The following is a 144,179-nucleotide window of genomic DNA, read 5'->3' as shown; positions in this document are numbered from 1 at the left end:
CTATACTGGAAAACTTAGGAGGCATTTGATCCAACCCACCAGGGCCAACACACAGGCTAAAAATACAACACATAGACTAGTTCTGTCTCTAGGGCCTCTTCTCTGATTGCTCTGTTCCTGACAGGGACCATCATTTGAAGAGGATCCCAGGCCATTTGTGTTCTCTTCTTTCCTGGCTCTGCTCCTGAATCTCCATACTTTATTTTACTCTCCTCTCATGCCAAACTCCCCTTTCAGCTCCCTTATATATGTTGCCTTTGTTCATTAGAATGTAAGCTCCTTGAAGGGAGACACTGTCTTGTCTTTTTAAAATATGTTTTTAATTTATGAAATAAAACAAGCATTTATATCACATAGTAGAACAAAAAAGGATGATTGTACATGAAGCTGCAAATATATTTTGTACAACTTGGTATTCCCTTTAAATATTTCATGAAGTTATCATGAACTTTCTTTTTTCCCTTTTTTCTTCTCTCCCACCCACCCTAGAGATGGCTACCAGTAGACACAAATATGTGCACACAAACATGTGCACAAAAACACACACACATTATATTTGGTTGTCCTTCATTCTCAAAGAGGACCAAAATGACATCCCTATGTTAGAATCAAGCTTCAGTGTATCCAGCTGTGGCTGATCAGACCCATACAAGCTTGGAATGCCCTACCGCAGTGTTAGGAATAGTCCATGTGAACATTTGGAGTGTATGCTCTAAATTTGCGCATCTCACATTTCTTTTGAGCTACTTCAATTCTGCTTTGCTCATAGACCACAGCACCTTCTCTGATGAGGGCACACCATACTGGGAGGTCCTCTCCCATGTCATGCAATCAATTCCAAAGTTCTTAAGAGACACCTTGAAAGTGTCCTTGTATTGCTTTTTCTGACTACCTGTGTGAGTTCATCATAAAACAGTCTTTTAGAAAAGCATATGTTTGGCATTCAAACAACATGGCCAGCCCATTGTAGTTGTTCTCTCTGCAGTAGAGTTTGAATGCTTGGCAGGTTAGTTCGAGAAAGGACCTCAGTGTCTGGCATCTTATCCTGCCAGGTGATCTTCAGAATCTTCCTAAAACAATTTAAATGGAAGCTATTTGGTGTCCTGGTATGACACTGGTAGACTGTCCAGGTTCCACAGGCTTACAACAATGAGGTCAGCACAACAGCTCTGCAGACCTTCAGTTTGGTAATCAGTCTAATACCTCTTCTCTCCCATACTTTCCTTCAGAGCCTCCCAAATACTAAGCTAGCTCTGGTGATGCATGCATCAAACTCATTATCAATATGTACATCCCTGGGATGTACACATCCCAGTACACTGCCAAGGTAAGTAAACTTATCCACAGCATTCAAAACTTCTCCATTTGCTATAACCGATGGTTCCACATATGGATGGTATGGTACTGTCTGATGAAGCACCTGTGTTTTCTTGGTGTTAATTGTTAGGCCAAAATTAGCACAAGCAGCAGAGAAGTGATCCATACTTTGTTGCATCTCAGCTTCAGAGGCTGCATTGAGTGTACAATCATCTGCAAATAGAAAATCATTCGCCATTACTCCCTCCACTTTGGTCTCGTCTTGTAGCCTTTTCAAGTTGAAGAATTTACCATCAGGGTGGTAGTTGACCTTGAGGCCATATTTGTTCTCATTGAAGGCGTTTGACAACATGGGCTGAAAACATCATGCTAAAAAGCATGGGAGCAAGTGCTTAGCCTTGTTTCATTCCATTGATGATCGGGAAAGCATGAGAGCATCGTCCATCATCCAGAACTCCAGGCAAACATGCCATCATGAAATTGATGGGCAATACTGATGAACTTCTCTGGGCAACCAAATTTTGACATAATTTCCCATAAACCCCCATGACTGACAGTATCAAAGGCCTTGGTCAGATACATATGTAAAACCATTCTATGTGTACTTCTATTTATCAGTTCTTTCTCTGGATGCAGATAGCATCTTCCTTCATAGATCCTTTGTAGTTAATGTGGGTATGTAGAATTTCTTAAAACAATATTGCTGTGACTGTATACAATGTTCTCTTGGTTCTGCTTATTTCGCTCTTCATTATTTTGTGCAAATCCACCCATATTTTTCTAAAATAATCAAGCTCATTTTTTATAGCACAATATTATTCCATCATGATCACATACCACTCTCTTGTTTTTGCTTGTATTTGTATTTCTAGCTCTTCATACAGTGCCTGACACATAGTAAGCACCTAATAAATGCTTTACCTAATTACATAAACCATCAAATAGGATAACAGGGTCTCAAGTAATTCCTTCTCCTTGTCCTCAGTCCTATTAGGTGCTTTTCATCTCCCCTAGGGCTGAAATGCCTTGACTGTTGAGAGACAGAAAACTCATCGAGTCCACCTCATACCCCACATCCCATCCAGCTGTCCCCCCACACTATCTTGCAATTTGCCTGGTAGCTCCCCCTGAGCCTCTTCTTCTCCGCTTTCTGCCTTTTCTCTTGATACAGTCATTGAATCAATACCATTGCTTTTGAAAAATGCATGTCAATTGACTGCCACATGGGTCAGTTCCCCATCCCTGTGACTTCTCAGAGTAAAACTCCCTTCCCTGGCTGCCACTCCCTATATGTAGGGTTTCCCCAATTAGAATGTAAGCTCCTTTAAGAGAAGATAGCTATGCTTAGCACATACTTAATTCTTAATAAATGAATTTCCTTTCATTCATTATCATATAATCATAAATTTAGAACTGGAAGAGACCTTGGAAGACATTAAGACCAATCATTGGGGCAGCTAGGTGGTACAATAGATAGAGCCCTGGACTTGGAGTCAGGAAAACTTGAGTTCAAATCCAGCCTCAGACACTTACTAGCTGTGTGACCCTGGGTAAGTCAGGTAACCCTGATTGTCTCTCCCTCCCCCCCAAAAAGACCAGCGGTCCTCAATTTTAGAGCGGTAAACTGAGATCCAGACAGGTTAAATGACTTGACTAACATAGAATAGCTAGTGAGTGTTGGAGGAAGGATTTGAACTTGGGATTTCCTGCCTTCAAACCTAACATCCTACCTGTGCCCAGGACTCTCCCCTGTGCTCTGCCTCCTGGGTTGGCTGCTTACCACCTTTCCCTTATACTTCTCCTGCATTCAAATTAACTCCTTCTGTAATTTTAACCCATGAGTATTTGTGCCTCATGCATGAAGCCTTCTCTAATCTCGCCTACTCATGAGAACTTCGTTTTGCTCTTACCTCTCTAATACAATTCTTGTGCGTTATTGTGTGTTGTAGTTATTTCTGCTTGAATCTTATCCCATTAGACTTTACATCAAGGAGGGCAGGGATTGGGTCTTACCTAAACTTTGTGGAGTGGGCAGGATCTCTCCCAGGGCCTAGTACAGTATTTTGTATACAGTGGGTGCTTAATACATGTTTAATAAAATGTACACAAGTTTCTCTTTCACACAAAATCAGAGCTGAAAGTCAACTTAGAGGTCATCTAGTTCAACATTTTCACTTTGCAGATGAGGAAACATAAACCCGAAGGGTTTAAATGACAGTTAGCCTGTTCCAGAGACAGGATTTGAACTCAGATCCAAAAGTAGTTTGCTTAAATTCTTTTAGTAACTCACCACAGCTCTTTGAAGTTGGTAGGGCAAGTGATATAGTCAGAGCATTTGGACTCAAATTCCACCTCAGATACTTACTACTCAATTTATTTATCTGTAAAATGAGAGGAGGGGCTTGTGATAGAGCTGTAGAGGCAGCTATATTGTGCAGTGGATAGAGAATTAGATCTGGAGCTAAGAAGACCCGAGTTCAAACATAGGCTCAGACACTTATTACTTATGTGAGCCTTGGGCAAGTCACTCTCTGTCTCAGTTTCCCCTTCTGAAAAATAGTGACATCTACTACCTCCTAAAGTTGTTGTGAGGATAAAATGAGATGCTTTGCACACCTTAAAGTGCTGTGAAAATGCCACCTATTATTATTATTAACAGATGGCCTCTAGGGGCTCTCTTAGATTTATGATACATCTCAATCTGATCCTCAACTCCAGCATTCTTTCAGATTAGAGAAAACAGTACTACACTATCAGCTAGGTGGCACCATAGTGCATAGAGTGCTGGGCCTGGAGTCAGGAAGACTCATCTTCCTGAGTTCAAACCTGGCCTCAGATACTTCCTAACTGTGCGACCCTGGGTAAGTCACTTAACCTTGTTTTCCTCAGTTTCCTTATCTGTAAAATAAGCTAGAGAAGGAAATATTCCAGTATCTTTTTTTTGAAGGGGGAAGGCAGGGCAATTTGGGTTAAATGACTTGCCCAAGGTCACACAGCTAGTAAGTGTGTCAAGTGTCTGAGGCTGGATTTGAACTCAGGTCCTCCTGATTCCAGGGCCAGTGCTCTACTCACCTTGCCACCTGGCTGTACTCTGGCATCTTTGCAGAGAAAACTCCAAATGTGGTCATGAAAGGTCAGACATAATTGAAAACAACTGAACAAATGGAGGAAATTTCTGCCCATGTTGTCAGAGTAAAAAGACTGGGTGCTGAGCATTCCTGGGTTCTCTTACTTGGCTTTTTCCTGTTAGGGATGAGGAACATTGCCTACAATGTCACCTACTCAGTCTTCTACCCCACTCACTTTTTCCTGATTATAGCTGGGTGGCTTCCCTGTCTTCCCTCTCTTACCCCTGGCCCTCATCCTCACTTTCCACTTAAAATCCTAGGCTTCTTCCTGCCACATTTCCCATTTTATCCTGTGGCCTTAGCTGTTTTCTTCCTCTTTCTTCCATCTACCTAGCTGAGCAAGTTTGCTTTTGCTGGGGCCATCATCGGTTTCTCTTGGTGGTGGGGTGGTCCCCTAGTCTCAGGGGCTCTCTGGTTGGGGCCGTCTGTTTAATTCTCCTGCTGCTAAGAGATAGGGAGGTCAGGGTCCCTCTTTGTCATTCCAGTAATCCACTGGGCCTAGGATCTAGTGGGGAAGGGAGAGGAGGCCTCTGATCTGGATGCCAAAGGTGACTGTTTTAGCCCCATCAGCTGCTCTTGCCTGAGGTCTGAGCCCACTCCATTATTGAGACATTTCATGGTGGGCTCCTGTCTTCTAGGCTGTTTTGCTGAGGGACAAGAGGCCAGATCAGTTACTACCTCAGATCTGAATGAGCTGAGATTAATATCTCAATCAGATCTTTCCTTTTAACTTAAACTCATCAGTCTAGCACAAATGAAGGAAGGAGGTGCATGTGTCTGGTGATGCTTTTACCAGAAGGACCTACACTTTGGGGAAAGATGAATTTCCTCCATTGATGATTTCCTAAGTTTTTTGGCTTTGTCAGCAGTTGAAGGTAGGGAGACCTACTTAGTAAATCCAGAAACATGAAGACAAGGGGCAACTTCAGTGAGGTACATTTATTTGTTCATTCTACAACTTTAAAGAACCTTTCTTACAACTTGGTAAGGGAAGTGATTCACTGTCTTTTATTTCTATTACCAGAATTATCATTTGAAAGAAAATCACTCAGACAATGACTGTCCACCTCTTCCCTCCTCCATTCATGTGAAGACCTCATTCAAAGTCTTGAGGCTACTGTGGAAGCTTCTGTGGCCCACATACCACTCGAGATCCTTTGCATCCTTTCCCCTTACTCCTCCCCATCAGAAAATCCCTGGTAAGTGAGTGGCTCACTCTGAATGCAGCCACAGTGACTCATAGTAGTGACTCATCCTTCATGCCTTCTCTGGTAGCACCCACTCTGCTATCTTCGGCTGCTCATACCCAACCATTCTGGCTGACCTGGATTCTTTACCAGGTCTACTTCAAATGACACTCACTGCATCTCTACAACAGCAGAATGGTTGTGCCATTCTAGCTATTTCAATAGAAACAGATCAGTTTGGCCAAAATGGTCAGTCCTACAATACTCACATCAGACAAATTTTCAGACAAAGGTAATACAAAATTGAAGAAGGGAGAGGAGAAGAGGGGAAAAAAGAGGTATCACAGTACAGTGGAAAAGAATACTGATGAATTCACATCAAAGGATACTGGTTTAAATCCTACCTTAAGCAAATCTGGTCCCTTTTTTGGGCCTCAGTATTCCCTCCTATAAAATGGGCAGATTGAACTAGCTGATCTGTAAATTCTCTTCCTAATCTGATAATGCGTGATTTGTTTAAAGGGGAAGGGATCCATTAAAGTGGTTGGTTCCACCTATGAGACACCATTAGTGGAGGCACCTGTGTACCAGCATTCTTTAGTTTTTTTTTTTTAGAACTCTATTATTTTTATTCTGGACTTAACAACCAAATAAACTACAAGTAAAATGAGCATTTCCATAAACATAGTAGAACAGAAAAAGGATTATACATGAAACTGTGAATGTGTATTATGTAGAGCTTACTTTTCCCTTTTAGGTGTATAATATATTCAACATGTAACTTTCAAGGCCCTGCTGCTTGCTTATGATTCTTTCTGGCTTTCTGTTCTCTTCTGTGCACTAAAAAAATTTGATTGACCCATTTTCCCCACTTTCTTTTTTTTTTTTTTTAATGCAATTTATTTATTTAACATATTTGGTTTTCAGCATTGATTTTCACAACAGTTTGAATTACAAATTTTCTCCCCATTTCTGCCCTCCCCCCCCACTCCAAGATGGCGTATATTCTGGTTGCCCTGTTCCCCAGTCAGCCCTCCCCTCTATCACCCCCCTCCCCTCTCATCCCCTTTTCCCTTCCTTTCTTGTAGGGCAAGATAAATTTCTACGCCCCATTGCCTGTGTATCTTATTTTTTAGTTGCATACAAAAAGTTTTTTTGTTTTTGAACATCTGATTTTAAAACTTTGAGTTCCAAATTCCCTTCCCTCTTCCCTTCCCACCCACCCTCCCTAAGAAGTTGAGCAATTCAACCTAGGCCACACATGTATTATTATGTATAACCCTTCCACAATATTCATGTTGTGAAAGGCTAACTACATTTTGCTCCTTCCCAACCCATCCCGCTTTATTGAATTTTCTTCCTTGACCCTGTCCCCTTTCCAAAGTGTTTGTTTTGATTACCTCCACCCCCATCTGCCCTCCACTCCATCATCTCCCTGCCTTTTATTTTTTTTTTATCTTCCTCCCTCTTCTTTCCTGTGGGGTAAGATACCCAACTGAGTATGTACGGTATTCCCCCTCAGGCCAAATCTGATGAGAGCAAGGTTCACTCATTCCCCCCTCACCTGCCCACTCCCCTCCTCTCCTAGAACTGCTTCCTCTTGCCACCTTTATGGGAGATAATCCACCCCATTCTATCTCTCCCTATCTCCCTCTCTCAGTAAGTTACTCTCTCATCCCTTAATTTCATTTTATTTCTTTTAGCTATCTTCCCTTCATCCTCAACTCACCCTGTGTCTGCTCTCTTTCTTTTACATATATATATATATACACATACATACACATACATACATATACACATAGATACATGCATACATACACATTCACTTATATATATACATAAACATATATATATGCATATATATATATGCATATTCCCTTCAACTACCCTAATACTGAGGTCTCATGAATCATACTCATCATCTTTCCATGTAGGAATGTAAACAAAACAGTTCAACTTTAGTAAGTCCCTTGCAATTTCCGTTTCTTGATTACCTTTTCATGCTTCTCTTGATTCTTGTGTTTGAAAGTCAAATTTTCTATTCAGTTCTGGTCTTTTCACTGAGAAAGCTTGAAAGTCCTCCATTTTATTGAAAGTCCATATTTTGCCTTGGAACATGATACTCAGTTTTGCTGGGTAGGTGATTCTAGGTTTTAATCCTAGCTCCATTGACCTCCGGAATATCGCATTCCACGCCCTTCGATCTCTTAATGTAGAAGCTGCCAGGTCTTGGGTTATTCTGATTGGGTTTCCACAATATTCAAATTGTTTCTTTCTGGCTGCTTGCAGTATTTTCTCCTTGATCTGGGAGCTCTGGAATTTGGCAACAATATTCCTAGGAGATTTCTTTTTGGGATCTATTTGCGGAGGCGATCGATGGATTCTTTCAATTTCTATTTTGCCCTGTGGCTCTAGAATATCAGGGCAGTTCTCCTTGATAATTTCCTGAAAGATGGTATCTAGGCTCTTTTTTTGATCATGGCTTTCAGGTAGTCCAATAATTTTTAAATTATCTCTCCTGGATCTATTTTCCAGGTCAGTGGTTTTTCCAAGGAGATATTTCACATTGTCTTCCATTTTTTCATTCCTCTGGTTCTGTTTTATAATATCCTGATTTCTCATAAAGTCACTAGCTTCCACTTGCTCCAATCTAATTTTTAAAGTAGTATTTTCTTCAGTGGTCTTTTGGACCTCCTTTTCCATTTGGCTAATTCTGCCTTTCAAGGAATTCTTCTCCTCATTGGCTTTTTGGAGCTCTTTTGCCATTTGAGTTAGTCTATTTTGTAAGGTGTTGTTTTCTTCAGTGTATTTTTCAGTATTTTTTTGGGTCTCCTTTAGCAAGTCATTGACTTGTTTTTCATGGTTTTCTCGCATCCTTCTTATTTCTCTTCCCAATTTTTCCTCTACTTCTCTAACTTGCTTTTCCAAATCCTTTTTGAGTTCTTCTATGGTCTGGGGCTAGTTCATGTTTTTCTTGGAGGCTTTGGTTGTAGGCTCTATGACTTTGCTGTCTTCTTTAGGCTGTATGTTTTGGTCGTCTTTGTCACCAAAGAAATAATCCAAAGTCTGAGACTGAATCTGGGCGCGTTTTCGCTGCCTGGCCATATTCCCAACCAACTAACTTGACCCTTGAGCTTTTCAGTGGGGTATGACTGCTTGTAGATTACAGAGTTCTATGTTCTACGTTTGGGGGGGAGGTGCCAGCTCTGTCAGAGCCGCACTCCTCCTTCCCCAAGGACCCCCAGTCCAGACTGGGCTCAGATCTTCGGCAGGCTGTGCACCCCTGCTGTGATCCGCCACTTAATTCCCCCCACCAGGTGGGCCTGGAGCCGGAAGTAACAACAGCTGTAGCTGCCCCACCTCCGCTGCCCCCGGGGCTGGAAGCCGAACCGCGAACTCCTTCCACTCCCGCAGCTTTTCCCACTAACCTTCTCCGCAGTCTTTGGTGTTTGTGGGTCGAGGGGTCTGGTAACTGCTCACGTATTCAGGGCGCTAGGGCCCCCTCCGCCCGGCTTCCGGTCTGGATCGTCCACGCCGCTCAGGCTGGGCTCTGCTCCACTCCGTTCCCAGCTCCCAGCTCCCAGCTCCCAGCTCCGTGTGGAATAGAGCTCACCCAGAGACCATCCGGGCTGTCCTGGGCTGGAGCCCTGCTTCCCTCTGCTGTTCTGTGGGTTCTGCCGTTCTAGAATTGGTTCAGAGCCATTTTTATAGGTTTTTGGAGGGACTCGGGTACGGAGCTCACTCTAGTCCGTGCTTACCAGCCGCCATCTTGGCTCCGCCCCCCCCTTTTCCCCACTTTCTATGAACTCTTCCCCATCCATAGATTTGAAAGATATTTTCTACCTTGGTCTTGTACTTTGTTTTTTTTATGTTACCCTTTATGTCTAAGTCACATATTTATTTAAAGCTCATCTTAGTGTGTGGTATGAGGTGTTGGTATCTGCCTAATTTCTGCCAACCTATTTTCCAGTTTTTCCAGCAATTTTTGTTGAATCCTTAGCCCAGTAGTTTAGGTCTTTGGGTTTATTGAACACTATGTTTCTGTGTTTCTTTGGGCAGCTAGGTGGTCCATTGGTTACAGCTTCCCCTTTAAGCAAAATCACATTATCTTATATGGAAGATAATTTACAGATCATCTAATTTAATCTACTTATTTTATAGAGGAAGATACTGAAAGCCTAGAAAAGGGGAGGGATTTGTGTAAGGTAAGATCTGAACCAGGATCCTCTGACCTCATGCCCAGTATTCCTTTCCCCTCTCATATGATTCCTCAGTTTTTTCATTATTTCACTAGAGATTTTTGACCTTTTATTCTGCTAGGGGGGGTTTCATTACTATTTCCTTAGATCACAAAGTAACGCTCTTGGTAATTTGGTATGGTACTCAATAGGTAAATTAATTTAAGCAATATTGTCATTTTTATTATAGAGGTATAACCTACCCATGAACAATTAATTAGGTCTCTTATTTCTGTCAGAATGTTTAGAATTTATATACATATAGTTACATATGTATACATGTAGTGTGTTTTGAATAGACTCTCCAATATTTTATATATTCCATATTTTGTATAGAATTTCTTTATCTCTTCCTGTTAGGTTTTGTTGGTAATACAGGGAAACTTTGGTAATACAGGAAATTTTATATCCTGCAACTTTGCTGAAGGTGTTAATTATTTCAATTAATTTTTAATTGGCTTTTTTGGATTTTCTAGATAGACCCTCATATCATCTACAAGTAGTAATAACTTTGTTTCCTTTGTCTATATGTATTCTCTCAATTTCTTCTTGTATTCCTACAGCTAGCATTTACAGAATTATATTAAGTAATAGTGGTGATAATGGGCCTCAATCTTATTGGAAAGGTCTTTATTCTTTTTAATGCTAACTCTTGTTTTTAGAGAGATACAACTTACCACATACTCAGTAAAGGACCATTTTATTCCTATGCTCTCTAGTGTTTTTAACGGAAACATAGGATTTTTTTCAAAAGTTTTCCAGCAGCCACTGATATAATCATGTTTTTAAAATCATTTTTGTTATCAAAATAGTTTACTACATTTATGATTTTTCTTATATTAAATCAGGTCTGTGTTCCTAGTATAAACATAACCTGGTCTTAATACACAAAGTTTTAAAAGATATTATTGTATCCTTTTATTTTGGGGACATTCTATCTTTTGTTTAACATTTTTGCATTGATGTTAATTAGGAATACTGTTCTATAGTTTTCTTCCTCTATTTTGTCTCTCCCTGGTTTAGGTATCAAGCTTATCTTTGTATCACAGAGTTTGGAAGGATTTCTTTTTTTATCCTATTTTTGAAAACAATTCATATAATATTGGAATTAATTTTCTTTCAATGTTGGAAACAATTCACTTGTTAATCCATCTGACCCTGGATTTTTTGTGAGTTCCTTTATATCTTGTTCTATTTCATTTCCTGATGTTAGGTTATTTGTTTGTTTTCAATTCAACTAATGTTTATTAGGCATCTACTTTATATAGAGTTCTCCTTCACTAACCCCCTGCCCTGATGCCTTATTAGAACTCAATGACCCTGAGTTCTCGAAAGTCTATGCCAACAAAACATGAGCTCTAGTAGTCCCACGTGTATTAACTCATCTCCTGGCAAAATTTTGTAGTACAAAGAATATTAGATATTCAGAAAACCTAGCTTTGAGCCTTGGCTATGCTATTTTTTTATCCATGTGACTGTAACAAACTCACTGTGACTCAGTTTCTTCATCTGTTGAAAAAAGGAATAATATTTGTACTACCTGTTGTGAATATTTGTACTACCACAGTTGTGAAAGAAGTGCTATAGAAATGTGAGCTATGTTGCTCAAATCAATAGCTCTTTTTTGTTTGTAATTATTGAACCTGATCATACCCATATAATGTAAGTGATGGAAGGAACCTCTAGCCCAGTGATGTCAAACTTAAATAGAAACAGAGGCCACATATATAAGATTCCTGTGAGTTGCATTTTGACTTAGAAAACCATATACTAACATTATCTGTATTTTTATTTATTTTGTTAAATGGTTTGGGGCATACTTGGGAGTGTTGCGGGCCATAATCATGTTTGACACCTCTGATCTCATCCAACCCCTCATTTTATATAGGTATAAACCAAAACCTTGCAAAGTTAAATAACTTGTCTAACGTCAAATAGCTAGTTTGTGGCAGAATTATGTATTCTGACCCTCAGTCCAGAGCTCTTATTACTATATCACAAATTTTGAGATTCTTCCCAGTCCCCCAGTGGGAAAACCAAAGACTGATTTAAACTCAAAGAAAAAGTTCCTGCATTTGAAGAGCAGGGAGGGAGAGAGGAGAAGAGTGATGAAGCCAGGGAAAGGTCAATTTCACCTGGATGGACCTTAGAGAAGTATTCATGAAAAGGTGGGGCTAAGAAGAAAGGAAGGACTTCAAATAGAAAATGTCCTTTGGTGCCACTGTAAAGGAAAGAGTGCTAGAATGGAAAAGCTGATGGCCTGAGGGAATATGGTATAGTGGAGGGGGTAGTGGATGAAGAATTAGGAAATGGATGTTTCCATTGCCATTCCACATTTAGCTCTGTGACTTTGGGCAAATGATAGGTATAGATAAAATGAACCTAATGATATGTGTCCTAATTACCATATACCTTAGGGTGGGGAGCATGAAAATAGAAAGGACTAGTAAGTATTTAAGTGCATATTAGGTGCTTAACCTTTTTCTCAGACCTACGCGCTAGGAAAAAATTTTAAGATGAGTGACCCTCTCCATAGAGACTTATAGTTAAGTTGGGAAGACAGGACATGGGAAACAATCAGTAGATTAGATTATAACTAGACACTTGCCATTATATTTTGTCATTAGTAGGACATGAGAACCATTATGTAGTGATACAATACATTAAAAGATTTGTGGTTTAATTGTTGCCATTACGGTACTATTTCTATCAATTCAGATTTCAATCCTTCTACACTCTAGTCATAGGGGTGGGGACCCTACGGCGTCAAGGCCATATGTGGCCCTCTAGGTCCTCAGGTGTGGCCCATTGGCTGAATTCAAACTTCACAGAAAAAATCCCCTTAATAAAATGATTTGTTCTATAAAACTTGTACTCAATTGAAAGGCAGCACCCAAGGACCTGGAAGGCTACAGTTTCCCTACCTCTGTAATAATCCCCATGAGATGCCATTACCTATCCAAATTCATCACCTGCTATTCAGCCCTCCAGTGATAGGCCTCTGTAATCTTAGTTCAGCTGGTATTTGAAACATAGTGGCACAGTTTGTCCCTAGATCCATAGTCAAAGTCCATCTTCTTTGTACCAACCTCTCAAGCTCTATATAACCTGTCAAGGCCTGAATTTTCCTGGCATAGCCATAGACAAGCTAGGGACACTTCTGTGAAATAATGGAGTATTGGAATAGTTCTGTAGTGGTATTGTTTAAATTTGCATTTCTATAATTATTATTTGGTGCATTTTTCATATTTTGTATCTCTTCCTCTGAAGTGCTTGCTGGTATTCTTTTTAAAAATCACTATTTATTTTGAATATTCTCTTCTTTCTAAATTTTGAGTTCCATATTCTCTCCCTTCATTTCTTCCACTCCCCACCACACCCACTGAGAAGGCAAGCAATATATTAATTATACATGTGAAATCATGCAAAGCATATTTCCATAGTAGCCACATTTCAAAAAAAGAAAGAAAAATAAAATGAGAAAATTATACTCCAGTTTGCATTCATTTAATCAGTTTTCTCTCTGGAGCTAGAGAGTATTCTTTCATCATGAGTCCTTTGGAATTGTCTTGGATCATTGTATTGATCAGAGTAGTCAAGTCCTTCCCAGTTGATCATGACTACAACATTGCTGTTGTTGTGCACAATGATCTCACTTCACTTTGCATCAGTTCGTATGGGTCTTGCCATCTTTTTCTGAAACCATCCTCTTCGTCATTTCTTATGGTAAAGTGTACTCCATCAAAATCATACACCACAATTTTTTCAGCCAATCCCCAATTGATGAGCAGCCACTTGATTTCCAATTCTTTGCCACCACAAAAAGAACTGCTATAAATATTTTTGTATATATAGATCCTTTGCCTTTTTCTTTGATCTTTTTGTTATACAGACCTAGTACTGATGTGGCTAGGTTAAAGATCATGGCTTTATAGCCCTTTGGGCATTGTTTCAAACTTTTCCAGGATGACAGGACTAGTTTACTACTCTACCAGCAGTTCATTAGTGTATCTATTTTTCCCTCATCCCCTCTAGCATTTGTCATTTCTAATAGGTGTGAGATGGTATCTCAGAGTTGTTTTAATTTGCATTTCTTTAATCAATAGTAATTTTGATAACTTTTTTTCTATATGATTATAGATACCTTTGATTTCTTCTGAAAACTGCCTGTTCACATCCTTTGACCATTTATCAATTGGGGAATGGCTGTTATTTTTATAAATTTGACTTAGTTCTAGGCTAAACATATATTTGAGAAATGAGCTCTTTATCAGAGGAACTTGCTGCAATTTTTTTTTGATATTACTTCATTGTTCATGGTACCTTTTAGGAAAATGTAGTTTCCCTCCTTATCTCTTTTAATTAGGTCTATTTTTGCTTTTGCTTTTGTTTTGTCTGAGTTCATGACTATTACCTGTCTTTTTTTTTTTACTTTAGCTAAAGCATATTAGATCTTGCTCCAGCCCTTTATTTTAACTCTGTATGTGTCTTTCTGTTTCAACTGTGTCTCTTGTAAACAACATATCATTGGATTATGGTTTTTGATCCATTTTGCTATTTGCATCTATTTTACAGGTAAGCTCGTCCCATACACATTCACAGTTATGACTACTGCATATTTCCCTCCATTCCATTTATCCTTTCTCTCTCTCTCTCTCTCTCTCTCTCTCTCTCTCTCTCTCTATTTCTCCATCTCCCTCTCTCTCCTGTCCCTCCTTAAAAATATATTTTGCTTCTAACCACTGCCTCCCTTAATCTGCCCTCCCCTTTATCATCCCTGCCCCTTTCTCTTATCCCTTTCTCCTCCTGTTTCTTTATTGGGTAAATTACATTTCTATATACAACTGAGTGTGTGTATACACATTATATATGTATATATGTGTGCATGTGTGTGTGTGTGTGTGTGTGTATGTATATTCTTCCTACTTTGAACCAATTCTAATGAGAGTGAGGTTCGAACATTGCCTGCCCCCATCCACCTTCCCCTCCTTTGTAAAAGCTCTTCCTTGTGCACCCCTTTTATGTGAGAAAAATTTCTGCATTCTACCTCTCTCTTCCTCCTTCTCCTAATGCATCCCTCTTTCTCAACCCTTCACTTTTTTTTGGAGATGATCCCAACATAATTGACTAATGCTCATGCCCTCTGCATAGTAGACTCCTTCTAACTGTTCTAATAATGATAAAATTCTTAGGAGTTGCATGTTTCATCTTCCCATATAGGAATGTAAACTTTTAATTTATTATCATGTGATTACTCTTTTATGTTTACCTTTTTATACTTCTTTTGAGTCTTGTGTTTGAATGTCAGATTTTCTGTTCAGCTCTGGTATTTTCATTAGGAATGTTTGAAACTCCTCTATTTCATTAAATATCCATTTTCCCCCTAAAGGATTATACTCAGTTTTGCTGAGTGTTATACTTGATTGTAATCCTAGCTCCTTTGTTCTCCTTTAATGTGGAAGACACTAAATCCCATGTGACCCTGTCTGTGGCTCCACAATATTTGAACTGTTTCTTCCTGGCTGCTTGTAATAGTTTCTACTTGACCCGGGAGCTTTGGAATTTGACTATAATATTCCTGGGAGTTTTCATTTTGGGATCTCTTTCAGGAGGTGATTGGTTCACTCTTTCCATTTCTATTTTACCCTCTGGTTCTAGAATATCAGGGCAGTTTTAATTTATAATTTCTTGAAATATGACATAAATAGGCTTTTTAAAAAATTGTGGTTTTCAGGTAGTCAATTCTTAAATGATCTCTCCTTGTTCTATTTTCTAGGTCAGTTGTTTTTCTGATGAGACATTTCTTTTTTTTTTTACAAGTTCAATTAGCTTCGTTTTATTTATTTTATTATTATTTTAAAATTTTTTTTATTTTTAGTTTACAACACTCAGTTCCACAAGTTTTTTGAGTTCCAAATTTTGAACTCCCTCCCTCTCCTCCCCCCTCCCCACCTCTCCTTCCCCCTCCCCCCTAAGATGGCGTGCAATCCAATATCAGTTCTACATATACCTTCACATTAAACTTATTTACACAATAGTCAAGTTGTAAAGAAGAATTATAAACAATGGAATGAACCATGAGAAAGAAGAAACAAAACCAAAATAAAGAAAAAAAAGAAAACAAATAGTTTGCCTCTATCTGCATTCAGACTCTGTAGCTCTTTCTCTGGATATGGATAGCTTTTTCCATCATGAGTCTTTTGGAGCTGCCTTAGAACCTTGTATTGCTGAGAAGAGCCAAGTCTATCAAAGTTAGTCATCACAGATACTGTTTGTCTGTAATCATGTATAATGTTCTCCTGGTTCTGCTCCCCTCACTCAGCATCCGATCATGTAAGTCTTTCCAGGTTATTATGAAGTCTGTCTGCTCCTCATTTCTTATAGCACAATAGTATTCCATTACATTCATATACCACAACTTGTTTAGCCACTCCCCAATTGATGGGCATCCCCTTGATTTCTGATTCTTTGCCACCACAAAAAGAGCTGCTACAAATATTTTTGTACATATGGGTCCTTTTCCTTCTTGTGTGATCTCTTTGGGATACAGCCCTAGAAATGGTATTGCTGGGTCAAAGGTTATGCACATTTTTATAGCCCTTTGGGCATAGTTCCAAATTGCTCTTCAGAATGGCTGGATCAGTTCACAACTCCACCAATGATGTAACAGTGTTCCTATTTTCCCACATCTCCTCCAGCATGTATCATTTTCCTGTTTCATCATGTTAGCCAATCTGACAGGAGAGATGTGGTACCTAAGAGTTGTTTTGATTTGCATTTCTCTAATCAATAGTGATTTTGAGCATTTTTTCATATGACTATAGATATCTTTAATTTCTTCCTCTGAAAGCTGCCTATTCATATCTTTTGACCATTTATCAGTTGGAGAATGATTTGTGTTCCTATAAATTTGACTCAGTTCCCTGTATATTGTAGAGAAGAGGCCTTTATCAGAGACACTGGTCATAAAAATTCTTTTCCAATTTGCTGCTTCTCTCCTAATCTTTGTTGCATTGGCTTTGTTTATACAACAACTTTTCAAAATAATGTAATCAAAATTATCTATTTTGCATTTCATAATGCTCTCTATCTCTTGTTTGGTCATAAATTCTTCCCTTCTTCATAAATCTGACAGGTAAACTATTCCTTGCTCTCCCAAATTTCTTATAGTTCTGATGAGATATTTCACATTTTCTTCTATTTTTTTCATTCTTTTGATTTTGTTTTATTCTTTGATGTCTCATGGAGTCATTAGCTTCCACCTGTGCAATTCAAAATTTTGAGGAATTATTTTCTTCAGTGAGCTTTTGTACCTCTTTTTTTTTCATTTGGTCATTTCTGCTTTTTAAGTCATTCTTTTCTTCAGTGAATTCTTGTACTTTCTGTTCCATTTTAGCTTATTCTACTTTTTAAGGAGTTTTTTTTCTTCAGTGAATTTTTATGCTAGGCAATTCTGCTTTTTAATTTATTTTCTTCAGGCTTTTTGTGCCTCTTACCAAGCTGTTAACTCTCTTTTCATAATTTTCTTGCACCACTCTCATTTTCCTCTAATTTTCACTTTACCACTCTTATCTCTTTCTCTAACTTCCAGGAATCCTTGTTGGGCTTGGGTAGAATTAGCATTTTTCTTTGTGTGTGTGTGCTTTTTTTGGTAGCTGTTTTCATATTGTTGTCTTCTTCTGAGTTTATGTCTTGGTCTTCCCTGTCACTGTAGTAGCTTTTTATGATCAAATGATTATTTTTTTGTTTGCCCATTTTTTCCAGCCTATTTCTTGAGTTTGGAATTTATGTTAAAAGTTGGGCTCTGATCATTTGGGGCTGGGGAGGCACTGTCCCAAGCTTCAAGGTTTTTATACCAATGTTTTCAAAGCTAGTTTTAAGAGTTGGGAATCTTTTGGTCCTTCCAAGGTGGTGTAATCCTAGGAGAGGTGTAGTCACTACTCTCTTGATATGTGCTCTGGTCTTTACCAAGGAAGAACCCCTTGTGCCCTGCAGCCACAAATACTAATGCTTTCTCTTTGTTTTGGAACCATAACCAGGGCTCCTGCTTTCTTGTTACTGATCACCAGTGCTCCTTTCTGCCCTGAGACTGAAACTCAGAATTGCATATGTGCAATAATGTTTCTAATAAGTGCCAGCTGTACCCAGTGCCAGCAAAGTGTTCCCTGTAATTTCCTTCTGACCAGTGGTCTGACCCCTTTACTGTCTCTTGGCTGAGAGCTTCTAAAGCTACTGCTCCAACGACCTCTGTTGCCACCACTACATATGTGAGCTCTGGATGGACCTCCACCAGATCTCCACCCTAGTGTTACAGCCTTCTTCTACCTACCTCTTCAGCTTTCTTATGCCAGAAAAAAATGTCTTGCTCCAACTTTTTGTTGGTTCTGTCATGCTACAATTTGATTTGAGGCATTATTTTAAAGTTGTAGCCTGTTCATATTCTTTGACCATTTATCAACAGGGGAATGGCTCTTATTCTTGTAATTTTAACTAGTTCCCTATTGATCTTAAAAATGAGACCTAGAGAAACTTGCTGCAAAGATTCCCCTTCCCCCCCCCCCCCCCAATTTGCCTATCTCTTTTCTAATTTTAGCTGCATTTTTTTTGGTGCAACCCCTTCCTTAAAGAGGCATATTCACTGAATGGGTGTTACCTTACATGAAAAGGCCTGAGCCTAAAAGGACCAGGTCTCCCATTGCATGCTGGGACATCTCTAGTCATCCTGATGAATATTAGGTCACTGGATCCAGATGGCTCTGGAGGGGAAAGTGAGGCTGGTGACTTTGAATAGCCCTCCCTCACTCAAATCAAAGTCACCTGCAAGTCATGTCATCATTTCCCTGATGTCATGGTCCTCTTCAAAAATGAAGGACAAACACAACAATCAAAATGATTGATTGTATCATCTGTAATCCTCTCTATCTCATGTTTCATCATGAATTTTTCCTATATTCGTAGATTTGACAGGTAATTTCCCCCTCCTTATTTCTCTAATTTGTTTATGATGTTACCTGAGTCACGTACCTATTTGGAACTTATCTTGGTATATGTTGTAAGATGTTAGTCTATACCTAGTTTCTCCCAGAGAATTCTACTTTCCAGTTTCTCCAGTAATTTTTGTTGAATAGTGAGTTCTTACTCCAGTGTTGAGGATTCTAGGTTTATTAAACACTAAGCTATTGTGTTTATTTTCTTCAATATGTTGTTTACTCAATCTGTTCCACTGGGTCACCTCTCTCTCAACCAGTACCAAATTATTTTGATGATTACTTTTTTTGTAGTATAGTTTGAGATATGATATTTCTAGTCCTCTTCCTACTTTTTTTCACTTTTCCCAATTTTTGAGCTTTTCTTCCCTTCAGATAAATGTTATTATAACTTTTTGTTTAACAAAATAAAGTAATCCTTTAGTAGTTTGCTTAGTATAGGCCTGATTGAAGTACATTAATTTAAGTAGTTTTGTCATTTTTATTATAGTGGCTTGGTCCACTCATGACCAATTTATATTTCTCCAATTATTTATATTATATTTGTGTAGAAAGTGCTTTATATTTGTATTTACACAGTTCCTGGGCATGTCTTGGCAAGTAGACATCCAAATATTTTATATTTTATGTGGTATTTCAAGATGGAATTTCTCTCTCTTTCCCTGCAGTATAAGGAAATACTGATGATTTGTCTGATTTTATTTATATCCTTTGAGTTTATTAAAGTTGTTAATTGCTTCACTTTATTTTTTAGTTGATTCTCTAAGTAAACTGTCGTATCACCTGCAAAGAATGATAATTTTATTTGCTATCTGCCTATATTTATTCCTTCAATTTCTTTTTCTTGGCTTATTGCCCTAGCTAGCATTTCTAGCACTATGTTCTTTGCTTTTCTCCTGATCTTACCAGAAGGGTCTCCATTCCCATTACAGATAATGCTGGCTCTTGGTTTTAGATAGATACTACTTATCTTATTAAAACAAGATCTGTTTATTCCTATGGTTTCTAGTGTTGTTGTTTTTTAAATAGGAATGGGTGTTGTATCTTGTCAAAAACTTTTTCCGTATCAATATAATCAGATCATTTTTTGTGGCTCTTGTTATTATTCTGGTTAATTATGTTTCTTGTTTTCCTAAAGCTGCATTCCTACTATAAATCCAACCTGGTTATAGTGTATAATCTTCATGGTATGTTGCTATAGTCACCTTGATAATATTTTATTTAAAAAATTTTTATGATAATGTTCATTAGCGATATTAGTCTATAACTTTCTTTCTCTATTTTGGCTCTCCTTGGTTTAGGTTTATTTGTATCATAGAAGGAATTTGGTAAGATTTCTTATTTCCCCCTATTTTTTTCAAATAGCTTTTGGTAATTAGAATTGGTATTAATTGTTTTTCAAATGCTAGATAGAATTCATTTGTAAATTCATCTGGTTCTGGGAATTTTTTCTCTGGAAGCTAATGTAAGTCTTAGTCAACTTTCTTCTGTGGGATTGGATTCTTTATATGCTGCATTTCTTGTTCTGTGAATCTGAGTATTTTGCATTTCTTGCAAATATTAATGCATTTCATTTAGATTGTCAGTTTTATTGATTTGTAATTTGGCAAAATAGTTTCTAATAACTTCTTTGACTTCTTCATTGGTCCTAAGTTTGCCTTTTTCCTTTTTTGATACTCACAATGTGGTTTTATTCTTTAAAAATCAAACTAGCTAATGGTTTATCTATTTTATTAGTTTTTAAAAACCGTCTCCTAGCTTTTACTTATTAATTCTAAGATTTTTATTGATTTCAATTTTGTTAATTTTTGATCTTGAGGTTTTCTATTTTGGTGTTTAAGTGAGGGTTTTCAATCAGCCACTTTTCTAGTTTTTTTTTTCAGTTACATGTTCAATTCGTTGATCTGCTCTTTCTCTCTTTCTTATTGATGAACATGTTTTGATATATACATTTCCCCCACTAAAAACTGCTTTGGCTGTATCCCTCCCATTCTGGTATGTTGTCTCATAATTTTCTTTAATGAAATTATATTTCTTCTCTATAATGTTTCCTTGACCCACCCATTCTATATGATTGTCATTTAGTTTCCAATTAATTTTTAATTATTTATTCAGTTGCATTGTGGTCCATGAAATTTGTTTAATGTTTTCTTTTTCATCCTTTGTTTATGAAGCTTGTTAATGTCCTAATATATGGCCAGTTTTTGTAAAGGTGCCATGCATAGTTGAGAAATAGGTGTAATCCTTTCCATTCTCATTCAATAATTTCAAGAAGTATACTATATCTAACATTTCTAAAATTATTTTCAAATTCTCTGCTTTTTTCTTGTTTATTTTTTCATTAGATTTATCTAGGTCTGAGAAGGGTTAACTACTATTATAGTTTTATTATCTGTATCTCCACATAATTCCTTTAACTTTTCCTTTAAGTATTTAGATACTAAGCCATTTGGTGCATATGTGATTAGTAATGATTGTTAATAATGAATTAACATTGTTATAGTACATTTCAGAAAAAAGTTTCTCTATCTCTTTTAATTATGTCTCTTTTGTTGTTGGCTTGATTGCTATCCCTGCCTTTTGTTTTACTTCGTCTGAAGCATAATAGATTTTGCTCTAGCCCCTTATATTTAATTTTATGTGAATCTTTATGTTTCAAGTGTGATTTTTATCTCCATTCTGCTATTCTTTTCTATTTTATGGGTGAATTCATCCCATTCACATTAACAGTTATTGCTATTAATTATGCCTTTCCCTCCATATTCCTTAGGCTTAAATAATTTTCTAGTTTAATTTTTATTCCATTCTTCAAAAACCTTTACTGAATACAATTTTATTGCATTGTGGTTAAGAAGAATGTATTTAATATTTCTGCTTTTGCACTTTTAGTTGTGAGGGTTTTCCCCCAATACATAGTCAATTGTAAAGGTATTTTGCCCAGCTGGGAAATATATATAAAAATTCTTTTTGTTCCCATTCAGGAATTGTGGAAGACTTAAACATATCTAACTGTTCTAAAGTATCTTTTACCCCTTATTTCTTGTATATCTTTTGTTAGATTTGTATAGTTCTACATCAGTATTCTCATGAGGTCTTTGGGACTAGTTCTGTCTATCAATTTCTCCTTTGTTATACTGCTCCCTCACTCATGGTTTGTAAATTCCAACTTGTGTTCCTCTAACCATTGTTATTATGTCTGCTGAGGCAATATTCTCTTTCCATTACTATTCTTCTGATGTTCTCATTCCCATTCACTTAGTTGTGTCCTTCTTCTGTTCCTATCCTTCTCTGCTTTCATCATCATCATCATCATCATCATCAACACCAACTTGTCTTCATCCTAGATCTTTTTCCCATATACTTTTCTACTTTTGGCTCTCATGGAACCTGGCTTTCTCTGGGGAAGATACCTCATCCTTAGTGATTCCAGTGTTGATAAGCCCTTTTGCCCCCAATACTATGGGATAGGAAGAGGAATCCTTGTTCCCTATTACATAACTTCTGGATCCTACCTCCTTTGCTACTCATAATACCAGTGGGTGGCACTATTGTTACTTCCTGCCTTTTCTGGGAGGCATAGGGCTGAATCTCACCTAGGTCTTGACTGTTTTTACCTTGCCCCCTTTCCTTTCTCACACTGGAGGCTGGAAATTTAATTTGACATACCCTGTTACAATGTCTAGCTCACTTTTAGCCTGGGGGCAATAGAATGGTCCCTAGGTCTACTTAGCCTCTCTTCTCTGCTGTTTTATGTATGGAGTTTGTTTTAGAAGAAAAGTTATAAATATAATAACAATAGCTTAGGATCCTCAATTAGGAAAATTCCTAACATTTAGAAGCAAGCATGATACAATGGACAGAACACTGACCTTTAAGTCAGAGGACCTGGGTTCAAATCTCAATGTCACTCAATGTCTCTCATCCTCGGTTTCCTCATCTATAAACAGAAGAGGTTGAGTTAGTTGGACACTGGGGTCTCTTGCAGCTCTAGATTTAGGATCTTCTGACCTGGTTAATCACCCTCCTTCCTCAAGGACTTTAGTCTTCCTGCCTACCTCAACTTCTAACTGGTGACGTCAGTATTCCTGTTTTTACCCATCAAACTCCCTGGCTTACCAATTTATCACCCTCTTTCCTTTTCATCACTTCCCTCTTTTCTCTGCCTGAGCTACCCAAAGGCATGGTTATGCCTTAGGATTCAATTCAACAAACATTTGTTAAGTGGCTACTGTGTGTGGAGGACTGCAGTAGATCTATCAAATGAAATTGTTTTCATTTCCAGGATTTTTGAACTTTGATTGTTCCCTTTAGAGGCAGCTAGGTGGCATAGTAGATAGAGCATTGGGCCTGGAGTCAGGAAGACCCGAGTTTGTCTGGCTTCCGATGCTGACTGGCTGTTTGATCTGGCACAAGTCACTTAACCTCTGTGTGAAAGCTCAATTGGAAAATGGGGATCAGAGCACCTATCTCCTGGAGTTATTGTGAGAATCAAGTGAGATAACATTTGTAAAGTACTTAGCACCATTCCTGGCACATAGTAATCATTTAATAAAAGTTTGTTCTCTTTCTTTCCCCCTTTCTGATCATAATCCCTTAGTTTTTCTATCTTACATATGATCCTTTCATATCTGCTCTTCGTTCTCACTGTGACCTATATACTCCAAAATTCTTGTCATCCCTTTTCTAGTATTTACCCTGCCCCCTTCAGCCTTGACCCTATAGTTAACAAGTTTAATAAGCCACTATTTCTATCCTTAAATCCCTTGCCTCTTTCTCCTACTAATCCTTAGTCTTCAGTCATTCACATCAACTTTTTCTGCTCCTATTTTCAAGTCCCTGAATATTGCTAAAGGACTTCAAAAAATGTTCTTCCTTTTAAAGGAATTTCTTGATGTTCTTTCCTTTTTTATTATTTCCCAATTCCCACCCACCAAAGGAACCCCTTTTGTAGTGAATACAGTCAAATGAAACAAATCAGTTATTTGGCCGTATCTTAAAATGTATGCCTCCTTCTGCTTCTATTGTCTTCCATCTCTCTGGCGAGGGGCATACTTTACCATCAAGTCTTCTGAAGTCATATTTGGCCATGGAATTGTTCAGAATTCTGCAGTCTTTCGATGTCTTATTTCTTTACATAATTGTAAAGTCACAACATTTTTCAAGCTCGTGATAGCCTATCTCAACTGGGCTAACTAATGTATGACAAAATTTTTATTACTGTAGAGGGTAAACCTGGTAAAACCTTCCTGAATCCCTTTAGCATGTCCATAATGAGATGCAGATCCCCTAACAAAATTAGCTTTTTGGTTAGTAGTGAATTCTTCTGGATTTTCATAGTCCCCCTGTCCCTTTACCAGTCATTAAAGATGACTAATTAATTCATGACCAGTGAAAGCACCTGGGCTACACCCTTGAATATTTCTTTAAAAGGGAGAGCAGAAACATATAGAGGAAGAGAACCATACCTGGAGTGGGGGAAGGGAAAAGAGAGGGAAGAGGAAGGAGGAAGGGCAGTGGGTGAGGAAAACAGAGACCAAGATAGACTGATTCTTTTCCCTGGGGGCCTTGGCTTTGTTTGGAGATGCAGGAATATCAGCTGATGACAGAGAAGTGGCAGTGGCAGAAGGATGACAGAATTTCTGGACCCAGCCTTCTGGACACAACAGAGGAGTTCCTGGAGTAGCTAAGGATCTTGAGCTGAGGATACTTTGGGGCCAGAGCCAAACTTAGATCTTTTCCTTCATTGGTATTGTGAGTTATATGGACTGTGCTGGTCTGAGATAAAAAAAGGTTAACACTGTGACCTGAGTGCTTTCCTTATCAATGGTAGGGGTTGAGTTTCAACCTCAGGCTAGCACTATAAACTTGGGAGTTTGTGTATGTTCACAGGAGTGGAGAGATGGGTTTCTTGATTTGTTAGCAATTCTTGAGTGGTGGTGGTAGTGTGTGTCTGTGTGTGTGTGTATGTATGTTTTGGTGAAAGCAGGAGTACCATGAATAAGTACATTATAAATCTGGAAGACTAGCTTTCTAGGAGGTGGGACTTAGTGGAGAGGGAAGGAGAGCTATCTTTTGACCATTTATGAACTTTGATTCTTTGTATTTTTTGTTTGAATGGTAAATTAAAGTCTCTTTTATGTTTTATGTATCATTAGTCTGGATGCTTACATGTTAGCTGAGGGTCCTTTCCCCCTTATTCCACCTCTAAAACTGAACCCTGTCCCTATTTGGGCCCATGGATTTACATTACTTTCTAACTATCACATTCTCTACAGTAGCTGGTCTCAACCTTCTCCTATTTTCTTACCTCCTCTCCCTGGTTTCTCACAGCAGACGATCTTGCTTCCTACTTTACTAAAAGGGTGAGGCCATTTATCATGAATTCTCTCATCCATTCTGATCCACTCTTCAAAACTTTTCCATCATATTCTTTGTTCATTGGCTATAGTCTCAAGGGATGGTGTTCTTTCCTGTTGTCAAAGCTAGCCCTTCCTCTTATTACATGAACTTGGACCTCACTTTTCCTGTTCGCAAAATAAGAGAATTGGACTATAAGATCTCTCACCTCCTTCATAGCTCTAAAATGTATGATTTTATAAGTCCTAGCTAGAATGTAGATGGCACGGTGGATAGAATGACGAACCTGGAGTCAGGAAGACTCATCTTTTTGAGTTCAAATCCAGCCTTAGATACTTACTAGCTGTGTGACCCTGAGCAAATCACTTAACTCAGTTTGCCTCAGTTCCTCATCTGTAAAATGAGCCAGAGAAGGAAAAGGCAAATCACTCTGGTATCCTTGCCAAGAAAACCCCAGAAGGGGCCACGAAGAGTCGGACACAACTGAAACTACTGAACAACAACAGAATGTAAGCTCCATGAGGGCAAGTCTCACTTTAACCATTTTGTTAGAATGGTGGCCCGTGAACCTATAGAGAAATGTGTATGCACACACATATAATGTATATATAAACACACACACACGTATAAATGTTATATAAATGTATAAATGTAAACCCTTCCTTTTACTTTGTTCAGATGGGTTGGGGAGGATGATGGGAAAATAGCTTGGACTGCACCTCCCTCAGCACCTAGTGCAGCACCCTGCTACATGATAGGTGTCTACAGATATTTTTCGAGTTGCTAGATTGAATTACGACCTTGGACAAATCCCTTTACATCTTCCTCTATATAATGAGAGGATATATAGAGTTAGTTAATATCTAGGTTCCTCTTCAGTTCTGAAATTCTATGTTTCTAGAAAAGTCATTTTTCCCTGTCTGAGTTTTAGTTTCCTCAACTGTAACATGAAGATAATAATGTTTGCCTTCTAAGGTGCAGGAGTGGGAAAGGGACTGCAGATGAGAAGACAGATTGTGAGGTTGTTTTACCGGTCAGAGGAGTCAGAATGAGGGCGGCGTTCATGTGAACAGAGAGAAGGGAATCGACGCATGTGTCAACAGAACTTTGGAGACAGGAGAAAAAAAGAACAGTTAAGGCTGATGGAGATGTCTAGCTTAGGGGAATGGGAGGGTGATGGTGCCATCGACTGAAAGGGGGAAATAGGGAAGTAGGGTAGATTTGGGGGGGAAATGAACTCCATTTTAAACATCTATTTGAGGGGCCCATTGGAAGTTCAGGTTGGGATGTCTAGCAGGGAGCATGAGATATCGAACTAGAGTTTAGTGGAAAGATTAGGCCAGGACTCACACCCAACACACACACACACACACACACACACACACACACACACACACACACACTTCCCTATTTAGGAGTCATCTAGATAGAAGTGATAATAAGTGCATTTTTTTTTTAGTAAATGTTTCTTAAATTGACCAAACCTATAGAAACAAATGAGATCACCAGGAGAGGGTGTAGACAGAGGAGAGAGGGGGGCCTATGATAGAGACCAAAGAGAAACTCATTCTTAGGCCTTGGGAAGGTGAGAAACTCTCTCAGCAGAAGGAGCTAAGAAGGAGTAGTCAGAAAGGTTAGTGAGGAAGCAAGAGAGCAGGGTCATGAAGTCATGAGGATTTCCACGAGGAAAGGATGGCATGGGTTCTTGGAGTCAGGAAGACCAGAGTTTAAGTCCTGTCTCAGATGTTTACTAGCTGTGTGACCCCAGGCGAGATGGTTCATTTCTGCCTCAGTTTCCTAAATTGTAAAATGGGAAAAAATAGAGCCTACCTCACAGGGTTGTCGTGAGGATCAAATGAGATAACATATAAAGCACTTCGTAAACCTTAAAGCCCCATATAAATGTGAGTTAACAAATGAGATAATATTGTGAAATTGCTTATGAAATTGTATGGTAACATTTTGGGGAAGATGAAGGGTTATTATCCGTGTTGGAGGTGGAGTGGTTATTAGCTGCAGGTGTCAAGGATCCGAAGGCTAAGCCGAGGTAGTCTGAGGGGCCTGGGGGATTGCTTTCATGCTGAACTGTTGCTAAAAGGGACCACCAGGCCTCAGAAATTCACTTGAGGAAGAGGTATTCTCAATCTTCCTGTTATCCCATGTATGAACAGCAGATGGCAATAACACTACAAAAAAAAAGGAAAAAAAAAAACCCTGAAGAGCGGAGCTGTGGCCGCTGCTGTGGAGCTGGGCCGAGGAGATTGACTTCCCAACCCCTGAGTGTTAAATAAAAACAAGAAACCGCAGCTTGTGGAAGCTCCTAGAGACAAAGTTGGGAGCACTGCCCAGGCCCTGGCCTAACAGGCAGGGCAGGGCATCAACAAGGTCTCAATTCTGTGAGGGTAGCTCTGGCAGCAAGGGCCTCAACCCAGATGCACGTTGACATGACGTCCAGCCAACCATAGGCCCTCATGCATGCACACTTGCATGTGTGTATGTGCGTGCATGCACACACATACACTCACACATGCACGAGTACACACACACACACACACACACACACACGCACGCACACATGCAAACACACGCACAGCCTGGTGTAGTGGGAAGGATACTGGATTTAGAGTCAGAGAGCCCAAGTTTCAATTCTGGCCAGGCCACTCATGGCCTAGGTGACCTTGGCAAATCTTCTTGTCTCTGAAGTCAGTTTCCTATCTGTAAATGAGGGGGTGGGACTGGATTAGAGGTCTGTAACCATTTTGGGATCATGGACCACTTTGGCAGTCTGGTGAAGCAGCTTCTCAGAACAATGTTTTTTCAACGTGTAAAACAGAATACATATGACTGCAAAGGGAAATGATTATATTGAAATTTTTTTAAAATGTTCATGGTCCCCCAGGTTAAAAATCCTTGCCCCAGATAATCTCTAGGTCTCTTCGGTTCTGACTCCTATGATCCATGATATACATACACATGAGCTAACTTTCCAACCTTATTTCAGTATGCTCCCCTTTGGGTATTCTATATTCCAGCTGAACTGGAGCTATAAGAATTCTCTGTCCTTGTCCTGTCCTCTCCTGTCTTTCTGTCTTTGTACCTGGTATGGAGTCTACTGAAATCCTTCTCCTCCTTCAAGGGCCAGCTTGGGTGTCACCTCCTCAATGAAGCCTTCCCTGATCACACAAGCAGAGATCACATACCTCCCTCTTCAAATTTATCAGATTCTACTTTGCATGCATTTCCTACCCCACCTGACCCCCAACCACCTCCCACATAGTCCCCAACTTCAGGGAGCATATAATCATGTAAATTATAAACTTCTTGAGGGCAAAGATTGTGTAGTTTTTCATCTTTGTACTCCTAACACTGATTGAACTGGGGGAAGGGAATGGCTAAGGGGGAAGGGAAGACTATCACCTAACTCCTAAAGCCCTGCAATTGACTTTTATATTCTATCTCATACTAATCGTGGTCTCATGGGCAAGTCCTTTTCATTCTTTAAATCTCAGGTTTCTCATCCATAAAAGAGGATGATCATTTTACTTACATCGTTTGCTCAATAGGATTTGTTGTAATATAGGTGCTTTGTCCTGGAAAGACTTAGATGAACTGATGCAGAGTGAAGTGAGCAGAACCAGGAAAACATTGTACAAAGTAAAAGCAATATTGTTCATGGCATAGCTAAGTGAATAAACGTGCATATATACAGGAGGAATGATAATAACAGCTCAAATTCATGTAAGATTGCTCTTAAGGTTTACAAAGCACTTTTCTTTTAAAAATATTTTCTTCCACCACCCCCCTACAATTACATGTAAAACAATTTTTAACATTTGTTGGGTTTTTAAAAAAGTACCCTTCTCTCCCCTTCCCTGTGACATAAGCAGTATTATATAGGTTATATGTATGCAATCATGTAAGACATTTCTATAGTAGTCATTTTGTGCAAGAAGATTCTAACAAAAAAGAAAGTGGAAAATAGCATGCTTCAGTTTGTATTCAGACAACATCAGTTCTTTCTCTGGAGGCAGATAGCATTTTTCATCATGAGTCGTTTTGAATTGTCTTGGATTACTGAATTGCTGAGAATAGCTAAGTCATTCACTGGTCTTCATACAATATTGCTGTTACTTTGTACAATGTTTTCCTGGTTCTGCTCACTTCACTCTGCATCAGTTCATCTAACTGATGGACTAACTGAGGACAAAGCACATACATTATAACAAATCTTATTGAGTAAGCAGTGCAAGTAAAATTATCATCCTCTTTTATGGATGAGGAAACTGAGGTTTAAAGAATTAAAGAGACTTGCCCATCAGACCATAGCTAGTATGAGATAGAATATAAAAGGCAGTTGCAGGGATTTAGGAGTTAGGCCCTGTGGGATAAAGAGGACAGGTCAGCTAGGCAGGGCTGGAAGCTGCCAGTGATATCTGTTGTAGGGTTGCGAGGTGGGAAATGGAACTCAGGCACACTGGTGGCTTAGGCTTCTATTGGATGGGATCCCCGTGGCTCAGGGTGGGGTAAAGGTTAGTATATAGGGTTAGGGAAAAAAAGAAATGTGAGAAGGCAGAAAAGGCTTGGTTTATTCAACATTTTCCATTGGTTGATAATCTTGTATGCAGGCTGTACCCTTCTTTTCTTTCTCCTCTTCCTTCCTTGCCTACTTTCTCTCACTCTCAGTCTTCCAATTTTCTTTCTATTATCTTCATTCTATTTCATTTCTTCCCTTCCCTTTCCGTTATCTCTCATTCCTTGGTTCTTTCTCCATCTTTCTCTACTTCATCTTGTTCTTCTCCCCTCCCCCATCTTTTCTTCTCTTTATCTTCTTCCTTTTTCTACTCTCTCTCCCCTTTGGCCGGACATCATTAGACCTGGCAGGTAGAAGTTTTCCAATCATTCTATTGCTAAATGCCAGGACATCTCAAAGTTTTGCAACCAAAGATATAGGAGCAATCTGCAGCCTGACTTTATCAGAGAGACACTACATTTCTGCACAAGGCACATTCTCGACTCCCCTTGGGGAACTGGAAAGAAAACATGTAGCTCTGAGCTGGACATTGTTTTCCATTAAGCCAGCACCAAATATCTTATTTGACCACAGTTTTGGGTGGCAAGAGGAGGGGATTGCATTTGGAGGATTTAGGGGTTGCCTTTGGAACCTGATGGGTAAGTGAGGGCTATTCATGGTTTTTTTTTGTTTGTTTTTTGGAGGAGGGAAGGCAGGACAACTGGGGTTAAGAGACTTGCCCGAGGTCACACAGCTAGTAAGTATGTCAAGGGTCTGAAGCCGGATTTGAACTCAGGTCCTCCTGACTCCAGGGCCTGTGCTCTACTCACTGTGCCACCTAGCTGCCCCTGAGGGCTATTCATGTTTACAGGACACATAGGCAGTCTCTCTTTCTCTCTCTCTCTTTGTGTGTGTGTGTGTGTGTGTGTGTATGCGTGCCTCTTTTGTTGATAGTCTGATCAGAATGAGTTGGGGTTGTTCTGGGGCTGTCCCTTGCTTGGGTAGGTAGGCTGGATCCTGTCTTCAGCTTGTCCTGGCCCAATATAGAGAATCAGTTTTCAACGCGGCAGCAAACCTTCCCAGCTCAGAGGCTCCTTTTATCTTTTAACATTTGATTTTTAGAATGATATTCTCTGAACCTACAGAGAAAGGGCCTGAATACAATAGACCAAACTCCACTGGTACCAGAATTCAGATGGGTGAGGGGAAGATGGGAAGGTAGCTTGTTTTCTTGCCTTGGACCAAGTGGTGGTGATTTTTCTTAGTTTCCTAGTTTCCTGGACTTCCCCATCACCCACCCACTGAACTAAGTAACTGATACTTAGTGAAATGCCTGGATATAGCTGGGTTCTTCATTGTTGACTCAATAATTTCCCTGGGGTACCTCTAATGATTGCAAGGTGGGGAGTCATTCAATTCATCTCAAAAAAAATTTATTAAACACTTACTGTATTCTGGGCATTGTGATTCAAGCTGAAATGCAAAGTACCTAATTACATGTTGTTTTTGTCATTAAAATGTCGTTCCTTGAGGGTAGGGACTTTTCACTTTCTTCTTTGTATCCCCAGTGCTTAGTATAGTGCCTAGCACATACACATAGTAATTATTTAATAAAGGTTTATTTATTAATATGTGAACCTCACAAAACTTAAAATTCTCAAAATAAGTTATTTTAAATTTTCTTTAATTTTAAAGTAATCCATCTTTTGAATATGGGGCCATAAAGAAGGAGGCAGTTTGGGGGAAAAAAGTCATAATTTCAAACACTTGACAAAAGGTGTTGGCCCTGACTCACTGATGGGGAATCTCTAGCAACATGATGCTAAATGGATTATTTGACTGAATTTTTTGGTAACTTTGGTAGATTGGTAGTTCTGGGCTTGTGGAAACAGTGACAAGGAAAGGGAGAAGGTAGCAAACAAGAGAGGAAGGGAGAGAGGGACAGAAAGGGATGGAAAAGAGGGAGACAGAAAAAGAGAGAGAGAGAAAGAGAGAAAGAGAGAGAGAGAGAGAGAGAGAGAGAGAGAGAGAGAGAGAGAGAGAGAGAGAGAGAGGATGGGGAGGGGGAGAGAGGGAAGGAGGGAGGGAGGAAGAGACAGAGATATAGAGATAGACAGAGAGAAAAGAGACAGAGGAGAGAAGAGTGAGGGAGAGAAGAAAAAGAGAGAGGGAAAGAGAAGAGAGAGAGGAAAAAGAAGAGGAAGAAAGAGAAAAGAGAGACACGGAGAGGGGAGAGAGAGGAAGAAAGAGCACAAAGAAATATATCTTTTAAAAATGTTTCTGTGTTTTGAACATCTGACTTCTCAGAACTTCATCCTCTCCAGGGTGGGGACCTCATGCCCTTAAGTAAGTTGCTGAGAAGATTCTAAGGCTGCGACAGACAGATTCTGGTGAGAGGTTGGCATAAGAAATAGGGGCTAGGAAGCTGCTGGGGGAGGGGTGTGGCAGAGAGGTTGACTGGGGTTTGTTAGCTAGACCTGACAAAAGGAATTCTTTCAAGTCAGCCCCTCTGGGGCTCTTGAGTGATGCCCTCCTTTCTGCCGTCCTGCTTTTCTTCCCTCCCTCTTCACTTTGCCCAGGGAGCTGTATCATCAGCACCAAGGTCACCAGCAAAGGGAATGCTGTGCCCAGCCCACTTAAAGAATCATCTCTCTCCTTTGTGCTTGGGAGGAATTCCAACTGGAGAGATGGAGTTGAAACAACTGCTGCAACCATAGTCAAAAATGCATTGATTTAATGTCGGTCAATGGCTGGCACACTGTAAAATGTTTGTTAGAGCTAAGCATTCCTGCCTTCTGGAAGCTTGCTTGCTAAGGAGCATAACCCCTGTGCTAACAGGCCTTCCAAGGTGAAGGAGGCTGCGAGTGATGCGGTTTCCCGAGGGGTCTAGAATCTAGGGTTCTAGTGCCAGCTTTGGCCCTGAATCGCTGTGCAACTTCAGGCAAGTCACTCTATCTCTCTGTGGTTCAGTTTTCTCTTCTGAGAAGTGGAGATGATTCTTTCCCTAATGACTTCCTAAAATGGTAGGGAAGATCAGATGAGACAATTATGTATATCTGCTAGGTGGCCTCTAATCCCTATGAACGGATGATTGTTTGACCTTAGGATGACATTTTGAAAGTATAAAGAATTCTGTATATGTAAAGTACATTTTAGACAAGATCTTGACAGATCTGCTTTGGAACATGAAAGTACCTGATTGGAATACGTTTGCTTATTGGCTATTTTCTCAAACGATTCTATGAAGTACTTGGTAGAGGACAAAAGGGAATAGATTCTGGCCCGATTTGGTAAATGTCCTCCATTCTAAATAGATTCAGTCAAGAGATCCCCCAAAAGTCAGACCTATGTTTAGAGTTGTAACTAGAAATCTTTGTGTCTGGTTCAAAGAACATAAAACATGCCCTCAGTAGAGCACAGTTGGGGTAGGGTGGGAAAGGCACCTTGGGACATATCTATGAGGCAGATATTTGAGAGGCTACTACTCTGGGGGAGTAATTCATCTCAATCCACCAGCTGGTAGCTTCTCATTTTTAAACAAATGCTCCTTGCTAACTAGGTGCTACACTGTTTTGTTTATTTGCTGAAGGATGGCAAGTGCTATTAACACCCTCTAAATCTGATGCCCTGGGGCAAAGCCCTGGTCAGCCTGCCCTAGTTACAATTCTGTTGAAGAAAGAAACTTTCCTCAGAGCTGTTCCCATCCTAGGTTATCTGAACTATCACCTGCCAACTTTGCTGGAGAAGGCAATTCCCAGGACATATGGTTACAGATTAAAAATGACAAAGTTGATTTCCTTCTCCAGATCTGAGTCTGTTGTATTGTACAGACTAATAAAGTTCTTGGTTTCAACTGTACATAGAGTGCATACTGTTTACGAACTGTATGCGGACAGGAGAATATACTCCCACCATCTCTGAGACACACTAGAGACGCTTAAATCTAATAAGTTAATCTAGACTTCTAGAAATAAGATTAAAATTTCAAATAAAGGCAGGCTCTGACAGCTAAGGCATAAATCTTTTATTTAAAATAGAAAATAAACCCATTCAAATGCAATCAGAGAAGACAGATGTAGATAAAAACAAGGAGTGATAGAATATACGATGCATGAATTTGTTAGGTCGGCAAGATAGATCAAAAAGGGTGACCTTAAAAAAAGATCTTTAGATGTCAGCAAAAAAGGGGGGATTTGCATACATTTAAATATTGCTTGTTAGTCTGAGATGGACTGAAAGGAAAGTGAGTACCAGGATGCAGGCATGAAAAAGTCCAATTCAAAGGTCACTTTCACAAGCAAAACAAAATAGTCTTAACTGTCTGGAGCTGGCTTTAAGTGTCAGACAAGATGTCCACATGGGGAGGGAGCAGGGGAATGGCCAAGGAAGAAGGGGCAACTTGGTGAGGTCAGTGGGGTGGGCCCAAATGATAAGAAACCAGACTAGCCCTTAGATTTGAAGGTTTTCTGAGAGCCCCAGGGAAGATAAAGCCTTCCCTGGAGCTGTTGGGAATTATCCCTAGAGGTGACTTTGGATGGAGAGGTTTTGAAAAACCTAGACTGAAGCCATGTGGATAGCTGATATTGATGATAAATTAGTACCTCCCATTGTTTGGCTTTGTGCATTCAGAGAATACAGACTTCTAAATTAGGCATGTGGAAACCTTGGGTAGAGATAGATTTTGTTTTTTAAGTTTGGGAGAGGAGAACCCTCCCCTTTCCCTCTTCTACTGACTTCTTTTCCCTCCCCCTCTCCTTTCTCCCTTTATTTTCCTTTCCCCTCCTTCCCTTCTCTCTGCCCCACAAGCTTTTCCTTTATTCTATATTCCTCCCCACCCCCAGGCTTTCCCATTTCCATTCCTAACCCCATCCCTCCTTAGCATGTGCCCTTATGATATGGGCTCCTGTATTAGGAGGGCAGAGTTTATAATCTCAAAGAGGATCATAAACATGTCTGAAACGTTCGGAACCGCCGGATATAAGAAACTCTCAAAGTAGAAGGCAGAAGAATCAAAACATTTATTTAGGCTCCACAGTAACCAACCCATGAACCAGCAACCCCATTTTGATATATTGATCAAAAGCTTCCAGGCCCAATAAGTACGCCTTGAAAGAGTAACCAGGAGGCTACAGAGAAGCATGATTGCGTAAAGCAAAATCATGTTTCCCCCTCTATGGTAATAAGATTACCCACTGGCCTGAAGTCTTTGTTCAGCTTCCTCCCGTAGGTCAGCTCTGCTACTGGCAGCTCCTGCTTCAGCTGTGACTGTGGCTGTAACTGTAACTGTCGCTGTAACTGTCGCTGTAACTGTCTCTGGCTCCAACCGGAAAAGGAAAAGAAGATCTTCAAGCTGTCCTCTCCCCTCTTATAGAGTTTTTGACATCATCAAGCACCGCCTGAACGACCAGGGCCGATTGGTTCTTGACTTGGCCCCTCCCCCTAGCGTGGCCGTTAACACCTCCCCTCAGCCAGCCCCATGACTCATCACACAGGAAGTTGTCTGCTGCCTGGAATGCTCTTTGGGCTTCCCGCCCCGGAAGAGCAAGCCACAGTGTCCAGAGGCTCAATGAGGTAAGCTGAGTCATTCAAAGAAAACAAAGGCCATTCTGGCTACACTCCACCCCTTGTTATAGGATACATAATCTAATCAGCCATGTATCCTAGAACATACATTGTGATCCAATTACAAAGGAAACTAAAACATATCATTCATTATAAAGCAAAACATATCATTTGGTGACATTCCTAAATATTGGTTTACGATTCAAATGTGATCCACCCCTAGGTCCCAGCAAGATAATCTCTTCAATCAATCATACCCAAAATAATTATTAATAATTCAAATGTCCACCCCTAAATCCTTGTATCCATTACATAGGATCAATAATATCATAACAATAAAACAACACAGCAAGGATAACACAAAATAAGTAAACAGAACACTATCATCATTTCCACCCCCCTTGAACGATTGGGGCTCAAAATCTTGGGGTGAGGGGTGAAGGTCTCATTTTCCATAGCTTCTTCATGCTGAAATTGGATGTAGAGATGGCCCTGCCCCCAAAAAGTCCCATTCCAGAGGTCATTTCTTTAACAAGCTGGCAGGAATTCCAAGAATGCTACATGCTTAGGCAGTCACCGGAAAGTGCAGGGTGCTTAAGCCTGAAGGAAACAAAACTAGCAACAAGGTTAGCCAAAACAAAGGACAAAAAGAATAGACAAGTATGGACTATAATTCTTCAAATAAAATCATCTCAAGTTTGGTTGAGATTTCAGTTATGCAAAGATCCAACATCAGAGCCAAACTCAGGTGGGAAATGTTTCTTTTCAAAAGGAACATAATGAGGAAGCCAAGAGGATCCCATCCTAGACAGAGACTAGGATTGTCCTCCCAGCCTTTCCCCAAATGTACAAGTTTTCATCCGTTAATCACACAAGGTCACCTTCAGTCTGAGTGGCTTGTGGGCTTGCAGGAGCAGTTCTTATTTCCCTATTTCTCGTGTTATCAAGTCCTCTATACATTCTGTATAATTCATTGGTTGGAATTCCATCTATCATTTCAAAACCTACCCCTGCTCTCAATAAAGCAGTAAACATTTCTTTCCTTGTTACTCTCCTTTGGCGCCAAGTTTGCTGGTTATTCACCCTTCTCTCTCGAGGAGATCTATCCCTTCCCCAGTCACCTAAGTCATGTAACTGTAAAATCTTATTTATCACTGTTGTAAGACGGCTCCCTACTTCTCCAAGTAATAAATTCAAAATTAGTTGTTTATAAGCAGGGGGAGCTGTCCTAATTATTAAATTCCTATGAGGCAGTCCCATTGGATCATTGTAATATTTGTCTGCGGTTCCTATCATAATGGCAGTCTTCATCACCTCCTCCTTTAGTCTCATGATACAATCTCTAAGTGAATACCAGGGTCTGTGCTCAGTGGGCCACATAGAATCAGTAGCATATCTCTTATTGCATCCCACAGCGGCTAATGCCAACAGAGTAGTCCTGCTATCACCATCTCCTTGCTGATGATGTTCCCTAAAAGCTTGTTGAACTAGAGGATCATGGCTGATACCTATGAATCTCATGCAGTCTGTCCTATCTACTGATATTCCACTGGCCCCTTGATCACTGAGTCTTACCATCCAAGATATCAATGGTTCTCCTATTCTTTGGCTGAATCTACTCAAAATATCTGTGACCTCTTGCGGTGAGAAATCTTCCTGAATTTCCCTTGTAACTGAATCTTCACCTCGGGTTTCTGTCTTCCTCCTTTGTATGGGTCGAGCCCTTGTCTGATCATTTAACCATCTCCTATTCTCTGTGTGAGGCACATCCTGAATCCCAGTAGTGTTTTGTGCCTCAGCCCCTAACATTGTCTCATTCTCTCCCCACTCACTTCCTCTGCCACCATGGCTAGGACGAAGCAGGCAGTCAGGCTCTTTCTGGGCTGGGTTGAAATGCACTCTGGGCTTTTTTGGTCTCCTGTTGCTCTTAGCCACATTAATAGAAAAGTTCTCATTTGAGTCAGTTTGGTCTCCTGCTATCTGAGATTCCCCTTCTTCCTGTGGGGTAGGAGTGCCCCCATGTCTTTCACTTAATCTCAATCTTTCGTATACTAGCCGGTAGGCTGATAACACTATCCAGCTTTGCCTAGATAGTGATGCCCCTGACTGAATCCCAACTTCTCGTAAACACTTTTCCAAATCCTTAGGATCTCCTCTCCGTAGCCTTGGTTCCCAGTTTTCACAGGGTCCAGCTTTTTTAGCCAATTCTTTTGCTAGGGAGGAATAAAATGGATCCTCCCATCCTGGGATATTCGTCTCTTCCTCTGGAATTGTTCTGCTTCTAAATAGAGATCTTATACCTAGCGATCCCATCCTCGTCGCCAAATGTATTAGGAGGGCAGAGTTTATAATCTCAAAGAGGATCATAAACATGTCTGAAACGTTCGGAACCGCCGGATATAAGAAACTCTCAAAGTAGAAGGCAGAAGAATCAAAACATTTATTTAGGCTCCACAGTAACCAACCCATGAACCAGCAACCCCATTTTGATATATTGATCAAAAGCTTCCAGGCCCAATAAGTACGCCTTGAAAGAGTAACCAGGAGGCTACAGAGAAGCATGATTGCGTAAAGCAAAATCATGTTTCCCCCTCTATGGTAATAAGATTACCCACTGGCCTGAAGTCTTTGTTCAGCTTCCTCCCGTAGGTCAGCTCTGCTACTGGCAGCTCCTGCTTCAGCTGTGACTGTGGCTGTAACTGTAACTGTCGCTGTAACTGTCTCTGGCTCCAACCGGAAAAGGAAAAGAAGATCTTCAAGCTGTCCTCTCCCCTCTTATAGAGTTTTTGACATCATCAAGCACCGCCTGAACGACCAGGGCCGATTGGTTCTTGACTTGGCCCCTCCCCCTAGCGTGGCCGTTAACACCTCCCCTCAGCCAGCCCCATGACTCATCACACAGGAAGTTGTCTGCTGCCTGGAATGCTCTTTGGGCTTCCTGCCCCGGAAGAGCAAGCCACAGTGTCCAGAGGCTCAATGAGGTAAGCTGAGTCATTCAAAGAAAACAAAGGCCATTCTGGCTACAGCTCCCCCCCGAGTCACACACAGAGCCAGCCTAAATGATAAGGTGGCCCATGTATAATGGTGAGTCTATCCCTTGGGGTCTTAGGGCTTTTCTGTCTCCCATAAAAATGTCCTTGTCCCTGTCATAGGGAATGGCTGGTGCTATTATCAGCTGACCTTTTGGCAGGGATATAAATCAAGAGCTAGCTGATAGCAAACCTTAAGGATCTGGACACAAGACAAGTAAGGAACTAGGAAGGGTAGAATTGGAGCTAGAGACAAGGCACTAAGTCGGGAGTGGTCACAGCACCAAATATAAAAATCCCTATACCTCATAGTTTTGCTAAGGGCTGAGCCTGGATGCATGCCAGAAGAGTAGCAAAGAATTCCAATTTCATGTATTCCTTGAACTCTATACTTTGTTGGGGAGAGTGGGCCAGTAATCAGATTTGGGGGACTGATGCTCATCTGCAAGCCTGAGTTAATGGGTCCAACCAACAAGGTTCTTGACTTTTTCTAGCTTTTGGTCACATTTCTTCTTGGCCTGATGTTTCTGGGATTCATTGAATTAGGTTCAATAAATGCAGAATTTGAGATTCAGAACAACTTACTGAATTATTTTTTGCTGTCAAGAAGGCAGTGTAGCTAGGGGACCAGACATGGGGTCAGCCTTCAGAAGACTGGAGCTCTAGCCTTGGCTTTGGCACTAGTCAGCTATGTGACTTTCAACAAGCTGCTTTGGGTCTTGGAGCCTTGGTTATTTTCTCTGTGATATATTTAGTGTAAGGGCTTGTGATTTCCTAGGTTTTGGGGGCAATTCTTGGTGTGGAAGCTCTCATTACCAATGCAGATCAGCAATTCTTTTGTAACTTGGAGCCTTTGAGAATTGCCTGGAGAACTGGGAAGTCAAGAAACTTGTCCCTGGCCACTTGCTAATTTATATGTCAAAGGCAAGACCTGAATCCAGGTTTCTCTGTCTCTAAGGCCAGTTCCCTATCCAATGCACCATGCTGTTTCTCTTTGTCTGTGATATGGGGGTCAAATCCTTGTGCTACTTACCTGATATTAGTCTGAAATGAGATAATAGCCATATTAAACTTAAATAAATATAAGCTATTATTTAGCTTTGTGAAAACACCGGAACAGTTAATCTTTCTGAAGAAACATGTTGAATGATTATCATTGTTTTTCTTGGCCCACACCTTCTTTCTTTCAGCCCAGAAGGTGATCTGACAGACAAATTGCTCTTGGAGGATTCAGCTCACACTACCCTGGCCAAATGAGCCATCTCTCACAGGGTTATGCAGCCAAAGGCTCCTATTGATCCCTTTCTATTTATTATTTACCTTCTCTCTCATTTGTTTTCCAGCTTGTTTGCCTCTTCCGCCTCTTCCCCCCTCCTTCCTTCTCTCTGTGCCAGCTACAGAGTCATTTTGCAAAAAACCCAGAAAACTTCCAAGAGATTAAAAAAGGTAGACCCAAGTGAGTGAAATGTATATTCCTGACCAAGAGCCTCAGCCCCCTTAACTGAAGGTTCTGTTCCTGTCCAGGGTCCTGTAAGAAATATATTAAATGCTCACTTGATTTGCTTCTGATCCCATAGACAGACAGCAGTGACTGAGGACAGGTGACAGGGTCTGCCAGAAACTGTAGATGTCTGAAACAAAAATGCCACAGTGCCCTTTAGACCAGGGCTGTCCAACCTTAGGTTTTTATTGAAACAATAGACAATGTATTTTGATTTGCCATTTTAGTGAGAACTCTGTGATAGCTCTGCTTCATTTACTAAAGCTTTTATGTAAATTTCTATGCTCGTAGGTGGACTGCATAAATCATACTGTGGGCTGCATGTCTTCTGTAGGAAAGAAGAGAAAGGGGAGCAGTGGAGCTATAATGGGAGTACTCTTGATGTGAATGTCTTGATGTTGTTTTTAAGGAGCATGAGTACTCTTAAGAACATCAGTATGCAACCAACCATATTATAAGGTCTGATAACAAGATGCCTGCAGCACCGGTCAGGGTGGACAGATTTGTTTATTATGGGTGACCCTGAAATGTGAAAGTACATTCATGTATTAGCACAAAGAACCTTGGACCTGAGCAAAAAAGCTGATCAGTCAAGTTTCCCTTAAAAGTAGGCCATATTGAGCCCAAGTTGCTATTTCTGATGATTACAAAGTGGCCTGTGCTAGAGACCAGTGTAAACCCAAGCAGAGTAGAACTAAAAAAGCTGGCATCAGTAATACCCCAAGATTTGAGAAGAAAACCCATAGCAAATTTCTAGTTTCCTGAAGCTTAAAAGGAACCCGTTGTAGCTTCATTAGAGTACCAGACCAGGCAAGGGTCCGGTCCCCAACCACTTCTGCTCACAGCCACCCAATCTGTTTGAACAGATCCAGATCTTCCTACCTTTCACCCTCAAACCTCCAATCTACCACCACCATTTCAAAAAACCTGGGGGTGGTAAGATTGTATTTTGGGTAGTTTGGGTAGGCAGAGATATGCTGAGTATTCCCTAATATACATCTCAGGCAACTTAGATGTTCTACTATGTGATGTTGGAATCAGAGGATGGTGTTTTTTCTCTTTATTAAGTGATTAGATGATTAATTAGATTAATTAGATGATTAGATCAAACTGAGTGTACATATTGACTGAAATAAATGAAGCTAATTTGAACAAATCACTGTGTGTCTTAACTCTTCTTGAATGTTGGTACTTAGTTTTGGCTTCTCTGCTGCTCTCCCTACAAATTCAGTCATGTCTCACTCATCATCAAATAACTCTCACTTGATTCATCCATCTCAAGTAGCTATTATCCTACACCTCTCCTCCCTTTTGTGGCTAAACTCCTTGAGAAGGCAATTCATGTTTCCATTTCCTTTCTTCTCAGTTTCAATTCTCTGCAGGCTATCTTCTGACTTTATAAGTTAACCAAAACTGCTCTCTCCAAAGTCACTGATGATCTCCTAATTGTCAAATCAAATTATTTTTTCTCAATTCTCATCCTCCTTGACTTCTCTGCAGTAATTGACATTGTCAATTACCCTCTTCTCCATGATTCCCTTTTCTCTTGGGGTTTTCATGATGCTGCTCTGTCCTAGTTCTCCTACCTGTCTGACTGCTCCTCAATCTCTTGCTGGATTTTTTTACTGGATCCAGTTCACACCTACTAACCATAAGTATGTCCCCAAACTCTTTCCTGGTGCCTCTTCTCTCCCCTCTCCTCCCCTCCCCTCTCCTCTTCTCTCCTCTCCTCTCTTCTCCTCTCCTTTGCTCTCTCTATGCTATTTCACTTGGTGATCTCCCCAGCTCCCATGGATTCAGTTTCGTCTGTACAGATGATTCTCAGATTTTTTTCCACTCCTAAGCTTACTCTTGACCTCCGGTCTCACATGTGCAATTGCCCATTGGACACCTAGAACTGGATATCCTGTATACATCTTAAACTCAACATAACCAAAACCGAACTCATCTCTCCCCTCACCCAAATCCTCCCTCTTACCAATTTTCCTATTGCAGTCTAGGTGCCTCTATCCTACCAGTCACCCAATCTTGAAACCTAGGTGTCATCTTCTACTCCTCACTTTTTCTCACTCCCCATATTCAATCAGTTGCTGTCTTGTAATTTCTACCTTTGTAACATCTCTCCTATATTCCCTCTTCTCTCCTCTGACATTACCACCATCCTGGTGCAGGCCCTTATAACCTAATACCCAGGACCAGGAGTAGGGAATCTACAGCCTTGAGGCCACATGTGGCCCTCTAGATCCTCAAGTGCAGTGTTTTGACTGAGTCCAAGTTTTACAGAACAAATCTTTTTATTAAGGGGATTTGTTGTATGAAGTTTGGGTTCAGTCAAAGGGCCAAACTTGAGGACCTAGAGGGCCACGTGTGGCCTCAAGACCACAGGTTCCCCACCTCTGCCCTGGACTATTGCAACAGCCTTGTGGTTGGTTTCCTTGCCCTCAAGTCTCTTCTGCATTCCAGCTCAGCCTCCACTTACATTGATTTTCCTAAAGCCCAGGTCTGACCATCTCAATTCTCATATTTCATAAAATCCAATGGCTCCCTACAACTTCTAGGATCAAATATAAAATTTTCTTCACAGATAGAATTTCTTTCTACCTTTCCAGGCTTCTTACATCTTACTTCCTTATATGTACTCTGCAATTCAGTGACACTGCTTTTTTTTTTTTAACATGACATTCCACCTGGCTATGTCTTAGGCCTGGAATTCTTCTTCATCATCTCTATCTCCTGGCTTCCCTGACTGTTTTCAAATCCCAGCTGAAATTATCACCTTCCACAAGATCCCCCTTAATGGTAATGCCTTTCCTCTATGATTATCTATAATTTATCTCCTTCCTTCCTTTTATTTCTCTTTCCTCCCTCCCTCCCTCCCTTCCCTCCTTCCTTCCTTCCTTCCTTCTTTCCTTTCTCCCTTCCTTTCCCTCCCTCCCCCTTTCTTTTTTATCTATCTTGTTTGTATAAAGTTATTTATATACTGTCTCCCTCATTAGACTGTAAGTTCCTCCAGAGGATGGACTTTTTGTCCCCTGTGCTTCATACAGTGCCTGGAAACATAGTAGGTGCTTAATAAATGCTTGTTGACTTGACAGAATGCCTTGGGTACTTGTCCTCAAGGAGTCAGTAAAAACAGCATAGTTAACTGCGGCTGATATAGGAACAAATGGAGAAAGTAAGGTCACTGGAAATAGTTCCTTGGAAGACATCTCTTGCTCCTAACTAATAACTTCTGCTTTAAATTCATGTTATATCATACTTCACAGAGTCCATGTCCAAACTCATCATTCAATGTCATGCAAAGTCCTAACAAAGGGAATTCCAGAGCTTGTTTGACTTGGGTAGGTCTCTTATGGGAAACAGAAATGCTACCTGTTTGTCCTATTGAGTTATTTCTTAGCATAGAAGCTAATAAAACCACAACAGGGTCCTCCTGCCTTCCCCAAGGATTTCCTAAGATGTACAAGGGAAGGGAAAGTGCATCCATGAAGACATATCAGTTGGACTCACTTATTAGTGGCCACTCCCAAATTGGAAGTACTAGAACTTGTTAGCATCATTCACTTCTGACACACATTTACAACAAATATAAAGTATATTGTGTGTACAAAAGCACTGTGCTTTGCCTTGGACAGCACACTAAGTTTAGGTAAGACATGGTCTTTGCCCTCAAGGAGATTGTAGTTCAGTAACAGATACATCCACCACCACAGAAGACCATTTTGGAGAGGCTGGCCCTTTCATGCTAGCTACAGGGCAGCTCATAAAACATCAATGAACAGAAGAAAGCCATTTTATTTCTAGGGGAAATGGAGCAACATATGCCAGCCCCTTTCAGAGATGGATTTGGATTCAAAAGATCTGGATTAAATCTTGGCACTGCCACTTACCACTTCTGTGACTGTAGACAAGTCACTTTGCCTCTCTGGGTCTCAGTTTCTTTTTCTATAAAATGAGGGGGTTGGATGAAATGACTTCTGAGGTCTCTTCCAGCCCTATATCTAAGACCCACTGATCCTAGGATGAATTTTTTACATACAGCCTAGCTGTTATGATTGGCATGGAATATAGAAGGCATAATAGGGGCAGGAAGTTGAAAAAATCTCCCTGTCAGAGCTCCACCCAGATCTTTTGCAGTTTTGCTTATATAGAACCTTCAGAACATTTGGCAAGAGCTAGGGAAATGAAAAATCAGAGTTAGATTTGGGGATTCAGAAAAGGTAAAGAGTAGGGAGACTTAAAAAGGGAATTTAATCTTACTTAGCCTTGGAGCTTCTGCTGATTTCTACTGGTTGTCTGGCTAGGTGTGTTGGCTCATGGCTCTAGGGTATGCCCCAAACGAGAGTTAGCCTTTTCTCATCAGGGAGAGACTTATTAGTCACAGTTTTGTTTTGCTTCTCTTCTCAATAGATAGGCAATCATAGAGGAGGCTTCACATTCAGGAGGCCAGAACATAGTGGCTCTTGATTTCATGGATGATGAAGAGCTTGGGGCAGGATGGGGTCGGATGGTGAGAACACATCTATTCAGGCAGTCCCTTTAGGGATGGGTGCCAGGGATTCCTCTTGTATCCCCATATACCCTGTACCTAGCCCAGCACATGGAGCACATTTGGTTTTCTTTTGCTGTCTCATTGGGCTAGCACTCCCTTGATTTGACAAGCAGAATAGGCGAATGTCATGCCTGACCTTTTCAGCTCCCACTTGTCTGCATTGTTCATTCCAGCCGCAGCACAGGAATAAACTTGCAGCAGGTTTTCCCAACCCCTCACGAGCCCACGAGCCATTGTTGTTGTTCCTCAGACTTGTCTGACTCTTCATGACCCCATTTGGGGTTTTCTTGACAGAGTTACTGGAGTCGTTTGCCATTTCCTTGTTCAGCTCACTTTACAGATGAAGAAACTGAGGCAAATAGGGTTAAGTGACTTGCCCAGGGTCACACAGCTAGTACGTGTTAGAGACTGGATTTGAACTCAGGAAGATGAGTCTTTAGACTCCAGGCCTGGCACCTTATCTACTGTACCACCTATCTGCCCTCCATGAGCCCTTACTAAAGTTTTTTTTAAATACTTTCTCCTCAGAGTACTTCTGTAATTTCTTTTTTTCCTTGCTGCCTAGTAGTTCCTAGCACTGAAGAGTCTGCTCTCTAATTTAGCTTCCGACATTTGTAAGACAAGGGGATGGTGGATTATGTTGAGGTCCATAATGGGAAGTTTGGGTTTAAAACTTTTGGTAATCACTTCTAGGGTTGTATCCCAAAGAAATCACACAAAGTGGGAAAAGGACCCATATGTACAAAAATATTTATAGCGGTTCTTTTTGTGGTAGCTAAGAATTGGAAATCAAAGGGATGCCCATCAATTGGGGAATGTCTGAACAAGCTGTGGTATATGAAGGTAATGGAACACTATTGTGCCATAAGAAATGGGGATGATACGGACTTCATAACAACCTGGAAAAACCTACACTACGTAATGCTGAGTGAGCGGAGCAGAGCCAGGAGAACATTATACACAACCACAGATATATGGATTCCGTGAGGACCAACCCTGACAGACTTTGCTCTTCTCAGCAACACAAGGTACAAAGACAACTCCAAAGGACTCACGATGGAGAATGCTATCTACGTCCAGAGAAAGAACTATGAAGTATGAATGCAGATTGAGGCACACTTCATGCTAGCCTTCCCCCCCCCCCTTTTTTTCTTTTTCTCTCTTTTGTTTTTGTTTCTGGGTTGTTGTTTTTTTGGTTCTGTTTTTGATTCATTTCATTGATCACAGTTCTTCTCCATAAGTTGACTAGTGTGTAAATTAATTCAATGCGAAGTTATACGTGGAAGCTATATGGGATTCCATGCCATCTTGGGGAGGGAGGGGGGGAGGAAGGGAAGAAAATCTGGAACTCAAAATTATGTAGAAACTGAGTGTTGTAAACTAAAAATAAAAAAAATGCTATAATAAAACTTTTGGTAATTTGCCGTGCAAGATATCTTTAGTAATGGGGTGATGGAAGAGGGGGGCAGGGAGGGCATATGAGCCTTTCAAATGAGACTCCTGCTGGGAAAACTGGCACTTGGAATTTTCATTCTCAAGTGTGGGTTCTGGATTGAACAAGTGCAAAGGTCATACCTCACACAACGGATGTGTTGATGGAAAACAGAAAGTCTGCCTGAAATACCGCATGTCAGAATAAGAACACCATATCCTTCTGACACCTGAAAATTGCAAATTTGAAAGGTTCCTTCTCACCCATCAGCTTCTTGGTCCCACCCCTTTTCTCCTCTCCCCCCCTCCCAATGCACAACTGGAAATTAGGACTTTCTTTCCCATACCCAATTCTCCACACACACAGAATCAACAAGTACTTACTGAGGATTACAACAATTACCTAAGGTACTTAAATCTTAAATATTTAAATATCAGGCTAGAAGGAACCCTAAGGGTCATCTAGTCCAATACTCTCATTTTTCAGATGAGGAAACTGAGACCTAGGTAGGTTAAATGACTTGCTTATTATCTTGACACAGGAAATAAGCATCAGGAGTGGGATTTGAATTCAAGTTCTCAGATTCTAGAACCAATGTTCTGGGGTGGGGGGCATCACCAAGCTAGAATTAGACATGTCCCCGCCCTGAAGTTTCTTAAACTCTAGAAAGGATATACATGACCTTACTTCAGTGTTAACAAGCATTTGTTAAGTGATAAACATCAGAGAAAAAGTTCTCCTAGCCACTTGGCAACCACAGCCAGCATTAAAAAAACAATGCCCCCCTCAAGGTGTTTACATTCTACTGGGGAGAATATAATATAACACAGATAAATATAACATAAAATGGTAAGTGATGTGGGCAAAGGAGAAATGAAGACAGAGTCCCCTTGGATAACTTGAAGAAAGAGAACTCACATTTAGCTGGAGGAATCCAAGAAGCTTACATGTCAGCACCTGATACCAATCTTCAAATAAGAGGATTCCACAAAGTGCAGATGAAGAAGGAGTGCATCCAGGGATAGTGGATACCATCTGTACAAATTCAAAGAGGTGGGAGATGGTGGGCTGAGTTTGGGGCACAACTAGTGGTATAGTTTGGGTGGATTGTAGAATACACAAAGGGGTCAGCAATGTGAAAGACTAGAAAAGGTAGATTGAAGCCTTATTGGGGAGGGCCTCAAAAATCTGCCTGAGGAATTTGCATTGGTCAGATTTGGGCCTCAGAATTCTTATCTAATGTCTTATATTGCTCTGTCTGGAAGATCCGGAAAACAGGAGAGCAGTGCAACACAGCCACTTCCCTAATGATTGTACTGCTTTCTCCCAGATTTGTTTACAGGTTAGATTTGTTTTTATTTTCATTCTCTTCTCCTTTTAGGAGTGGGAGGGCATGGGCATTCTGGCAGGCACCATTCTGACTCCATTTTGCACAGAAATGATTTAAATGGGAAAAAAGCTGTAGTTGATTTTTGAGCTGCCAGTGTTTGGAAACTGTTCTCTAAGTCAGCTGCTGGACAGAGGCACAGAGCCACCAGATGAAAGGAAGCTGATGTGCACTGATGTTCAATGCCTGTTCTTACTGACACAAATGTTTTGAGCAGAACTTGCCTGGAACATCAATCTTACTATTGACCTAAAATAGAAAATATTACAGGATGCTCATTATCCTATCAAAATGATATATCCCTCTGTCCATCAACATGGATTGTTAATCAATATTTGATCATCAAATTATTATCTGGATTTCAATATTTTTTATAAGAGAAACTCACAACTGTTACACAAATGGAAGCAGATTATCTGGTGGGTCTGACTTTCTGCCATGGTATATAAGGGCAGCGGGCATGTCCCGAGTATCAGCAGGAAGATGAACTGTGTCTCCTTAACACAGATCCTGCAAAGACAGACCATGGTACTCTGGAATTGCCCAAGGCATTCATGGTGGGAACAGAGCTGGAGATGCAGTGATTTTGCTATAGGAGGGCACCAAACATTTTGGTTCAGCTGTGTTCGAAACAAGTGTCCTTCCAGCCACTGGGCTTTCAGAACCCACGTGACACATTTTCCTCTCCTTTTCTGTTTCCAGGGGTTGAAAAGGAAAATCAAGGATGCTTTTGTTGAGAATTGCTTAATAATCATGGGAACAGAGATTAAGTATATTATTTTGTTACCTGACAATCTGGTATGATAGCTATGAGTTCAAATCTGGCCTCACACACTGTGTGATCCTGGGCCAGAGGTGGGGAACCTGTGGCCTCAAGGCCACATGTGGCCCTCTAGGTCCTCAAGTGTGGCCCTTTGACTAAATCCAAACTTCACAGAACAAATCCTCTTAATAAAAGGATTCATTCTGTAAAACTTGGACTCAGTTAAAAGGCCACACCTGAGGACCTAGTAGGCCACATGTGGCCTTAAGGCTGCAGATTCCCTACACCTGTACTTGGGCAAATAAACTAACTACTTTCTGCCTTACAGTTTCTTCATCTATAAAATGGGGATAATAATACCTACCTCCCAGGGTTATGAGGACAAAATGAGATATTTGTAAAGTACTTTGCAAATCTTCAAGTGCTGTGTAAAATGTTAACTGCTGCCGCTGATGATGATGATGATGATGATGATGATGATGATGATGATGGTGATGATATTAGGGCTGTCGTGTCAAGATTTTTCATACAGGGAGATCTCATTGCTTAGAGAAGACTTGGTGGATAGATAGGAGAGAGGGGAAGTATATTAGAAAACAAAGTCAACTGGCCAAGATCTAGACATCCTAGGCAAAATGGTTTATACAAAAGAAATTTTAAAAGTTAGGGTATTTTTGGGAGGGGAATAGCATGATGTAGTGGCAAGAGCATTGGAGTCAGAACCTGGATTTGAATCCCAGCTCTGCTACTCATCACCTTTTGTCTGATCCTGAAAAAGTCACCTCACCTGTCTGGGGCTCAGTTTCTTCATCTGTAAAAATGAAGGGTTGGATTAGATAATTTCTAAGGTCTCCTCCAGTGCTAAATCTGATGATTCTGACTTCACTCTTTGTACCTGCCTTAAAGAACTAATGAACTAAAAGGAATAGAGAACATGTAACACATATATGAAGAAAAGTTATATCTATAATTTTAAAAAAGCTTTTCATTTTTTCCTTCCATTAGGTGTTTTTGATGGCTAGTTGGGATGGTAAGCAGAGCTTCAGAACACCAGATAGTGTGAGAAGTCTGGGAGGTTGTTTAAACACTGGACATTTCATCAAAAGAGAGTCAACAGCTTAGTTAAGGAGGCACAAAAATACTGAAGAAAACATCACCTTAAAAAACAGAATAGGCCACATGATAAAAGAGGCACAAAAATCCAATGAAGAGAAGAATGTCTTGAAAAGCAGAGTTGGCCCAATGGAAAAAGATGCAAAAATTCACTGAATATAAAAACTTCTTAAAAAGTAGAATTGGCCAAATGGAAGAGGAGGTACAAAAGCTCACTGAAGAAAATAATTCCTTAAAAGTTAGAATTGGGCAAATGGAATCTTTATAAGACATCAACAAACAATGAAACAAAATCAAAATAATGAAAAAATAGAAGAAAATGTGAAATAATTCACTGGAAAAACAACTGACCTGGAAAATAGATCCAGGACAGAAAATTTAAGAATTTTTGAACTTCCTGAGAGTCATGATAAAAAAAAATCCTAGACATCATCTTTCAAGAAACTGTCAAGATAAACTGTCCTGATATTCTAGAACCAGAGGGTAAAACAGACTTTGAAAAAATCCTCCGATCACCTCCTGAAAGAGATCCTAAAATGAAAACTTCCAGGAATATGATAGCCAAATTTCAGTCTTCCCAGATCAAGGAGAAAATATTGCAAGCAGCCAAAAAGAAAAAAAATTCAAATACTGTGGAGCCACAGTCAGTATAACACAAGATTTAGCAGCTTCTACTTTAAAGAATCAGAGGGATTAGAATATGATATTCCTAGGGGCAAAAGAGCTAGGATTATAGTCAAGAATCACCTACCCAGAAAAATTGAGTATAATCCTTTGGGGTGAAAATGGACATTCAGTGAAACAGAACACTTCCAAGCATTCCTGATGAAAAGACTAGAGCTGAATAGAAAATTTAACTTTCAAATACAAGATGCAAAAGAAGCATTAAAAAGGTAAACAGGAAAGAGAAAGCATAAGGGATTCTATAAGGTTAAACTGTTTACATTCCTGTATGGGAAAATGATACTTAAAACTTCTAAAACTTTTCTCATTTTTAGGGCAGTTAGAAAGAGTATACATAGACAGAAAGCAAAGGTGTGAATTGAATGTAATGGTATGATTATCTAAAAAAATAAAATTAAGGGATAAGAAAGAAGAAGGCACTGGGAGAAGGGGAAAGTGAGAGGTAGAATGGGATAAATTATCTGACATAAAAGAGGCCTGAAAGATTTTACAGTGGAGGAGGAAATGGGGGAAGTGGGGAGGGGAGCACATGAACCTTACTCTCATCAGAGGGTCAAAGAGGGAATAATATACACACTCAGCTGGGTGTAGAAATCTATCTTACCAAACAGGAAATTAGGAAGGGGAGAAGATAAGAGAAGGGGGAGGGAGCTGACATAAGGGAGGGCAGTTCAGAAGAAGTCAGAAGCAAAACCCTTTTGAAAATGGATGGGGCAAAAGGAGAGAGAGTAGCATAAATAGGGAGAAATAGGATGGAGGGAAATACATACTTGGCAATCATTACTGTGAAAATATTTTTACAATGAGTTTCTCTGATAAAGACTTCATTTCTCAAACATATAGAAATCTGAGTCAAATTTATAGAAATAAGAGCCATTCCTTAATTGATAAGTGGTCAAAGGACATGAACAAGTAGTTTTTCAGATAAAGTAATCAAAGTTATCTGCAGTCATATGAAAAAAATGCTTTAAATCACTATTGATGAGAGAAATGCAAATTAAAGCAACTCCAAGCTATTATCTTAACCTGTCAGACTGGCTAATATGACAGAAAAAGAAAATGACAAATGTTGGAGGGGATGTGGGAAAATTAAACAGTAATGCACTGTTGGTGAAGTTGTATACTGATTCAACCATTCTGAAGGGCAATTTGGAACTATGCCCAAAGGGCTATAAAACCATGTAATACCACTACTATGTGTATCCCAAAGAGATAAAAAATGAAAAGGAAAAGAATCTATGTGTATAAAAATATTTATAGCACTCTTTTAGTGATGGCAAAAAAAATAGGAAATTGAGGGGATGTCTACCAGTTGGGGAATGGCTGAACAAGTTGTTTTTACATGATTGTGATGGAATACTAGTGTGTTAAGAAATGATGAGTAAGATGCTCTCAGAAAAACATGGAAAGACTTATATGAACTGATGCAAATTGAAATGACCAGAACCAGGAGAACATTGTAGGCAGTAACAGCAATATTGTATGATGATCTACTATGAATAACCTATCTATTCTCAGCAATACAAAGGTCCAAGACAATTCTGTAGGACTTATGATGAAAGGTGCTGTCCATCTCCAGAGAAAGAACTGGTAGAGCCTGAATGCAGATCAAAGATACTTTTTTTTTGCTTCCTTTATTTTTCTTGAGTTTTTTTGTTCATGTTTTCTTTCACAGAATGACTTACATGGAAATGTGTTTTTCATTACCACACATGTATAAGCTATGCCAAATTGCATGGTTTCTCTATGGGCGGGGGGAGGTGGGGAGGGAAGAAGAGAATTTGGAATTTAAGATTTGAAAAAGAATGTTAAAATTGTTTTTACATGCAATTGGGAAAAATGAAATATTAATTCAAGATTAAAAAATACTGGACATTTTTAAAATGTCAGAGCTAAAGAAGGGACGATAGATAAGATTTGGTTTGATAGGAGACTGAGGTCCAGGGAAGGGAAAGTTATTTGCTCAAAGAAACACATGGAGTGAGTAGCCAAGCTGGGATTGGAATCCTGGTCTTCTGACCCTTTAATCTAGTGTTTAGCCCTGCAAAACACAGCTCAATATGAAAGAAAAATTTTTAAAAATTTTGGATAGTTCAAGTGACAACTGTGTTCCTATATTTATCTTAAAACTTACTTCTAATATGAAAATGGATGAACATAACCTTGATTCCAAACTTGGCTCTGATACTACTATAATCTGTATGACCTTAGATCAGTCACCTGCCCTTTCTGGGAAAACTTTATTTTCCTCATCTTAAAATCAGAAGTTTAGATTACATGATCTTTCCACATCTTAGTTCTTTGAGTCTATGAGTTGCAGTGTCCATGTTCCTTTGTCTCCAGGAAAGAAGACATTTAAACCAGAGAGTAGGGAATTAGAACAATGATAGTACAAGATGGGGCTGAGGAGTTGTGGTTAGGAAATAATGAATACTTCATTTTGCCAAAGAGTGTAAAAATATCTTCTTGTCAAATTCATGTATCACAGCATATTTGGAAACCATTCCTCACCATATGATTATTATACATTTTAATCACTGATTCCTGCATTTTACCTTATACTAATTGTCCCTGTCTTGAAGAGAACAAAGAACATCTGTTGCAATTCTTTGTACCTGATTTTTATATTTATGCTTATTTTCGGACAAAATGTTTTAAAAATCCAATATTCCCCTCCCCTACTCCCTTTCTTCCTTGGGTTATCCTCTCTCTTTAAAAATACTAAATTATCTAGATATGTAATGTCACCCAAATACCAGAGCTTTCTTTGTAACTATGAACATTGTGAAGATCATCATCAATGTGAGTGAAGGGCAAAATCAAAGGTGGCACAAATAAGCCTGATCCTGATACCTTGTGGTCCATAGATGTTCTTAGAGTTTGTGACATGAGAGACTCCATTTTGAATTTGCAGTGAGGATGTGCACCCTAAGCACTTGATTAGCATGACTTATATAGATATATTAAGAAATTGTGTAGACATCATGTTTTTGTGTTATGATAACCAGATAGTTTATGCTGGTTTAGTGTATCAGTAAAGCAAGATTCATGACCTTGAGGATGACCATGAACATGCCTGGATAGTTCAGAATCACAAAGTGTGAAAAACTCTCTAGGTAGAAGGCAGAGGAAGTATAACATTTATTTAGACACCAGAGTATCAAATCCCAAGACCAATGACTCCAATTCGATATAGCAGTAATTATATTCCAAAACCAGTAAGCCCAACTCAATGTAGCAACAAGGAAATTATAACACAGTATTATAGCAAGGAACCAAGTCATCCTGTAACCTTCCCCCTGCTAGGGCCTTCCCATAAACAATCACTCACGAATCCTATCTGTCTGCTTGCCTGTGTCCTCTCCGCAGTTCTGAAAGCCCTTGCAGTTCTCAGAGTCCTTGCAGTCTCCTGAATTCTCTGGATTCTCAGTTCTCCAATCTCTTGATGCTGTAGATTCTCAGCTCTTTGGCCTCCAAAACTTTTGTCTGCACTCTTCGCTCTACAATCTCTCTCGACATTGGCTGCCTCAATGTCTTCTTGATGTCTGCTTCTCAATTCTCCTCAATTCTGCTGCTCTCAGTTCTGTTGCTTTCAGTTCTGCTTCTCTCACCCTCTGGGCTCTCTTTATATACAGTCCTAGCTGGCATCTGATTGGCTAGAACTCAGGTCTCTGATTCAGGCTGAATGCATGCACATCTGATTGGCTAGAACTCAGTGCACATACAATTGGCTCTGGTCTTAGCATCTCTCCTTTGGGCCCTGAGGGTTTCACACCTCTCCTGACCCAAATAGCAAAAGGGTATGGGCCTGGGGCCTCCCACCTAGAAAGTAAATGGTGTAAGTAAAGACTCCATTGAATGGGTGGGGAAGATCTTTAATCACATTAACACTACATCTAGACAACCCAACTAACTTGCTGTAAGTTTATTAAAATATCTAAAAATCACCTTGAGATGATTATTATCAATGTATTGCCACATTGGCATTAACACGTTTGGCCATTAGTTAGATATTGACTATCTGCTTAAAGCTGATTGGTAAAGTCTGCCATAAAAATTGGTTACACTAAGTCATGACAGAATGGACTGGTGCTTTGGTGGAGATAGAATCTAAGTCCAAGCAAAGTGGAACCAGGAAAGCCTGAATAGTTAATGACTTCAGAAGAAATTATACTGTGAGCCTCTGGCTTCCTAGAGCCCAGAGAAGATCAGTTGTGGCTTTATTACAGATTAGACCAAGTGGGGTTTGGTCCCCAACCATCTACTATATCTATCGGTCCAGATCCAACTGTCCAAATTCACTCTGAGTCCTCTCATTCAATATTGTTATTTCAACCATGGGGAAGGGAGGCACTAAAATTGTATTTTGGGTATTCTCTGTTACACATCTTAGGAAATTTAGGGAATTTAATATTGTGTGGTCTGGGAATCAGAGTAGACACTTTCACCCTATTAAGAAACTTGAGTGAACAGAGTGCATATACTGACTGAAGTAAATAAGGGCAGTTTGACTGACTAAATCATTGACCATCTTGCCTTTCTGTGAAGGGTATTTTCTTAGTTTGGGGTGGGTTTTTTTCCCCACATAATGCCTTGGTTCCTTGTATTCAAGAAGGCAATGAAAGAACCTTAGGTAACCCCTGCTCAGATAGTTATCAAAGCATTTTTCTGCATTCAAATTGTGGATGGGAACCACGATTTTCCTGGCAAAGGCCTCAGGGCATGTCAGCATTACCCAGGCAACATCAATTACAACCAATATTTATAAAGTGCTTTGATTTGTAAAGGTTATTCTCACCACAGCTTTGTGAGGTAGGTAATATCGGCATCAATATACTCATTTTACAGAGGAGAAAACTGAGTTAGATATTATGACTTTCTCATGATCACAGAGCTAATTGGGAAACCTGAACCTGTTAGATATGATCAAGGTTTTCTGACTCCCAGTCTAATATTAAACTCTACCATACTGCCTCTTCAACGACAGGATAATGAAGTACAGAGTTATTTGAGAGTATATTAGTCACACAATTTTAAAGTACTTCTAATAAGTGTGTGTGTGTGTGTGTGTGTGTGCGCGCGCGCTCTATATACAGGGATAGAAACTGGACCTGATTTCATTGGTTTAGGGAATTCTTGGGTGAGGAAACTCCTTCCTTGTATCAATGTAGCAACTTACAGTCTTAAAGATTTGCTTAGAGCACTGAGAGGTTGTGTGACTTGCCCAGGGTCACATATCTAGTGCATTTCAGAAGTGGGAATTCAGATCTTCCTGGCTTTGAGGTGAGCTCTTTATTGCTATACCACTCTACTTCTCCTATTTTATACACACTCACACACACACACACACACACACACACACACACACACACACATACACAGAGTCATTCAAGAGTTGGTGCTCTATACAACCAGAAAAAAAAGACTGGAATAACTTACTGAGCTATATGTCACCCTAAGTGACACTTTGAACAATCATTCAGCACTTATTAAATCATTTGACTTTCCTTTTTCCTCTCACCTATGATTAGACAATACAAACAAAAACATAACAGAATTTGTTTTCCAACCTCATGGCTTTCCTTACTCCTCCCTCTCCTTCCTATCCAAACATTTAATTTCATTTTCAGAGGAACTTAATACAGTATAGACAGCTACCGATAAATCCTATGCCCAATTACACTTCAGGAAATTTCTGGCCTTTTGAGATAATTTCACAGAATATATTGTTCCTTCTCTCCATTCCCCCCTCCCCTCTCCACTATATATTGTTAATGCTGTGGATTTCTGTATTTTACTCTTGCTGCCATTTAGGAAACATACTGTGTTTTTGTTAGACCCCTTCACACTGACTATAGTTATTCAACACTCAGTATTCATTCAGTAGACTGGGTTTTGAATCCTGGCCCTGCCATTTAATATACTACCTGTGTAGCTCTTGGCAAGTCACTTAACCTTGGTTTCCTCATCTATAAAGCAGGAAAATGCTTGGACTAGCTGACCTCCAAGGTCCCTTCCACCTCCAGATCTATGATCCTAAATTCATCAGCAAACACCAATAATGACCACAACCCCCAAAACACACATAAACAAAAATTAAAACAAAACAGTTGTTTGGCACTATTAAAAAAACCCTGCAATGAGCTGATTTTTTTTTACATTTTAACAAATTATTTCGGTGGTATATAAATAAAGGCTTTACCTAACAACCAGTACTATCTAATATGGCTTCCCACATCCTTCAGGCAGTGGTTGTTGAGTCACACAATGGGAATATCCTATACGTTAACAATTTACAAGTAGTACATCTTAGCCTGCAGGTCCAATGGGGGCAAGATGTATGTGTAACATTATTTTATAAAAAATTTTTAGCATAGTTTCATATTCAAGAAGGTACTTGTTAATATCATGATGATAATCATAAGTTAATAGAAGATGGGATTCCACTGAAGTTATATTTTGATGCTTCATCATAGTCCTCACTGAAACAGAGATGAAAGGGACCTTGGAGGTTTGTCTCGTCCGGTTTGGTAGGGGATGACTAGGTAGGCATTCCTACCTCACTTGGGATGGAAATGCAGTTGTCACTCAGGTCTGGAATCCACTTGCTGATTTGCGTGAAAGCTTTGACCTGCTCCATTTATGTCCTAAGCTGGTTTGCCCCTCATTAGGTAACCTGGTAGGCCCCTGTTCCTGGGGGCTCACCATACTGGTACTAGACTTAGTACAGACACCTGGTTGGCTTAGCCTTACTGTAACTCAGAACTCTTGAGCTCAATCTTACATCATCCTCATTCTCTTGAGTAGCATGATTATAGACGTGCACCACTATAGCTCAACCTTTTCCATTTTACAGATAAGGAAACTGAAGTCCAGAGAGGGGCTAAGATCATGAAAGATTTGAACTCAGGTCATTTGTCTCCAAATATAGCACTCTGCAGAGGTGAGCCTGGGTTCTTGAAGATGTACTCTCAGTAGAGCACATCTGGCAGGCCCTACTCAGATGGAAAGGCTTTGATGGGTTTCTGCATGTCCATTTTTGTAGAACCAGCCTGGCTAAGTTGAGAGAGACCCATTGCCATGTTGCCTGTAAGGTAACAAATTTTTTTGTTAAAACTATAACCATCTTTGAATATCCTTTGCCACAGAAAGGTAATGTTCTTGATTTTTTGAGGGCATATCAACACTAAGAAAATCACAGATCTCTTAAATATTAAAGCCTTTGGACAGTAAACCAGAATCTGTAGAACCATTATAGCCATCTTATAGAAAAGAAGTTAGTGTAGGGAGTTGACAGAGGATTCCCCTTGATGAACTTCCTATAATAGTAACATACGTATGAAGCAAAATTAAACTACATCTCAATATGATTTTCTCAGCAGAGTATTATGGAGAAAAACACAATGTGGTTTGGTGGAAAGGGCTCTAGACTGAAAGTCAGGAGATCTGAGTTCTAATCTCAGCCCTGATCCTGAACCCGCAAGTCATCTCCCCTTGAGCTTCTTTGAGACCTTTTTGTAAAATAAAGGGTTTGGCTAATTGGTCTACAACATACTTTCCTCTTCTTCCTCCTTTCTATTCCATCATATATTTCTTTTACTCTTTCTTTTCTTTCCCCTCTTCAAACCTTCAGGACAAAAGGTTTGTACTGTTCACCCTCAGGACCTCTGTTTTTCTCATTTTACTCCCTCAATGCCTTTGAAGATATTAAGATTTTAAAGGGACCACTATTTCTTCTCCTCCATTAGAATGTTAGTACTATATCATCACACAGTTCCTTCCAATTGCTCAAATAAATTTACCTTTCTAGGTCTCTCTGGATTGTTATATTTATAATTCAGAGTTGCTACTCAGTTCTGGTCTTTTCATCAGAAGTGCTTGAAAGTCTTCTATTCCATTAAAGATTCAATTCCCCTCCATAGGATTATATTCAGATTTTCAGAGTAAGTTATTCTTAGATACATAAGCCTATATATTTTGCTTTTTGTAGTATTGCATTTCAAGATCTGCTCTTGTTATAGTAGAAACTACCAAGTTCTTCAAGTGGTTCCCTGGTACTTGAACTTTCTTTCTGGATGATTTCAGTATTTATTCTTTTGCATGGGAGCTCTGCATCTTGGCTATGACATTCTTGGGGCTTTTTCTTTCCTTAGGATACCTCTTTTCAGGAGGTGGTATGTTCTATCTTTACCCTCTGGTTTTAATAGATTTTCACAGTTTTCATTTATGATTTCTTGAAATATGGTATCTGGCCTTAAAAAAGGTCAAGATTTTCATGGAGTCTAATGATTCTTAAATGATCTCTTCTTGACCTATTTTCTAGCTCATCTGTTCTTGACATCAGATATCTTAAATTTTCTTCTGTTTTTAATCTTTTGATTTTATTTTAATATTTTTCCTGTCTTGTAGGACCATTTATTACTGTTTGAACTATTCTAATTTTCAAGGAGTCGATTTATATGGTAAGGTTTATTATTTTCTCTTCTAATTTACTTATTTTTTCAGTACTTTTCTCAAGAGATTTTCATTTTTACCTAGATATTTATATAGTTCTAGTAAAAAATCCATTTTTCTTTTGAGTCTCTGCTTATAGTTTTACTTATTTCTTTTGGCGGATATCTGGATTTGCAATTATTTTTATACTGGCTAGCATTTTCTTTGATTTGTTCATCTCTCCAGCTTTAGTGCCTGAATTAGAGCTTTGGGCCAACATCAGGCTCTGCTCCTCGTTGCACTTTTGGGTGGGGCAGTCAGTCCTGCTTGGTCTTGCCATGGCTTCCCTTTGTTCTTGAATGGTTTTCTATCTCCTGGATCTTTGAGATTCAGAACACTGGAACTTCAGGGCACTATGTGATATCTTGGGACAGAGTGTTATGGGGCCTGGGCTGTCCCCAGCTAAGCCCCATAATACTGCTTCACGCAGCTTTTAAGTTAGTTTTAGGTATGTTTAGAAAATGAGTTATTTTTACACAAAAATGATTATCTTGGAATACCAAGTGTTTACCTCCTTGGGGCCTGATGTAAGTAATAATAAATAATAATTTATAAATGATATGTGATAAATAAGTAAATAATAAAAATAGCAAATGATAAACCTTGCGTTTGAAGATGGGGCCTACAATGGTGATACTGACAGTAAGTTATTTCTAATATAGGGAATATGTCATCCCTGGGGATGACATGATACTGAGTAAAATCCCACTGAATTCCTTCAATAATTGCAGTAACTAAAAAGCTTTTCTTTTAAGGAATAAGAAGACATGGGGCAATCCAAAAGTATCATTGAATTCTGCTACATTTGTTGGGAGCTGAAGATTGCCATGGTATTTCTGGGCTTTCATCGAAAGAGCACACTATTGTCTCATCTAATCTTTTTGCCTTAATCACTTTAAATGTACTGACAAGCACAATTGACCAATTAATAGTGCTTATGTTCTTGTTATATCATTTGTAATCCATGATCCTCTTTCTATTGTAAGGGCCTTTCAATTTTTCATGACTCAAAATGGAGGACATGCATAATGAATACAAATAGCAAATTGATTAAATGTAATGCACTTTCTATTGCTGGCTAGGTTTACGCCTGTTATTAATGACAGAAATCTAGCAAATTCTCATGAAAACACCAATGACATACAACTTTAAATGCAAGATGCTGGGACACTGGGGGTCTTAAATTTTCCTAATTACTGTGTAACAGCAGCCATTAATTTCCCAGATGGCCCCCTTTGTAAATAAGAACATTGGCAGGACTGCTTTGTCCAACTTTTTTATTTTTGGTGGTACAATAACCACCAAGAAACACATTTTTCTTTGCTACATTATATTCTGTTATATTTCATAAAAGATGCACTTGGGAAAAAAGCTGTCTTATGAACAAAACAAAAAGGACATCATGTGTAGGGAAAGAAAATTTATTTTTGGCTGAGATTATATGAATTTATTTGTAAATATATTTGTAAAGGGTTCAAAATATAGATTCCACATAGTAATAGCTGACACTTAGATGTAGATTTAAAGGTAGTTGTGCTTTTGTATATATATCACATAGCTTCAAAGGGACATTTAGCATACTAGTGTCAAAGAAGTGATATAACAAAACCTCTAAAAAATGAAATAAGATGAACCAGCTGAGATAAGTCGATAGTATATACTATGGAATGGAGAGGGCTTGATCTTTCTTGTCAGGTTGCAATCCTGGTCACTGAGGTAAATATCAACAGATCATTTTGCGTGGAGATGTCATGTTTTATATTCTACAACCATTTCTTTTCAATCAGTTGGAATATTTCCTGGTTATGAAATGTGTCTTCTTTGACATATTGGTATATATGGTGATTGGTTCATCTATTCTGGGATCTGAAAAAGAGTAAAACAGTCCATTGACAAATCTGCAAAGAAAAGTGCTAGAGTGGAGAGATTATTTTTGTGAGGCTCCTCATGTAATATTTATCTAACACCCACACCAAGCTGGCTGCTAGAAGTTTACTACTAATAAATTCTCCCTCTTCCACCATGAGCTGGCAAGAATTCAGAATGCTGCTAGTGGAAAGAGTGGGCAGCTATCTGCTTTGTTTGTGTACCTAGCAGTGCTATTGACCTAAGCACTGACAGTTAAGTATCAGTGATGATGATAAGCTGTGAGTGGGCAAAATTCCAAAAATTGGGAATGAAAAGGGACTGGTAACACCCTGCTGATAGCATCAACAACTGTTATTTTGGCAGAACCTAAATCAAGTCCAGTGGATTCCCTTGTCTGTCTTTGGGAGTTGTGCACATACATAACAGGCCTGGGACTCATTCAAACATGTTTAATTTGCTGTGTTAGGGTGACTTTCAAAGGTACTAACAGTGCCTATGATAAAAAATGTCAGATTTATGAACACTGGGCAAAAATGGATGCATTATGCAGTTCTAAGAAGGGAACAAAATTAACAGACTCTTTCTGATGAGTTTTTCACTCTACGGAGATGGAAGACAGATTTCTTGTTAAAATTTAGGAAATACACATACCCTCCTCCTCCACTGTCATATGTCTATGTGAGAGAATGAAGAATTCACAACTAGTTCTAAAAAAAGAGCCAAACTATAGAAAAAGAAATATACTAGCAAGCTTTGGAGTAAAATGCAGGTGGCACTCTTGACACAGTGAATAACTACAAAAAGGACCAGAGATGTGATTTCCTATGTTGGAGGTGGTGGTGGGGGCAATAGAAAAGTAAACAACTGAAAATAATTTTTGAAAGCTTTTAAGCACATTTAAAAAGGCAAATATGGGAACTGATTCTGAGCTGTCATATGTGAAAATCACTAGTGGAGAGACATCTTTTTCAAGGAATCTTGTTACAGTCAGACAGGACTAATCTTTGTGGAAATCATGTTTCCAAATAACAGAATTCTCAACTTGTCTTTTTCTTTTGAAGCCTAAATTCCTACATAAACTCTTGATTTCATTGTGCCCTTATTATTCAAAATTGATAAATAATTTTTGTAAAGTGAAATAAAATCCACATCCATTATATCGCAATGGTGTAATGGTTTTTAAAATTTTTTAAATTTGTTTTGTTTTTCCTTTAATTTATTTTTTATTTTTAGTTTGCAACACTCAGTTCCACAAGTTTTTGAGTTCCAAATTTTCTCCCCCTCCCTTTCCTCCTCCCTCACCCCTCAAGACGGCATGTAATCTGATTCGCGTTAAACTTATTTATACAATAGTCAAGTTGTAAAGAAGAATTGTAATGGAATGAATCATGAGAAAGAAGAAACAAAATCAAAAAAGAGAGCAAGTAGTTGGTATAATGGTTTTATATTTGGGTGAATACTATATTTTCAAATAAACTTGCTGAAACAAAAGGGGTGTGTGTGTGTGTGTGTGTGTAGGTTTGTGGGAACTACCTAAAGTACTAGGGTATATTGGTTCTTAGCTAAGATGCCCAGTTTGCCTAATGGACTGGCCTTTAAGATTTTTTCAATGAAAGGTGATACCCCTCTTAAATAAGCCTGCTTTGTAAACAGATGCAATCTTACTTTCTTGTCTATACTAACTCAAAGCTGTCTCATATATTTGCTACCACATTAAAAAATGTCCAACCAATGGATTCCATTGTGAGCCAGAATTCTAAACATGCAAATGAAAGCACCACTAATTAGCATTTCTTAAACCCTCAAAGGATATATGATACTCTAAGTAGAATAGTTGTTTAGGAAGCACTTGAGAATCGAATGACTGATCAAATTTATACTTGTAGTTGTGGAATCCTAAGCCCCCATAATATTCCTCCCAAAAGGGTTTTAACCAGAAAAAGGAGGGGCTTGTTTCTTCAAATTTCTTTTGTTGGGAAAGAAAGCAAAAAAAAATCATGCAATACTAAATCTTAGACATAGTCTGTGATTTGCTTCTCCATGGTTATTCATATTACTATCTAAGCATGTCTGTGAAATAGGCACATATGCATACATAAATGCTATTTGCTAAACTTAAAGGATAATTTTCATACATTTAACACAGAGAGGGTTTATAGAAGATAATCCTTTAAGATCATGCAACTCTTTACCACTACATGTAGCTATTAGATTTTTTATTTCACTAAACGTTTAGAAAATCAGCTCAAAACAGGACTACAACATTTGGTCACTTTTAGAAAAAGACTAAAAAAAAATACAATACATTGTCCCAAGTTACCTAACTGGCTCTTAGTGTTCAATGATAATAAGAACTGAAGAACTGTCATTTGACCACAGTATATTAGTTTAGAAGATTGAACTGAATCTGAACTGCATTATTTAATCTATACTTCTGTCATTCTTCAGAACAAGTAATTCTTGGTGTAGTGAGTAAAAAAAAAACAGTGAATGTGTTTGATACCAAAATGCCTTCAAATCTCCTTCTTTTGCCACCCAGGGAATCTAGGCAGCTATCACAGCTTGAAGGCGGGAGGCAGACTTGTCTACAATGACCATTTTATACTGTCTGTTAGTTTACATTATAGGCATCTGGTCTATGTTTAAAATGATAGCTGTAGTCAGAAAATCTGAATCTTGGATTCATTACTATCTGGAGTAAATAACTTAGAAATCTTGCCTCAAATACTCAGCTCTTATATGCCAATTATAAGAGTTAGGATCATGGGCTGAATGAGGTATAGTAAGAGAACTCCTTGAAAGAACTCTGCTCTATAAAGTGACAGTTTTGTACAATATTTGAGATAGTTATTAAAACAGACTGAAATGAATAAAGAAAAATTAAGAGGCCTTTAGATGACAACATATGGTAGAGATGTCAATTGGGCACTGCCTCGATTGATGTTAATAGCTTCATAATGATCCAGAAGATAAGCAGCCATTATGCTGACAAAGGTAGATTATATTAAATTGGGGGACACTATGAATATTAGCAAAAACTATTTAAAATAAACTTGAAACTGAAAATAGAAATTGTTCAATCAAAATATTGGATGAGGGGAGGGAGAACTGCATAAAGAACAGATATCCATGGAAAAGGAGAAATAGAGATAATAGGATGTCAAGAGAGAATGGGGAACTAAATGGAGCTAAATGGGGATGATTAAAAAAGTTCTTTATTGCAACTGAGTAGCCAAAAAGAAAAGCAAAGAAACAATTTATAGAAAAGTAAAGCACTGCACAAGGTAAAAATGGTAATGCTATGCCTGGCTATTGTGACTGTAATCATCCATAATAGCAAGATTTACTTAGTGGAACACCTGAGAGAGATAAAAGAGTTGATTTATGTATATATGGAGGGATATAGAGGTAGAGATGGCAGCACTAGAATGTCAAGGAGTTCTCAGGATGAAGGAATTCAAGCCAGCATCAGAGTAGTAATGGTGGAATAATGGAAGAGTTTCTGGCTAAGTAAAGGGACTCCAGGATTAAGCTTTGAGAAATTGTTCCTAGACAACACTTAGTCCTTGGACCAAGGAGAGGAGTCCTAAGATCGCTCATGACTTGGAACCAAGGAATAGCAGCAAGCTCTCCTTCAGTGAACCCAGAATTTAGGTGTGTCCAGTTTCTCTTTCACTCTGTAAGATCTCCTCTTTTTGGAGAGAGAGAAAGGAGCCAACTGGGGATCAGAGAACAGAAACCACAGGCTTGAGAGTGGACTGCAGTCCATGGAGGGGCATGCCAATGGGGTTGTCCTTGACCTTCTATCATGGCTACTTACTGGTTTCATCTCTGTCAAATTTAAAGTAATTAGTATATGGGACATTCTGTAATACTGGGAATGAGAGTGTAGCTTGCATATACGAAAGTGATGCCAAAGTTTTCTCTGGCTCTTGCCTTAGTTTCTTGGCTTCATCATGGAATCATACAACCTAAGAGTTAGATGTGACCTGAAACAAATCCCTTCTAAAATGTGACACGTCTTTGACAAGGAAAACATTTATGGAAAATGTACTGGCTCTGAAGTCAATGGACCTAGATTCAAATACTGCCTTTCATCACACAATGCCTATGTAATATTGGGAAAGTGAGCAGAACCAATAGAACATTATATACAATAACAGCAATATTGTTTTAAGAATGACTTTGAGTGAAGAAGTTATTTTGTCTATTATAAAATACCCAAATTAACTATAAAGGACGTATGAAGAAAAACGCTATATGCGTCCAGAGAAAGAACTAATAAATAGAAGTATATATAGAGTAATTTTACATGAATATACTTATTTGTGTCTAATGGCAGCCATCTCTAGGGCAGGGGATGAAGGGAAGGAAAAAAGAAAAAAAGAAATTTACATTATAATTTTGTTGCATATTTGAAATCAATAGCAAGTTGTGCATAGTACATTTGTAGTTTCATGTACAATCATCTTTTTTTTTGTACTACATTATGGAAATGCTTGTTTTAGTCCATACATTAAAAATAAAATAAATATTGGGAAAGTGATCTTACCTTCATGAGTCTCAGTTTCCTCATCTGTAAAATGAAGGGGTTGGACTAGATGGCCTCTGAAGTCCCTTCTAGCTCTGAATCTTGATCTTATGCTCTTATGGTTCTTAAACAAGTCTAATGATGGAGAGCCTATTCTCTGTTGAGGAAGTCCCTTCCACTACCAAAAAGCTTGGATTATGAGCAAGTTTTAAAAAAGATATTGAGCTGAAATGTTTCTCCCTGTATAGTATCCCTCTTTTTTCTATTCTGCTCTCCAGAGTCACACAGAAAAAAAATGCTCTTCTGTCACAGACTAGATCTTCAGATATTTGAAGATGCCTTTCAGATCTGCCCCTCGGTCAGATCACACCGAAACATTGTGTTCAGTTCACACTTTGGTGACAAGCTGACAAATTGGAGAATGTCTAGAAAAGAATGACCAGAAAGGTGAAGGAGCTCAAGATCATACCATTTTATGACTGGTTGAAGGACCTGGGAATGTTTAACAGAAGAGAAGACTTTGGGGAAGCATGATAACTATCTTCAAATATCTGAAAATGTGTCAGAAAAAAGAGGGAGGAAACGGGCTCTTCTTGATGCTAACCCTGCCTGATGTGGCTGCAGTCTACTATTCCAAGATTGCTGTACAGCATACCCCTTTGCATACTCAATGTTCCAGACAAACTGGACTACTTGGTGTTCATCAGATTTGGCGATCCATCTCCCACCTTTGTGCTTTTGCACAGGTTGTCTCCCATTATTAAAATCAACCCCCTTGTTTTGGTTTTTTAGAGTGACTAACTTCATTCAAGTTTCAGCTCATGTGCCGTCTCCGAAAGAAAACCCTTCCTGATTTCCTTAGCTGTTAGTGATTTCTCCCTGCTCTCATGGTCATGTAGTCCTTATCAAACATGATAATAAGATACGTAAAGTGCTTTGCAAACTATTAAGCATTATACAAGTGCTAGCGATTGCTCTTGTCTTTTTGTTTGTTTACATGTTATTTCCTTCCTATAGAATATAGGCTCCTGGTATCTCTTATACTTTGTCTTGGTAGCCCCTTCACATTGGCTTACACATAATAGGTGCTTAATAAATACTGGTTGGATTGTTTTGTTTCTTTCCTTCAGTATCAATTTCTGCTTTCTTTTTAAAAAAAACATGTCCAAGGGCATAGGCTCAGTTAATGTGGCATTAATGGGGATGTTTCTACCTTGTATGAGAGATATCTTCAATGCCAGAACAAAGGCTTCCACCACAGGTGTCAAAGATGATGCAGGACAATTCCTAGACAATTACACACACACACACACACACACACACACACAAACAGAGCCTGAAGTGAACATGAAAATTTTGACATGAGAAAGAGAACATAATTTGATAAAAAGTAATTAAAAATATCTAGAGAGAGTAAAATTATTTATTATGCTACACTGGAGCTAGAGAATGATACTTAAGATCATTTTCCCCTCAATAATTGAATGATTTACAAACATTACACCTATTACAAAATATTGTGATAAAACAAAGAATGGAAGCTCCTTTTTTTGTCCATAATGATAAAAATGAAAGCGTAGGGTAATGGAACAATTATTTGACAGTTAGGAAATAGAGATGTGACAAAAGGATTATCTAAATCTAATTTCTCCGATTCTGAACCTGAGGGGCCTAAGTTATACTATAGCTTTACATATCTTAAGTAGAGGTTCTTTGAACTAACAATCTTACAGACTTTAATTAGTGTAATTATGCACTGGGCATTAAAAATATCTCAAATAGATCACATCAGTGTTAATGAAATAAAAGAAGAGGCAGTTTAGAAAATAATCTTTCCCCATTATTTTCCAATCATTTTTAACACCAAGATAAGATTAGAAACCAACGATGGAAAGAGAAAGTGATCAAAGATAAAATCCCCCAAGTGCTACTGAAGAAACATTCCACCAGAATGCTGTGTAACAACATCTTAAGAAGAAATCTTTCCTTCAGAAGGAGAGTAGAAAGATGCTAATGTTGACACCTCTAGAAAAGTCTAGAGCCTTAAAGTACAATAAATTGATGGGTAAATTTCATTACCCATGAGGTTTGGAATCAAAGCTGTCTTTTCTTCAGTCTTGGTTCTCTGCACATGCTACCTTCCTTTAGTGAGGGTTTCTTTGTTAATAAGATATCATTGTATAGCTCTACCCATTCACCTGCACAGCACAGGGCAAGTTAAACAGACACTATGGCAACAAAGGTGTTATTTTTATGTGGAAATGAAACTACTGAACCATTCAATGTCACTAGTCCATGTGCTTTGAATTGCTTTTCGAGTAGTTGGGATGTGATCATAACCACAAAATTAGCTGCCAAGATAAAGCCTCTGAAAATGTTCCTATTAACTCTGTAAACACAATCCAACTTGATACCTATGACTCTCCAAACAACTCAAAACCTCAAAGCCTATCAAGGTTTGGTTTTGAAGAATTTCAAATGGTGAGTATCAATGCAATATACAGGGCTCTTTACCATTTCAGTAATAAGTTATCTCTATATGTAACTTTAGATAAAATAGTAACTTCTAATGTGCTCTCCTGGTAATAATATTGCAAAACAACACAAAAGGCAATAAATGGTACAATTTCTTAAAGTCCAAATCTGGCAAACTACAGTATCTTTCTCATACTGAAGGTATTACAACTTTGTAAAAATGCCATTAGGAAGACAGAGCCTCTTTCCTAAATGCCCTGAAATTCATGTCCTTTTTAATTGCCTAGAATTCATGTCAGTTGTGTGAAAAAGCTATAAACATACACAATCATAAAAACACATTTAGACACCCTGAACAAAATCAATGCCATATTATTTTAGTTTATTATTCCTAGTAGAGCACACATTGGTCTTCTTGCGTTGGTATTTATTTATACCAAAGAACTGAAAGAACATAAATGCCACACTTGGGATACCACTAATGCTAGAATCGAGTATAATACATACAGCTTCTGCCTTAATTTAAAAAACTAAGGCAGTGTTTAGGAATCATCTTCACATAATATGGGACAAAGCTGAAGGTCATTGTATTATTCATAAAAATGTGGATAAGGATTAAAAAATTATGGTTCATGAGACATGAGGAACTGTTAGTTTGCATAAATAGTTTTTTTCTATCTTGTGGGGAAATAAATATCCGGGGAAAGAACGTGCCCAGTTCCCTCGGCTTTGTTATTCTTCTCTCTTTGGAACCTCTAATAGCTTTATTCAAGAGGTTCTCTGCTATTCAAAACTTTGCTGCTCTTATGAAAAATTAATGATTGCTTTTTGCTCAACAGAAAGCCTCCTTATTCTGTACCTGATTAACAAAGAAGCCTTAGTACAGAAGTGAGATACTCGGCAGGAGAGGCTTCTCTCACACCAACACATTGAAGGCAATGAGAAAATAGCCCCTGTTAGCTCAAGGACACCAGGTAGGCAGACCATGTGCATCCCGGTACACACTGTCTGACAAGAAATGCATCTTGAACAAAGGGAAATGTCAACAAAAATAGTCAGACACTAACAGCAGGATACCCCCACACCGTGCCCACTGGCTGTTCGATGCCTGCAGCAAGAAGAAGTGCAATGTTATATTTGCTAGCTATTGTTCTGGAAACAGCCTGGGGGTTAACAGGTGAGTGCAGTGCTCCCATATGCAATTTACAAAAAGCAAAATAGAGAGGACCTTTTTGGTAAAGACCTGAACGCTTAGAAATCACTTTTGAAAACATGAAAGCCTGGTATTGCATCATTATAAAAGATACTGAGTTTAAGTGGTGCAGAGCCAGGAGTAATTGTTTCAAAAATGATTTACAAAGGAAAAGAGGGTAGACTTATAAGGGTATAAAACTTTAAATCCTTGGGCTACATACACACACATGTGTACATATAGCAACACTTAATTTCTGATGGTGGCCAAGAATTAAATCACCCTTTTATCCCTGATAAGATATGACTATGAATGATATTGGTCATGAGGGCAGTACAGTAAGAACTGAAGACATCATTTTATTTATCCCTGGAGGTGACAGCTATGCTTTACTTTCCCAACCCTTTCTGGAGTTGGTAAAGGCTGGGGTGACAAGAAGGTAAGAAAGTTGAATCTGGGAATCTGAAGGAGTTGGTTGGACCTACTAGTACAGTGTTACATACACATTTAGTATAAAAAAGCCTTTAGAGTAAACACAGTTCTAGAGAGGTTAAAAGCCTGAAATGACAGATGTGTAGTCATTTTCTAGCTGTGCATTTTATTTCTGCAATATTTTTACTTATCTTTCAGGATTTTTATTGCCATATGCAAATGCATAAGACAATATGGTTAGAGAGATGATTAGAGGATAAGCTGTCTTTTCATTTGAAAACAGTTGTAAAAGGGGAAATATCTCCTGCTGTTTTTCCTTAACTAAAAAAAATATTAAGTATGTGAAAAATGATATTTAAGTAGCTTAATACTATTTTAGAAATGATTTTGAGAATATATTCAAATAGATAAGAATTGTATTCAGAAGATTATGAGAATAACCACAAAAATAAAATCTCAAAAGCTCTTCAATTAAAAACAAAAATCAATACTTACTTTAAAATCTATTCCAAGGATTTCGCCACTGTCAACTTTTATTATCAGATATCCAAAAATCATTGCCATAATATCAAAAACTTCATTACAACATAAAAATAGAGTTTGGTCCTCAAGTAAAACAGTATAAATATTCCTAAGAAGGCATTTTTTTCCTCTTGGGGACATGGCAATTAGCGAACAAAACTATACATGTATATGCACATATATGTATATATATCTATATCTAATCTATCTGTCTGTCTCGTTCATCTCCTGGCTCTCATGAAGATGTAATAAGTAGCACGGTCACTTCAATAAGGATGAGAGGAAAGGAACTATTCAACTTGTGATTTTCAGTGGCACTTGTAAGTGCCAATGTTCAACGTCTTGATCACTGTGTTTTATTTTTTCCTATTCAATTACTTTATCAAATAATGGCAAATCAGACTCAGAACAATTTGATTCTACATAATACTTTATATTATATTTTAGAAAATGATTTAGAATAATGTAATTTAATAACCTAAAAACCTTAAATGAGAAAGATAAAATTATGACTTTCATAACTTATTGGTACATTATTTGGTTTCTTTGAATCGCATAGATAACAACCATTTTATATAAATAAACCATTTATATAAATCTGTAAAGACTTTTACCTCTTGAACTGTTTGGTCTTCCTTTTCAGTTTCAGTTCACTTCCGATTTTTCTATCACTTCCCAAACTTCTCTTAGTACCAGCTCATCAAAAGGACATGACCACAGGAGGAAGCACTGTCCTGATCATTTTTAAAATATCATTGTTTAACTGATCACACAAGAGATAACTGCCAGCCTAGCACTAAAATCTTCATAGATCTAGTTTGGAAAGAAACCTTAGGGATCTTGTATACCATATACTGTCATATTTTGTTTTTAAATGGATTAGTTGTCACCTTAGACTCATTCTCCCCTCTCCCTGCTCCAGATGGAGTTTGGAGAATTACATTATAAAAATCTTTTGTTCTCTAAAGTGCACTTTGACTTAAAGAGGCTTTTTTTGCTGCTTTGGGCCAAGAACTCAATTTAGTTTTTATAATAGTTCACAACTGACGTATTATTTCTGACTGATTTACTATTTATTTCTTTATCATATTTACAAGACAGTAAGCTCCTTGAGGATGTCTTATTCATTCCCTGGTACCAGGACAAGGTCTTACACGCAATAGTTGCTTGTAAATATTTGCAGAAAAGATGAATAATTTTTAATAAATAAATTAGTCATAGGACCTTAGATCTGAAGCTGGAAGGAATCTTAGAGATCATCTAGTCCAACCCTTTCATTTTAAAGATGAGGAATGAGGCCTAGAGAAGTTAAATGATTAGCCCATGTTCACACAGTTACTAAGTATAGGGTAGGATTGGAACACGGTCCTATGATTCAAAGTCAGCACTCTTTCCACTTCCTTGTGGTGCCACTGAGTGGATCTACCGGTGGCAAGCAATGACAAATGTCTAAACTTCTATTATTTTGCTTCACAGAATAAGGGCTAAGGGGATATAGAGGAAAGAGGGCTTCGTTCCGGTAGGGGGATCAGCTTTAAATTCTGGCTTTCCTACTTAATAAGTGTGTCACCTTGAGCAGATTATTTCCCTCTCTGGATGTCTATTTCCTCGTCTGTAAAATGAAGGGATTGGATTGATGATCTTTTAGGTTCCTTCCAGTTCTAAGTCCTATGCAACTTAGGGAAAATATTGGAAAAAATGGAAAAAGCCAAAGAATCTATCTAGAATCTCCCTATGAACCTGAGTTGGAATGACTCATTTATGATTAAGAAAAAGGTCTAACGAGGAAAAAAAATCCCCTTTAGGAAGCAGAAATCAGTTTTGAAACTAAGCTAGAAATAAAAGTGGTAAATAAACAGAAATGATTTGGACTTTGAGACAGTGTTGGTTAAATTTATTTGTACCAGTTTATTTTCTACCAAAGCATGAGCTTGCCATCATAGATTAACACAATGAATTCATTTCGCACCCTTCATGAAAATACATAATACATGGGATATTAGAGCTAGTCTATGATTCTCCTTTTCCACCCTCCTCTCTTTACCGATAAGGAAACTAGTGAGTAGAGCACTGGCCCTGGAGTCAGGAGGACCTGAGTTCAAATCCCACCTCAAACACTTGACACACTTACTAGCTCTGTGACCTTGGGCAAGTCACTTAACCCCAATTACCCTGCCTTCCCCCTCAAAAAAATGGAAAAAAAATAAGGAAACTAGCTCCCACAGGAGGGGAAAAAAAAGAAAAACACTTTGAAGAAAAGCTTTTGAAATGCTTGCCATTTTTGTGGCCAGTCAGTATGAAAGCATTTCTAGAGGACATGGTACCGTGGAAATAGAAGTGAATTCTGGCTTCCCATTTATTACTTCTTTGTGATCTTGGGCAAGTGAGTTAACCTCTCCTTAGGTCTCAGGTTCTCCAACTATAAAATGAAAGGGTTGGATCAGAAGACCTCAGAAAGTTCACTTCTAGTTCTAACTTCTCATCTTAATATCTTATGTTTTGTGTAAATAAAATTTTTATTGTTATTTCTAATATAGAATATTTTACTTTTTATGCTTTGTATTAAGGTGACTTTCTAGGGCAGCTAGTGGATAGAGTGCCAAGCTTGGAATATGGAAGATTTTGCTTCCTGAGTTCAAATCTGGCCTCAGATACTTATTAGCTGTATGACCTGGGGCAAGTCACTTAACCCTGGTTGCCTCAGTTTCTTTATCTGCCAAATGAGCTGGAGAAGGAAATGGCAAAAGATACTTCAGTATCTTTGTCAAGAAAACCCCAAGTGGGGTCACTTAGAGTAGGATATGACTGAAAAAAAATGAATGAAACTGACTTTCTAGGGTTTTATTCATTTGGTCAAGCACTTTTCTTTATCACATGACTTTGTTGCTATTATTTAGTTAAATAAATACTTGTGAACATTTAAGCAAGCATTTTCAAAGCTTTCACTCCAAATATCTTTTCTCTCTTTCCCTTTCCTTTCACATTCTCCCTCATTTCACTTTATTAATGTTGGTTTTTCTAAAGCTGGACAAAGTAAGGTGGGATCTGAATCTGACTCATTATGTATGTCTATTCTTTAAAGGATGGCAAGCAAAGGTTTTGAAAGGGAATAATGGCCAAAATAATGGTGCCCCCACCCCCACCAATATTTTAACATAACAGATATGAACAACATAGCTTTTTTCCCCACCCACTCCTAATCAAGCATTTTATAAAATGTAGCCCAGAGGAAAATGAAAGGCATCAGTAAGTTTTGGCAAAAGACTTAGCAAAATTGGATGCAATAAATACAAAAGCAGTTGAGGATGGCAAATGCGTATAGGTAACAAGGGAGGGAATTTTAGAGAAGTAAGTCAAAGTTATCTTTCAGTTCCAAAGCTTCAGAAGAAGGAGACTTCAGTATAACAAGCATGAGCAATAGGAAGACTAGCCAATGAGGGCCTAGTCCTTAGAACATGCAAAGGTTATGCCCTTTCTCGTGCGTTATACAGAATGTGGGCAATATTCTCTTCCTCCTATCAATCCAACATGGGGAGTCAGTTCCTGGCCATGGATGACTATGGAATGATGAAAAGTTTTCTGTTAGCTAAGGACCCCAAAGGACTAAAGGTTCAGTATAGGATGAGCATACAAAAGATTTGAAGGATGTTTTCTCACCTATCAGCTTTTGAGTGAGGAAGACTGCTAAGAGCCACTAATAGGGGAAAGGCAATGGGCCCTATCTCCTACCTGGCAGACACATGACTGTGGATGGATGACACCTTTGTTTCTTGTCTCTTTGTGTTTATTCCTTTCTGGTTATAGGTGCCTGAGTATCTGGAGACAAAATGGACCAAAAGTTTCAAAGTTTGGAAGACCAATCAGAGAGCTAGCAACTAAAGTTAGAAGCAGTGTCCTAAGCTGGTAGCAGCAGTAGCTGGGTCTGGTGAAGATCAAGCCTTGAGAAATGACCTGCTTGACTCTGCTCACCTGTGAAGTAATCCAGTAGCTGAGGCACAGTTTTGCAGTTGAGGGAGTGACTCATCCGATAGTGATAGCATACTTAAAAGTGAACTTTATGGGGACTCTGAGCAGAAAAAAAAAAAAAAACAAACAAACCAAAAAACTACCAGGAAGTTCCTCGAGGCCACATGTGGTCCTTACATGGGTGCTTCAGCGCCTTTGTCATTCAAGTGTGAGCCCACTCTCCCCAGGAATCTTGTGTGTATATGGGGTATGAGGAAAGTTCCCCTCCTGGTTAGGGGGGATGTTTCTATAAAAACTGTCCTTTCAATAGCTGCAGAATAATTATCCCCTTATAAAAGCTAATTAACTTTAACTGATATCAATTAATCAATATTGGTGAGAGCACACTGGATAGGGACTTGAATGATAAAATTAGAAAACTCCAAGTCCTTCAGAGTAACCCCTGAAATCCTAAGGGGAGCAACCCTCTGGGGACCAACCTGTGCTAGTGTGGCATTGGGAGAGTGAGCTTGAGGGGAGGCATGAGACATTTAGTATAATTTGTCAGTGATATGAAGAGAAAAAAAAAACTTCTGTCCTCAAGGTGTTTACATTCCATTGAAGGGAAACAAAAATAATGAAATATAAAATACACAAAACAAATATGATGTAATTTGCAGGGGAGGGAGAACACTAGCAATTGAGGGAGGGAATCAGGAAAGGTCTCCTGTAACACATGGTACTTGAGCAACTAAATGAGACCAGTTGTACACAGGAGAGATCCATGCTGGAGGTGACACAATTGTGAGGGAGTTGAGGGACCTATCACAAGGTATCTGAAGGACAGGATGATAAAAAAAAAGGCATAGCAAGCTTTAATGGGAGCAAAGTAGTCTAAGATACAGATGAAAGGAGGGATAACAACTCAGAAAAGAGGGTAAGTGTTTGAAGGCTAAGAGAGAGGAGAGGAAATACAGGAGAATAACAAGTCAGTTTGCTCAAACATGCAGTGTGTGAGGGAAAGTAATGCAAAATCAATTTAGAAAAATGGGTTAGATACTTGAAGTACTTTAAAGCAACAGTAATTTTAAGTAATGGAAAGCAATGATAGTTTAAAGTAACAATATGAAAGGATGCCAAGAAGCCCTACTCTAATGCCTCATCGTGGCCCTGGGTTCTTGAAGGCTAGCCAACGGAGCTCAAAACTCAAAAGTTTCTACTGTGGTGAAAAGGCTTAGAGTACAGTCTGAGCAACAGACTGAGGCTGCTTCCTGAGGATCAGCCTGGCTAGGCACAGAGATGCCAATATCAGGGACTTAGTGATGAATTATCTAGCCACAGCAACTCATGAAACCAAGAGAAATACAAAATGTCCTTAAGTCTTGTGGGGCCCCCTTTCCACTTATGCAGTAATGTTACACTGGCTGAGTGTAGGAAAAGAGGGCAGAAGCTTGCTAAGAATCGCACAGCTTTTAGACTGCTTATAAACTTCACTTGAGTTACTGGTGCTCTAAATGTGAGAGCTGGGACCAAGAACTGGACATACTGTTTGAAGGACCAAATTTATAAATCTTGACATTCTTTCTATTAATGAAACTAGAAGACAGAAGCATGTTGTGGCTAAATGGAAGGGTAGTTCACAGGTTGTTCCTGGAAAGCTAAATTAGAGAACTAACAGAATTGCTTTAATTATTGTGTCCAAAGGCAGCAACAACAAAAATTTCATGGAATATTTGGTCATATTGTGTGGGGAGCCAGCTATATTCTGTATAGGCCTCTTAGACCTCTGTGAGGCAGGGTCAATTGAGAATGGGTCTATGCGTAGCAAGGCCAGTTTTAGAATAAGAAGACTTGGCAAAGAAAGCCTGCCTTTGTAGCTGATTATCTATATAAGAGATGACAGAAATGTTTCAGTCTGGTTATCTATATAGGGGAGAACATAAATGTTTCAATTTGGTTAACCTTGAGGAAAAATAGTGTCTCGCCCCCAGGAACAAGGAGATAAAAAACTTAACCAATGCTTTATTGTACTCTTCTTTGAAGTCAGGATGACTCAGCAATTAACCTGTATAAAATACTGTCAGTAACTCCATTAAAAATCAGTCTATACTTTGACTATAAGACTCACCTAGTCCCATGTCTTTGTCTTTTTGTGTCAATTACTTCATCACATATTCACGCCACTGTGGGCACAATATTGTATTGTGGTGCTTATGATAAGTATCTGCAAAAAAGACCACCATGAAAACAATCAAAGCTTATACACCAACATTTGTTAAGGAAGATTGTGAGACACAGAAATCATATACAGAATTTGGTAAGATCTTGCAAATGAAAGCAACATGACTATGCATCATGATACTTTCTTTGATGATAAAAACTGATAGGCATTGGGCAGGATAAGCACAACACAAAAAAGAAAACTGATTATAATTTAACAGTCAGGAAATGACTCATTACTGAGTCAACGCTATGTATAGGCTACTGAATTATCAGAGCAAAGATCAAAATCAGTAGAGAGATATAATAAAAATGAGAAAAAAATGTTTTGCAATGAGAAAAACTCTAAACCTACATTATTGATAACAAAAATGGGATATGAGTAAAAGAAAAGACATAGATATAAATTAAAATAACTTCATAAAGATGGTATAGCCAGTATAAATCAATTACTATAAAAAGGGACCCAAAAGAACCTAAAAATCACCCTAATAAAACACTTGTCTTACTTGTCAACATCAACACCAGTTTTGACTATCAGTTCATCTGTAAAACTTTAGACTGTGACCTGCTCCTGGAGAGTAGGCACTGTTTGTTTTTCTTCTCTTATATCCCCAGAACTTAGCAAGTGCCTGGGGCATATGAGGCATTGAATAAATGATTCTTATAGATAAGGACAAGTTATAAGCTGTATCATTTTATAAAGGAGAGAAAGGGTGAAGGATAAAAGAAGAAAACTTGATGAGAAACTTGACTAATGAAAGTCATTCTAAGGAAATTTGGGGATGAAAATGGAAGAAAAACAAACACAGAAGAAATATAGAAAGATCCATAAAAATTCATGTAACAAAATCTTTACCCTCAAGGAAAGAGAGCCTAACATAACAATCCCAGATGTGCTTCCAGGAAATGGCATAATTGACAAAGATGTAAAATGCAACTGGATTACACCAATTATACACAGGAGATCCATGTTGGAGTTGACATAGTTGTGAGGGATTTAAAGGCTCTATCTCAAGGTATCTGAAGGATAGCATGATAACAAAGGCATGATAAATATTAGAGCTTATTAATACTAAAAATAGATAATTGAAATAATATTAACAATACTAACCTGTATGTCTACTTTCTAATTTATCCAAATATTATATGATAACAATTTATATATACATAAAGAACATCCTTGATAATGGTGTTAGTAAGAAATGGGTAGGCTTTAAGTGATATTCCACAGTAGACCACATCTTTACCATCAAACAATTAACTGAAAGATGTAGAGAATACAAGATCAATCCCACCGTATTTACTAACATCAAAAATAAAGCTTTGGCTTTGATAGAGGAAAATATAAACTGAAAGGCTTTCTTACAACAAGATGAATTTCCTATGCATGCCAAAATTGTGCAAAACTCCTCAAAATATATAACAACACAGATGATCTTGTTTGATCATTAATATCAAGTGAAGTATAAAAAAATGCATGCTGGACAATTGGATTTGCCATTGTAGTGAGATGCAGCATGGAGTGCAAGATGAAGAAGGATTTCCAAAATATGGGGATGTCCTTCAGATGCTCTCTATGCATGATTTTGTGCAAGCTGCATCAATCTCCAAAACACTGGAGAGTCTCTTCAACAAGACACATAACCTGGAACCTCCTGGAATTAAACAGGAGAAGGCAAGTGGGCTGAATCCCCTGTGGGAAATTGTAGAGCTCCTTAATGACTGACTCTATAGAAACAAAGGCTCATCATTTTTAATACAAATATTCTATTGGTGTTGCCATATGGCTAAGAGTCACAGGACACTATAGTTTTTGAAGAATTATAAGTAAATATCCCTCAGGGGACAACGGAGAGATACATGGCAGGACTGAACAAGCTGCAACACATAAACAAGGAACTATGAAGAACTAAGTAAAGAATATCATTAAAGAAATGTATGATCTAAAAAAAAAGATGGGTTGGTCACTTGGCAAGAATGAGGGCTACCTGTTATGTAGCCCATGAAGATGGTATCTTTGTGCTATCAAAAGAAGCCCCACCCCACCATAAATGGTATTTCCCAATGGGGCAAACTTAGGGGAGGACAGGTAAGAGTCATAGAGGATGAGAAGGCATGGATGAGTTACACCTCCATAATTAGAAGGCATATATACATATCAACGAGATTACAGATCCATTTGAGTGTTAAAGATGTAGAATTAGTGAAAATAACTTTATCTGAGGTTACCCGAACACTTCTCATCCTAGCATTTGCTACAGAAAGTTGGTTGTAGACAATGAGAAAATAAACTATCATGCTAGTAGAAGGTGATGAAGTATTATTTCTGATGTAGAAAAGGGCTGTTTTGAAGCTTTGCAACGTGTCTCTTTTTTAGCTCCCCCTGCCTCAAGCTTCAAGTTTCATTTATTTTCTGTCAGAATAAATCAATGCCAAGAGCTAGAATGGTGTAATGGCAAGAACACTAGATTTGAAACTCAGACCCCTACTTGAATCCCAGCTCTGTTACTTACAATAAAGTACTTTATTAAAGAAAATGGGTTTCACTATTTTTAAGTCCTGAAACAAATTACTTCTCTTGGCATTTCACAGATAAACCTATTTTTATCTACTGACAGTAAAACAATGTCTAAGAAAAAAAACAGCAAAACACCAAGCTGCTAGAAGAATGGGGTTAAGTCTTTTAACCTAGTTATTGGAATTCAAGTCTTTACAGCAAGCTTTTCTTGACTTCTTATTAATATTTAAGGAGACAGATAACATGCTTTGATGCAAATATCCCTTGATATCAAGCCTGCAGGTCAGTATTCATTCAACAAGAGATTCGTGCATATGCCTACTATATGCATAGGGTTGTTCTCTTTATTGAAGGGGGAAAAAGAAGACACTAAGGTCCTTGTTCTTTAGGAACAGTTTGTGAAGAATGTCAGAATGAGAAATACGGACTAAGTACTATAGGAGTTCAATTTGGGAAATGGACTAGTTCAGGGAATGCCTCACAAAATAAGGCAGAACAAGATTTGGACCAAATAAACCTTGAAATAATACACATAGAATCATAGACTTAGAGCTAGAAGGGAACTTTCAGGTTATCTAGACCAATCCTCTTTATTTTACACATAAGGAAACTGAGGGCCAGAGAAGTTAAATGACTTGCCAGAAGTCAAAGAGGTAGTAAACTGGGATTCAAACCCATGTCCTCCAACTCTAAATATAGCATTCTTCCTAAAACATGACACTACTGACTACACGATACAATTTACCAGAAGGAAGTGGCCTCAATTTTTTTCATATTTTAGTTAGGTAGAAAATCCTAGTTTTGAGCCTTATAGACACAGATACACACACACGCGCATGCATGCACATACATACACACACATTTTTTTTCTAGTTACATATCATTTCAGGAAAACCAGGAGGTAACAAGGACGGAGAGAATTCTAGACATTGGGAGATGGCCAGTGAAAATGTTGAGTTGGGAGATGGAGGGTCTTGTTTAAGGAACAGCCAGGAAGCCATTGTCACTGGATCACAGAGTACATGGTGTGTGGAGAGGAAGGAGTAAGGTGTAAGGTGGTTTGAAAAAAGTGGTTAGTTAAAAATGTTACCTTTCAACCTATGTTTGAAAGCTTTCTTCATTTTGCACTTTTTTCTAAGAAGATTTTCTGTGCTTTGTTTTATTCTCTTCCCTTCTTGTCTGTTCTGAAAATGTATTCTCTGAATTGTGGTCTATATCCTTACTTGTTCACTTTGTTTGAATGTGTGTGTGTTTTATCGAATTTACAGATCTTGTTCCATTCATTTTTTTCTACTGTGCTTCACTCGTAGAATTAACAGTTCATGAGGAAAGCGATATGGAAAGAAGCAATGCCATATGGTAGAAATTACCCTGGGTCCTAAGCATTCTGTTCAATTCTGCTTCCTTCTATCCCCATGACCATTCCTTACTTCCCATTTATCATCTCATCTCATCTATGGGTCTATGCCCTCACGTCCAAAACCTTCTGGGTGCCAGTTTCCCTAAAAGGTAACAAATCTCTTTTCCTAGGGCAAGATATTGTCCATGGAGGCATTCTCAGAGAAAGTTTTATTTTTCCTATTGCACCAACTCCTCTAAGAACAAATGCTTCATGATGTCAACAGTTTCCATCACAGGTATGCATCTTTTCCTTCATGGGAAGACCTTCCTATTTGATTTCCCCAATTTTGATCATACACTTCTGCCAATTCTCTTATTATCCTGTACTCTTATTTTTGGCTGATTTTAGGACTCATTATCCCTTCACTGTTCACTTGATATATTAAAATATTCATTCCCCTCTGAACTTGACCTTTCTTCTACCCATTTATGTACCTTCTAACTCCACAATTTTCTCCACAAAATATATTGATACACCTGTGGGAGATGGGAGTCATGGGGATAAGTCCATAGTGTTTCAGTTTGGTTAATCACACTTCAATTTAAATTTTCATACATCTTTATCCCCTTTTATGCTTTATCTCTCAATCATCCTCTTATTTTCTTCCTTAAGTCATCATTTTATTTTTTTTAAAAATCTCTAAAATAGGGTAATTTATTTCATTATTTGTTCTTATCTTGGTTTATATTTATTCAATTTTCTTGTGTTTCTGTTTGGGGAACATTTTCAAGTCTAATATGAATGCTTCGAATATCACTTTTTCATTGAACATTCATCCTCTAAAATTGATCATTAGGTTCTGGTTTTCAAGGTATAACATTTAGGTTGCAGGGGGTACAGAATGGCTTTTGTTATTTGATTTTCCTTACCTTTTATATTTGAACTTTGTCTCATCAGAGTGGGATACCATGCAAGTGCTTAAACATTAGAGTTTTACTTTGTTAATTAATAAATCTTTCTGGGGTTCATTCTCTTTCTGGTTTGGGTTTCTTTTTTTTTGGCAGGGCAGTTGGGGTTAAGTGATTTGCCCAAGGTCACACAGCTAATACATGTGCCAAGTGTCTGAGGCCGCATTTGAACTGAGGTCCTCCTGACTCCAAGACTGGTGCTCTACTTACTGCGCTACCTAGCTACCCCTTGGGTTTCTTTTTTATTTTTGAGAGTTATATGGGGATGAGGAAAATGTTTAGTATGTCATTTTTGTACAGTACAAACCATTCTTACATATTACAGAGGTCAAAAGAATAAGAGATAGTATCAAATTGTTGGTTATCAAAGGAGGTTTCATGAAGACAGCTGACATTTGATATGGGCCTTAAAGGATTTCTATTCTGATCAGCAGGGGAATGGGAATAGCTCAAACGAAAGCTATTAGGACAAGCACAGGTTGATTTCATGGACTGGTAAGTAATTCTCTATAGTTGAGTCATAGAGATATATGGCATATTTAGAGGATTAGTAGGAGATAAGACCATATAGTTTCAGTCCTTAATCAAGTTTTTTTTCTCTCTATACTTGTACAGTTCCTGTGTGCCAATCTACACACAGGCAGAGCTACTTACAAAGAGAGCCTTTCTGCATTATCATATAATCCTAACAACATTATACTTAAGAAGGAAATGTCTAGATATCTAAATCTAGGACCTAGATTTAGAGTCAGGGAAATCTGGGTAAAAACCTGCTCTGGATTCTTACTAGCTATGTGACTATGGGCACTAGTCATTTCACTTCTCTGGGTCTTGGTTTCCTCAACTGTAAGATGGAAATAATAGCATAGGATTATGAAGAATGAATAAGATGATACATATAAATTACAATGCAAATGTCAGTTATTATTAAATGGTATTTAATATTATAGGAGGTTGTTTCCTATTTATTTTTCCCAAAGAGGCAAAGAAAAATAACAGTGGCTATGTGCTCACTTTCAGTGAATTAGAATGTATATTATATACAATATAGTTATCTGAACATACAAGAGGGAAAATATCATCCCATTAAAACTCAAAGTAAGAAAGGATATTTTTGAGATTATTGATCTTACGTGCTAGGCTATTAAAAATGCAAAGAGATGCTCTCATAGGAGATATTGAACAAAATGGCCATTAGAGAAAGTCTTTGGTGATATATTGATTAAGCACCAGAGGAGTGAATGCACTAAATGAAGATATTGATTATGTTCTCAGCTACAATATTTACAAAAAGAAACTGAGGAGGAGAGAGTCAAGACAAATCTTTCTGACTTAAGATTCTGCTATTTCTGGTTATTCATCACTCACTGTAAACACATTGCCTTGGGGTCTATTTTGTACAGGTGTCTTCCAGGTACAGTGTTTTCTTCTAAACTTGCCACTTAATAGTCAGTAGACTGAGTATTAATGACATTTTTATGTTTCTATTTTATGTTTGTATTATATATTGTATGTAATAGAAATATATTACATTTATATTTGTATTATATATTATATATAATAGAAACATATTACATTTATATTTGTATTATATAAAAATGCTACTATGCTACTATTATATAAGAGTGCTAATAACTGACCACAGCCAAGAAAAAGAAGATAATTGCCTCAAACCTGGTCATTAGATTTACCTATTATACACAGGGCTTAGGCTACTTATCCAGAGTATTATTTAATCAGGGTATTAAGCTTGTTTTTTTTTTTTTTTTTGCAGGGGGAAGGCAAGGCAATTGGGGTTAAGTGACTTGCCCAAGGTCACAGAACTAGTAAGTGTGTCAAGTGTCTGAGGCCAGATTTGAACTCAGGTCCTCCTGACTCTAGGGCCAGTGCTCTATTCACTGCACAACCCAGTTGCCCCTGGTATTCAGCATTGTTGATAGTGTGGATGGCTTTTTAAAGTCCACATATTCCTTAAGCCCCTTCCATATTTGAGATTTAGTGAATTCCATAACTGGGAAAAGACTAAGTACAAACTTTTAAGTTCCCTTCCATTTGAACCTTCCCATCTTAATATCTAAAATATCATTAGCATTTACCAAGTTACTACACTGTTCTAGGGCACTGAGTGGAATTGTACAGGCAGATTCCATACCCATTACCAGTGCTAATTTAAGTCCTAATCAGTGACTGACTGAGTCAATGTTCCGATAATCTCCATTCCTCTCTTGAGAAACTCTCCTATCTCTGATTCTCCTTATCGACTAAAAATCCCTAAAACTTCTAATAGCAAATACTGATTCCACATACTGTTGTGCATCTATGGCACTAAACCTGTTTTTGATAGCTTTTTTATTGTAAACAATAAAGTTATTTTAGTTGGCTTTTTATTAAGACATGTATGTGCCTAGATCTAACGACATCTTTATATATGTATGATAAAAAAAGTGCTGCCATTGTGTACTTGGCCAAATGAAACACATGGGTACTCCTATATTTTAATTGTGAATGGCTTACATCTATCAAATTCTCAGACAGCACATAAAGCTAAGTCAGAGAAATGTGTTCTATCCTACATACACTACTCATTACTGTAAGAATAAAACTGATGAATGTTAGCTTTGGCAATGTTTTCTGGAAACAACGTACAGAAGTAAGCTTTTTTATTCCACATGATGGGGGAATAGGAGATGCCCATTAGCAAAATAATCTAGTTAACTAAATTCATTCACATTGCCCAAAGTGATCTCCCTCCACTTCAGTGCATGCAGTTGGGAATCCTGGGGGGAACAAACCAGTCATCAGATACACGGGATGGTTCTGCTACTGCAAGCAGCCAAGACACAGCTGGCAACAATTAAGGCAACAACTTGAAGAATTTTACAAGTTTGGATGGGTGAAAACTCATTGCACAAGTAATCTCCCTAATATACCACTATAATCTTATCACCTCTCTACTCAGTAACATGCAGTGGCTCCCATTGCTTACCAACTAAAATATAAACTGTTGGCATCCAAGGCCCTATGTAATCTGTCACCTGCCTCCTTCCCTTAGCAAACTTTTATTACAGCTTAAGTGGACTACTCTCCAATCTCCCTTTCCTCATATCTCTCATGCCTAGAATGAATGCTAGTTATCTTAATCTATTGAAGTTTTTCACTTCTTTCAAGGTTCAACTCAGGTGCCACCACTTTTTGAAGCTTTCTATGATGCTATCCCTCAACTGAAAGTGATCTCTCTCCTCTAAAATTTCTCATAGCATTTTCTGTACAGTTCTCTCTTATGTCTTACTATAGCTTGTAAATCTTGAAACTCATAATTCATAGGATCATACGATTTATAGGCCATCTAAATCAGAGTCACAGAGTTGGAAAGAATCTTAGAGGCTAAGGGGTCCAAACCATAGCTGAACAAAAATCCTTTAACAACATAATTTGGTAGTCATCAGACTTTTGCTAAAGTACCTCTGGTAAATGAGAACTCATAACTTTTTTTTCAATCTGCAAAATTGCACCTTCTCTCCCTCTCACCCTACTCCCCTCAATTGAGGATGAAAGAACAAAATCCATTGCAAACATGTATAGTCAAGCAAAACAAATTTCCATATTAGCCATTTCCAAAAAAAAGTCTCGTTCTGCACTGTTTTCTTTATCTCTCTATCAACAGGTGGGCATGTTTCACCATTATCCCTATTATGGTTGGTCATTATACTGATAAGAGTTCCTAATTCTTTCAAAGTAGTTTGCCTTTCCATATTGTTGTTTTTGTATAAGTTGTTCTGGTTCTGTTCACTTCACTCTGCATCAGTTCATATAAGTCTTCCCAAGTTTCTCTGAAACTATCCCCTTTATTATTTCTTATAGCAAAAATGTATTCCATCATGTTTATATCTTATAACTTGCTCAGTCATTCCTTAACATATTGATACCCCCCTTTGGATTACCATTCTCTGCCACCTGAAAAGATTTTTTTTAATCTTAGAATTTGACTACGTTGAATCATTTAATCTATCATTTCTCTAAATCCTTCTCCCCTTTTCCTCCCACTTCTCTGTTGATTGAACTATATTTCCATACCTAAATGTGTGTGCATGTGGTCCTTCCCTCCTCTGACTAGTACAGATGAGAGTGAAACTCAAGTGTCAGCCACTTCCTCCTATCCCCTTCTCTTTGTATAGATGTCTGCTTGCACACTGGCGTGAGATAACTTTCCCTAACTTTCTCTTTCCCTAACTTTCTCTTTCCCTCTATTCTTCTTTTAAGCGTATTCTCTTTCCCTCTGTTCTTCTTTTGAGATCAAGGCACAATAAAATCACTTCTAGGCCTCGTCTAATTAGACTCCATCAATAGCTGCTGATGATAAGGTTCAGAAAAAAACACATGTATCATTTTCCCATATTAGAATGTAAACAGTTTGCTCTTGTTTAGCCCTTTGTCATTGTTGCTCATGTTTACTTTTTTATGTTTCTTTTAACTCCTGGGTTTGAACTTCAAAGTTTCCATGCAGCTCTGGTCTTTTCATCAGGAATGCCTGGAAGTTCTCTTCGTCACTAAAGGTCAATTTTCCCATTCTCTCCAGTAGGATTATACTCAGTTTTTCTGGGTAAGCTGTTCTTAGTTATAAGCCTATATGTTTTGCTTGTTGGAATGTCACAGTCCAAACTCTTTAGTCTTTTATAGTGTGGCTGCTAAATTTTGTGTGATCCTGACTATGGCTCCTTGGTAGTTGAATTCTTTTTAAATTCTGGCAGTATTTTTTCTTTGGCCTGGGAGCTCTGGATTTTCTGGATTTTCCTGAGAGTTTTCATCTTGGCCTTTTATTTTCAGGTGGCAACTGTGAGATTCTTTCTATTTCTATTTTAGCCTCTGGTTCTAAGAGATCAAATAGTTTTAATATTTCTTGAACTAGGATGCCTATGCTCTTTATTTGGTCATACCATTCAAGTAATCCAATAATTCTTCAATGATTTTTCCTTGATTTGTTTTCTGGGTCAATTGTTTTTGCTATGTGATACCTTACACTGTCTTATTTTTCAGTCTTTTCACTTTAATATTTCTTGTTGTCTCATGGAGTTATTGGCTTTTATTTGTTCCATTCTAATTTTCAAAGAGTTTCTTTGCTTGGGCACTATTTTGGTACCTCTTGCGCCAAGCTGTTAATTCCTATTTCTTTCTCCCTTTTTTCTTTTTCTTTTGGAAGGAAATTGGGGTTAAGTGACTTGCCCAGGGTCACAGGGATAGTAAGTGTTAAGTGTCTGAGGCTGGATTTTAACTCAGGTCTTCCTGACTCCAGGGCCGGTGCTCTATCCACTGCCCCACCTACCTGCCCTACCAATTCTTTCTATAGTTCTCATTTCTTTTCCAGTTTTTCTTCTAATGCTCTCATTTAAATTATAAAAAAAATTAAAACTCTTGCTTCTTCTCTTCTAGGAATTCTGGTTAAATTCAGGCCTACATTGTGTTTTTTTCTTTGGAGGGATCTCATCTTGCAGATGTTTTTGGAATCACTGTCTGGATTTATGTCTTAAACATCCTTGTCACCATAATACTTTTTGTGGGGGGGATTTTTTGTTTGCTCATTCTTCCAGGCTAGCTCCTGACTTGTGAATTGATGTTAGGGCTGGGCTCTGCACATTCCTGGAGGGAAGGTCTGGGATGGTGCTATCGTTTTCTTGAGGATACTGAATATGGTGTTATTCTGGGATCTTAGAAATACCTCAGCCAGTTGTCTATTTCAGGGCAAAATTGCTTTCTGTGTCACATCTCCCTCCTCCTTCCTTGCCCCTTCTTTCTCCCAGTCCGGGTTCTACAAGTTCCTGACCTGGGTTTGAGTTTGAGCAATAATAGAATGCCATTGTATTTAGCCACTGGGAAGCTCTGCAGGCTCCCCTTTTATCAAGGATTCTTACCCTGGTTATTCCTCTGCAAGCTTCAGATTGGAATAAAAACTAGAACTGAGACCCCACTCTGCTCTTGGGAGCTGAGCCACACTGCTGCTGCTTGTTTCTGAACTTGATCCTCTCTTGGCACACAGCCTAAGGCCTATGCCTGCTCTTACCTTGGAATGCCACCCTATGCAAAGACACCTCCTCTGTCTACCCTGCATCTGTGATGCAGAACTGGGTAGTGGGTGATATTGCCTGTTGGCATTTTGCCTATTTATGTGCTCCCAGCCAGATCCCTTCCCCATTTTTTACAGACCTGTCTCCCTAAACTGATAGGCTGGAAGAATGACTGACTTTTCTTTGAATTTCCCCTTCAAAATTCAGTTTGGTATGTTTCTTAAATCTGTTTGAAGGAGTTGGGGGTGGGGGGGATGGTGAGATAATATCACTGTAATACTCCTTCATCGTCAGCCACTTGACTCCACTTCTAAATCTGTTACTTTTTTGAAGCATTCCTTTTGACTTGTGGATAGTTCTAATTGTTATGAATTTTCTGACATCAAATATAGCCTTGAGGATGAAATGGAGGTAATGGTCATTGTGAAAATGACTATAAATTTTGTTCATCAGGGGGCACATAGTTATGGTAGGACTACATGGACCCTCCAGTGTTGCAACCAGAGAATAATGGAGTAATCATGGAGTGCCCTTTCACTCTCTAGGAAGAAGAGAAACTACAAAAAAGTATTTTTCCTCTACCCAACTGGAAGCAGAAGTAGGCCAGAGCTTTCGGGTCCCCCTCCCTTTTTTTCTAGCTACAAAGAAGAGACATATTTTAAAGAGCTAAGTTTTTCAGAAGACCCGTGTCTTTACATTAATTTTGGTTTTGGTTCCTACTTGGGAGGATCTAGGCATCCTCAGTAATTTCTTTTTCAAGTTTATTTTTATTATCTTTTTAATGCACATTAAAAACATATTTCATTCTGGGAGAACAGTAGGTTTTTTTTTTTAGATTAAAAACATTAAATTATTTATTTTAAACATTCTTTTCTTTTTAAATTTTGAGTTCCAAATTCTCTCCCTCCCTCCCACTCCCACTCACTGAGGCCAGCAATATGATACATGTGAAATCATGCAAAACTATATTAGCCATATTTGAAAAAAAAGCAAGAAAAATAAAGTGAGAAAATACTTTAGTTCGCATTCCAAATTCATCTGTGCTCTCTCTGGGGATAGATAGCATTTTTTTAAAATCATGAATCCTTTGGAATTGTCTTGGATCACTGTATTGATCAGAGTAGCCAAGTCTTTCACATTTGGTCATCATTACAACATTACTGTTGCTGTGCACAGTGATCTTCTGGTTCTTCTCACTTCACTTTAGATATAGGTTCATATAGATCTTGCCATGCTTTTTCCTGAAAGCACTCCCTTCATCATTTCTCATAGCACAATAGTACTCCATCATAATTATATGTTCAGTCATTGTTCAGCCATTTCCCAATTGACGAGTATCCCCTTGATTTCCAATTCTTCACCACTACAAAAATTGCTGCTATAAATATTTTTGTACATATAGGTCCTTTTCCTTTTATCTCTCTGAAATACAGACATAATAGTAGTGTTGGTGAGTCAAAGGATATACAGAGTTTTATAGCTCTTTGGACATTGTTCCAAATTGTTTTCCAGAATGGATGGACCAGTTCACTCCTCCACCACTAGTTCATTAGTGTACCTATGTTTCCCTCATCCCTTCCAGCATTTGTCCTTCCTGATAGGTATGAGTTGGTACCTCATAGTTGGTTGAATTTGCATTTCTCTAATCAGTAGTGATTTAGAGCATTTTTCTATGACTATAGCTAGCTTTGATTTCTTATCAATTGGAGAATGGCTTTTATTTTCATAAATTTGACTCAGTCTGATATTCACGCACATATGTATGTATGTATGTATGTTTATCTGAGAAATCAGGTCTTTATCAGAGAAACTTGCTGTAATTTTTTATATTACTTCATTTATATTACTTCATTATATTCATTCATCTATAGTATCTTTTAGCACAATGTATTTTCCCTCATCTCTTTTAATTAGGTCTATTTTTGCTTTTGCTTTGTCTGAGATCATGATTGCTGCCCTTCCCTCCCCTCTTCCACCCCACTTTTAACTTCAGCTGAAGCATACTGGATTCTGCTCCAGCCCTTTAACTGTTTTCAAATGTGACTCTTGTAAATAACATATTGTTAGATTATGGTTTCTAGCTCATTCTGCTGTTTCTATTTTATGGGTGGGCTCATCCCATTCACATTCACAGTTATGACTACTGTGCATTTCCTTCCATGCTATTTACTTGTTTCTTCCTCTTTTTTTTTTTATCCTGCCTCTCCTCAAAAGTCTATTTTGCTTCTAACCACTGCCTCCCTTAGAATCATACCCCCTTCTACTGTCACTTTCCTTTCCTATTACTCTATTGGGTAAGTTACAGTTCTATACACAACTCTGTGTGTATACGTATTCCCTCTTTGAACCAATTCTAATGAGAGTAAGTTTCAAGCATTGTTCCCCCCGTTTTCTCCTACACTGTAAAAGCTTTTTCTTGTGCGTCTCTTTTATGTGAGAAATTTTTCCTCATTCTACCTCTTTCTTCCCCCTTCTCCTAGCACATCCCTCTTTCTCATGACTTTTTTTTGTGGAGTTTATTCCAACATAATCGACTCACACCCATGCCTTCTACGTAAACTCCTTTTAATTGCTCTAACGATGATAATGTTTTTAGGAGTTACATGCATCATCTTCCCAAATAGAAATGTAAACAGTTTATTATTATTGAGGCCATCTTTCTTTTATGTCTACCTTTTTAATGCTTCTCTTGAGTCTTGTGCTTGAATGCTAAATTTTCTATTTAGTTATAATATTTTCATCAGGAATGCTTGAAATTCCTCTGTTTCATTAAATATCCACTTTTCCCCGGAAGGATTTCACTCAGTTTTGCTGGATAAATGATTTTTTCATTATAATCCTAGCTCCTTTGCTTTCTGGAATAACATGTTCCAGGCCCTCCCCTCCTTTAATGTGGAAGCCATTAAATCTTGTGTCACCTGTGGCTCTACAATATTTGAATTTTTTCTTTATGACTGCTTGAAGTATTTTTTTTCCCTCTTTGACCTGAGAGCTCTGTAATTTGGCTATAATTTTTCCTGGGCATTTTCATTTTGGGATCTTTTTCAGGAAGTGATTGGTGGATTCTTTCAATTTCTATTTTCCCTTCTGGATATAAAATATCATGGCAATTTCTCTTGATAATTTCTTGAAATATGATGGCTAGGTTCTTTCTTTGATCACAGCTTTCAGGTAGTGCAATAATTCTTTCTAAAAAATTAAATTGAATTTTGTTAGATTTTAAGTTCTGAACTGTCTCCCTCCCTTCCCACCCCACACTAGAGAAGGCATTCTCTCCCTTTTTTTTTTAACCCTATCCCTTTTCAGACATCTAATTTACTTCTGACCACTGCGTCTCTAATCCACACCTCTTCTAAGAGTCCCTCTCTTGTCTCCTCCCCTTGCCCTCTGTAAACTTAATTAAGTTGGGACTTTTTTTTTACTGTTTTAGAATGCTAAATTAATTAAGTGTTCTTGATTGAGCCTAACTAGGTGCAAAGCCCCAGACCCAAACCCCTAATTACTAGGTGCTATGCCCATATGGGTGTGAAGCCCTCAGGGTCCCTTAAGACCAGAGCCAATAGTAGGCACTTAAGTTCTGGTTGCTCAGATGACATTTGATGACATCTAAAGACTGCATAAAAAGAGAGGACAGAGCTGTTTGCTTGAGGCTCTCACTCCTGCAGAAGCATTGGTGTGGGACCCTGGGCAGCCACCCTAAGAGCCTCTGGGCTTGTCAACCCAGATGTTGATGGTTTCTTGGTAACTATGAATTGTGATCTGGTCTGTTGATATTGTGGATGTTTGTAACTTGTTTGTATTTGCTCTGAAGTTCAGGTTGCTGGCTTTTCCTCCTGAACTAAGTGAGTATATACGTACATGTTAGATTAAAGTAAGATTGTTAACCCCTTAACATCACTTTCCTTAGTAAAGCAGATCAAAAGAACCTGTGCTAGCAGTGTTCTTGTTGTTGGGCTTGTGTTGGTCTTTCACCCCCACAGCAGCTGCTAGCTGAATTGTTGCAATACCCTCCTATTTCTTAATCTGCACACCCTAAGGGTCCCTCCCTTATTCTATCCCCTCACCCTATTTCTCTGTAACTTAAGAAGATGTGTTATTTTCTCTTTAACCTAGTTCTGATGAGAATAAGGTTCTATCACTACCAGCCCTTCACCTCCTCCTGCCCTCCAGTGTTAATAGTCCTTCCATTCACACATCCTTTGTATGAGATCATTACTCCATTTTACCTCTCCCTACCCAATTTTATTTTTCAGGATTATCTCATCATACTTAACTTAATTCCAAGTCTTCTAACTACATATGCTCTTTCAAACTATCCTAATAATGACAAGTAAACAGTCTGATCTTATTAATTATAATTGGTCTTTCATGTTTACCTTCTTATATTTTTCTTGATTCTCATAGGTTAAATTTGCTGTTCAGTTCTGTTCTTTTCCTGAAGAATACCTGAAAATTCTTTAATTCATTAGATATCCATTTAAATTATTTCTGCTGCTCTGAAGTTCACTTTGAGGCATTATTTTAAATTATTTGTGGGGGAATTTGGGAGAACCAGGTAATTTCCTGCCTAGTCTGCCATCTTCCCAGAATCTAGTCTTCACAATCTATTTTCCAGGTCACTTGTTTTTCTAATGAGATATTTCACATTTTCTTCTATTTTTCGTTCTTTTGACTTTTATTGTTTCTTGATGTTTCATGGAGTCATTAACTTCCGCTTGCCCAATTCATGGTTTTAAGAAATTATTTTCTTCAGTGAGATTTTGTACCTCTTTTTCTATCTGGCCAATTCTGCTTTTTAAGGAGTTCTTCTCCTCAGTGGATTTTTGTGCTTCTTTTACCATTTGGTGATTCTGTTTTTATAAGGTATTAGTTTCTTCAGTACTTTTGGTGCCTTTTTTTTTTTTACCAAGATGTGAATTCTCTTTTCATAATTTTCTTGTATCACTCTCACTTTTCCCAATTTTTCCTCTACCTCTCTTTACTTCTTTCTTTAACTCTTCTAGGAATTCTTGTAGGCTTTGGGTTCAATTAGCATTTTTTTTTGAGGCTTTTTTTGGTATTTGTTTTCACATTGTTGTCTTCTTCTGAGTTTATGTCTTGGTCTTCCCTGCCCACAGTATTAGCTTTTCATGGTCAATTTTTTTTTTTTAAATTTTTGTTTGCTCATTTTCCCAGCCTATTTTTTTTTTTACCTTAAACTTAATGTTAAAGTTGGGCTCTGCTCATCTGGAGCTAGGGATACACTGTCCTAGGCTTCAGCCTTTTCTGTGCTGCTCTTTTCAAAGCTAGTTCTGGGGGTCTGCAAGTTTTGGTGCTTCGAAGGTGGTGTGATCCTGGAAGAGGTATGGTCATTGCTTTCCTAGTCTGTGCTCTGGTCTTTATCCAGGAAAGGCCCCAGTTCCTTGCAGCTCCAAGTGCTAGTGCTCTTCTTTGCTTTTGTACTGTGACCAGGGCCCCTGCTCCCTTGTGACGGACCACCAGCACACCTCTCCACCCTGGAAGCATGGCCTAGAACTGTGTATGGGCAATAAAGTTGCCAATCAGGGCTGTACCCAGTGTCAGCAAAGGGTTCCCTATAAATTCCTTCTGACTAGTTGTCCAATTCCCTTACCGTCTCTGGGCTGAGAGCTTCTGAAGCTGCTGCCCAGTGTGTCAGCTCCAGACAGGTCTCCACCCTGGTGCCACAGACTTCTCCTGCTGACTTCTTAAGTTTTCTCAGGCTGGAAAAATGTCTCGCCTCAACTTTTGTTGGCTCTGCTATTCCAAAATTTGATTTGAGATATTATTTTAAAGTTGTGTGGAGGGGAATGTTGGGAGAGTTCAGCTGGATGGTTACCCCCAATCCATCAACCCTTCTTGAAGTTTAGAATCAATATTGCACCTGCTGAATTCTAAGCTCTGAGGAATAGTTTTGAAGGTCAGTGGAGAGTCTCCCTTTCTAGGAATAAATCTTTGGAATCACGAGTCCTGCATAGTTAATAATAGAAACTATCTTCCTGAATCTAGTCACATGACTTGTGTTAAAGCCCAGTATTGTTCAGCCTGGAGCTAAAGGGAGAGTCAAGACTTTACATCTGCCTATTCTAAATAGCCAAAATATTATTTGTTGTTTGCTGACAGCTGAAGGGATCAGTAATCAACAAGATACAATGCCTAAGAAAGGAACAAGCCAGAAAAACCATGTCCTCAGTTGACAGCATGCCAATGCTGAAGGAAAGCACAATGAACAAGGCAAATTAGAGATCCTAATGAAAGGAGAAAAATAAAATTTCATCTGTTGAAGATTTAATGGGATAAGACTCATGTCTGGAATAGGACAATGAAAGGGCCTTCAAAAAGAATATAATGAAATGGTCATTGGAATAATATTGTTTATTAAGAAATAGTGAAGTGAAGGAATGCAGAAACCATCATAAGGGATGATGAGGAGAGCATGAAGGTGAAAATCAACATAGGGAGAAAGAGAACCAAAAGTGGTGTTGTGGGTGGGGTGGTATACTATAGAATACATGGATAGAAGGAGGAAATAGACAAGGTGCTAGGAAAACAGATCACAAACCTGCATGTTATAGCAGCAACAGAGGAATTCAATTGTCTGGATAGAGTTTTTTTCCTGATAAAATTACAACTTGCCTAAATGGTATTTTTTTTCTTCTATAGTGAATTAAAAACCATATTTTTAATCCTGACCCTGACAGTTATTACTTATGTAACATTTAGCAAGTCACTTAACACCTAAGCCTTGGTTTCCTCATCTGTAAAATTATAATACTATTTTATTTTCTATCATAGGGTTATTGTGGGGAAAGCGCTTTATGAACTTCTAACCCTTTATAACTATGCAATATTATAACATCAAACCCTTTATATTTTTCAGTAATTTTTTGCCCTATCATCTGGGTTTCTAAATTTATATGTGTGTGTATATACACATATACATGTGTATACATACATATTATATATATATATACATATATGTTATGTATGTCTCTGATACTCACAGTTCAGTGGAGAAAGGGCAAAAAAGATAAGAGAGAAGAAATAGGATAGAGTGGAAGAGGAAAAAGAGAAATGGATAAAAGAGGTGACAAAATAATATCTAATGTTTATGTTATGACATTCAAAGTGCTTCATATGCATGCTCTTTTTTCAACTGTTCCATTTTACAGGTGAGAAAATTGAGGTCCAGAAAAGTTATTTGCCAAAGCTCATACAAATAGCAAGTAATGTTTGCCTATTTCCAAGGTGCAAATTCTCACTTACAGAACTTAACAATAATGGTCATTTGCTGCTTCTACCTTTTTTGGTTCACCTCTTGGGCATGGATCAGTGAACAATGATCTGGCAAAATGGACGGTATTAGCCTTGATAGATACTATTTCATTAGTTCAAGAGGTTTTGAACTAGATGCTAGCTGTCCAATGAGGGGTGATTTCCACCATGGCACTGATTCTTAAAAGAAAAAAATGCACCACTGCCAGAAAAGCCTGGTTGATTTGAGGACAATGTGAAAATTAAATATTTTTTCATAGTCACACAAAATTGTCTTTACCTCTTGGGAGAGCATAATGAACGTGATGGATTACTGTTTCATGTTTTTCTGTTTTTGTTAATGCATTCATGTTTTGAGTATTTTCTATGGTAAATAAGCGTTATACCTAAAATCCATATTTTATATTGAACACCTTTTCCCGAATGGAACCTTCCCTTTTGAGAAGAGTATAAATGTGAACCATATCTAAGTTTTACTTTAGAGCTTTTCCTGGAGTTGTATTTGGGAGGTGGGACACTGAGCTGGAGGATGCATGTCCCTCTTTGAGGTCAGGACCCTCAGGATGAAGTCTGGCCCTGTAAGTCCAGATTGGATTTAGTGTCCATTATGGACACTAAATATACAAAGATAAAATGCGCTTCAGTACTCTTGGGCTTTGCCATCAACCCTACCGCTGTAGCCTTTGGACTTAGAGGCCTTTCTATCCACTGTGTGGCTCAATTTACTTTTATGTGTTGTCTCCCCCAAATACAGTGTGAACTCTGAGAGCAGGGACTGCCTCAGCTTTTTTATTTGCATCTCTAGCATGAAGGACTGTGCACATAGAAAAAGCTTAATAAGGGCTTCTCAATTCATTCAACAACTGTTGCTCCCAATAAGCTTACATTCTGAGTAACAGAATGTTTATACATTTATAGTAACAGAATGTTTATACATTACAGTATAAAAACAAATGAGTATATACTTGTTAATCTGAAGAGGGAGGGAGAGACTAAAAACCAAGGGGTTCAAGAAAGGCTTCCCAAAGAACTGGGCTTCTTGACCTCTTTTTCCATCATAGACCCCTTAGGCAGACTGATAAAGCCTACAGATTCCTCAGAGTAATGTTTTTAAGTGCATCAAATAAAATACATAGGAAAACAACAAAAACTAATTACATTGAAATAATCATTAAAATATTTTTTAACCCAAAAGAGTTAATGTCAAATGGTCACCTGCCCAAAAAGAATTCTTAGGAGAACTTAAAAAAAAAACTTCAAAAATCAAATAAGAGGGATTAAGGATTTTTTTTAAAGTAAGAATAATCCAAGAAAAACCAAGAAGATTATGAAATGAAAGTCAGCCAACTGGAAAAGGAGATCCAGAATCTTAAGGAAGTTAACAACTCCTTGAAAATTAGAATTGGGTAAGGGGAAGCCAGTGAAGTTGTAAGAGATCAAGAAATAATAAAATATAGTGAAAAATAGAAGAGAATGCGAAACATAAGAAAAACAACTAATCTGTGGAACAGATCAAGAAGAGAAAACATAAGAATAATTGGATTACCTGAAAGCTATGATTAAAAAAAAGAATCTTAAAAAAAGAAAAAAAAATATCTTGATACAATAATACAAAAAATAATTAAAGAAAATTGTCTTGAAGTATTAAAACAAGAAGGGAAAGTAGAAATAGAAAAAATCCACCAGTCACCACCTAAAAGAGAACTTCGGTGGAAAACTTACAGGAATATCATAGGCAAATTCCAAACCCCCCAGGTTAAGGATAAAATATTATGAGCAACAAGAAAAGAACAAATCAAATATGGCAGAACCACAATTAGAATTATACAAGACCTAGCAGCAGCTACACTAAAAGACCACAGGTCTTGGAACACTATATATAAAAGAGCAAAAGAACTGGAGTTACAGCAGAAAATATCACACCCAGCAAAGTATAATCCTACATGAAAAAAATGGATATTCAATGAATTGACAAACTTTCAGGATTTTGTTGCAAAAAGACCAGAACTAAAGAGAAAATTTGACATGCAACATCCAAAAGAAATGTAAGGTAAACATCAAAGACTAATTACAAGGGACTTGGGAAGGACAAATTGTTTACTTTTTATATGTGGAAATGTAAACCATATGTCTAAGATTGTCATTAGTAATTGGGTAGTTGGAAAGAAAGAGTGGGCTGCAGAATATGATGTGATTCTAAAAAGCAAAAAGATCTAGGAAAAGGCAAAAAGAGTAATTATTTCATTCGAATAAGGTTTGAGAGGAAGAATTGATATAGAGGAATTTGATGGTGGAGGAGGGCAGGTATTTCTGGAACCCTACTCTCATTGGGAATGGGTTAAAGAGGGAACCATATATATGTACATATGTACATACATGCATATATATATACATACATATACATATATATATCTATAGGTATAAAAGTCTTCCAAATTCAGAAAGAAATAAGAGGGCAAGGGGATAGGCGGAGAGTATAAAGAAGGGATAGGGAATAGGATAAGAGGGTTAATGTAGAAGGGTATGTAGATTAATGGAAGGAAACAAAGAGGGAACATATATATTTTGAAGGGTATAAAAATCTTCTAAATTCAGAAATAAATAAGAGGGTAAGGGGACAGGGTGGAGGGAAAGGATAAGGGAGGGATTTTGGAGGGGGGGTAGGTTAAGGAATAAGAGGACAAGGTAATGGGTGGAAAGAAGTAAAGGAGTGAGGAGGGATAGGACTAGGGTGAAAAGGATAGTGAGGAAAGTAGGAAGGAGGAAAATATACATGTAATTAAAGTTTAGAATGTGAACAGGATGAATTTACCTATAAAATAGAAATTGATAGCAGATTAAGAATTTGAATTCAACAATATGTTGCTTTTAGGAAATGCTATAAAAATTAGAGATACACATAAACATAAAATAAAGGTCAGGAATAGGATTTATTATGTAAAAAAGCAGGGAAAGTAATTATCTCAGACAAAGTTAAAGCTAAAATTGGATTTAATAAAAAGAGAAAAACAGGGAAGCTACATTATGTGTCAACCATATTAATCAAGTTTTAGACCATACAAAATAACTAGACAGTATAAAAAAATTAGAGTATACCTGCCAAAACTGACAGAGGAACTATAAGAATATAAATATAAAATACCTTTTGTACAAAGTTAGATCTAAATAACTGAAGTAATATTTATTGAGCATGGGTAGGTAAAGCTAATATAATAAAAAATGACAATTTTACCTAACCAATATATGTAATACCATTCTAATTAAATTACTAAAAATGATCTTACTGAGTCAGAAAAAATAATAACAAGGTTCATTTAGAAGAGCAGAGGGTCAAGGATTTCAAGGGAACTGGAGGGAAAGAGATGTGAAGGAACTAGATTCTGTAGTGTCAGACCTTAAACTATATTATAAGGTGAGAGCAGTTTTGAAGTGTAAAATCGATAATTTTGATTATTTTAAATTAAAATATTCCTGTATAAATAAAACCTATGTAGCCAAGAATAGAGGGAATACAGAAAAATTGGGTGGAGGTACTCTCATAGACAATTGCCCAGATATGATGTGATTGGGTTGGACTATTTTTGTGGTGTAGGAAATGATGAGCTGGTGGATTTAGAAAAATATAGAAAGACTTGGACTTATAAAGGAAGATGCTATCCACCTAAGAAACAGATGCTAAGTGGAAATAAGCATAAATGCAGTCTTACCTATATGCGTTTGAGTGTATATATGTGTATGTTTATGGATATCTACGTATATATATGTGTATGTGTATACATACATACACACATATATACACATATGCGTGTGTATCCATGCTTAATTACAGCCTTGTTGGGGGTGGAGGGAGGAAGGGGAAAAAATAAAGAGTACATAGAAGACACAAGAAAACTTCCAAGGAAGCAAAGAAAAGGAGGACAGCTTTGAAAATAATGTATAGTATTTATTATATAGGTTTTCTTGAAATGGAAATGTATTGCTTTATATTGAATCCTCTCATGTTCTCCTGTGTACGTGACAATTTTCTTTTCTTATTTTGTATTTCAGTTTAAAATAAATTCAAATATGATGAAATTTTTTTTAAAGTTAATAAACCTGAGGTTAAGAACCAACCATTGCTATCGGTGGCACATGGACTGACCTGGAAACAAAACTAGATGCCAGTGAGGAAGCATGAAAGGGACAGCCTGTGCAAGGGCAGAAGCGGGAAATGGAATACAGAGTTAGGAAAGAGCAGGTAGGCCAATGTGGCTGGACAACAGAGTACATCAAGGGAAAAAATATACAGTAAGCCTAAAAGGCAGGTTACTGCCATATTGGGAAGAGTTTAAAAGACAAGCTGGAGAGTTGATATTTTATCTGAGGGGCAAATAAGGAGCCACCATCATCCAGAGACAACAGGGAAGCAAGACAGTCATCAACCTCATTTGGGTGTGTTATCACCACTCCCCTAGTATAATAATGGCTTCCTCAGGGCTTTCCACAAAGCTGTCAGAATAATCTTCCTAAGGCTTCCAGTGGCTGACAATGTCACTCTCCTGTTCAGAAACCTTCAGTGGCTCCCCCTGGCCTTTAAGATAAGAGACTATTTAACCCTCAAGAATCTGGTTACAATCTATCTTTGCAGTCTTATTCAAAACAAAACAAAACCAAACCCTGCCCCTACCTGCTTTTACCTGGTAGCTAAACTGAACTGCTAGTTGTATACTTACCCAGCATTTGCACATACCTTCTGTCCCCTGGGCCTGGAACGCCCTGCTTCTTCACTGGGTCTTTCACATTCTGTTCAGCTCAAGTGTGACCCGTCTCTTGTGAAACTTTCTCTGACTTCCTCAAATATAAGTGTTCTATTCTTTCTTAAAAATTCCTTAAGTACTTTATACGGACATTCCTTTGCTCTACTCACTACTTACCTTGTGTGTATGGGTATGTCTACTTTATATGCCCGTGTGCATTGTATGTGTGTAGAATACACACATACACAAATATGTCCTACTGTCCTCCTCATCCCAACCCCCACCATAGGATGGAACCTCCCTAAACCATAGCCTAGTTTTGTTTTTGTCTCTGAGGTCTGTGAGTGTTATGTACAAAATAGAAGCTTAATAAAATGTTTTAGTTGAATTGAAATGCCTTTTCACACTGGATGATAACTTAACTTGGGGTTCAATTTGCTCACACGTTCATTTAAATGAAGGAAAAGGATGAGATCAACTGTCATCTTCTGATTCTAAATTCTAAGATTTTCTGTGCAGCCTGCAAGTTCTAGAAGACAGGAAGAAATCCTAATATACTTAAACTGCTGCTTTTACATTACTTTATGAAAGCACCGCTCTTCTGAAGGTACCTAAGTAAACTGGATATATAAAATGCATTTTAAAAGGACATTTACTTGGTAATTGCCTTAAATGGTCAAGAAATTAAATTTTAGTAGAAATACTTCAGTGGGCAATAATAAAAAGGAAATTAGGAGCCCCTGAATATTTCATATCTTCTTAATGTGAAACTAAGGTGGAAATTTAATATAACAAGTTCTATATCTAGGGTATAAATGTGAATAACACACTTAAACCTCCACATTTATTTTATTTTAAAGAAATATGTCCTAACCAGAAATGCCACTATATAAAAAGAAACTACCCTATTAGTCTGCTACAGGGTCATTGCTTTTGACTAATAAAACACACCTATTTTCCATCTCCAGGGGAATATCTTGGCACTCACCACATTTAAGCATTAAAATGTATCCTCCCTAAACTAGCTGGTAGCATTCCTGAACTTGTTAACTTAAGAGAATACAAAATATCTTCTTGGTTTCAGTGTGAAATGTATACTATAAAGAAAATGGATTCAAAATAAGCAAGTGGATTTCTTCACATAGATAGATGGTAGTCTTTGTAAAAAGTTCTCCAGTGCTTGGTAACTGGGCTTGCAATGTGTTTTGTTGTTGTTTCTTCTGCATGGTAATAGGAAAAAAAGTGGGGTTTTGCGGCTACTTCTTAAAATTGCAATAGTTAAATTAATCTTAAAGAGATTACTAAATGCTCTCCAATTTAGCTCTAATACAATACTGTGAATGCATCTTAGAGGCAAAAGTCACCTTGTACAAAGTGAAGTCTCAGCATTGTATGATATTTCTAATTTAAATGAATACTGTCACCATAATACAAAGAAAAAGTAATAACTTATATATGAAGATTTAGAGTAAAGAATTAAGAGACAGAATGTTTTCAATTATGCTTATGTGACTAGACCCAGGAGAGATAACATGTGAAAAAGAAAGGAAAAAGCATGAGTATGTATCGATATATATGTATATGTCTTCATAAGAATAGGAATTTAGAGATTCTAGGAAGAGTAACATATTAATGTGTATCTATATAATATTAAATTATATATGTATATAATGTATATATGTATGCGCGTGCACACACACACACACACACACACACACACACATACATACATCCCCTTTAACTTCTCAAGGCTTTTTGCTATAAGGTCAGAAAGAATCCTGGGACTTTTCAGTGGGGGCAGGAGGACAATTAAACACATAAAGCAAAATGGAAGCTCTGGAATTTCCAATTTCTGTTCATCCAAGCCTTCTCCCAATTAGCATGCTTAAAATGCTTAAATGCTTAAAATGAAATAGAAAGGACTCAAAGGGAACTTAAAAATACAACAAAAAATTTGTTCTCAATTTTTAAAAAATGCCCTGTTCTGACATAGTATAATGATTCAGTGTGTTAGTTGCTTTTATCTTTCATTTAAAGTTCACAAATTTAAGGTTGTTAGATAGATGTCAAATACAAAAATGCAACCAAATTTATAACAAGTAATTAGTGTGACTTGGTGGTGCATGGCTACAGTCCCTTTTTCCTGGAAAAGCTGAGGCTGGTGACAACGGAGTTTGGAGTTCTGAGCTGCAGTGGGTACAGCCAATCGTGTGTCTATACTAAATCCCACCTCAATATGGTGGTGTGGTGCTGCTGGGGTAACAGACTGCCTAAGGAGGGGTGAGTCCGCCCAGGTCAGAAACAGAGCAAGTCAAAGTTTCTGTCATGAGGCAGGGCCCTTGAGTGGCTTATGCACTTCCAGTCTGAGTAAATTAGGGAAAGTCAGTCTCAAACAAATAAACACAAATGATGAATTGCTTGATTAAATCCCACAATGGGAATATGAAATATTCAATCATGTATCTAACAACTTACAAGTGCCAAACTGAAAATAATCAATAATTAATTAATCATTCATCACTTCTATGTTCCTGAACACTCTTTACAGTAACCCAGGTTCACAACCTAGCAGTCCCCTCCCCTACATGCCATCCGTTTTTATTTAAGTCTTGTTCATTCTGCCCCCAGGACATCTCTCATATCCATCTCCTTTCTCTCCATTCACAACCACCAACCTTAGTTCAGGCCTTGATTACCTCTTGCCTGAATGATTGTGATTGTCCCCTAAAGTGGCTTCTTCTGGAGGGTTGTTCCCCTCTCCAATCCAACCTCCACATAGTTGCCAAAATAACTTGTACAGGTCTGACCATATCTCTCTTCTCTGTACAAATCATCAGTGGCTTCATATTACCTTTAGTATAGGATAACATTAAAGCCCCATACAATCTGGCTCCAGCCTACTTTTATAGACATTTCATGTCACTCCTCATGCAGTCTGTATTTCAGCTACACTGGCCAACTTGTTCCTCTCTATCCAGGCCATTACACTTGCCTCTCTGTGCCTTTACATAGGTTGCACCCCGGCCTGGAATACACTCCCTCTTCACCTCCTCTCTGGAGCATCTTCAGCTTTCATCAATGCTCGGCTCATCTGACCCTTCTTAAACTACACCTAAGCTAATCTCATCCAGCTGTTAGTGCTCTCTTCCTTTTGAAATTACTTCCTATTAATCTGTATACATGTTGCATATAAACAACCATGGCACAGGCTGGCTTTGGGGTCAGAAGACTAGATTTCTGTCCTGCCTCTCATATACACACACATATATATATATCTATATATATATATATATATATATATATATATATATATGTGTGTGTGTGTGTGTGTATGTGTGTCTGTGTGTGTGTGTGTGTGTCTGTGTGTGTGTGTATATATATATGTGTGTGTGTCTGTGTGTATACATACACACACACACACACACACACACACACACACACACACACAAGCTATCTGACCCTGGGTAGCTCACTTAATCTTTTGGTGCCACAGATAAACCTCTGTGAATACAAATTATAGATAAGCTGCTGATCTGCATTGGTGGAAGAGTTTGTAAACTGAAGGTTTCCTACTTGGATGAAATCACAGATCAAGAAAAAATGTATATATATATATGTATATGTATATATATATATTAATATATAATGCTGTTTCTCTGGCTAAGTTCCTTATAACTTCCCTTGTAGAATATAAGCTTCTTGAGGGAGGCGGCTATTTTGTTTTTGTCTCTATATTCCCAGTGTCTCACAGAGTGCCTGGCACATAATAGGGACTTAATACTTACTGACTAATGCAAAAATTTAAATATTTGTTGAAAGATGTCTATGGTTATGGTTTTGTCATTAACTCTAGCTCCTCAGTGGAAAACATATTGACTCTTCTAATTGTGTTAACTCTACAGCTATCAGTACTTAATCTGCTAGTGATCTTGGTTGCAAAATAAGGTAGTGAACAAGTAATAATCATTCTAGCCAACAGATATGTAATTATATTTCATTTTAGTAATAAAAGTCCATAGTAAAATGATCATTTTCTATAATTAACCAAATTTCCTATGGCTATAACTATAGGAAATAAGGTATTACAAGCTTGAGAAATTATGCCAATATTTTCATGTTTGAACTATGTCATTAGAATTCATATATGAAAACTAGAAGTGTCTCTACAGGGATATATTTAAATTCAAGAAATATTCAGAATCTTAAGGTTGTCTAATAGAAAAATTCCATAGTTGGAAAGTTATATTCTTTTACTAGAGATAGTATAGTTAAAATGCAAACCTGAGCTAATTTCAACTGAACTCATGTGATTTTAAAAAAAAAGGCAGTGAGTTTTAAAAATCTTGGTAAACAGTTCTAATCTTTGCCAAGTATTAAGGGATGACAGCATAATTTAGAATGGAGGTAAATGTCCCAACTTCAAGTCAGGAAACCTGTGTTCTAGCTCTGGCTCCATCACTAACTAGATGGAAGTCACTTCCCCTTTTCCTTACTGTAAATTGTGGGTTTTGGACTAGATGGTCTCTAAGGTTGCTTCTAGATCTAAGCCTCATGGGCTCTATGATTCTATTTCTTGCAGACCAAATATATGTATAGTAGCCTCAGCATACCACTCCCAACAAAGTATTATTTTTAAGGTCATCAATGCCTAAACACGGGAATGAGATCCAATGAACAACAAAAGACAGAAGAAGTGATCTGTGAGATAAAAATTCTTCAGTCCCAGATTGTCCATTAATTGCTCAAAACTATTATGCACTAAGTTCCTAGAACTAGTTAAAAAAGAAAAAAAAAAGCAAGTCAGCCTATCAGATGTTTTAACTGTATGACAATAAAAATGCTATTTTTTTCACCTGAATTCAGAGTAAAATGATTCATTCTAATGCCACTAATAGCTTAATGTTCACAGATTTTGTTTTCTTTCAGGAACACAAATATTGCCTTCCTAACTATAATGAAAGCTCCTCGAAGGAATGCATTAGGGCATGCACGTTCTTCCTTTATTGTTTTCAACACAGGATTGGGCACATAAGGGTACATAATTTGACATCACTTTAGACAATCATAATAAAATTCATATAATTTTTGAGCAAATGTGAAGATAAATCTTTGAAACTTAACCAAATCAGGAAGAGGTTCTGCTGCTGCTTCTCCTTCTGTTTCTCCAAGACCAAAAAGGAAAGTCACCTTGCTTTCCTTTCCAACACTGTTAGGAAGTTAAAGGCTGCTTTTATTAGAGGAAAGAAAAAGTACTGTGTGCTACCTGGGATCAGAGGTCTTCACCATTTAACTCCGTGGGCACTGTGTGCTACCTGGGATCAGAGGTCTTCACCATTTAACTCCGTGGGCACAACCGACATTGTAGAGGCTGCACAGCTGCTCTGCCCTCTCTGTCCATGAGAAGGAAGATCACCATGCAGATATAGTATGTGATTTTAGTTCAGATTATGGAGAACCACCAATCTTCAGACTTTGGTGGACTCTACTTAACTTTCTAACTCAGACACCTCAATCTCCTAGCACCTCCACCCCCAGATCCTCTGTGTTTTTCTCAAATGCTGTTGTTTCTCTCTCCATCAAGGAGCCTTGTTATCATAGGATCAAAGAGAAAGTGGACCCATCAACTGGTACTTTCTTTCAGTTGTAACTAGGAATCCTAACACTCTAGACAAATTAAATTGTGTGTTAGGCAGAATGTGCAGCAGTAAACGTGGTCTGGTAGATAGGCTCCCAGTACATCCTTTGTCCTCTTCCTAGACTGGAAACTGAAGTTTGTAACCTCATAGTCATCCTTAATTTTTCCCTTTCCTGGGTCACTGTTTTGCCCCTACCCCAATCCAACCTTTTATAAATTATAGATAACCCAATCTAATCTTTTATAGCAATATAATATCTCTGGAACCTGTTCTTGTCTCTTCATCATTCTCCTGGCTTAATGTAATAGCCTCCTATTTTACCCGTCTCATGTAGTCTTTGTCCTTTCCTGTCCATCCTTCAGAAAGCTGCTCAAATCTAACCAAGTTACTCTCCTGACTAAAAATTTTTGGTGACTCTGTTGCTTCTAGGACAAAATACACATTCTTTGGCCTGAATCTATAATATGTCTCTTTTCCAGACATATTTCTTGTGAATCCTCTTCATTTATTTTATGTTTAAACCAAACCGGACTACCATTAGGTAGACATTACATCTTCCACTTCAAAGAATTATTTATTGCTTCCTCACTTAAATCCAATTCAATTGCAAGTCATGGCATCACCTTCCCGATGTCATGGTCTTCTTCAATAACGAAAGACAAACAACTCGATTACTTATGACTGTAATGAATTCCTTCTTCATAGATCCACACAGGTGCCATCTCCTTTGGGGAGCCTCACCTAATTCTTTCAGTTTTTAGTGCTCCCTCTTTCCTTAAACTACTTTGCATTTACTTAACTGTGTACATATAGCATTCCCCCCATTAAATTCCTTGTGATCATTGACTGGGTTTGGGTGTTTTTTTGGGGGGGTCTTTGCATCTCTACAACTTGGCATATAGTGTTTAATAACTGCCAAATAGAACAAAAATTTAGCTATATTGAAAATAAAATTAGGTCAACAACAGTGGGATGTATACAGGGTGTTTCAAAAGTCTTAGTGCAGTTTAGAACTATTATTTAGCAAGATAATATTAATAAGCATTATCATTATTATAGCTATTATCATTTAAGATATTAAACACCAAGACTTTTGGGATACCCAGTGTTGCTAAATTCTTTGATACTTAAGAGTGTGATTTCATTAGTGTGAGAAGTCCCCCCAGTTGCCACAGATCTAAACCCTTCCATGCCTTCTGATCCTTGCAATTCTTGTTAAACAGTACAAAAATGATCTATCCAACTTATGGGAGCCTTCCTTTAGTTGTTTTAACATTTAGTGGGTACTAGCTCAAGCTATTTTATCACTTTTTCTTGATATATAAATTGCCTTTTCTAGTTATACATGTTCTTAAAGATATCTTTCCACTACTACTCTTGAGCACATGATCATCTAACAAGGGTGATAAGCCTGAGCATGTAGCCTGCTGGCCCCTTCTGGTGGGCGACATATTCTGACCCCTTACTAAAGGACATGTGGAGCGGAAAAGGTCTGCCTTCTCTACTGGTGGGTCAGAACTCAGTTGTGTACTTTTAGCAAGGGATAGAGAGGTAGAGAAGCGTTTTTCTTCCTTCTTCACCTGCAGCAGCCAAGGTGGCTCACATTGAGAACAGTGCAATGATGATCAACGTGTGCTTGCCTAGGTAAGCCTGAGATAGATTTTCAAGTCCCCTACTCCCTCTTCTAGTTTGTCTTTCTTACCCTGAGCACAGGTCGCTGAACAGTGACTTTGACAGCTGGGCATTTTTAACCCTGGTGGTCCCCCCCGAAAGTGTGAGAGTATGAGGTTAGTATCCCCTATCGGCCTAGCTTGGATTCAGAGTTGATACCATTTGCTAGAGGACTCCTACTTGTGCCAAGGGTGATAATCTAAGGGTCCCATCTGGGGCTTAACAGGGTTAATTTTCATCAAACCTATCACTGGGAGGAAGTCCCTTATCAGAAATAGGGCTTTGGATTTACACGGATACTGTTTAACACATAAACCAAATGAATGAAAGAGCATTTAGTACTTTCTATACGCAAAGCACTGTGCTGGGGACACACAGTTATAAGATAATACTTGTTTCATAAATGCTCACGTTCCTGTATGGAGGGATAACACAAATGGAGAGGGAGCACGGTCTTAGCTGCAAGTGATATGGAAAGGCCCTGCAGTCCTAACAGTACAATGGCAAAGTAGAAGATAATGCATCTTCTTTATGATCATTTCTATTGATGGCTATGGGGGATCCGTGAGAAGCAGGGCCATTTGTATTGGAGGACACTGCAATTCCTATATTTCTTAGAAGGTTCATCCTGGGCTATCTCCATTTGACTCTGATAGGAGAAGGTAGTCAAAGTGGTGGTTTGACTAGTATGGCATGTACCACACCCTGTCTTTCTCTTAGGACTTCTTGCTGCTTCAGCTAGGTTGACTTGCCTGTCCTTGTCAGTGTCAGTTGGTCAGCTGGTGGTCATAGTGATTGTGGGAATGGTGGCCTCCTTTGCAAAGGGCTTGCTCCACTGGATGATATAGTAACCAGGCTGTAATTAGGGCTGGTGGTCTTGGGGGTGCTGCTATTGCTTGGGCTCCTGGGCCTACCTGACCAGTACTGGCTTTTGATTGGCAGTTGGAGTTGACGGTTTTGAGAATAAGGATTTCTTTTTGCTCTCTAGCTCATTTCTTTAAGATGAATGTTAATACTGTTTTTACTGTTTGGACTTACTTTAGTATTCTGAATTAGTACAATTACCAGTCATTTTCTCAAGACACTAACATATCCTAAGCAGGATATAAGCAGGATTATAGGTTAAAATTTAACTTCCACTGGGCTTTCCCCCTATTATTACATGCAAGACAAAGGTTTAGGAAGTATAATTAATCAAAAATAGCTTTCAAATACTCTAATATTATTTGTTGATCTAAATAAGAGACAATGACATGACATAATTTATTAAAAGTTATATTTTTCTCCACACTTATTAAACTGATTATACTTTACAGCTAATTTTGATTTATGAGGACTCAGCTCTTCACTAGTAATTTTATTGCATTCATAGAATTTCCTGTTAACCACTGAACTAATTAGAAAGCAAAGAGTAACAATTCATTTAAAAAAAACCACTCCATTTATTCCTAATGAGAAAAATGATGTTTCTTGGGATACCTTTTTCCCAAACGTTAGTCTCCCCACAGATCATAACCACTGTCATTATTTATTTGGGAAGTGTCAAGTCTACTTGTCAGCTCAACCTCTTAGTCTGTATACCTAATAAAGTTTTTCTTTTCTATTAAAAAAATGTTAGTTGGAATACCCAAATGAAATGCTAATGAAAGCTACACTAAGCAGCAAAGGGACCTGCAGTCCCGTTTTTAATAATCAATAAATCAACCTAAACTACACAGGAGAGAAAGGGAACCTTTTCTTTAAACTTTTGATAATAAAAAATTATGCATATAGAGAAAAACCATCAACAAGATACTTTCTCTTTTACTTGAATGTCATCTACTTGAGTAACCGCTTCAGATGAAAGTCCCACTAAGGAGATTCAAGACAACATATTCAAAATAGTAACAGTCTTCAATTTAATTGGAAGATCTATAGTCTTTTCTGAACATAGCTAATAAAAAGAATGTCTGAATGAATAATAATTTTTTTAAAAAGGCCTTTGTCTTTTAACAGAAAATGAAAGGATTCAATTTTAGCATCATTAAAACATCTGGTTATAGAAATAGGGAACTATAGGTGTGGAACACTATATAATGTCAGATTTTTTGATATGTTGGTAAGTTTTGATGAACTGTATTCCTCTTCCTCCCCTTTTTAATTCTTTGTTATAAAAATGGCTTTCTGGAAGGGTTCGGGGGAGGGAGGACTCAATGGAAAATTTAGTTGATATAAAAAAGACAGCAACAGAAGTTTATTTTGAGGGAAAAACTGGTTACTATGAGCTTAAATCTTTTCTTTAATAAGGAATCAGAATTTATCATTAATGCAGTCTATTTTAAAAGAAACTGAGTTTTAAAAATTGTTCTTTTTGTTTTATAAGATCATTTTACAATGGCAATTTTTACCTAAAATAAACAGCATAAAGGTAGAATTTAAAATATAATAATCCATATTTATATAGAATTTTAGTATTTACAAAGTAGTACTTTTTAGTTAAGGAAGCCAAAACTTAGGGAAGTTAAGTGACTGAGCCAGGATCAGGCCTCTTCTGATTATAAATCCAGAACTTAATTTAGCTCTACATCACACTGCCGTTAACACAGGTGAACAATGGCTACTAAAAAGCCAGTACTGGGGACAAAGGTGCCCTCCAAAAAGAAATTATAATCTTATCCCATCTTTTGTGTGGCTTCTTTCCCATGACTCTTATTCATAGAATGAGTCTAAATATTATGTTTTAAATGAACTGGGATACCTGAAATGCTGAATTTATTATTATAGGACAGAATTGCCTTCTTTCAATTTTCTGGAAGAAAATGAACTGAATACTAGGCAACTACACTTTTGAGGGCTTTTGACCCAAGAGCAAAGGAAATGGAAACCTGTTTGGTACATTGAGAACCTCAAAGATCCCAATGAAGTTTAATAAAAGGATGGGTTTGTTTCATATTCTAAATCAAAATATCCCTTCTTCCAGATTCAATCCTCTCCCTAAAGCAGTTGAATTTCAGTAGCAGTATTGTCATATTATGAAAGTAACATGAAATGAAAAGCATTTTAATCAATTATCTTCATGTCTATATCCAAACAGTTGTTAAAATAATTTCTAAAAATTCACTGTGGTGAATCACTGCTATAACAAAAAAAAAATCCATCTCCTGGTAGCCATTCTTTTCCTGATAAGACTCTGTGAACTGAAATCTTCTGGTTTTAGGATACACATAACATCTTTCACTGGGCCTATGTTCAAAGCTGTTTCAGAGAAACCTGCCAGAGTTTACACTATGATGATAGAGTCTTTGAGAACCTATTCTCACCTCCACTATAGGATGAAGCTTAGGAATAGGCATAGGACTTCATAAAGGGTCAGGTTTAGAGAAATTATTTTTTTTCTGTATTCATGACTACAAATAAATTGTGTGTGTGTGTGTGTGTGTGTGTGTGTGTGTGTGTGTAGGACAGAAGGGAAAGGAAAAGGGCACATCCTCTACTAAGAATTTAGGAAGAAAATTGCTTAAATATCCTTTCCTTCTTGCCTTTACAGCAGCCCAAAGCAATTTTATGTACAATGATCGGAAACTGATAGAGAATATGAAGGTCCAATCTTCTCTACACGTCTGTAGTTTATCTATAAATTTCCAATTTTTGGTGCTGCCAAAACCACATTACTCTGAATATATTTGAAAGACCAGGCTTCCCAACTTGTGTGCTATAGGATTAAATAAGGATATGTAATAGCTGGTAAAAATATTCTGTGACCAGCTTGAGGAAATTTTTGTTTGTAACAGGCATATATGTTTAACCAGATAAGCATTTTCCACACACTTATGATGGATATCTAATTTCCTTTTCCTAATTAATTACATGTTTATCATTAGGGCTAGGTTGGAATTGAGAAGGAAAATACAGGGACTAAAAATATAATCCTTTGTGTCCAACTTCCAGGAGAACAAAGGATAAGGGTCTGAAAAAGAAAGAGCTTAGGGTGCTATAGAAACGAATTCCATTAGAGCTAATGAGTTTTCCAGGTGATAGCATTCAAACATCAAGAATGGACTGGGGACTGAGGGATTAAAGTCCCTCAGACCCCACACAATTTACGGTGATCCAAATATCCCTAAGATATGGTAGGCGTTACATTGTTTGAAAGTATCATTTTAGAAACTGTATCCTTTCCCCTCAATCATTTACCCTAACAGGGGCCCTAAGATTCTCAAGAACTGTAACCTAACAGGCTTTCTACAGGAGGCTGGCACTACACTGGGTGCTGACGACTGAGTTAAGATTTAGCTCCGTCCTTTTCTCTAAATGTTTTTCAGCAACACGCTGGGCTAAGAAGAAGGGTTATTTGTTTGGGGATAGAACTGCCACGCTTGTGGCATATAAGAAGGGGGTGGTGTGTTGGGGGACGGCACAGCAAAGAGATCCTGAGTTGCTCTATGTCGAGGGTGTGGGGGGATACTGTCTCCAAAGAGACCTTGGCGTTGGCTGAGTCCACAGTACAGTTTTGGGCGCTAAATAGCGCTGACAGTTCAGAAAGGAGTCTAGGAAGTGGCTGTGACTTTTTTATGCCAATATCTACAAGAAGGGGACTAACACGCTGGCGGAGCTCAATAACCTTGGCTGTCCTTTATGGGGAAAGCTGGGCAACTTCTCTTCCGAAGCCCAAAACGGCAGGTCGCCCATACTAGGAGGAGCTTCCAACCAGACTCCACCCTCCAGCCCTCAGCCCCGGGAACACGTGCCCTCCCTTAGGGAAAGGCCAAGGAGATGGCTCCGCCCCCTAGAAGCCTTCTGCGCAAGCGCCGGCACGCCCCGTCCCCGTACGCCGCGGCGTATACTCCCCACCACTATCCCACCCACTCGTAATCAACCCCAACCTCGCAGCCCCCTGCCAAATCTCCTGTACACCTTGGCGTACTCCCAGAAGCTTATTTTGCTAAGCCAATCTAACAGGAGCCCGTCCCTCTCCCGCCTCCCAGCTGAGGTGAAGCCTGCGCCGCCCCCCTACCTGTAAGCCGGGCGAGAGCGGTGGGCGGGGGCTGAGCGGGAAGAGGAAGGGACGGATGGGGCAGAGGAGGAGGGCAGCAGTGGTGATCCGCTCAGCCCACAGCCCTAACTGATAAGGATCGGCAATTGGAGACGGTTGATATAGTTAGGGCTGGCTGGCGGGTAGTCGCTTGCTCCCTCATCCAGGCTTCCCCCCAAGCCCTCCCTTTCTCTTTTCCTTCACTCCCTCGGTCGGTTCCGGGACCCGAGCTCTAGCAAGGATGCCGCGCGCCACCTGCCTCGGCGCCCCTAATAACCGAAGCTCCCGTGGTCAGGTGGCTGTGCGCGGACCGCTCAGTCATTGGTTGGGGCGGAAGCGAGGCGCTGCGAGATTGGCTGAGGGGAGGGGCCTCGGTCTGGGACTGGGCGGAGCAAGACTTAAGGGGGTGGGGTTCCGGGGGGAGGGGAACAGGGAGAGGAGGGGCCAAGGGGGCGGGGCTTGAGACCAGCGGTCCGCGCCTTTGTGCTCAGCGCGCGCTCAGCTCCGCCCGGGCTCCGGCTGCAGAGCCGGCTGCATCAATAATTCAGATCGGCGGCAGCGGCGGGAGCGGGAGCTGGAGCCGGACGAGAGCTACCTAGGCGGCGGCGACGGCTATGCATCCAAGGACTGCCGCGCAGCCCCGACCGCTTGCAGGGCGCTCCTGAGGGCCCCCAGGAACGGGGGTCGAGTTTGGGCAGGTTGCAAAAGGAGTGAGCGGCAGTTTGCAAAGCAGAGCCCTGGGAGGAGAGCTGTGGGCGCAAAGCTACAAGCGAAGCAGAGTGAAGGGGAGGAGAACAAGCAGCCCCAGCGCGGGAGGGGGGGCGGGGGGGCGCGGACAGACAGCCCCGGGGTGGGGGGGGTGGGGAGGGCTCCGGAGAGATGATGGGCGCCCTGGAGCTGCTGCTGCTCGGTGCAGCTTGGTTGGCTGGGCCGGCTCGTGGGCAGAATGAGACGGAGCCCATCGTGCTGGAGGGCAAGTGCCTGGTGGTTTGCGATTCCAACCCCACGTCCGATCCCACGGGCACGGCGCTGGGAATTTCCGTGCGCTCTGGCAGCGCCAAGGTGGCTTTCTCAGCCATTCGGAGCACTAATCACGAGCCGTCAGAAATGAGCAACCGTACGATGATCATTTACTTTGACCAGGTGAGTGGCTCCTGCTCTCTGGTAGCTCCAGCCTCAGGTCTAAGGACCTCGGGTGGGAGACAGCCCTGCTGTGGGGTCCCCGTCCTGCAGCTTTCTGGAGCCTGACGTCTTTCTCTTCCCACTCCCACTCCCCATCCCTGTCCTTTTGTAGGTACTAGTGAACATCGGGAATAACTTCGACCCGGAACGAAGCACTTTCATCTCCCCACGGAAAGGGATTTACAGTTTTAACTTCCACGTGGTGAAAGTCTACAACAGACAGACCATCCAGGTCAGCCCCGGGCATCCGTGACCCCAGGCGACCTTTGGGAATAGATTCCCTAGAGCTGGGAGGGAGTGAGGAGGACTATATGGTGGAATTGCAGTGGTTAGATGGAAGGGCTGGGTGCGTTTCCATCTTCTTGGATAGTTGCGTAGGAAGCCAGGGTGCTCGGGCGCTTCTCAGCTTCAAGGTTAAGGTAGCTCCCAGCTTCCCTGCCCCTTACTGCCTCCTGTGCCCGGTTTCAGGGACAATTCCCCATGCAGCCTGCATCCTTAAGCCCAACAGTTATCTGCTCGCTAGTTGCCCTAGGCTTTGGACTACTAGAGCTGAGTGGAGGCTGAAAGTGCGTTCAGCACCACGGACAGGATCCGGGCAAGCAGCCTCGGAGACCTATTTCTCATGTTCCTTTAAGCTAGCTGCTTGAGTCAGGAATCTTAAACTGGGGTGCTGCGGTGTTGGGTGGCTCCCATCGTCGCCTGTCTGACTCTCTCTAGTTCGCCCAAGCTAATGAGGATCTTTGATCTTCACGGGAAAAACTCAGGAGGTGGAAACACCTCCTATCTACCTGCCCATGGAAAACGAGAACCCAGTACATGGTTAGCACCTGTGTACCTAATGCGAGGGTTGAGTTCTTGGGTTTGGAGACAAGGAGAGGAGCATAGTCCAAAAGAACTATTTTTAAGCAGCCGGGAATTGCTCTCTGACTCAAGGATACCGGGAGTCCAAGGGTTCTGTGGGCACCGGGGTTGGCTATATCGGAGATTGTAGAGTTAGGAAGCTACGATATGACCCGCCCTCTAGAAAGAAGCAGCCAGCACTTAGAGACAGCTGAACAGAGCTTTTTCAATGATGCTGATACTAGGACACTAACTGCTTTATCCCTGGGCCTCTTTCCCTGGGATTCCTGGGCCAGGCTCTGTGACTTCCCTTTCAGATCTATCTGGTGGCTAATAGAATCTTTTCCGTGCTAAGGTACCACTTGTTAAAAAGCTTCGGCAAACGTTCAAATTTACTATCTCCTTTAGCACGCTTGGCCTCAGACACCCAGCAGAAGCTCATCATCCCGAGTTTCTAACCGCAAACAAATTGTCTGGATGTCCTCCCAATTCTGCCCCCCCCCACCCTTTGCCTCCTCTTCCTCCTCCCCTAAGGACACTGTTAAAATGCAGTGGGACCACCCCTCCCTTCCTCTCTCCTCACCTTTGTGGATATTTCTCCTTGTCCCAGCTGGTTGATTGGGCTACATGTTCTGTCTGCTCAGCTGACTCTAGCTTCTCTTTTTTTTTTTTCTTGTCTCCAGGTGAGCCTGATGTTAAACGGGTGGCCTGTGATCTCGGCTTTCGCAGGCGACCAGGATGTGACCCGAGAGGCAGCCAGCAATGGTGTCCTAATACAAATGGAGAAGGGGGACCGAGCGTACCTCAAATTGGAGCGAGGGAACTTGATGGGGGGCTGGAAATATTCGACATTCTCTGGATTTCTCGTATTCCCTCTCTAAGGAACTAACTCATCGCTGGAGCTAATCGGAGGGAGTGGGAGAGGGAGAACAGAGAGAAGGGGGAGGGAGAAAGAAAGAGGGAGAAGGAGATGTAGAGAAAAAGAAATCGACAAGTGTGGAGAATTTCCTGCGAAGTCCCAGGTTGTAGCCAGGTATAAAGAGCTCTGGACAGCAAACTTTTAAAGTTCACTTATAAAAGAGAAACTAAGCCCCACTTAGATCTGTGTACATCTGTTTTGAAGAATACCATTCCTCTCCCCATTTTGGTAGTCTATAGTCAAGAAAGAAGCTGCCTTGTAATTGATTTTTTTTAAATCAACAATTGCAACATGCTCTTCCCTACTCCATTACCCAGACCCCAGATTTAGCTAAAAGAAAGGTTGTATTTCAACAGTGTAAGCTACAATATCCTTTTCAACTTCTTGCACCCACTCAATGTTCCTCTAATGTTGTTCTTGGCAACTTTTTTCCTTTTTCTTTTTGGTTCTTGTTGGTGGTAGAGTTTTCGATTTGAGAAGCACTGCTCATCTTAAACTCCACCGAAGAATTTACTGGAAGGCTTTTTTTTTTATTTTAAATACACAGATGCCATGGTGAAGGAGAAAAGACTGCCTTGCTGTTGTTGAATGACTGACAGTTAAAAAAAAAACAAAGGGGGAGGGGGGGAGAATAATTTCTTCGTGAAGAACTATTCCCAGTGAAAACTGGCAGAATAGAGCATCTTTGTATTTCTATGTAATATTCTAAGTGATTGTGAACTATTAAGGCTGCTCAATGTTTTGGTCCTTGGTTTGCTCTTGTCGAATGTGTCCCAACTAAATGCCAGGAAGTATTATTGACCTTTTACTCTCTTACTCTGTAATATATGTGTGAATATCGAGAATTTAATTTGGCTCTAATACAATAAAGTTTAAGTGGGACTTTTATTTTTCTGAAACAGAAAGAAACAGGGTTTTTCAGTGCAACCCTCGAACCCTCCTAGGCTGGAGGCGGGGTCAGGAGGAGAAAGCGGTTCAGACGCTTAGCTATCTTTAGCGCGCTTAACTGAAGACTGGGCCGGGAAGTGCTAGCCCGACCGAGCGGGCCTGTTCAACCCGCCTAACATTTAAGATGCCCTGCGTCTCTGCGCCTGCCTCGCTTTCTGCTTCCTCGCTGCTTTTACTCAAGACTTAAAAATTGGTCGACCCTTCTGGTGACAGCGAACGCCCAGACTAGTGGCTGAAGTGCAGTTTGAAAAGGGAGGCACAGCACCTAAAAGGGAAGATTAGTTTAAATACGAAACCACCCCCGGGGCCTATGCTGTCGCTGCCCAGCATCTTCTGGATTTTCGGGACTGGATCCGGTGACATTTTATAGCACCCTCTCTGGAATCACCAACCTGTCCATTCTTCTCTCGGTCCGCTGTTCTGATTTGGTTTCCAGTCTTTAAGAGATGTAAAAATGCTTTAATTTTGCAGTACTCAGAGATGACTACTTTTATTAAAAAGGCCCGTCCGCGATTCTGACTGTATCTGAATATAATGTCAAATCAAAAGTCTAATAAACAACTTCATTTGAAGACTAAATGGAAGGCTGGCCGAGTTGGAGGCCTGTGTATGCGGGAGACTCGGGAGGCTTTTAGCCCAGGCTCTGGGCGGGACTGGGGAGAGGTTACTGGGCCCCACATAAACCCCAGAAATTTCGGAGATGTACAGTAAAACTGTTCCGGGTTCTCGCATGATTTCCAGTCCCTCCAGGGTTAAGAGTCTTCTGGTTATCTTCAGACCCGGGTTTCAGGAAGCAATTTAATTAGCTCCTAGGGGGGAAATTAATAGTAGCATAATAAGCAACCCTTCCTTATTTATTCACGGGGCTTGTCTAGATAATAGTTTCACAAGGCAAGTGGGGACTAAGCTGAAGCCCAAACCCTGTCCGGAGTACCCCCGCGCCTAACCGCTTTCTTTTCTCTGTTGCTTACCTTCTGAAAAGCCTAATTGTTCCTGAAAACAGGCAGCCTTCTCCCTACTACTTTTTATCTAGCCCCAAACTGTTTACAGTGACTGGGTTAGTGACCACTTCCTAGGGCTTGGATATTTGACCTGCGAGTTTCTTTTTGCTCATAAATAGCATCACTTGCAACCGAAGATTACCGCGGACTGATGTCAGAGTCAGAGTAGTCCAAGAGGAAAATAAAGAAAAAGAAAACTTTCCTCTGTCTCCCTCCCCCCCCTTTCCCTCCCTCCCCATTCCTCTGCAAGACTTATTCCTATCTATCGGTTCGTCGAAGGAACAAGGCTCAGAAATCAACAGTGGCCACAAACTTATGGGGGTCACTCAATGGTGTGAGCATCATTCGTCTCCACACGAGGCTTTTCTTTATGGTGGCAGAGGCCGAAAATCTAGCTGGCTTAGAGGTCGATTTGCCCGCACTGGTTTACTCGGATGGCAGGTTCTCCAGCAGAGGCGACCCCAGGCTTAGCGTAGGGGCTCTTTTTGGAGTCTGACGAGGTGGGGAGTCTGGCCCCAGGGTCAAAAGCCATGGGGCCCTTTGAGTTCACAATTCTTGACCTTTCAGAAATCTGAGGGTGCTTTGCCCATTGTGCTGGTTTTTTTTTTTGTTTATTTTTGTTTTTGTTTTTCTTTTTTTCTGCCTAATGTCGCCGTATTTTCAGTCTCTCGGCTGTTGTCTGGGAGAAAACCATGTGCCTTATCGTCTGCCCCTTGGGGTTTAGGACCCCAGAAGGTCTGTCTACCCTCATTCCTTTAATGATCCTATCCCCTTGGGTGGCCTAGATTCCCTGTCCCTCTTAATCCTTGGCCTCGCTGAAGGCTCTCTCCCGCATGGCTGGCCGCGAGTCTTGGGGCCTGCAAGACCGCGGACGAATGCGAGCGCCGCTCCTGCTCAAACAGCAGAGGGCTGAAGGCTCTGTGTCTGGGATGCTGGAACCTCCGCCGTGAGTCCAGGAGATTTGGCGCTGAGGCTGGGTATTGCTTCGGCTTAGCCCTAGGAGCTTTTGCTTATTTCGCAGGCTTCGGGCTTGTGTCCTAGCATCTGGCTAGGACCGGCATTGCAATCACTGCACACGTCTCACTCAGCGGTTCCCCACAGGTACGCTTCCCGGTTCTGACCGGGCGGTGCAGGCACGAGATCACTTCTACCTTCTTTTGCTGCTTTTCCTGGCAAGCCTAGAGGCCTTGGAACATGTGCGAACTGTCCACCCTCCGTGCTGCTCGTCCCCTGCAACTTGGCTCCCTTCCTCTACTGATGTACCTAGAAAGGACAAGAAATGAGACCGGGATTGTGGGGTAAGACAGGTGTGGAGGGGAACAACAAAGATTTCTTCTGCCCATAGTCCCATCTGCCTGCTTAGGGTTCAGCCCCTGCAGCTTTGATGAAAAGTGGAAGATTGTCCCGGGAGGTTTGGATGTCGGGAAGGAAAGCAATAAGCTTTTATTAAGCGCCTATAATGCCAGATACAGTGCTAAACACTTTACAAATATTATCTCATTTGGCCCAGGGATAAGAGTTGTTTAAAGTCACCTGCTGATCCCGAGGGCTATGGCCCCTACTGAACCTGACCCTAGCAAGTCTTACTCTCTCAGATGCAGAGGCAGAGGAAACCTTTGCTTTTCAGGAAGACCAAGAAAGTTACTTGTCCATTTCTAGGTAGGCCCTTAAAGTGAGACTAAGGTTGGGTTGTTTACCCGAGCTATCAAGGAAGCCTCTAGAGCTTCCCAAAGTGGAGCCCACATCCCTCAGTTCTAGTATCCGCTCAATCTGGGGCTCTCTCAAACTCATCATTGGATTGGAGTGTTGTCCCTTAATCTTTGAACCACATGGTTCCTAATGGTAAACATCAGGGCAATTGATCATTAATGCAAATGTTACTAATGTTAAATAGAGAATTCAAACATTTCTATTTCCCTCAATATTGGTTTTTTTTTTATTTTGGGGGTGGGAGTGAAATGGGAAGAAGAAAGGAAAGAATTACACCATGAAATATAAATACCCAAATGTCCTACTCGTGCTCAATCTTCAGTTTGCTATTGTCGACTGGGTGGAAAGAACACAAGGCTGGGAGTCAGGCCACCTGGATTCTAGTTCCAGCTCTGCTGTGAATTATCTGTGTGACCTTGGGCACGCCCCACCCCTTCCCCTCTTATTTATAAAGGGAAAGAATTGCACTAATTGATCTCTAAAGTCCCTTGCTGCTCTGGCATTCTATGCTTTAAAGCATAGAGTTCTAGTCACATAATTCTATGCTTTAAAGCAGTGGTGTCAAACTCAAGTAGAAACTGGGGTCCACCAATGTGAACAAAAGGATCCCATGTGTCCCATATTAACTTGGTTTTAAAATGCAATGTTATCTAGATTTTATTGTATTTTTATTTATTTTGTTAAATATTTTCCAATTACATTTTAATCTGATTCAAGAGTGTTACTGCTATGGTTGACACCTCTGGTTTAAAAGATCCTTGTAGCTCCCAAATTCTGTATTCTAATGGCACTTCCAGCTCTGTCATTCCATGTGTCCTAATACATAATAATGTTATATTAAACATTATGTGGTTCTATGAATCCTATCACGGAACCTCCAACATTAATAGGCCCTTCCGAGAATTCCAGATACTGGGGTAATAATAAGCTTACTATTATTCTATTATATAAATATATTGTATATTAGTTAACTATATAATATATATTATATATATATGTCAGCTTCAGATAAGAACAAGTGCACATGTGGCTATTTTGTTGGCTGGATGTAATTTTGAATTGTGTATGATAAATAAGGTTATTTCTCTTTCCACACATATGTCTTTATACAAACAACAACTCTCACTATTCATCCATTCAGTAAACATTCATTAAGTTTATATAATGTTCAAATCTTAGATACTTGCATCAGTTCTCATGTCATTCTAACTTAAGAAAGAAAGACGAGGTCTAGGCTACATACACATGTATGTATGTACACACATACATATATACGTGTGTAAATAATCTGTCTGGTATTCTATTGCCACAGAGAATTGAATACAAATGTCCTAAGAGCTTGAGCCTATGAGGAGGTAAAGAGCAAGGTGTATTCTCAGGATAATGGCTCACTAATTCAGAAATACTAGGTACCATCTGGCCAGCTTCCTCTTCACTGATCAAAAATGATACTTTGATAGAATGACATAATTTACTTATCATCACTACTCTCACCATCAAACCACCATGGCAACCTTCCATTATCTATTGCCTTGTTATACCTGGAATTTGGTTATGCTGTAGGTCAATTGTACATATGGTATTATTCATGTATAGTTAGAATTACAGGATTTAGAGCTGTAAGGGACCTTAGAAACAACTCCCTCATTTTAAAGATGAACAAACATGCCCAGGAAAGTTCAATGATTTGTCCTAGGCTTCAAAGTAAGGAACAGGTATGGGATCTTTAAATATAGGGCCCTTTAATGCATATATAATGTTTTATGAATCTTAACATACAAAATAAATGTCTATTATTAATTTGGTATTGTTGCAGGTGAATCATATTTTCACAAAAGATCAATCAAGGAGTGATTGTTCACTTTATGAAAGAATCACTTAAATAGTTCCCTTATTGCATACACAATGGTATTTAATTTTTTTACAAGCAGTTCTTCAGGAAAGGTTCATCTGGGTAGTGCATCTTCCTCACTGTAACATGATCTCTCTGTCTCTGTTTCTCACACACATAAATGTAGTCTCTACCTCTCTGTCTCCCTCTCTCTCTATACATATATATAATATATGCATATATAATGTATTTTATATATATATATATATATGCATATAATATATACATATACGCACACAAATACGTATGTATATATGTAAAACCCTGGTCCCACAAAATGATTAGTACTTATCACACTCATCAAATCCTTAAGTGTAAGAAGAGTTATACTGGGTATATGAAACAGATGCCTTCCTGTCACCTGGGGAATTTATAGTCCAAATCGATTACACTGACATGGTCACCTAAACAAAGCCTTTCAGGTGGAAAGAACTATATAGAACTGAATATGGAGGATACCTCTTCCATTCCCTAAATCTGAGCCCCCAGGGAAAGAGAACTCCTATTAAAGAAAACCCCACCAAGAACCCCCACTGGGAAAAGAGTGCTTCGGTAGCTTACATTCTCAGGGTGGCAGAGTGCCTAGGGAGTGATCCAGGGTTTGGGTCAATTGAAGATTACAGGTATGGGTTGCATTTAGGATCCTTGAAAGGTTGATTTGATTTTGTAATACCTTGCTGTTTATTTAAACTACAATCCTTTTAAGTAGCCTAGTTAAAGTACATTGTTGCTGGCAATTAGGGGAATTACCTTGTTTACCAAACAAACAAACACACTTCATGTGTTAACAATATTGTTACCACAACACAAAGTCAAGGCCTGCTATAGTCTAACTAAATTTGTAAGAATAGAGAGGATAGGGCAGAATGATCTGGAGTGCTCTTCCATTCCTTTCCAGTTACTTCACCTGTGAAATCCTCCCTTGTACTGAATTTCATAGGAGAGTTGTAAGGAAAGCATTCTGAAACCTTACAATGCAATAAAAATATAAACTATTATCTGAGTCCTAACCAATCATCAAGAATCAAATTTCTCTTCCTTTGTTAAGCCTTTCCTAATTTTTCCAGCTCAGTGACAATAAGAATGATAATAACATTTATAGAAGTTACATACGCCTCAAATTTTATGAATCACTTTATGTAAGATGTCATAGGAGCACAGTTAGAAGAGACTCCAGAGATCATCTAGTTTAACACCCCCCCCATTTTACAGATAAGGAAACTGAGGCTTGGGCAGTCAAAGTGACTCAAAGCATAGTTCAATAGCAATTCAATTCAGTAAACATTTATGAAGGATCAACCATGGACAAGACCCTGGGGACTACAAAGAGAAAAAACAGCCCCTGTTCTTGGAGGAGTTTACACTCTACTGGACATAGTGAATGTTTGGTAAGTTGACTTAGCAGAGCCAGAATTCCATCTCACCATTTTCAAACTCCCAATGCAGCATGATTTCCATTACATCATGCTGCCTCTCATATGAGTGCTTCCTCCTTCTGAATTGCCAGAATACTGACTGTACCCCTCAATTGACTTTCACACAGAACACCAAGCATTATTATTTTTGCATGTGTGTACATTCTGCTCCCCAACTAAACTGTGGACTATTCTAGTGCAGTGAGCTTTTCTTCATCTTTGTATTTAATTTGATTCAACAATCATTTATTTTAATAGATTTTATCGGTAGCTTTTGTTTTTATTTTACATACATTCACCCTATGCCTTCTGTCTCCCCTCCAAGAGAGCCATATATCTTATAACAAAGACTTTTAAAAAAAGAGTAAAAAATTCAGTAAAACCAATCTGACATTATATATGATGTTTCACAGAAGTGGACTCCCAGCTCTGCAAAGAAGCAGGGAGAGATCTTTTCATGTCTTTTTTTCAAGCCATTAAGTGCCTACTATGTGTGAGGTACTATGCTAGCAACTAGGAATAAAAATAAGTGGAAAACAGTTTTAACCCTCAAGGAGCTTATACAACTTCTGGTAGAGTGCCTTTTACACATTACACATAGAAGATAAATTACCATTTCTTGCCCAATGTAGGAAAAAAATTATTAAATTCTGTTGCAATCAGCAACTGTGGAACAGAATAAAAGTCTCACTTGCACAATCAAGAGCAGCAAATCACTGGTGAGCTAATGTCTGCCTGTATCCAAATGAATGGGGACAGCCAGCTGTAGGGAGCAAGTTAAGGAGGAAGAGGGAATAGGGTAAGGATTAAAAACTATGAAGGGGGAAGGCACTGGGCAGTAGCAAGATATAATGAAGTATTAGGGTGGGGGTTCAGTCACTTTATCTGGGTTTTGTTGTCTGTCTAATGTGGTATCAGGTTGTTAGCCAGGGTGTGGTTGGTAGCTAGCATGGGTTGCTATCCATGAGGGTTCTGCTATTCAATGGGCAGTAAAAATCACTTGCAGCTGACACTGGCAGACACCAGACTAAGTCTCAGTTACAGTGAAAGTTAGAAACATTTGTGAAATTTCTTCTGATTCTGGTTTCTGCTGTAGAGAATGATCTGGTGTAGAATTTGCTCATCTTCCCCAATGAAGAACAGAATTCTGGGAACCTCCTTTAACTAACTGTCCCCTCCCTCACCCAGAATGAGTGGAATTCTGCTAGGAGTCTAGGTTGTCTTACTAAAGGGCACTCTGGGATGCTCCCACCCAAATCCACCTCAGAAAGTATGCTTACTCAGGTGATACTATGCTAGTGCTTGCCTTCTGTCATCAGAAATTATTGCAGACTTAAACAGGGAAACTTCAAAGAGGGAAAGAAGAATTACTAACAAAGGAATGACAACTGAACATGTATTTCCTCTCGCAGCCCATCTTCTCCTCCCCATTTTGAGAGGAAGTTTGGAGAACTGCTCCTGCTTCAGAAAACAAGTCTCCACTTCCTTTTGTATTCAGAAGGCCTCAAGAGTAAATTCCCTAATGTGCCCTTTTGCTGAGAAATTCAGATGATATTGTAATGACTGAGTGGCTCCAAATATAGTATTGAAATGTAGCTGATGGAGAAGCTTGCTAGGCTGTTAATTCATCTTTATAAAAATTCAGTCAGTGTAGGTCTCAGTAATACTCATTCTCTCTTTTTTAAAAGGGTACATTTTCAAATGGGTGGATTATTTACTTATTCTGAAGTTTAATGGAGAACACCCCCAGTACATACTATCAATACCAATGATGCCAAAACTTCTGAGCTGTTGTTCTGGTTGTACTTGGTACATGTGAGGCTACATTTCTAGTGTTTTTTTACCTTCTTCCCAGATATACTCTGTGTTTGGTCTCATAGGGTCCTGGGATCTTAGACATAGAGTCTGAAGGAAACTTGAAAGGCATATAGTTCAGCCTTCTCATTCCACAGATGAGGAAACAGTATACAGAAGTTGTACTTGCCCAGTGTCTCACAGACAGTGAGTAGCATATGTGGGATTCAAAACAGAACATGGAACAAAATAAGCTCCCCCAGCAATAGACATTGTTAAATATAAAAGTATTGAACATGAGAGGAGAACAATTTCTTTACTACTGGGAAACACCATCATCTTGGTGGTAGGTTCTAGACTAAATGTGAAAGCCTGATGAATGAAAAATGAATGAGTGAATGAAAGAGGATTTAGAAGCCTCTGCTATATGCCAGATATTGTACTATGTGCTGGAGATAGATGCAAAAGTGAGAGCTTTCCTCTCATCGGGAGTTTGCATTCAAGTAGGGGAAGACTGCTAGCCAGGAAAAGGAGTTTCGATGTAGTACACCACCTGGATGATGATGAGTGGAGCCATTGGGCAGTTGACTGTCACATCTTGTCCAGAAGCAGTAGTAGTATTGATTGGATATGTTTCCAGAGTAAGGGATTCAAAGGGAGATGGAGGGATAGTACACATATGCTATCATGGCAGTGTAGATGTCAGGGTACTCAGCGTGGAAGGCTGGGTGGATTGGGGAAAATAGACTAGGACCAGCTAGATAAGAGGATTAGGAAAGTTTGTATGTACTCATCAATCAGGACCACCTGACCCAGGGTAGATTTGCGAAGCTGAGTGAATTAACTACTATTGGGAAGGGGTAGTGGTGGCATGATGTCTGGAGGACCAGTCTAGAAGCGATGTTTCAGGGGAGAAAAGTGGGTAGGGAAGAGCAGGGTAGATGGTAAGATGCCTGGTTGGGTGGCAGAATAGTTTAAGAAGACCAACAATATTCTTCAGTTTTCCCACACTCTCTCATATTTTGATCTATAGCTTTCTGCTCAAATGTGATACTAGCATCAGTACTACCCTGTGCCTCCAAGGAAACTTCACTCTGTGCATTGATTGTTGGAGCTTTAGCAGTTACACATCCAAGCTTGTCAGCCAATCAGTTTCATCTGGAACACTTTCCCTAGCACTATACTGAGCAATTAGGATGCAGACATCACCCTGGTCATAGAAATAGCAACTAATTTCCCTGTGACCCTTTTGAAAATGAAGTATTGAGGAAAACATCCCAGAAAATGATCACTGAACACAGCTATGCTTAGGACATCTTTGCCACTGCTGACAATACAAAGACCTATTTTGTAATGATAAGAACAAGTAACCAGGCAAAGGAAAACGAGGGTGAGTCAATATAGGCAGTGACCTAGGTTACAATACAAGGGTGAGAAAAAAGGGGTACAAATAGGAACCTTTTAAAATAAGACCTTTAGTAAATTCACATATTTTAATGCCTGAAAATCCTAATTTCCATGACATAGAGGGAATTAATTTTATGGCAAGAAAAGTCATGTGTTACAGTAAAGATTCAAAGCCTCTGGTGGATCTGACATTGTTGTAAGTGTTGGGGAAGATTAGGGAATTTTCAGATTTGATCAAGGATGCACAGAGGCTTTGTCCTTACTCTGATACTAGACAAGGTATATGGAGAAATGGGTCCCTCAACGAGGACCAGAGCAGAAAAAGAACTCATCTTGCTATTTACAATCTTCCTCCTCTGTAAAATGAAGGATTTGGGCTAGATGATCTCTAAAGTCTCTCTTAGCTCTAAATCCTGTGATTCTGTGCCTCTTAAAACCAGAGGTTAAGAGAGGAAAGTGAAGACTTGAGAGATTTAAACAGCAGACATGAAGGAAAGCTGCTTCTGGTCGGTGGCAGAAGTGGGAGGCAGGAAGGAAGATGAGAAACTGGGTTGGAGGTTTGCTGCTCCTTTTGGTTTTAACAGTTGCTATTATCATACATAAACTCATCATTGCCCAAATCAAATCCCACCTTCCTCTTCAAAGCCTTCCCACACAACTTCTTCCCATCTATCCATCTACCCATCTGTCGATCCACCTCAGGCAACTTGCTCTCTGACCTACTGCTCTTTTTTCATTCTGCTCCCCTTCCCCTGCACCAGTATAACAAAACTTCCAGAAACTAGGCCTCCCTTCCCCTCTCTGTGGAACTTAATCAGCTCAGTTTTGGAACTCCTACCCAGGGTCTGAACAGTCTTAATTGGTGTATGAGTGAATGCAAACTCATTTAGCCCACTACATCTAGCCGGTCCCAGACCATACTTCATATTTCATTTGTTTATTTCCCTCTTACCCTACCATTTCTATTTTCCACTTTTGGCTTTAGCCAGATACTACCATTGCTTCTAGAAAAGGGTGTGGTAAACATTATCATTTTACATCAGCCCTGTGACAATGACCCTCCCCTTCTTGAACCAAATATGTGTTGTCTGCCCCATGACAATTCAAGCTTCTTGAGGCCATACTTTTACAATAAATATATTATTATATTATATGCGATTATATTACATATTATATGTATTTATATGTTTTACTTTTGTGTTTATGTCCTCAGTTCCCCGCATAGTCCCTGACACCTAATGCGTAAAAGTACTTTTTTGCTCATTCATTTATTCACCCAGCACATAGGGACTTTTCCCTTTTCTGGATGTCTGCAACAGTTGCCATCTTGCCCCCTCATTTGGCACTTGGCATATATGATGTTACACTCTTTAATAGTTTCATGTGTCTTGTTTCCTCCTAAGATCACAAGCTTCTGATGGGCAGGGATCATATCTTCCTTATCCTTGTCTTTTCTACAGCTCCTAACCCAGCGTTGCTCACAAGTACTCTAAATTTTTGCTCAATAAATGTTTGTTGAACTGTGAATCAGTTCCTCAGCTTTCTCTGAGGATCTTGGAACGCGACATTGCGTGTGTGTGTGTGTGTGTGTGTGTGTGTGTGTGTGTATGTGTGTGTGTGCTTGTGTGTGTGTGCATGCACTTGTGTGCTTCTGGGGTGAAGGGAATGTGGGTGGAGGACAGGGTTATGTATTATTTTCCATAATGAAATCTGATTTTACAAAGGATATTGTTTCTAAATTAATATCTGGGAGCTCGTCTGAGAAGTGTAATTAACGTCATCATGCTTTGCAAAAGAAAGGAGAGGCTCTGTTCATGTTGGCTAACATGCAAGCTTTTAAATAGGACTTTTGTGAATATATTTTGTGAATACATCCTTCACATTCTACCTTAATGGTGACAGCTTATCATACCACATTGTGTTTCTGTCAGGCTGCACCTCCTGTATAATGAAGACAGCACACAAGGGCTCTTGTACAGATTGTACCCGACTGAGTTTCTGCCTGACTCTTATCATTTTAATTCAGCCCTTTAAACTTTCAAATTTGCCCTGGCTTAGTGTGAGTTCTTAGCCATGTTATTTTGCTTCTCAGCTCACCACTAAAAATGTGTCTATGACGGTCTTTTTTCTCCTCTGCTGCTCTCCCCGCCCCTTCTCTTTCCAGGGAAAACCATTTCCTTCTTATTTTAGGAAGTTCTGTAACAGTCATATCCAGCTTTTCACAATCTTGTGCCTCCTTACCTTTCTAACATTTTCTCGTACCACTTACCTTTGTATACTCTAGGTTATACTCCAGCTAAACTGGAATACTCCCTGTTACCCAGACATGACCTGCTTTTTCTGACCTCCAAGATTTTTCCCATGTGGGTCTCTACTGAAAGTCCTCCTTCTCTTTCTTTATTTGTTGAGTTCTGACATATCCTTTAAAATCCAATCAAAATGCTATCTGCTTCATGAAACTATGTCTAATTCCTCTGGTTAATAATGGCCATCTCCTTGAACCCTACATAGCACTTCTTTTCTCTACCTTTCTAATATGCTTAAAATATGCACTGTATTTTTGGGTGTATGTGCTTTCATTACCCTAAAAGATTTTAAGCTGTATGAGGGCGAGAATTGTGCCACAGCTAAACTTTGTATTTCCCCATGTACCTAACACAGTGCTATTCAAACAGTAGGTGCTCAAGAAAGGTTTATTTATTGAATGGCTAGATAGATGAATCATGGTGGAGTAAAAACAAAAACAAAATGGAAAACTTGAGTTCAGGATATACCTAGGTTTTATCCTTGCCTCCTGTACTTATGAGCTCCATTTTGTTGAGGTTTAATGATGAGTTGTGGTAGAACCATCTCAAAGAATTCAGAGTCAGATCACCTCTAATCCAAGTATAGACATTTATTGAGATTGATGCCTCTCATGAAGTGGGCTAAGTTCCAAGAGGAACCAGCAACTTCAGAGAAAGCAACATGGATTTTTATAGGGTAAAGATGCAATTACATAACAGAAATTATGAACATTAAAAAGGCAGGAGGGGTTTGTTAAGGGATTAGGTAATAGGGGAGGAGTCCCTTCTGTGGTTCTGTAGTCAAACATCCTGGTCATGCTGCCCTCCAATTGGCTGGCTATTGTGGTCCTGTCTGGTCAAGATGCATAGTTAGGTATTATGGTCCTGTCTTGGACTAAATGGATGATGTAATTGTGGTTGAATACAAGAGCAAACCCATTCAAATATGTGAATTGTGTCTGAGGGCAGTGGTTAGCTAGGGGCAGTGACTATATTGGGTCTGGGGGCCTGAGGTATGGTTAAAGCCAAATTGTGTGGTTAAATCAGGACATGCTTGCTGTTCAGTGGGGTCCATAAGGAAGTTAAAATATTGGGACTGGGGGCAACTTCATTAGGATTCCATCAATTTGACCCTGACCAAGTCACTTGGCCTCTTTGAGTCTCAGTTTAATCACCTCTAAAATAATACTTGTAGTACCTACTTCACAGGTTGGTCATTGTGAGGATCATATAAACTAATGAAAAGCACTCTGTAAACCTTATAAAGTACCATGTAAGTGTTAGCCATTATTAATATTAGAAAGGATTCTCAAACTGGAAGTCTGGAAGTTCCCCTGTGCTGATGAAATTACAGATCTTTTGTATATTATCTAGTTATGTCAGGAAGAGGGAGCCTGGTGGTAAGATGGATACAGCAATGGACTTGCAGTCAGGAGGACCCTTCAGTTACTGGCTGGGTGACGAGGCAAGTCACCTAATCTTTTTCCGTCTCCAATTTCCTCCTCTGTAAAATGTCGATGATCATAGCACCTACCTCCTGGGATTGTTGTGAGGATAAAATGAGATAATATTTTTAAAGTGCTTTGCAAACCTTAAAGTGATCTATAAATGCTAGCTATTGTTATCATCTCCTATTAAACTATATACTGTCTATCATAAAGACTAGGCGCTCTTTTCTTTTGGGTCTGGATCTGAGATTTTATTGTATTTTTACCCCGCTCTCCCCACCTCTCTCTCTTTAAGGTTTATTCCTCCTACTCTTCCCTCTTTTTCCTCCCCTTTATACCCTCAGAACAAACTAAATCTACTGCCCAGGGCCTTTGTTTTTCTTATTCAACTCCTTCATTACCCTTTAAAGACATTACAATTCTGAAAGAACAATTGTTTCTTTTCCCTTTTAGAATGTTAGCATTACATCATCATATAACTCCTTTCACTCAAATAAATTTAACTTTCTAGGTGTCTCTGTACTTTTGTGTTTATATTCAAAGTTCCCACTCAGCTTTGGTCTTTTCATCAGAAATGCTTGAAAGTCCTCTATTCCATTAAAGATTCATTTTTCCCCTCTGAAGGATTATACTCAGCTTTTCAGGGGGAAGTTATCCCTCTCTTACCCTTTTCAGGGTAAGTTATTTTAGGATGCAATCCTGTATCTTTTGCCTTTTGGAAGAGTGGGTTCTAACATCTCCTCTTATTTTTTTGTAGTAGCTGCCAAGTCTTGTGTAATCCTGATTGTAGTCCCTCGGTACTTAAACTGTGTCTTTCTGGATGCTCCTGGTATTTTTTTCTTTGACATAGGAGCTCTGGATTTTGGCTATGATAATCCTAGCACTTTTCCTTTGGGGATTTATTTCAGGAGGTGATCATTGTATTCTTCCTATCTTCACTTTGCCCTCTGATTTTAATAGATCATGGTAGTTGTTATTTGAAATTTCCTGAAATATGGATGGTATCTAGGCTTTTTTTTGCCATGGTTTTTAGGGAGTACAGTGATTCTTATTGTCTTTCCCCTGCACCACTTTTGTCAGTCAGGCTTTTTTATATCACATATCTTACATTTTTTCCCTATGTTTTCAATGTTTTGATTTTGTTCTAATATTTCTTTCTCTATCATGGAGTCGTCACTTTCTGTTTGGGATATTCTAGTTAAAGCCAATACATTACTTGGGTAATGTTTGCCACTTTCTCTTCTAAGCTATTTATTCTCTGTTCAGTTCTTTCCCCCATAGTTTTTATTCATTTTTATCCCTTGCTTGACTTCTTTCTAGGTATTAATGTAACCCTTGTAGAAAGTCCATTTTCCTCCTGTGAATCTATGCATTCATTTGTTATGGAGTTACTTCTTTTTGGGGCTCTCTAAATTGACAATAATTTTATATAGTGGTGAGTATTTTCTTTGATTTACATATCTCTCCAGCTTTAGTTCCTAAATCAAGACTTTGTTCAAGGATTAGGCTTTCCCTCACTCTGTGCTTTGAGGGGCAGAGATTGTTGCTGCTTGGTCTTATATATTGGATCTCTTGGATTTCTACACTGATCCCCATCTCCTGGTCTTGGGCCTCCAGGGATCTTTGAAGTTCTGGTCCTTCAGAGCTCTCTTGTGCCTCCGCACGTAGACTTCAGGGCCCTTAGCCATGAGTTGGCTCAGTCTGAGTTCTGTGGTACCATATTGGCTGCTGCCCACTGCTGCTCTCAGAACTTTCAAGGTTCCTACCCTGGGGTTTTCTGATCACCCAGGGGCTTTCTTGGAGATTCCCTCTTCTTTTGAGGCTTCTGGGAACAGAGCTTTAATGTCCATGTCTCTGGTCAATATGGATCACTAGCTTTGCTGATGACCCTGTTTCCTATTGCACTCAAGCTTCTGGCTGACCTCTTGTGCATTTGAGGGGGCCATAAGAAGTCACTTGCTATAATTTCTCATTAAACTCTTGATTGTTACTCGGGCTGCTGGGAACATTAGACTTCTGTTAGAGTATGTGTATGGGAGCTGTGTGGCATGCTTTCCATGCAGGAATTCATCTCATCCAGAAGCCCAACCCCTATATCTTACAAAACAAAACTGAGGCCAAGAGAGGGAAAAGTAAATCACCCCCAATCACATGATAACGGCATAGCAGAGCTAGGGCTTAAACCCAGTTCTTCTGAATCTAAGACCATTGATCTTCTATTATACCACAATGCCACATTTCTTATTTGCAAAACAAGAACTCCATCACCACCCATACAATAACTAAAAGTGAATGAATTTCTAGCTAGTTAGCACTTGTAACGTATCTACTCTGTGATCCGGTAGTGATATGGGAGCCCAGCTACGCTGGACTTGGAGAAAGGTCAGCTGCAGTTTACTGGGCAAAACAGTCCCTTTCAAGCCAACAACAATAACAATGAAAAGCTTTAAAATGGTCCTTTCCAGAAATGAGTGAGAAATTCCTGACCAATAGTCTCACTGCTAGCAGGGTCTTACCTAAAAGTAAACAGACAGAATATAAATTTTCATTAGCTGGAGTAGAGGGATAGGAAATACCTAGCTGTGTCAGAGTCTCTGAAAATATCCTTAGCACAAATGGCAAAGTGTGCCAGATTTAGAGTCAGAGGAGGTGGGTTCAAATTGTTACTTAGTAAAGAATGTCCCCTTCCCTTTGATGAGCAGGTGCCCATTCTGGAGGCAGCTATCCTCCACCTTTCCCTTTTTCAGCTCTTCAAATAGCAACTTTGGATAATTTGGAAACCTAACCCAGTTGCTCTGAAAAAAAGACAGGGATAGAAAAACAAATGGAAAGGGAGCAGGAGTACCTCTCTAAACCCTAAAAGACTCAACAGGAGGTATTGATGTATACAGAGGGACACCACCATATTCCAAGCAGAAGAAAGAGATAAATCAGTATAAATTTATTCACACTAGCTGCATAGAATGGGAAACAGGGACATTTGAGCCAGGAAATGGTCTTGATATTGAGTCAAGAGGTGGTCACCTTTTTTGTGGAAGGTATGACCTAAATGTTAAAACAGGTGTTGGGGCAGGTGGATGCTGCCTGCAGTGGATAGAGTGCTAGGGCAAGAAGTCAGGAAGAACTGAGTTCAAAACTGATTTCAGATACTTACTAGCTATATGGCCCTGGGCAAGTCACTTAACATCTGTATGCTTCAGTTTCTTCATTTATTAAAAATGGGTATCATAATAGCACCTATGTCCCAAGATGGTTGTTAGGATCAAAGGAGATAATAATTGCAATGCACTTAGCACAGTGCCTGACACATAATATGAGCTATATAAATGTTAACTGCATAATGTGTTATTGTTACATATTATAATATATAATTATTATATAACTAATAATATTAATTATTATTACTAAATTGAGGTTTAAATAGGTCAGAGACACAGCACTCTTTTCTGGAGGTTTGAAAGAACTGTAACATGGTCTGCTAAGAGCTCGGGACATTGCTCCTCAGCAAGCTGCTAGAGAGCTGGAGAGGATGTAACTAGCACCATCTGTTGGAGGAGAGCCAAACAATAGAGTAGCGAAGTACATCTGAGGGACCCCAATAATGAGATGATCCTTGGCTGCTGCTGTGAGTGGAGGATAGTGCAAGTGGGACAGTGAAAATCCCTATGAGGACTAATGACCAGGGAATAACTGGTGCAAATCCTTGGTGTGGCATGAAGGAAAGAGCTATACCCCACCTTCTGCGTAAAGCTTTACCAAAGGAATAGCTATAAGCCAGGATGTGCTGGTTAATGTTTAACAACCGGCTGTACAAAAAAAAAAGTATACTCAATATGCTTTTAAGTTTATTTTTTATTATTAACATTTTCTCTAGTGTGTTCTTAAATACACACATTCAACAACACAATACATCAAGGCTTGATTTGTTGTCTACACTGAAAATTTAACAATTGACCCTCTGGAGCCAGTATCACCTGGCTCCACAGACAATAAGGTTTCTCTGAGGGGGTGGGTGGCACAGCAGAGGGGTGACATTAAATGTGACAACCTCATTAACCTTAAATATCACTTCAAAAACCTCGATTGCCTCCAAAAATGTGAATTCTTTCTGTGTCTTTACTGTATAAATAAAACGATTTTATGTTATTAAGTCCTGTGAGCCTTCCTTGTAAAGGAAGTAGGTGGCTACATGGACAAGTCACAAGTATGTTCTTCTGTTAGAGGAATGCTGTCTGGGTTGGAGTGGGGATCATTGAACAAAATTCCTAAAGCATATATACCCTGCCTCTAAATGCCAGGATGTATCCTTTGATGCAAGGTTGTAATGGTAATCAGGGTGGTGCTTTTTGCTGTTCTTCTCTTAAGTGCCTTTAATGATTCTTGCCTTTCAAATGTAATGGAAAGCAAAATGGGACTTTTCACTGTTCTTTGTTTGAATGGGGAAGGTACTGTGGGAGCTTTTGCCTTAGAGAATATATTTCTCAGCAATTTCTCAGCACCGAGGCAATCAGGAGTCATCAACTTGTATATGATGTGATACTGGGGATGGGGGACCAGCCTGGGTGAGGTCAGAGCCCTCAGGGCTCCAAACGGGATATAATTGAGGTGAGCTTGGTGTTCAACTTTTGGGGTTTTCACTGGAAGAGTGGCCTGTGATTCTGGGCAAGCTGATGTAATTGCCCCCGTTTTACTAACCCAGACAGATACTGGTGCTTCTCTGGTAGCTTTGAATTGTGGTTTGAATCAGACAAGGTCTGTCTGTTGATGTTTGTAATTTCTGTTTATATTTGCCCTGAAGTGCAGGGGGCTGATCTTTTCCCCCTGAACTAAGTGATTGATATATGTATGTTTAATTAAACAGATTGTTAACCCCTTAAAGTTGCTTTCCTTAGAAAAGCAGATCAAGGAACCTGTGCTAGCAGCCTTCTGTGTGCTCTTGTTGCTGGTCTTTCACCCCCACAGTAGCTGCTAGCAGATTGTTGCTAGTCAGGTCATTTCCACTCTATGGGTCTCATCTCTTCTAATTTGAAGAAATTGGACTTGATCTTTGTTTAAAGTCTCTTTTAGCTTTAAATCCTATAATCTAAGGGGCTACATTGAAAGCTCATGCAGCTGATAAATCACTAGTCCAGTGGACTGAATTTGAAACACACTACCTATTTCCTAGAGACAGCTCCATGGCTCGATGGATAGAGACTAGGCCTGGAGTCAGGAAGACCTGAGTTCAAATTCAGCCTCAGACACTTGCTAGCTGTATGACCCTGGGCAAGTCATATAACCTCTGTTTGCCTTGGAGGCAGTAGGTGGCTCAGTGGATAGAGTGTTGGGCATGGAGTCAGGAAGATCTGAGTTCAAATCTGGCCTCAGACACTAGCTGTATGACTCTGGGCAAGTCACTTAATCTGTTTGCCTTAATCTCCTGGAGGATGAAATGGCAAAACTACTCCAATATCTTTGCCAAGAAACCCACCCTTTCAAAAGGGGGCCACAAAGAGTTGGACATGACTGAACAATGACAGCCCGCCTTCTGCTGGAGAGGAGATGGACTTAAAATACAGAATCAGACACATTTTTGGACATGGCCAATGGGGGAATTTGTTTTGCTGGACTGTGCATATTTCTTTTGAGGATTTTTTTTTCAATTGTTCACTTGTGGGGTGGTGCTGTGGAAGGGAGAGATAAAGGCTTGCAAAAAATAGATAGACAGATAGATAGGTAGGTAGAAGCTAGATAAAGCTTATGCAGAATGACCATGGACAAATTACACTGACATATGGTTGTTTTAAGGCTCTTTGGGCCTAGTGGTTATTCTAGACACTTTGCAGTTTAGAGGGAACTCTTTCACACAGTAGCATGGAGAGACTGATAGAGGCAGTGGAGCTATATTGAGTCTCAAGATTAAGGAAAGGGACCTCAAGTGGCAATAGAATTTAGAAACTAGCATTAGGCACCTTTCATGCTAAAAGTTGTAGCTGCTGCTGCCGAGTGGACAGGGGCTATGGAATAGGAAGGTAGGGAGGGAGTAATGGTGGTGATACTGATCAAGGTTGGTTTGGTGGGTGTGGGTTTGAAGCCCAAAGAAGGCAGGATGATAAATCAAGGAGCTGGTGACAGTGACCAATTGAACTAAACTAAAATTTCAATCTGGCTTTGCAATGAGTGTAAAAGTGGCTTCTTAGTCATCTGTGACCCCAATTAAATTTAGCAAGTATTTAGAGGCTGTGTGTTGTAGTGGGTAAAGAGCTGGGCAACTAGGTGGTGATGGGGCTGGAGTCAGGAACACTCATCTTACTGAGTTCAAATTTGACCTCAGACACTTACTACCTGTGTGACCCTGGGCAAGTCACTTTACCCTGTTTGCCCCTGTTTCCTTATCTGTAAAATGATCTGGAGGAGGAAATGGCAAACCACTGCAGTATCTTTGTCAAGAAAACCCCAAAGGGGGTTAAGAAGAGTCAGACTATTGAAAACAACTGAGCAGTCAGGAAGACCAGGATTCAAGTACTGCCTTTGAAACCTGCTGGCTGTATGACCCTGGACAAATTATAGCCTCTCCATGATCCAAGCAATTCTCTAGTCTATAAATTACAGAGAAAGTGCCAATTAATGTACAGTGACAGAGTTTCCTACCTTTCCAGTCTCCTTATACCTTACATCTTACCACATACTTTGATCTTCTCAGCCCCCTTGACAGTTTTCAAACAAGATGCTCCATCTCTTGATTCCCAGCATCTTCTTTGCCTGCCCTCCATGCTTTACTCTTCTTCCTCAGCTCTGTCTCCTGGCTTTCCTGGTTCCTCCATGATCTGGCTAAAGTCCCACCTTCTGCAGGATGCCCTTCCCAAGCTCTATTAATTCTGGTGCTATCCTTCTGTTGATTCTTGCTCATTTTTTCTGTATATAACTTGTTTGTACATAGTCATTTACATGTTGTCTCTCACTTTAGACTGTGAGTTCTTTAAGGGTGGAGACTGTCTTTGTCTTTTTTGTATCTGTAACACTTAGCACATATAGACGCTTAATAAATGTCCATTGCTTGACTGACTAACTGATATTTTCTTCATCCATGTGTTCTCTGTATCAATGAAGTCATAGGTTCCGTCCCTATCCCCTAGCCTGAAGTATTTATTCAGCACCTACTGCCTTCAGCTAGTGAAGTAGATACTTTAGAGGGGTTTTGATTTCCTAAAAATCATATCCTGGAAGTGTTGACCTATTCCATCTTTCTAGGACTCAGTTTGCTTATCTGCAAAGTGATGGGGCTGGTTTAGATGATCTCTTCCACCCTTTTCAGTTCCTATATCCAATGGGTCTCTGTGTCTATATTCTCATCAGGCTACATTGTACCTGGCATCTTTATTTCCACTTAATTTTTCCTCTTCTAATGCGGTTACTTGAAGAATTATGAGGCAGGCATCCCCTGACACTGTCAGGGGAAGGTGGGTATTGACGATGACATAAAAGCAGTTGGAGGGGAGAAAGACAGGGCGGTTGGAGCGTTTATCAGCATTCCCTCAATGCTTGGCCCAGGAGCACAATCTGAGTTCAGAGCAGAATGTCTCTCAAGGGTGGAGTGATAGGGTTCCAAGGTGATTTTAAGCCATAAAGAAGCATAGGCCTTAAAAATAGAAACACTTATCCATTTCAAGTTGGATAAAACATAGCCCCCAGCCTGACTTTTCTCCAAGTATAAAAGACTGAACCCTCCCTTGATCTACCCTACCATGCCACTCCCACCCCTACAATAAATGATCAAAATGTTCTTGCTGGGATATATGCATAAACTCTTCACTTCCTTATAGGATTGGGTAGAATAGAGAGGCAAAAACTGACTAGGGAAACTATAGTTATCCCTTCCACATTGGACTGTTAGGGGTGGCATCCATGTGATCTGGAAAATCTGCATAAAATTTTTTGGCTCTCCCTTCATACCAGAGAAGAAGTCTGAGTTATTATGGTATTAAAAGATAAAAGATGTTTATATTTTATAATATTATACATATATTTTATGCATTTCTGAGTTTTTAAACTTTTTCTGTCATCTGCTGGCCTTCATGCTTCACCTGTGGCTTCCACAAAGCTCCCCCAAAATTCCCTTTTAATTTCTTATGCTGCCCTGTGATATATCAAAACCATGTTGGGAAAAGTAGCGATGTGGAAGGGATAACTGTACAGCAAAACACTATTGTAAAGCATCTTGATGCCCACAGATTGGATGATTCTGCCTCCCAGTTATCAAGTTCTAGGTAGTGAACCTCACCTCATGGTGACATAGCTAACTTGCTATCCTTTGCTTCTGATTCCGTTTCCCCAAAGTGTGACCATAAATGAATGGGATTGAGTTTTTGTTTGTTTTTATTAGTGCCTCTTACTTTTTACATCACATTCATTTCTGAATATGTTTCTTTCCTTTTCTTTCGCTTAGTCAGAAGAGCCTTTCATTTAATAAATACTTTTTTTTTTTTAAAAAAGAAACAATTCAGCAAACTCAATTGACATTATCAGCTGTGGCTGGCTGCATTTGCAATATACCTCTTCCATAAGCCATCACCTTTTCAACAGGGAGATGAAATCACAGGTTTAGACTCATCCTATCCTCTTTATCCCTACCCTCTTTGCACCTCACTGCCCCCAATCTCTTAATAGCTGAAATATTTTTAGGGGGCAATTCTTTAGATTAAAGGATAAATTTCTAATGGTGGAACTTCAGGCTCCAAAATATAACAACAGGGGAGATATTTTGGAGCAAAGGGACTTTCTAGCCTCTCCCCAAGTCATGCCATTGAGGCAGCCACTTATTTCATTATGCCAGTCCTACAGACAGGTACATATATTTGGGGAAGTGTGATTAAATGTACTTTACACATACCCCCACCTCCAGCCATTTTTTTTTATTACCTGATCTTCATACTTAGCTTGTTGTGTTTTTCTCATAAAGTTGGTTCTTCTCTCAATGCCATCTCTTTCACTATGGGGCCTTGCCATATTAAATTCCTTACACTTTAAATTCAGCTCTGTTAGTAAAGGCCTAATCCAGGGGTGGGAAACCTGCAGCCTTGAGGCCATATGTGGCCCTCTAGGTCCTTAAGTGCTGGTCCTTTGACTGAATCCAAACTTCACAGAACAAATCCCCTTAATAAAAGGATTTGCTCTGTAAAACTTTGATTCAGTTAAAAGGTCATACCCCATGACCTAGAAGTGTCCTCAAGTGGCCTCAAGGCCCCAGGCTCCCTACCCCTGGCCTAATCTTTCAGTGCAAGCCAGATGGCAGCTGTCAGTCAGTCAATAAGCATTTATCAAATGCCTACTATGTATCAGGCACTATACTAAGTGCTCAGGATACAAAAAAAAGCAAAAGATACTACCTGTACTCAAGGAGCTCACAATCTACTCTAATTTGTTTGAACAACAAGCAAATATGTACAAGCAAGCTACATACAGGAAAAATAGGAAATGTTAAAAGAGAGAAGGTACTAGAATTAAAAAGGGATTGGGAAAGGCTTCCTGTAGATAGAAGAGGGGATTTTAGTTAGTTGGACTTGAAGGAGGCGGAGATGAGGAGAAAGAGCATTCCAGGCATAGGGGTCAGTTAGAGAAAATTCAGGAGCTGAGAACAGCAAGGAGGCCAGTGTCATTGAAAAGAAGAGTATTGTGTGAATGCCAAACAGAAGATTTTTTTTTGAACCTGGAGGTGATAGCTAGTGGGGTTTATTGAGTAGGATGGTGATAGGGTTTGACAGCTCCCGGGAGGTCAGACAGAAGGATATATAATGAACAATTTTCCAAAGTCCCTGGAGTCAACAAGGCAAATGAAGATGTATTTCCCACTTCTTTCCAGCTCTCAATATCCTGCAATAGCTAGAAAACTTGGCATGAGAGACTTTTAATATTTCCAACAGAGTCAATGGGCAGGAAGGAACATCTTGGATTTATTATATTAGTGTAATAGTTGCAGTCAGGTGAACATCCTAGCCCTGTGCCCTTACCATCAGCTCTGGCTAGAGTATGCCCCACAAACCTCAGGGATGTAGACATCAGCCCTGCTCAGGCCAACACATGCTGTCCTTGGAGCTGGGCCTCTTCCAGTGCCACTTTTGATCGGGTGCTTCTTAGTGGGCCTTTTGATATAGACATGCATGACCCAAACTTTCTAGTTGGGATCCATGGAGATAGTGGAAGAGTGCTATGTCAAAACTGTATCAGAGGATTGGCCAAATATCTAGCAGGAGTCACCTGCTCAGGACACCTTAAAAATGAATAACCATACCCTCTTATGCCCTCTATTACTCTTTATTGCTGGACCATATAATTTGCCCCTCCCTTTGCCTAAATTTCCTGTGAAAAAAAATCTGCAGAAAAATAGGCTGCTTGCGTGTGGTTCCTGAGTAGGAACTCATCTATATGAGCATTACTCTGAATCTCAAGGCACTGGCTGCCTCTTCTACTTTGCTTTCCTGGATTGAACATAGGTTTTCAAACCTTGATCCCAAGATAGACATTTCCAGCTGTGGAAGCAACCTAGTGAGCTCAAGAGGTCGGGAGCTCCTGGGTTGGTGATGGCTTCTGCATCTGGTAGGGTGCTTCTCAGAAGAGTAGATTACCAACAAGAAGATTAACCCAACTCCTATTCTGGATTACCAGAAGATGTGGGCTTTAAAAGAGTTGTTTGGACAATGCAGATTCTAGGTGAAAGTCAAACCTCTCACTAAGTGCTTCGTATTTTGAGGTTTTAAGTATCAACCTTCCAGGAGGATAGAGAAGTAGTTGTAAATTATTGGTTCATGTTTAAGTCTTTGTCAATGTTTTAAAAATATTTTGTGTGGAGTGAAAAAATAGCTGTCCCATATTTGTTCTATGTCATATACTGAGTACCTTCCTGCTCCCTTTTTGCGGAGACCCTTGACCAGACATTCCCAAATTTATTTGGCCTTCTACCCTCTTTTCAAAAAAAAATTACTCAGTTCCCCTCTGGAAATCTATTTTCTTTAGCCCTTTAACAGTTTTTTTTAAAAAAAATTGCATCATTTCAAAAAATATTAATTTTTTTAGAAAAATGATACATTTTAAATTATTTATTGTAAATTTGTGGTTTTTCCCTGCATTGAAATTTTGATGATGCAATATTGTATCATGTAACTGTATAGTATCATATTGTAAACAAGTCATTACACAGACATATTCCTGCCAACACATGCTAGACTTCCCAACAATACACAACATGCCCACCTGCTGACACTTGCTTGTTAAGACCTGACTGCAGACTTGACCACTGATTGATCATAACTTAAATATTGCGTGTTTGTTTGGAAAATAATGTAATCGCTACAACTTTCACTCTGTTACACAGCAGATGAAACATATATGAATAATTTTTCAAAATTTTCTTTTCTTCGCTTCTTTCCTTTCCACCACCCTCTTATTTTTATTCAACACCACCAATTGTACCCAACAGCCTCCCTGGATCATTCCAGTGGCACCCCCCCAGGGGGTGGTATCACCTACTTTGGGAACCTATGCCACAAGCCAAACCTAAACTTTAAGTGATTCTCACTTGGGATCCAGGATTGGAGTGTGAAGAGTTAGAGAGCTTGAGAAAAAGATAATGATCCCCTCTCTTTGGCTACCTGGATCCCCTGGGACTGAATCTAGTCTGCATACATAGGTCCACATATAGGGGCACTATTAGAAAGAGAGGGCAGGCATCACAGCCCCTCTGGACCTAGTATTAGTTTTATGTTGCTATTAGTAATAGCAGCAGATATTTATACAAGACTTTCTGGTTTACTAAGCATGTTACATGCATTATCTCAGCCGGTCTTTACAACATCTCTGTGACATAGGTAGTACATATATTATTTTTTTATTTAATAGGTGAGGGGATGGAGTTTTTGAGAGGGAAAGTAACTTGCTAAGAAGTAGTAGAGGTGGATTAGGGTCAGCTGGGTGTCACGGTGGATAAAGTGCTGGAACTTGAGTCAGGAAGACCTGAGTTCAAATATAGCATCAGAAACTTACTAGCTGTGTGACCCTGGGCAAGTCATTTACCCTGTTTGTCTGTGCTTCCTCATCTATAAAATGAACTGGAGAAGGAAGTAGCAAACCACTCTAGTATCTTTGCCAAGAAAACCCTAAATGGGGTCACAAAGAATCAGACACGACTAAACAACAAAAGTAGAGTTGGGATTCAAACTCAGGTCTCAGTTGAAGGCTTGGCCTTCTACAATACAGCTGCTGCTTCTTCATTCTAGATTCCTTCCACCTGTTAGTGTGGTAATCCCTTTCCCCCCCTTCTGTGTCTGCCATCTCACCCAGTATTCCTAATAATTATAGCATTTGGTTTGCTGTCCTGATCTGTGAAAGTCATAAAATCTGAAATCTAGTTAGTTATATGCCTGAAGGGCTAGCCTCAGGCTAAATTCAGCAAAATTTGTATTTATTCTCCTCTGATCTTGTTTCAAAAGATCCTCTACTCACCCTACAAAAGTCACTAATGCTCTCATGTGATTCCTGACTATCCAGGGGCTCATATTCCCAGATCTTCCCTCCCAGGCTGTGCCCTATGGAGTGACAGTACTCTCTCCTTCCCTGCTATCAGTTAGTTGGCATATTGGGGAATGAGCTGATACGGTCTTTTATACTAAGGTAGAAAGTGCTAATGTTTCCTCTCCTAGAATCTACAGGCATCTTAAGAGAGAACAATGATTTGGCTCAAGTGGACGAAACTCTAATAATGGAATTATAGATGTCCACTTTACTCTAGTGTATATATGAAGGCCCATTTTGAGCTAGGGGAATTTTTCCTGTGCCCTTAAAATTATGCTCATACACTTTACCAATACATGCGACCTATGCTGTGTCCCTACAAAGGGAAACTGTCTGATGGCAGCTTAACAGAAAAGCTATAAGGATACGGAGACTTGAGCTATAGTCTTGGATCTATATGTAATCTTGGCTAAATCCCTTCCTGGGCCTCAGTCTCCTCATTTGTACAATGTGTGCCTGTCCCAACACTCTAGGGATGTGAAGAATGAATGAAATAGTTTGAAAGAAGTAAAGTGCCATTAAATAAATTTGAGCTTTTATTATTTTATTTTAAGATGCCAAATCAGAACTTATAAAGAAGAGTGTAAAAATGTCCTTGTAAATATATCTGTTTTTCTCTTTGAGAAAACGAATGACTCTACTTTAGGCTTGAGTTTCTCTTTTGTTCACAGAGGCTACAGACAAGCATCTGAGGAATAAGATCCTGCTGGCAGTAGCAAAGGTTGCCGCATGATGTTGGAAGAAAACACTCGGCCTGATAGGAGACTTGGGTTCAAATCCTGATTCTATTGATAATGCCATGGTATGATCTTAAGGGAGACCCTTCCATAGGCTCATTTCCCACTCTTGTAAAATGAGAGGTTTGGAATAGACGACCTTTTGTCTCCTTCCGACTTTTAGATCCTAAGGAGCCTCTGTGTTGTAGTGGAAAGAGCCCTAGATTTGTGCTCAGAAGACCAGGGTTTGAGTCCTAACTTTGCCCCTTTCTATCTGGGTGACCTCAGGTGAGAAACTTCCCCCACTCAGGACCCAGCTGTACAATGAGAGGGACAAAGCAGGTGATTTTAAAAGCCTCATCTTTCCATCTCTTCACATTCTGTGATTGCTGATACCCATCCACCTCCAAGTCCTGTCGGGTTTGTTAAATCGGCCTGAATGTATGCACAGATTTGCCCCCTGGGAATATTTGATAGGGGGCCAGGGTTGACCGAGCAGGCAAGGGGGAGTATTTAGTTGTGCATGACTGCTGACTTCAGCAGCTCAGCTCACTCAGTGGACCCTGGTGAATTGAGCTCCGGCCACACCAGGCCTCCTGTGACCGGGGCTTCTGTATACTATGCACTGGTTTGGTGTGAGTGCGGAGGTAATTGCAATATATTGAAGTTTGGTATTGTAATAAAAATCGAGACCATTAAGGACACCATTTCTGTCATTAGTATTTAGGGGTGGTGTGTTGCAGCTTTTTAGTGCTCATAAAGCTGTCTCTGCCTGCAGATAAGTCATGGCACTGATATAAATTTAAAGGGTTAGAAATCCGTAAGTCATAAAATATAGATAGTAAATAGGAAGAGAACACCATGGACAGGGACTGTTCTATTAGGCATGCAAATGCTTATGGATTTGCATGTCTAGTGCCAGCACTTGCATAATGAAGAACACGTTCATATTGCAGAGAGACTTCATTAAACAGAGCATTGGAAATAAGGCCCATTGAGCCTAAAGGGTGGGGTGTTAAAGTGCTAAAGGAGGAGGTTTTAAGCAACTCATAGACCTTCTGGACACATTCATTTTAATAATCTTTCTTCCAGCTCATTTATCTAATGAACAGGTCTAACTACCTCCTGTGATACTCAATGACTCCCTATTGCCTGCAGGATAATTGACTCCGACATACATTTTCAACCTTACTTCATTCGAACCCTCTTCATTTTAGGTAAAATGCACAGTTAGCTGTTCCACGATCTTATACTGGCCTTTCATGACTGTGCAATCAAGGAGACTGTTCTGCATGCCTGAGTCATTCCCCCCCCCCTTTTTAATCATCTTTTGTCAAAATCCTTCTCATTCTTCAAGGCTCCGCTCAAAGGCTGCATCCTCCATGAAATCTTCTATGATTCCTCCAGCTGAAACTGCACCCTCTCCAATTTTTTAAGAGCACTTTGAATCTTTCCTTTATCTCGTTGTACTTTATCTCATTTTGCCTTTACCTAAGAAAATTCCTCCTAATAGATTGTAAACTCCTTGAAGGCAGGGACCGAGGTCATTTTTAAAAAATCTTTGTATCTTTAGTGACTAGAATACAATAGGCACTAATGTGTGTTAAATTGAATTTCCTCACTCTTTTCTTTCATAATTGTCTCTGCAGAGCTGACAGAAAATATTACTAGAATCAGAAGCTCTTAGTTAGATACCCAATCTGATTCAATTAAACAAACATTTATTAGTCACCTAAAATAAGCAAAAGGGGAAAGGAACAAGTAATTATTAGGCACCAATTAGGAGCCCATTGCCACCGTCCAAGTGGGAGGCACTGAATGTCTGAAGTAAAGTGGTGGCTATGTAAGTAATGAGAAGGCAACTGATGGGAGAGTTTTGGTGGAGACAGAAATGTTGAGTTTTGGCAATTTATTGGATGTGCATGGTGAGGAAAAGTGAGAAGTCAAAGATAATACCAAGGTTGTAAACCTGGGAAACTGCAAGGATGGTGGTAACCCTTAACAGAAATAGAAAAGTTTGTGGAAGAGGGGTGAAGAGGGAGGTGGAGTTGAGGAGTTCTGTTTTGGATATATTTAGTCTGAAATATCTATCGGACATTTGGGTTGAAATATCCAATACATGGTAGTGCAGGCCTGATGCTTGGGAGAAATATGGAGGTGAGATATATAGGTTTATCAGTCACGTGTAGACAGATAATAATTTAGCTCATAGGAGCTGATGAGATCTGCAAGTGAGAGTACTGAGAGAGAAAAGATGGGGGCCCAGAACAGAACTAACAGAGGTGGCTCCCAAAGCTGTGGGCCTGGTGTAGATGATTAGTGCAGAGGAGAAAGGAACATCAAGGGAAAGGGACTGGTGTATCTTAACTACCTCCTCACCTTGGGGCCAGAGTGAACACCTCCAGAGCAGGAGCAGGAGAGGACAATGGAAGGATACAACCAGGGGACCTCAGTTATGATAGTCTTCATAGAAACCTAGATCTGGGGCTACAAGGGACCTCAGAGACCATCTGGTTCAACCTTCTCATTTTACAGATAAAAAAAGCAAAAATAATTTAAGTGACTTGCTCAGATTCACACAGTTAGTAAACCCAAAAGGTAGAATTTGAATCCAGGTCCTCAGATTATAAAGCCAGTGTTGGATAGCTGGGTATCGGACCTGGTGTGAGGAAGACCTGAGTTCAAATCCTGCCTCAGATATCTTCTAGCTGGACAAGTCACAACCTTTCTTAGCCTTAGTTTCTTCATATATAAAATGAATATGATAATAACACCTACCTCATAAGTTTGTTATGAATGTCAAATGAAATAACATATGTAAAGCACTCTGCAAATCTTAAAGTGATAAAGAAATGATTGTCATTGTCACCATCGTCATCATCGTCACCACCATCTTCTTCTTCATCATCATCATCATCATCATCATCATCATCCCCACTGTACCATGCTGCCTCCTCAGACCATGGCAACAGGAGGGAGTCTACAACTGTCTTGCGGGAGGCTGTTCCTAGGTCTGAACATGGGTCCAAGACAGCTCAGATAGATCTGGAGTCAGGGAACCTTGGTCTTTAGGGTCAGGATAGCTCAAGTATTTTATAGGGAAATATGAGGCCCCCTTTCAGTTGGGTCTGATCAGTTTCCCCTCTTTGAGGTCACAGGCAAGGAAACATCAATCATCTAGGAGAAGGGTCAGGGCAGAAGGGAGTGGGTACCAAAAAATAGGAGGGCATGTGGACAGCCTATTGGACAGAGAGTGACTAGGCCAGAAAGCCAGAGGTTTTTCCAGACTATACCAGAGAGATCATCTGCATTAATGAAATCAGACATCTGTCAAAGAAGTGAATAATGCAAACTGTCCTGGTATTAGGGGACCTGGGTTCCCTAGCTCTAATGATTTCTGCCTGTGGGGCCTTAGAAAAGTTCCTTTACCAACCTGGG

The 144,179-nt window shown here is 39.3% G+C and overlaps 1 protein-coding gene and 1 long non-coding RNA gene across 3 annotated transcripts; one reads left to right on the top strand and one right to left on the bottom strand.

Moving 5' to 3' along the window:
• Positions 1–59,645: 59,645 nt before the first annotated feature.
• On the bottom strand, positions 59,646–110,846 carry LOC118840883. 2 transcript variants are annotated; one of them, XR_005009830.1, is made up of 3 exons: positions 110,625–110,846; positions 65,854–65,927; positions 59,646–60,106 (listed from the first exon to the last, which is right to left on the bottom strand). It is a non-coding gene; the product is annotated as an uncharacterized LOC118840883 (long non-coding RNA). The 2 variants fall into 2 exon arrangements; XR_005009829.1 differs by lacking the exon at positions 110,625–110,846 and adding an exon at positions 72,991–73,079.
• Positions 110,847–111,521: 675 nt separating this feature from the next.
• Positions 111,522–113,975, top strand: CBLN1 (cerebellin 1 precursor). The gene is made up of 3 exons (XM_036751466.1): positions 111,522–111,785; positions 111,937–112,056; positions 113,348–113,975. The coding sequence occupies exons 1-3, from the start codon at positions 111,522–111,524 to the stop codon at positions 113,543–113,545; spliced, it is 582 nt and encodes a 193-aa protein (XP_036607361.1). The 3' UTR covers positions 113,546–113,975.
• Positions 113,976–144,179: the final 30,204 nt, after the last annotated feature.

This window comes from Trichosurus vulpecula, chromosome 3 (genome assembly GCF_011100635.1).
Source record: "Trichosurus vulpecula isolate mTriVul1 chromosome 3, mTriVul1.pri, whole genome shotgun sequence".
Taxonomy (NCBI): domain Eukaryota; kingdom Metazoa; phylum Chordata; class Mammalia; order Diprotodontia; family Phalangeridae; genus Trichosurus; species Trichosurus vulpecula.
This window is presented reverse-complemented; position numbering and strand designations above follow the sequence as displayed.

Bases quoted from the DNA above. Each gene is read 5' to 3' on its own strand.
- CBLN1 (XM_036751466.1), top strand. From the start codon at position 111,522: ATGATGGGCGCCCTGGAGCTGCTGCTGCTCGGTGCAGCTTGGTTGGCT. The intron at 111,786-111,936 runs GTGAGTGGCTCC...GTCCTTTTGTAG, and splicing joins TGATCATTTACTTTGACCAG to GTACTAGTGAACATCGGGAA. The intron at 112,057-113,347 runs GTCAGCCCCGGG...TCTTGTCTCCAG, and splicing joins ACAACAGACAGACCATCCAG to GTGAGCCTGATGTTAAACGG.